The following is a 132,609-nucleotide window of genomic DNA, read 5'->3' on the forward strand; positions in this document are numbered from 1 at the left end:
CGTTGATAATCTCAGCTTTCATTCTAACGAATATACACTGATATCCTTGCAATTATGCTGCAAAAAGCTGACTCTCAAAATTTCTTAATGTAATACGGAAGATCATATAAATTTGTTATCAAGTTATGACATTGAAATCTACCCTGAAAATGTCATTCACAATCATCCTAACGATGAAACATGATTTTTGTCATAAGCGTTTTGATAGGAATTTCCACTTAACAGAGACGACATCTTCGTGAGCCATTGCACCAAGAATATGCAAGACGTGGTAGCTATGGTCATTGAATAGAGAAGTCCTAAACAATACTATCCTTGTTCCTGCAAGTCCGCCCTCTCTTGCTGACAAAGCTAGGTTTATGTGCAGCCGTTCTTTGTACTATTCAATTAACTAATAGGGGAGGGGTGTCAATTGAATAAAAAATAGTAGCATAAGCTGTAATTGTAGAGAAATAGACGTAAACAAGAAGTAATTGCAGCCATCAACAATAGCAGTTTCCCATACAGACGCAGACACAAACACACATACACACACACACACACACACACACACACATGTTAAATGATATTCCTATTGTGTGTGAGCATGTGTGTTTATACGTTTTCACGGGACATTTCTCTGATACGTAATTTTGTTAATGTATGTTTTCAAGAAAATGGATTAATGGCGTTCGGTAAATGGTCCAACAGATGCTTCGTATCCGCCTTCAAATAGAACGGGTTTTGATAGAAATGAGCTATTATGTTTATTGCCCATTATGTGCTACATAATTATGTCATTGATTATCCCATTGCCACCACAGGCAAGGAGCATACCTGTATATCGTAAATTATTTTTGCTAATTGCCACTGGCCAATATCATTGTTTACATTTTGAGAGCCTTTTTCCGTGTGTACTCACTCTTTTTTTCTCCACTGCCATGATAATTTCACCCTATACACTTTGTGATCTCCTCCGTTGTAAAAGCATGCTGTTTTCGAGTCGGATACTGATCCTTTCGCGGTCACATTGTCCTTCAGTAATCGTGGTGCTTGACCTTTGATTTTGATTTATTGATCCCTGTATTATCATTGTACATGAACATACATGTACATGTATATATACATACATTGTTGGAGCCATACATTTACATAAACATCAGTTGTTAACAATTTTTTTTTTCATTGACTTTACACAATGTATACGCATGTAAAATTGCAAAAGTTTCGATTTTCTGATTTACAGGCTGTGATATTTTAGCCTGGCCACCACAGTATCTTTGTCGACCTAAAACGTCATTATTTTTAAACAAGTAGAAATTAGAGTTTTTGTGGTTTTTTTTTTAAGGCTCCAAATAAACAAACGAAATGTGTATCACATCGATGTGCTTTGCTCATAACATTGATGTCGATTTATTCGTCTTGTTCCATCAGAAAAAATGCGACATTATCTTGATAAAATATGTTTTTGTTTTAGCATTGGATGAATAATTGAGTCGTTTATCTACACATCCATTAATTTCAAGGTTTATTGATCCATTTCTATGTTCCCACAGTGCAACCCACTTACCCGATCATTAATTTGTGGTCTCCAGCAGGGAGTCGGGGACCCTGTTGATGATGAAATATAATATAATGGGTATAAAAATTATCGAACTATGTCATACGTAACGATGACTATTATGACGTATTGAATTGACAATTGACTTTTTCTGCTGTCAAAGCTCGCTCTGATATTGGCACTATTTTTCTTCAAAAGGAAGGGAAGAAGGACAGACAGAAAATGAAACAAACAGAAATACTTCTCTACCTGTCTGGAAGTTGTTGTTGTTGTGTTAGTGTGTGATACGGCAGATGCGACCACGTAAGACCGATACTTTTAAAATATCATGTTCATCAAGGATTTGGGTCTTGGCTCGCTTGTTTGTTTGTTTTGTAGCCCACGAATCACCGAAAGCCACCTAATCTAAAGTCACCAAAGTTGTGATTGCGATGACCATCCGGCAAGAATAATCATTGCTTCAATAGTCATGTGCGAGCGATTCTGAAGCCTTGCTTTAATAAGATCACATTGCGCACAGTTTTCAATTTACTATTATCATTATCATCACTTATATAGAAAGTTTTTTGAAATTTCAGTTTATCATTCAAATAGAACTATGTTAAAGTCTAAAATCCCGATATAATCTCAGTGATCATTATTTTGAAGTTATTCAACAAGGGAAAAACATGTTTTGCACTTCTATGGCAGAAAATGGAATTTTGGACATTTTTCTTTTTTTGGGGGACACGATCAATGTAAAGTCATGACATCATCACTTAAATCAATTACATATTCATATCAACTGTTCGAGAACTGTTTTGCATTACCAGCAAATCTGTGAAATGTTATAACTTCCTTACTTTTAATCAGACTTTAAAGAAAATTTGCACTGTTGTGCTTGCCATAACTTTACTCATTCTTTTCAGACTAACCATCAACTGTTCTGGAATTCCCTTTTAATCAATAGGTATACATGGATGATGTTCGTTATGCCGAATGTTCGTTGATCCGAATATGAAAAAGGGTTCGTTGATCCGAAAACATTATTATGGCGTTATTCCGAAGGTTCGTAAATCTGAAAACGAAATAAGGTTCGTTATTCCAAAGATTCGTTGATCACAGAATGAAATAAGGTTCGTTTTTCTAAAGATTCGTTGATATGAAAATGAAATAAGGTTCCGTATTCCGAAGGTTCGTTAAGCCGAAAATGTAAAGACGGTGCACAAACGAACCTCCGAAATTACGATATTCATTTTCGGATGAAACAAACTTTCGGAATAACAAACGTTTTTACATTCTCTGATAACGAACCCTAGAAATAACGAACCTCTTTTCTTAAACGAACCTTCAGAATAAGGAACCTTATTTCATTTTCGAATTGACGAACCTTCGGAACTTGTCGAACTGGAACTCTTCAACATACACTTCAAGTATTAAGTATGTTTTATATGGCAATGTTCTATGAAGATAACGAAAGCGTTCAATTATTGCAAATCATATTACGAAAAAAGTACGTTCAGCCCTCACTGTTGTTCTTTCACATTTGTGTGTTTTTCTTTTTTTGGTTAAAATCACAATTTCAATGTCGACAGACATGCTTTCCTACACAAAGTTTGTGGACGTGGGCCTCATGTTTCTGAGAGCCCTGCTCTTGGCGAAAATACTAAAGCGGCATATTTTCACGTTCAATCTGTCCGACGTATGATAGTCGTTCCTGTTTCCTCCGCAGGCTCAGTCACCAATGACATTGATAACGCCCTACTTCATAATGGGATTCGTCGTTTGTGGACTTCTACGCAATGTGTTGGCGTCGCGTGGTCCTACGTACAAACATGGTAATGGATTGGTACAAAGGCTAGGAAGGACAACCAACAAAGGGACCCAGTCTCGCGCTGTGTCTACCCAAATCAGGGGGGTGAGGTATAATGCTACCCGACTACCGACGACTAGTGCCTCAGAATTCGAACTACCCGCTGCTACCCAGTTACGTAGAATGATGCACATGGAACAAACATGATTACAATTTATAATATCCCCGTTATTTCCTCGTAGGGATATAGTATCATCGAATGTATGATGGGCTTACCTTGAAAATGCATTTTCGAGCCCGTCATCGCCTTCAGAAAGATGATTGATGACAGAGGCTGTCCTAATCATCGACCCTTCCCTGAGCCTCTAACGACATCAACATTCTTCCGCACTGCGACAGAACGCTAACCGCATCATGCAGAGGAACTCCGAGCACTCCTCATGCTTATACACCGTCTAGTCATCCCATACGAATTCCCTTCTAGTACATCGTCTCTTGTGTCTTAAAGCGCTAAGCCACTCCATGTTGAAGTTGACTTTCATCGCTAGAATCTAACCTGTCAACCATAAGAGCAAAAAGTCATGAAAATTCCGTATGAAACACGTATGAAATAAGAAGCAATTGATTTTGATTTTGTTTTCCCAGGTTCTCAAGGAACGTTGAGAAATTATGCAAATTAAACAAATTGTTAACATCTCTAGTACATTCTTTTTTCAAGTGGAATAAAATCCATCGCATACTATAAAAAAAGCATGTTTCTGCTATAGGTTACAATCAGTTCTTGGGAGAAGAAGCTATGGTTACCAAATCATCAGATAGTTGATACCATGATAATAATGAGGAAGACAACCTTTAATCAATACAGGACAATCCTTTCGGTAAGTATAGTCAAAACCGCGATCACACAACATGCAGAACTTTGAAATTTAACATTCTTATTCTACATCCGATTTAAATGAACGTTCTACCATCCTGTTTGTTAAATTCTGATTTTCGTATTCATAAATATTCGTTAATCTCTACTTTTTGGTAATGAGTAGGGACTGAGTTCATCCTTAGTTCTCTCCTCCTCTCTCAGATCGTTCAAGCAATTATAGATTCTCTGATATAAAAGGCAAATATTATGTTTGTTTGTTTGTTTGTTTGATTTATTTTTCTTCCAACACAATTTCATACATAAATCAAAATTATTTTCCGTAATATCACATGGAATATCAGTAAGCAGATTACAAGTACATGATTCAAAGAAGGAAAATCGATGTGTAAATTAATTTCATTAACAAATTATAAATCGTATTACCAATTTTCCAAATAATTATCTGAGAAATTATGCGGAAGAAGGACTGCCACTATAAGCAAAAGCTTGAGCACGTGGCAGCCCAGGGACCTATCTACATAATACACAAAAAATTATATTGTTTGCGGAATGGAGAAATACTACAAAATATAAAACACTGTAAATACATTGTTTTTTACATATGTATAGTGCATAGGTACGAATAAGAGTAACGTGAAATATGATGATGATGATGATGGTGATGTATGATGATGTTGACAGGTTAATGATGAAGAAAAATGTGATAATGAAGATGAAAGTGATAGTGGTGATGCTGAAGATAATGAGAATGAAATGAAATGATAGACACAGAAACATTGCGTATATTTATTGTAGTTTTAAATCCAATTTACAGGAAAAGAAATGTGATCATATAAAAAATATATATATATATTCAAATGCTATATTCATAGATTGTAATCTGACAGTAATGTAGTTTTCAATCTAGCCTTGAAAGAATATAAAGTTTTACATGATTTAACATAATCTGGGAGTGTATTCCAAAGATTTGGTCCATTGTGTCTTATAGATTTTTGTGCAATTAATAATCTGGGATTTACTAAATGAAAATTTTGCGAATTACGAGTGGGATATGAATGAACGGTATAATTCAGTTTAAAGAAATCGTGAAAAATGTTTGGAAGTAAGTTGTTCAAATACTTATACATAAAAAGCAAAGAATGTAATGTATTTATATCAAATATATTCAGTGTTTTTAACTGATAAAAAAGTGAACTGGTGTGGGCTAAGTATTGTGATCCAGTACAGATGCGAATGGCTTTCTTTTGTAAGCACTATCATACATTGATAAGACCTATAATTGGGATCTAATGGTGCCAAATAGGTTTATCGGAAACCCATAATTTTTAAGAGATGCAGTGGTATACTCAAAAGTGATTTGGAGTAGTTAAAAGAGACAATTATTAATAATTCAAACAGGAAGAGATGATGTCATTATACCTTACATCTCTCCCACTGGCTGGTTAGTGAAGATAAATTATGAAGACATTGTTTTCTATCACCTGTGCTAAGACCTTACAACACGTTCATTTCTAATGAAGGTTTAAACTAAGGTCTTGATTTAGAGAAAAGACATTTCGAAAAGACGATGTACTACAATATGTCAAGTCTGTGAGTCTTGTAATGATATGCGAATCTTATGGGGCGATGTCATGATTCCCTCCTTTTATTTGCAGTATGTGGTTGCTGTTTGGTGAAAACTTTCTACTTTGATAATTCAATGAAACTTCTACCGCCTTGTTTGACCTTAAAGTAAATTATATGAGGTGGCATTAAGGTTGATGTTCGATATTCCAGAGGTATGTTAATCCCAAAATAAAATAAGGTTCATCATTCCGAAGGCCTACTCTTCCGAAACACACAATTTTCCTGTACCTAGACGTTCGTTTATAAGAAAATGAAAAAGAGTTTGTTAATACAATCGAACAGGAAATTGTGGCGTTATTCCGAAGGTTCGTTATTCCGAAGGTACCTCATTCCAGAATGTTGAAGATTCGTTCAATGAAGTTCGTTTTCCGAAGGTTCGTTAATCCAAAAATGAAATAATGTTCGTTAATCCGAAATGTGTGTGTGTGTGTGTGTGTGTTGTTGTTGGCTTGTTTTGTTTTTTCTGGGGAAGAGGGGCAACGATAACTACATTGTGTTTGGTTTGTTTGTTTGTTTGCTTGTTTGTTTGTTTGCGAGGAGGGTGGGTGTGAAGAAAAATGGGATAATCTGTTAATTCCTTTCGACTCGCATCAAATCGCATCTATAAACTAGATATGAAATTTCAGAGAAGTAAACACAAATTCCACGATCAGCTACGAATGACCAATCATGTACAATGTATCATAACGCTATAGTATAGCGAATCGCAAAACAATGGGAACCTATACCGTTATGTTAAAAGATAATACAATCGGACTTTCTACAACAATAACTTTAGAAGCAGTGAATCAATCAAAATGCAATTTCAGGGTATGAAACTGTAACCTGTTACCTACACCCTGCAGAAAACCTCATCCGATTTGCTCCAGTGGTCACAGAAAAATTTAGACCTTTGTAAAGCATGTCAGAAGTCCCCTCCAAGTTTTGTAAGGAGACGAGTTTTCCATTGTGTTCACACCCTACAAATACAAAGTTGTTCATTGTGTTCTCTGACAAAAATCTATTTCGAAAAAAGTGACCTCTGGTTTCTTTTCATTTTTAACTAAAGAAATAAATAAAAAATCAGTCACATAGAAAAGGATTGAGATTTCTGTGTTGTGCAAACAATACTAAGGTGTGAAAATGAATAATTAGAGAAAGATGTGAAATTATTAACTCATTGAAGACAATGGGTTGAGGTCTTCTTCCTTTTTGGCTTTCTGTTTTCTGTTTTCTGTTTCTTTTTCTCTCTTTTTTTTTTCGTCAAAAAGATCATAACAGCAGTATTTACTTATTTACAAATCAAATTTTGCATACTCACATATTGATGTAATATTATGCACAAAATTTGAATTCATTTCTTAGCAAAATATTCTTATTCATAATATGGATGCCAAGAGCATCCAAATGCTAGACTTGGGCGAATGGACCCATGACCTGAATTTCGAATAATTATCCACATTATTCTCTACGACCACTGAACCAAACTGAATGGGGTTTCTGCAAAGTGTACGTAACAAAACGGTTAGTTATAGCAGTGAGGTGGGAATCCCACCCCCCTGGTTATATAGCAGAGAGGTGAGTTTCGTCTCACCTCCCTGGTTATAGTTTATACGCTGAAATGGAATTTAGGTTGTTCAAAGAAGAAATCCACTCCCAAATTGTATCAATTTGATAAGAGAAAAAAAAAATCCCTGCAGAACAGTGCAAAAAAAAAAAATGATCAGGAATCGGATAAGAAATAAGGAACTTATGACATTCTGAAATTTCACAATTTTTCGGAAAATACGTCTTGACCAGTCATTATACATTATTCAAATGAGCAAGTTGATGGTGTAATGCTCTCACAAATTTTTCTTATTTATTTCAGTACAGAAATGGCAAAAATCTCACATTTCAGCTGTTTGAATATAAAACTTGTCTTCAAACCACCTGAAATAAGATAGTGTTACCTCCGATATATCTTTAATCATGTTAATGGGAATATGCTTTTATACCCGTATCAGTTGAAAACATATATTTTTTTTCCAATTTCATATATAACATTCATGAAAAAATTGTGAGGGCATAACATCATCAACTCGCTCATTTGAATAATCCTAAGGACTGATAAAGAAATGTTTTCCAGAAGAAAAAAAAATGGAAAATTTGAAAATGTCATATTTTCCTTATCTCCCATTTTTGTCATATTTGAAACGTGGTCTAAATATAAGGATTTTTTTTCTCTGTCTTTTGAAGTTTATAACCTATTGATGGGGTGGATTTTTTCTTTTTTGGGGGGGGGGGGGGGTGGGTGGGTGGATAATCCGTATTTATTTTGAAAGTTGTCAACGTAAAAACTCCGAATTTGGGGGACATAGTGTATAGCATTAGACATTTGGCATGAGCGAGGTCAATGGCGGAAACAAAGAAGGGCGAAAAGACTTGTGAATAAGATTATTATGCACGTTAGTTGTAATGTATAGGCTACTATTGTCGTGGTACGTACGTGCAGTGCGCGGACATAAATAGCATTAAATGGATCAATAGTGTTATAAACAAGAACGCAGCTCAAGCTTTAAGCAAAAACTGATCATGTGCTAATGACTCAAATCAAGAGAGCAGGACCTAATATCATGTATCATGAGAGGCGGACATGACGCATTGCGGTAGCGGTGTGGATCATTATAGCACAGACCTGACAATGTCTTATGTGCATTCGCTCTGTGGAGTGAATGCAGTAAAGTTCGTCTTTTTGAAATATTGGGACGGTGAAAATGCATTATGTTTGTCTGGTTTCTGTGCGATTGCTCCGTCTTTCTATCAGGAATCCCTTTTTGACGATTTCCTTTTCAATCATGTGTGTATAGGCAAACGGTATAAGCTAAATCCCCTCTGAATCGTCAATATACATTATAGAGTGTTAGACCACTGGTCCCAGAGTATGGTCATGTTAATGCGAATTTGGATAGTTTTTACCAGAATTAATGCATTGTCACACCTTTCATCAATACGTAATAACGAGGAATTTAGAGGGGAATTCCGGACCAGATAAAAGTCAGTTTGAAAAGAAACACTCGTCTATCGCATGCCCGGCAGAACTGAGCGGGCCGCAAGACTTGCGGGCTCGGAAAAAAATAAATCATCAAAAATGATGGCTGCATCATAAATGAAAGAACTTCCAAAACTCTGTCAAATTATGTATCAAACGAAAATTCGAGTTTGGGCGAAGTTTCATGCTAGAGCCCTTCTGCCGAGCGGGCGTGGCACTCCACGTTTACAAGCATAACAATGAAATTTGACCAAAGTCAGATTACTATCATAAAGTAAAGTTCTAAGTTATAAGATCTAAACGATTACCTAATTTTTGCAACAGTTTTCAACACTTGATATGGATATGTAACTGAATGAGTTGATGACAAAAAAAAAAAAAAAATCCACTGATTATGGATGAATTAAAAAATGATGATAATTCAATTCTTCTGTTGAATAGTAATGTTACTCCTCTGCTGATTTCACCTGGGAATTTAACGTGGGAACAATGATATTACCAGTGTTGCGGATATTAAGATCTCGAAGTTTTGGCAGTGTGACCGCAAGCTTCTCGAAAACTTGCGAATCTTTCCACTCAAACTAGGGAAATTTCAACCCTCGCAAATCTTCTCGAAGTTTGTGCAGTCCGAACGCTCGCAACTGAAAAACATTGCGAAGTTTGTCACGTGACCAGTCTACCACCTGTTCTGCTGCGCCGCAGCGGGTGCCTTCGAAGAGCGTGCTCATTGGATGGAAGTTTGTGAATTGTTACGTCACAATCGTGTTTGGCCGACAGACGGCGCGTGCGCTCCTCTATGTTCGCATGCGCACAAGTGACCCAAACTTCAAGAACTGAAGTTTGGCCGCCAGTCCCCTGAGTGTGGACGGACGAGCAAATTTTGCGACTTCTCGAAATCAAACTCCGTGATAGTGTGACCGCGGCCTGTTCAGACGGTATATCTCTGCTCTTTCCAACAGTGTATCGCCCGAGCTGAGAATTTTTATTCTCCGGAGGTTGTTCGGATCATGGACCCACGGATCCATACTCAGCCCATGAAGCTATTATAATCCATGTTCGGGGGGGGGGGGGCGTTTCATCAACGAGTTCGTCGGAGATTTCACCGACAAATTTGCTATCAGCCAATCAGACCAAGGATTTCATTAGCTTTTAACAGTTGTCAGTGTAAATCCTTGCGTCTGATTGGCTGATAGCAAATTCGTCGGTGAAAACCTCCGACGAACTCGTTGATGAAACGCCCCCCGGATGTTATCTGGACTCATCACAGCTAGCAGGGAGGTGAGACGACCTCCCTGATCATCAGTTTCGAAAACCTCCGTAGCTCCATGTCGAGACTGGGCATTTTTGGTTACGGGTATAATCAATTTATTCCGCATCGAATCAGCTGAAGTACTGTGGTAAAAGTTTCAGCAAGAAGCACAGCAACAGGCCGTGAAAACGTCATCTGCCGGCAGAACTAAACTTTCCTCTGCTTCCTTACGTAAAAAAAAAAAAATAAAAAAAAAATCATAGGCCCAGTCACGGAAGAATTCATGATTGTTTGATTTGTTTGAGCAGAATGGTGGAAATGCTTTTTATCTATCACGAATTCTTCCGTGACTCTCTCAGTTTACGTTCAGACGGGAGCCCGAAAGTAGGGCTCTGTAGGATTTTCCTGCATTACGTCATGTTTGACTGAAAACAATAGCCTACTTCTTTACGGTGGTCAGCGGAAACAGTAGGCCTATACCTATATTGCGCCACTGAACGAGGGCATCAATAACGTTGGAAGAAACGCATTTTCATATAGGCCTATAAGTATACTGTTTCTCTCTGTAAAACTAAGACCATATTAACAGGATATGTATCAGGTGCTGCATTCAAAATCGGACTGTGGATATTATAGTAATTATAGTAGTATACAGAAAGTTTTGACATTTAAATTTTGACAGGCGTTCACGAAACAGTGACTGCGTGGCTTCTATGTACAAAGGCTGGCATGATCGCACTCTGAGTAATTTATAATACTCATAAGAATAGTGTCAGCAATATATACAGATCATACATACAGACTTTTCCTATACGTATTCACGTGATGAAAAAAAAAGGAAAGAAAAACAAACGTGTGTCTCTCTCACCACAATGATATTGGACAACAGTCACACAGGCCTACTAATCTTGACTGCATTAAACGTAAACAAATAATCAAAAGGATAGTAAAATTGTCATGATGACATTACTTCATATGCATTCATGATTTTGTTTCAGACCATATTAAAGGGACAATTTACAATTTGCAGACGAAACAAAAACTCAGCATTAGTGCTTTAAAATAGTTCTAAAATGTGAGTTAGGGATATAAAACAACCACTGTAAATATTGATTCCCATAGTCGATGTTAAGTATATCGAAATACACAAAATGTGAACAATAGTTATCATAAAAATGTTTCCAGACTAAACCGTCTACAGTAAATTTATGGTGTATAATGAGATAAATACTATCTCCTTATTCTTTATTGTAAAAATTTTATACGGTAGAGTGTTTTGTGATACCACAGACCTACACGATTATGCATCAAATGTGATATCTTGAACATTTTTAAAATAACTGCTCCCAAAGGTAAACAGGACCTTTAATGTTCAATAAAACCCTGTAAAGCTTTAGAACGATTTAAAAAAAATAATTTCCGTGTTCATTTTATACGGTATTGATCGTTTGAAAATGTGAACATTCGATGGAACGGTTCGCACTTCAAGTTGCAATATGCAACAACAATGGAAAAATGCAGAGGATTATACGCCATTTTCTACTTCTTGAAGTACTAAGTATGAATACCATCTTTAATGATAAAAACTAAACAAAGAAATAATAATGAAATCAGAGTCAGCGTATCAAATTGATTCATGGAGTTCCATATTGTCATACACCCATGAATTACTAACAAGTCAACGGAGACTCTGCTCCGTTGAGACGATTAAATTCTCCAGTTAAGAAGCTGTCTAAGTTGCAGTGTCTTAATAAATGTTCATTAAAATGAACCCATAGCAGAAATTTCTTTATTACTGTGATGACACCTTTGAACTTCACTCCATGTTGGTTCAGAGAGACTATAGAATTCGCATGAAACAAAATGTATAGGCTTATAAGATTGTGACTTGCGAGTGTGTGTGGGGGGTGGGGGGGGGGGGGAGTGGATTGAGAAATATTGCATAGTGTTGAAAGAGAGACCTGAACTTTGATCATTCATGACTGTAATCAATCGTGATATTTATCAATTTTACAGTTTGTACTTCTTTCATGTAAATGTATTTCAACCAAAACAATCATATTCTTTTAGAGCGATCGAGAAAGGCTTCAAGTGAAAGATAATTGGTTACTCGATAAGCTAAAATTTCTGGAAGGTAAAGATCCTGAGAGATCCACTCACATTATTAGGACACCATATGGCAAGAAAATACAAGTGGTTTTAGTATCAAAACATCAAAACATAGTAACAAAACACAACAGCCTGTTTTGGTTTCATACTTTCGGTTGAACACCAAGTATCATGGCATAAAAATAGTTTATTAGTTTACGTTTAGAACCTCCAATATCATGGAATATTATAGTTCCCTGTGTGTATCGACAACCCCTACACGTGCGGGATGCCTGGTGTAAAGGGTCAAGGAGGTATTGGTATCACCATGGAGGTAGAAAAGCTACCTCCATGGTATCACATACCTCCTTAGTGAACCTATTAAAGCCACACTTGTCTTGTTTACTTGGCTGAATTCAACCATGGAGGTAACAACTGACTTCAGAACGCGAAACAATGATGGGCGTTTAAATATTTGCCTAACGTGCATTGGGCGGGTTCCTCAAGCAGGAAAAAAAAAGGACAAAAGCAGCAAAACAGAACTGTAAGAAAAAAAAAACCTATAAAACCAAACGTCTGTTGCTGTTTTTTTTTTTACATGGATGCATTCAATCAATCGTAGAACAACAACAAAAACCCTCAAATTTTAGATGAGCCTGCAAATACAGTTCGAAGAAAACTATAGGTTTAGTAAATATGAAATAAGCCATGTGTACAGTCATGTCAATCATACTGCAGCATGATACATGTATTTTGTAGACCCTACTTTGAAATGGAATTTCCGTAAGCAAATAGTATAAAGAATTTGAACGAATAAATTGACACAATCCATTCGGTCTTCCCTGGCAACTGAACATGTTTCATTTCGTTGATGATACACAAAATATGTGTTCCTGTTCGTTTATGTTCGTTTGTTTCTGGCAGTAAATATTTGGGTGCACGTAATTTTTCACCGTATAGGCTGACTCCCCCCACCCCCCCCCCCCCAAAAAAAAAAAGTGATATATAGGCCCTACATCATTCTGTTCCCCGGTGTGGCGGCATGCAACAAAGCGCAGCTGAGATGTTCAATCACCAGGGGGTTTCATCAAAAATATACATAATTATGCCTAAGTTCAGATCAATTTGAAATTATGGTATACCACTGGTTTTTCTGTTCAGTTTTATTGAATGTTTTTAGAATCCACTTCAAATTGTTCTAAAAATTTAAACAGTTTCCTTTGTCATTATCAATGCATGGCTGCAAGAGAATTTCTCTAAAATGTTATTTTTTCTTTAGAAAGTTATAATAGGCCTACCAATGATTGAAGACACACGCAGCATGTTTATTCCACAATTTTAGATTGATTTTAGCTATTAAGATAAACATTTAGGCCTACATGTTTAATTCTTTGTGAAACATCCTCAGAGATGAAACGTCCCCGTAGAGGGGATTCCGACTGGGTAAAGCACCCTCCATTAAGGGTCTTCGTGAAAATTTCAAAAACAAACTATTTAGTAGTAAGACCGATGATTTTTATGATCCTCTTTTATCATACCGACGAACTGACTGTTATGTTTGAGCAGGGAGGTGGAACTGGTTTGAGCGTCACACGAGACCGTTTCATGTGGCTGGAGGACCGCTTCTCAAACGATTTTCGTTTTTTATACTGCCTCCTCGACTCTTCCTTCTCCTCATTCCTCCACTTATAAGCCGGCTGCGGTGCGCATCATCCGACCTCAGGGCTGTTTGACAAGGAAAATACCTGCGATGCAGAGGAGTCGCCCCGACGCAATGCGCAATGATATGTCGCATTGCGGCGCGGTGATCTGCCGGAGTTTCCCTGAGAGGTGAAAATGGAACGTCATACTTGCGCTGTGCATGCCATATGCATGCTACATTCTAGCAAACCCTCCCTAGCTACTTTTGCCGCCACCACATCCCGCTACTCCGCGCCGCGAGTTCATCATCCCCAAGCTCGTCGTACTTACGTCGTCATCTGCAATCGCGCGTGCGTCTCCGCTTCGACGCCTCGCCTATGATTACTGTGTGTTTCTCCGTTGCTTCCGCTCTTTCGAAGTTTTTTCTCCCTCATTCAGCGCGAAGGAAGAGTTTATAGTGCGAGCGAAGCATTGTGTTATCTCCATCTATCTCATCTTTTCTGTGAAGCTGTATACTGTGCGTTCGCCGTACCAGAGTGCAGTCAAGCAGTGACACACAGTGTGAAGGCGCATGCATCAAGCTGATAACTAGACGATCGGTACCATTCATTGTGTCCGTCGTGTGTATCATCATAGAAGACATCATCGTTTCCAAGGCCCGGGTTTTCTTGAGCTTCTGGAAAGAAGTTAAGTGAAGAAATCGGGACAACCCTAACGACTTAATTCCAACAGTAGTCCGGCGCGCTAACTCTCTAAAAATGGTAAGTTGACGGCAATGTCTTATCATGCGATCTCTTTGAGACCTCAGACGCTCGGTCTTACGTTAAACATGGTTAGTTAGATGGACCGTAGAAAGGAAGTAGAGTCTACTGGTAGGCTTGGCAACGAGGTTTCGGTAATCCCGGAGTAAGTTCTTAGCTGGACCAAACACTAGTCTTGGGGCGTTTAGATAGTAGACGGTTCTAGAATCTACGGCTTACGCTTTCTAGTTTTAACGTTAGCACGTTACTAAACTGGTGTAAAAAAGAAGAAGAAGAAAGAAAGAAAATAGGCCTTTTGACGGCAATTGTGCACTTTACGGCCCTATATGTCAGCTATGACTTTCTTTGTACCGACACCGTTTCTAGGCAAGTGTGAAAGGGATTGTAACAGTTAAGTTAGATCTTCTAGTAGGCCTAACACTTCACCGTGAGTTACAGTACGACTTAATACGAGGTGGGGATTCATGTTTTGAAAATTCCTAAGTGAGATAATGAGAAACCTCTTAAACTTATGAAATATGAAAGAGCATAGTAGATCTAAAGGCCCCCTAACTTCTAACTTAGTTGTCTACCAAACAGTTAGGTCTACTCTAGTTGTTTAGGCACCTACATCAATCTAACGACAAAACGTTAGATTTTATTCTAACATTAGCCTAGAAGGATTCAACGTTTATTTGATGAAAATTGGTTTTCAATATATTAAATGGCAGAGATATCTAAAAAAAGTGATAATAATAAAAGGCGACAGGCCACGGCTTTTAGTTTTATTAAAGGTCCTGTTTTATAAGCTTTTACCTTTGGGAGCAGTGATTTAAAAAATTTTCAAGACTTTTGGCATTGCTGCATACATTGTAGGCCTGTGTAGGTCTAGTTTTCTAGAGGCTCTGTGTAACGTTAGGGCCTAGACTAGGTCAGTTGTATCACAAAAACATCTTAACTAGATCTAGGCCTACCATTTAAAATTTTTGCAATAAACCCTAAAATATAAGGAGATATCACTAACGTTAACATGTTACTTTTCTCATTAAACCATGTAACTTGTAAGACAGTTTAGTCTGGAAACATCTTTAAATATAACTATTGTTCACATTTTGGAAGTATATTTAACAATACTTAACATTGATTTAATATACTGCTTCAAATTTTTACATTGGTCGTTTCTTTCCCTATTGATATTTAACTCACATTTTAAAAATATTTGAAAGCACTAATGCTGGGTTTTTGTGTATCTGTGTAGATTATGCCTTTAAGATCTCTTTGTTTCACCTTGTTTTTCGATATCTCAGCCATTTCAAAACCGATTTTCATCAAATAAACTTTTGATACCCCTAACTTACAGCTGTACTAGGCCGTAGAATTGCAAGCTCTTTGACATCTCATAGAGTGGTTTCTGAATATCTCGCAAAACGTTAAAAACTTAATCCTCACCTCGACCAGAATTGTACACACCCTTTAAAACATAGAATAGTGTCTAACCGGAATAAATTAGAGTGTTCTCGATCTCGACCCTACACCATCTCGACATGGCCACACCATCATCTCGAGAGTTGAGACCCTCCCTATTAAAGTAACAGTAGAGTCTAGGATCTACACAATCTGCTAACGTGCCAAGGTTGACTTGAAGAAGAAATTAACTATATAAATTACTATTTAAAAAAACAAACAAACACACACACAAGTCATAACAATTCATTTCTTGTGTAAACTTGTTCTAATTGTAGATTCTAACAGTTATAGAATCTAGAAAGGGGTCCAACCATGAGAGACTAACCCGTTAGTCTAGTTCTAGCTAATCGATTTCAGATTTGATCCTGTAGGCTGTATCCATTGTGGCATTGAAGATGATAGTCAGGTGGGAAAGATTCGTTGTTATAAATGTTATTTGGGCTTAGCAAGTCACATAGTGGATGCTATAAACATTAATAGTTCTAACCTTCCTTGGATCATTGCCAGTTGAAATTTTTGTCTCATAGATTGTCTCATACGAGTCAGAGATCGCAGGTCATTTCATGTCTTATTTTAATACTCTTAACTCAATCATGTCTGACTTTGGGCAGAATCATGTATAGAAATCAAGATGTAGTTTTGGGGAATCATGTTTTGAAGAAATGAGTTTTAGGAAGACTTTCCATGACCATGGCGTGTCAAGGAAGTAATTAGCAACCTAACAAATTAAATAATTTGTCAAGTGAAATAAAAATTTACCTGGTGACCTCAGTGATCCAAGCTGTTGAAATAGAAAATGCACTAGATCTATTCACCACAATCTTCTCTTACGCTCTACTGTCAAAAAAACATTTGTATTTTATGACTAAAGGCTTTGTGCTGTGCCCTCATAGTGCAATGACTCAGAGATTCAAACTTGAACATTTTGTTCCAGATATTTTGTTCCAGCTCTCCTACTGGGACCAATGGATGGGCAAATACATTGTCATTTACATGTCTACCCATTCACGCTTTAGAGCCACCTACATACTATTGCAACACAAAGCATTGGGTAAACAGTCCAGAAGAGCTATCTAGTCAGTAGTTGTAGCACTTCTCTCGAGATGAAAATTTGTGTTGTAGATCATAATGGACTGCCATTGACAAGATCACTAACTGTTTATTTTAACTACAATATCTCCCTTAATGAGTGAATGAAGTAGTTAACGTTTTTAGAGCTTGGTTGAAGAGACGACCATATCCTCATGGATGTGATATGAATCATCCATGCTTCAATGCAGCGATACAATATAAGGCAAGAGAGTTGAGGTAAAAGCATTTAAAGGGTGTGTACAGTTCTGGTCGAGGTGAGGATTTAGCTTTTAACGTTTTGCGAGATATTCAGAAACCACTCTATGAGATGTCAAAGAGCATGCAGTTCTAAGGGGTATCAAAAGTTTATTCGATAAAAATCGGTTTTGAAATGGCTGAGATATTCAAAAACAACGTGAAACAAAGAGATCCTAATAAAGTTGTGGCATGTCGCCTTTTATTATTAGCACTTTTTTTGGATATCTCAGCCATTTGAAAATCAATTTTCATCAAATAAATGTTGAATCCTTCTTAAAATTACATGCTCTTTCATATTTCATAAGAGGCTTTTCATTATCTCACTTAGGAATGTTGAAAACATGAATCCCCACCTCAACCAGTACTGTACAGTCCCTTTTAAATGAATTCTTTTAGTGTGTTCACTGGCTGCCTTCTCTGACTGAAGACTAGATTCTAGTTCCCAGCTCCCATGTGAGATGAAATGAATGGCAAGGAAGTAAAATATCATGGAAATGAGAATTTAAGGAGCCCTACATATCGAATCATGAAAAAGTTAGCTTGTTTCCATGGGTGGTAAACTTCCCTCATCATCATACTGTAGATGTCAGTGAATTCCAGTGAGTATAGTAATCCTGTCAAAATTAGTATTTGATTAAATAGCAAGACATAAAAGTTTAGAGATTTTTTGCTTCAAAGTTCAATGCTACTTTTGTATTCATTTTTGCAAACTTGAGTTTCGCTAGGCACTATGCGAAATGTTTGCTCCTATCTTGATTATTTGCACGGTATTTTTTGTAAGAAATGTTCAAATTGTATCCATATATTGCAGCAATAAAAATATCTTACAATACTAGTAAATTTTTGAGTTGCTTAATAAGTGCTATGATGAGTGAAAAATGGTTTGAAGTTACCATCTGTGCTGCTTTTAATACCCCAAAGCCCTCGTTCATGCTATCAGCTTAAAGGAAGTATGATCATCATGTAATTCATGCAGCATTACCCTCCCATTCATACAGGTGTGTTACTTATCCATTATGCAATTAAATTCTTTGTGCTAAGAAGTCTTTCTTATTTGGTTTTCCTCAAGGATAATTAGCAAAGAGGTTTGTAGTTCAATCAGATTACCCCTTTAATTGAAGTTCCGTGATTTTTAAATTACCAAGCCATTCTCCATGACTTGTATTGTTGCCTTTTCTGTTAGCTTCCCAGAGCTCTCCCATGGAGACATTGTGAATACATTTTTAATATATCTATTCTACCCATTCACACTATCATTCCATAATGCCTCATCCATCACTTCCCCCCAAAAGTGAAAAGCTCTGTCATCAACCTGTGCTTCTATGTTAAGTTCTCTGTTTTGTCCTGGGCTGCTGTCTGTGTGGAGTGCTGTGAAAGCTGCAGTTGCATGCTCCCTACACGTAGATCAACACTTGGAACAAGATTTTAGGTTTCCTGTGCAAGTCTGAGGGGACTTGAGCTGGTGGCCTGCCAACTTCATTTGCAAGGATGCATGCTGTTATGCTAAATATTTCTGGAATCTGGCAGCTGTCTCCTGGCTGAACCTGCTTGCAACGCTTCCCTAACTCGTGTAAACTTACTCCTCCCCTAGCCTGGTTGGCCGTGTCAAATAAAAGGAAATGACAGGGTGTCCTTTTTGATAATGGTCTTTGCAAGTGACCAGGATTGGACATTATCAAAGACTCTATTAAAAAGTAAATTGAGAGAATGTTCATCATAAGTTGAAAATTTCAAGTAAATAGCCAATCAGATTGGGATTGGATAGAGGATGTCTTGATTAAGTATGCAGCTGTCTTGCAGGTTAGATTCTGTGGAGATGTGTTCGCTGTTGACAACTGTTCAGTGAAGAACGTTTTTCTGCCAATTTGTAAGGAGTTTTCTTCAGCTATCACCTGCTTGCTTGAAGAGAAATCTTGACATGTCACCATACATCATGTATGAAATGCATGTGTGTCATTTTTGCTGCTTTGCTGCTTTGACTATATTTTTAGATAGACAGTTTCTTCAGGCAACAAAATGTGTTTAATCTTTTCCCTTCTTTTGTCTTTCCTATTGAACCTTTCCCCATCCTTCCACATCCCCTTTTTTATTCTTCTTGTCTCCACAATGTTACTTGTCTGCAATTGTACGGCCAGTCCCAGGAACTCACCATTAATGTAAGCAATCCAGCTTCTGTTTGTAATTATGTTGTCATCTGGTTGGAAATATGTTCTTTATCTGTTGAATATCTTTCTGTCCATATTCTGAATTTCTATTCTGTGACAGCCTTTGTCATTTTGACTAGCAAGATTCCTTTTCCCTGTGTGCATTTATTTGTGAGTAGAAATGACTCCTAAGTGAACTGTAAGTCTCGGGTCTGAAACGGGTATGAACTTTACTTTGTATAATGTATCAGCAGCTACATTTTAAGTGTGTGTACCAAACATTCTTGATTGCTAACTTGCACAAACTATGGCTTGTGTTGCACAATGTTAAAATTTCTTGTGGGAAACTGACCAGTAGAAGGATTACACTGACACGCTCAGCGAAGAAAATGCCCCATACTGTGTTGAACCCAGAGAAGGAATTTGTAAAAAACAATGTGTTGGAGAGGAAGGAAGTAAACCTAAATGTGCTTTTATGGCGAGCAACCTTCGCTAAAGAGAGTCTGACTCGGAAGTTCAAGCAGATATTTGGTTTGTTCCTCACACTGTGATGGTTGCTAATGTGTACACATGTTGATTATGAGTAGCTAACTTAACATAGTGAACTAATCAATGCCAATGAACTTGTTCTCAGTTACTTTAATTTGTAACTATATGTGGTCTTTGCTGTTCTGAGAAATGTCTGAATAAGTTAACATTTGCTTAACAATTGAATTTGTATCTATGTGCTTGAAAAGAACAAAATACCCTCCTGTTTTTAATTGGATTGTGATGTCAGTTGTCCTTCATGTATGTGATATATTTTGGTATGTGTACTTTTACATTTCTGTCATAATAGAGTGCACATGTTATCTGTGTTTATTTCATATTCTCTGTGAAAGAAAAAAAATTATAATTCGGTCTCTTTTTCACTCTACACAGGCTGACCAGCTGACTGAGGAACAAATTGCAGGTAAGAGCAAAGCCATGAATGATCAGTAACAAGTAGGTAGCATCCAAAGCAATGCCAAGGTGGTCGAGAATGCTGAGGAATGATATTTTTCCCTGTACAACAAAACTTTTGCGTACCGTTCTGCACAGTGTCTGATGTCTACTCACAGAAGTGTAATGTCTCTCTGTAAATTGATTGTTTTTTTGTTTTTTTGTTTTTTTTTTTTGGGGTGGGGGGGGGGGAAGTGTTATTTAAACCAGAAACAGTCTCAGTGATCATGAAACTTTGGTTTTGGAACCAACAGCCATTTTTGTGGTGTGAAACTTTCAAACAAACAGCGATTTCTCTTTTCTCTGAGCTATTGAAACCGTGCAAAACTGATTGCATTTTCGTCAGATTTGTTGTGATGCAAAAAATATGCATGCCTCTAAATGAAAATTAACTGATACAAATTGTCGGTTGAGCTATGCAGATACTATATACAAGCTGTAGAACTTTTCAGAGAATGGAAGGGCGAGCAAAACTGTGCATGACTACACTCTGAACAAGGAATATGTTTGTGTTGATTCACAGTGAACAAAATGGAGACCAATAAGCCAGGACTACAATGCCCAGACACATTAGCTATGTAGATGAGTTGAGGTTGGTGAACCCTAATCAATTCATTCTTGCTCAGAGAGCCAGAGCTAATGACATTTATGGGCCAATTAAACAGATTGTCTCAATGGACAGTGCGCACAGCTGTACAGCGCACTTTGACAGCACGCACATTGACAGCATGGAGCAATCAATGTCAATATAAGCCATGTATGCAAGTGGTTACGGTTTTACTGAATGCACTAATTGTATTGATTGTCACGTGCTGTCATTTTGCTTGGTTGTCTTACAATAGAACGAGGGATGATCAATGCATGACATAGTTGAAAGATTGTCACGCATGCATTATACTGGTGCATGTGTATGGGGCAGTTACCAACTGCATAAAATGGTAGCTTGAAGCAAGACTAGGAGGGTTGCATGACAAAGAATAAAGGCAGAGCTAAAGGTTTGTCTTGCAGTGGCAAAGTATGCTATCTTATAGGCAACATAATATCACTTAACATCATTATCAGGCCAGTGACTTTTCAGGAATTACCAAATTATACTGGTCTGACATGGCTGGATAAAAATAACAGTAATAATAATAGTAATAATGAGAATAATAATAATATTGTTGGAACCAGTCAAAGAAAAGAACAGGACCAGGAAATTTTAGGTTTGCACCAGGGAAAAAAAAGTAAAACTGGGTATTTATTGGTGTGATAGGGATAGATCGGACAAGTAGAAAAAAAAAAGGTAAGTGTGTACCCCTGCTCTTAGCGAGGCACTTTTTAAACAGACCTGTGGTCTAAATTATTTGAACATGTTTAATCACAAGTCTGAGTCAAGTTCTAATTGGCAATCTTGTAGTTTTGCACAAAACAACCAGAGTTTTCTGAACATAGCAAATCATTTGAGAGTTTATCATGTGCTGCCCTAGGAATTTAGACACAGCTCCTTTTATGGCTGGTTGCATGTCAAAAGGTAATGATGCTTTACATGAAAAGACATATCAATTTATGATTGATGGAAACCAAAACCCAAATACATATAGATGTGGATTTACTAGTGAAAGCAGCAATATTAGTAGGACACATCAGTGAAAGCTTGAGGAAAATTGAACAATCAAATAAATAGAAATTAATTTACATGTATAAAGATTCTTTGTTGTTATTGCTGGATAAGAAGACTACTACAGTTCATGACATCTTCGATAACAATGCTAAGAAAAGATAAGGAGAATTCCATGAAAATTCATATGGAATGTATTCCATGGACTTTTTACTGACACTTTAGGGTAACTTTATTCCCCTTGCTTTTAGAAAGGAGGAAGTCAAGTGCTCCTTCTTGTACTGGAAAAGTTAAACTACAAGTATACTGAAATTTCTTTTATATTTTCTTTATATTGTCTATACATGATGAATTGATTTGAATTGAATGTGTGATTTTCCTCAAACTTTCACTGATGTACAGTATGTCCCAAAAAAAAATTACAACGGGGCCCTCCGCAATGATATCTTTAAAAATAGTGAATCAATCTAAATACAAATTCAGGGTATGAAACTATAACTCATTGCCCACATCTTACAGAAAACCCCATTCGATTTGCTTCAGTGGTCAAAGAGAAATACGGAATTTTGTAGAGGATGTCGGGAATCTCTTCTGTCCAAGTTCTGTCTATTGTTCACACACAAGATCATCGAAATGCTAAACTCGGAAGAATCTGATTCATGACATGCTTTACAACAATCCACATTTCTCTGTGACCGCTTAACCAAATCGAATGGGATTTCTGCAAAATAGAGCTAAAATGTTATATTTCAAGACCCTGAAGTAGCATTTGAAAAATTTAATCATATTGGGCATTATCAATGCGAAAATCTTATTGTAATTTTTTGGGGGACATACTGCAGTAAGTCGCCCCAAAAATTACAATCAGATTTTCGAATTGATAACACCTATTATGATCAACCTGTGTACATGCTACTTCAGACTCTTAAGATATAACGTCTTACTATACATGTAGCTGAAGTGTTTTAGCCCAACAGCATTACCTAAAATGCAAGTTTTCAGTGATTGGTGGACAGCAATGGAAAGTGAAGGTTGAATCAAAGAAGCATACACTACGTTCTTGTTTGTAAGTTGTATCGCGAAGTCCTTACATTAGTAAGGCATTTTACAAATTATTTCTCCGTGCAGAGTTCAAGGAGGCTTTCTCCCTCTTTGACAAGGATGGCGACGGCACCATCACCACCAAAGAGCTGGGAACTGTCATGAGATCCCTTGGTCAGAACCCTACAGAAGCTGAGCTTCAGGACATGATCAATGAAGTGGATGCTGATGGTGAGGCCCTTGCAATGCACTCATTTAAAGTCACACAAGGCAGTTTCACACTGGTAAAACTTTGCTTAGCTAAGTGTGAAACTTAGCCTCATTCTGTTTGTAATCATTAGAAGTGTGATAACACTGCTGGAAGGACAGCACCAGCTGCACACCACCACAATTGCTTAGTGGAAAAACCATAATTAAGGCTGTAAAAGGTTGTAGGTGAGATAATTTTAATAAGGACAGAACACAAAAGCCCTGAATCCATGTAGAGTAAAGGATGCCACACTTTTAGAAAAAAATCCAAACAGTGACAATCGGACATTGCAGTAAAGCGTTTCATCCTACAAAATCCTGTGCAATGGGCTGCAGTATGTAACTACATTGTACCTGGGCTAATTTATTCATAGTGTAAATGTCAATGAACAGCACTTTTACATTGTACGTGTACTTTATTTTAGTGTGGCAGGGACCTTATTTTATGGCACATTTCAATGAATTTAAAAGGAAAGAAGTACACAGCTTCAGGCTTGAATCAGTGGAAGAAGGTATTCATTTCATTAATCTAGTATCCATGATATGCGTTTTTTTTAATGCAGTATTTGTTCTCTGATTAAAACCTAGGCAACGGAACGATCGACTTCCCCGAGTTCCTGACAATGATGGCAAGAAAGATGAAGGACACCGACAGTGAGGAGGAGATCCGAGAAGCCTTCAGAGTGTTTGACAAAGATGGCAATGGATTCATCAGGTATCCTGATGATCTGCATGAGGCATCCATTTACTGCTAAAGGGCAAAGGCTGTTAACTTGAAAAACATTCATATGTAAGGCATGGTATGAATGTAGGTTATCTGTAAAGTCTTGTCTGTAAATGGTCCTTTTGTATGATGCTTAGGGACAATTTTATTTTTCCTTGCTTTGAATGCAAGATTCTGATTTGCCTGAGTTACAATTGCATTGAAAGTTTGATTGCATACAGGACAGTTCTGCTAAGGTGGTGAAGAATGGTATGAAATGTAATTGAAAGAAACTTTTGGGCATCTTCAGTTAATTAAATACAGTTATTCCTCAGTTAAATGCAGTGTGGTCATGAACAGTCCAAGAACTATAAAATCTGACTAACTTATCAGTGGTTATTTGTCCTCTGCACAATAGGAAAATCACAAGTGTTGTACAGCATTAATTGAGATAGATCTTTGACCAGTGTAATCCTGGGCCCTGTTTCATAAAAAGTTGATATGATAGCAACTCTTGCTGGAATGGCAATTGTCAGGACAACGACAAGAATCCAGCTTCCCGATTGGCTGTTGCTATTTGAAGTTGCCATTGTAGCAAGAGTTGCCATCCTAACATCTTTTATGAAATGGGGCCCCGATCTCTGGGGATACTAAAATGTGTGAGTTTACCTTAAATTGATGGGAATTTTGGGCAGTGTATTTTGCACGTTTTAAAAGTATGGTCTTTGTATCAGTTTGATTCCAGAAGAATTCATGTTTACAGCAAATTTAGATGACCTTTGAAGCTCTAGTGATATCTGATTTGAACAGAGCAAACTTTGACTTCTATCTCCTCGTCCCTGCAGTGCTGCTGAGCTTCGTCATGTTATGACAAATCTTGGTGAGAAGTTGACTGATGAAGAAGTGGACGAAATGATCAGGGAAGCTGACATTGACGGAGATGGACAGGTCAATTACGAAGGTGAGATTCAAGGATACGTAATATTGTTGCATGTCTGTTGCACTGTTAGAAAGCACTTCTTATAGATAGGGAACGTCCGTAGGCACACAAAACATATTTCTGAAATATTCACTTATAACTACATTTCATGAAGATAAGCACATCCTTGCGTGGCTAGTGTCCTATAGAGTACTGAAGTAATTATGTCACAGTCTTTTCTTTAACTTTGGTTTCACTAAGTTCAAGCATTATCACTCTGGACACGCAAGAGTGCTTAGAGCCAGTTTATGTGATGAAGAATGGCTATGACATCACTCTTTAGTGCTGTATGTGTGTAATACAGTAAAGTTCTGTGAGATCAATTGATATAGCAACAGGTATTTGAAAATTTGAGAAAAATGTCATCAACAGAAAGAAAAGGTTCACAACTTGAATGATATTCAGAAGTGTAGATCTTGAACAAATCACGAACATAACAGTTTACAGTGTAGCTTTGTGTCTACCCTGGACTTTAAAATTGTAAATCATGTAATTTGATGTACATTTATAATTATGCACTTTGCTGCTTCTGTTCATTTACGTGCACAGAGTTCGTGACCATGATGACATCAAAGTGAGCATTTCAATCATCTGGCCTTTCATTTGGACTTTTTTCCCTCCAATCAAGTCATATGCAACTTGACTGCACGTTTTCACTCGCTATCCCACCACATGTGTACATAATACGCCGAGTCTGTGGACTGAAGTACCCAGGAGTCTTAAATTGCAACGACAGCCATGCTGTGACCCTTGCTAAGTGGCTGATGGAGCTTCATATATTGTACATTGGAAATTTCACACTCTTCTTCTGGGGATGCATTTTTCCCCTCCCCCTTTTTTTTTTTCCAATTCTTTTTTTCGAATATGATGCTCATTCCCAAATGTAGTGTAGGGACTGTAAAACATTTCTGTTTGGAAACCAAGTGGCAATCAAACAATATTGCGGTCACATGATTGAAGCCATTGCCAGCATGTTCTTGGAAGTCCTATTCCACCATACTTCTGTATTCACATCAACAAGTGTTTAGTCAAAATTGTTATTTCCTCGACAAAAAAAAGGAAGATATGAATATGTAAAATGTACTTACGGTGTACATTTTGTGAAGTGCCTGTAGGTGTAATTTTTAGGAAGACCACTCTTTATAATTTTTAGTAATTTTTTATACTTGTAAAGAATAGAGTAATGGAACTGTTTTATCAAGTAAAGTTTCCTATTAAAAAACATGAATAAAATCCATATTGTGCCTCTGAACATCCTCTTTAATGTATGTTTTTGATGACTAAAAAGAAATGGCTTACATCTAAGATTTGTTTTTCCATTGTGAAATTGTGGGGGGGGGGTGGGATCTTACAAAAGTAGATTTGTCATTGGTCAATTGTTGAAGGAGTAAAATCCTTGCAATCTTGAACATCAGTTATGAAATGATCAGGTTTTCTTTGGCATTCGTGTTATCAGGCAGATACTGCACTGCTTCTGTGCATCGCGGTAGAATTGTGTGCATTGGTAGAATTGTGTGCATGTGGGATTCTGGAATCTGTCCTCTTTGAGTGATGGGAAACATGAACTAGGATGTGCCTCTTGTTCAGAGTATTCAGAAGTTGCATTGTGTATGCAGATTTCTAAAATGCGTTCAAACCTGTATCATCTTTGTGTTATTATACATGATTGTATTACAGCAAAAATTATTTCCTGTAGAGCCAAGATTTTGTGATAACTGAACCTAAAATCATTAGTACCAAGGGGTGAGTATATGTACAATGTACATGTATATGTATTGATATACGTGTACATTATAACATCTATATAAAACATATTGATGAGTGTGTGTGTGTGTGTGTATGTATACAGTGCATTCCCATTATAACAGAGTCCTCAGAACCAGTAATTTTCTTTAATTATATCAAAATTTCATTATAACCGAACAGATAAACATTAATGAAAACAACATAGAGCGGATAATATTATTGGCCTAAACTTCGTTGTAACCGGAATTTTGTTATAATGGGAGTGCACTGTACTCACTGATCAGCTACAATATAACGATATTTTGATGTATTAAAAGAAAATTGCCAGTCTTGAGGACTTGTAATGTGAGTGCACTGTATACAAATGCCTACGTTGAAATGATTTCTTAGTCCCAACTAGAAAAACAATTTGTTTAGATGCAAAGAATTGAAGTGAAACCGGAATGGGAAATGAAGCGGAACCAGAACAGGAAATTCAGGATCCAATTCACATGATAAATTCCTAATTCAATGTCTTTTCTTTTTATGGTTTTCACAACAAAAGGGAGAGTATATTGTGCTACACATCCATGCGATCCTAGATATTAGGAAACCATGACGACTGTTTGTCTTGCTGATTTTACATATCACCCCGTGAGTCATTAATTTTTTATACTTGCGAATCTCGTGGCTGAACTTGCCTTACTGACAATATCTTGGGACCACATTGAACTTAATAGTCGACCTTGCTCAAGTCAACCTCGCTTAGGTCTAATAATGATCGCCTGAGTTAAAAGTCTTTTCAAGTCCTCTTCTCTTTATATTCTATTGATTTTAATCCCTCATAAATCGACTCGGCTATCTTCAGTCCAGATAGGTTTGACTAAGGCAAAGTTGACGGTACATCTTTGTTTTGTTTTGTTTTTATTTTGTTTTGTTTTTGTTTTGTTTTGTTTTGTTTTTGTTTTTTTGGTGGGGGGGGGGGGGAGCGTATCGCCAAAAAGTTAATTGTAGGTACCGTATGTGTGTGTCTGTGTATGTATGTGTATATGTGTATATACTTGATACATGTATGTATGTATACAGTGTATATATATATATATATATATATATATGTATATATACATATATAATGTATTTATATACATTCATTCTGTATTAATACAGGGCTGTAAACTACAAACGTACTAATCATAGATTTAAAATGGATTGTTGCGTTTGCTTCTTTTTGGGGCCACCAAAATTTCAGATTGAAAGATTTTATTGGTCCAAACGGCCACAAGACAAGTTAGTGTCGAGCCCTAATGTGTATATTATAAAGAATGTTGTAAATACATTGTACATCTACATACATAAGGTCTTTACATAGACCTTCCAACCATTCTGAATTTGGAGGAAAGAATCTGAATACTGTACTGACTATTCCCAGCTCTTTTTTTCCAAAGGAGTTTCCTGTTCCTGTTTGTCTTGATACTCTTACTACACTCTGCTATGGTAACTGCTCTTTCTTTATTACTTTTGAGCACAAATCCTCCCTATTTTTCAGTCAGAAAGGTTGGGAGGTCTTTATGTACGCGTATCACACAACAGTCTCACAGGGACAGGGAACGCAAAAAAAAAAAAAAAAAAAAAAAAAAAAAACGCATATAATATTCTGCATGTAGTGGATTGTGGGTCAATGGTAACTTAAGAAAAAAAAAATCCTTTCCTCGTGAGAGTTTATTATGTGTATCATGTGCATGGTTCATCCAAAGGTACAAAATAATTTTCGACACGACTCAAATTACATCATGGCAAAATCCTTGTACATTGTAATAGACAAAACAATTTGAAAGAAAAACACAAAACATTGAAATTATCTTTGCCGCGAAAATTATACAATATGCCTACACGTAACTTATTGTTTTCCATTACCTTTTCAAATAACACACAACTACATTGGTAAAAACATGCTCTGGTGTTATTGATACATGAACGAACTTCCATACTTTTGATTTCTTTTTTTTTTTTTTTCTTTTGTGAAAAATTGGTTTGGCATTTATCCTTTCACCTCTTCCTGTAATATTACGATATACGATCATTTTTTTTTTTTTTTACTACATAATGAAGTAAATACTACAGAAAATGTATAGCACAGAAACCTATAGTTAGAAACAAAACGCATTTGTTTTCACAATCTATCTGTAGCAAATGGTGAATACTGAACGAGAGCTTTACTTGGAATATAATACACTGTATGTAATATTTCTCTTAGATTTGAGAAGGGGTTCATTCAGTTTGCATTCAATGAATTCGTGATTATTGTCCTTGATGCAGCATTTTGGACAAAAATAATGGAACGTCACTGAACGTCACGAATAGATTTCCCCTATTTAAAGAAATGGTTTTTCACTGGCAGTCAAGTATACCATGATTTCAAATCAAACTCGTAATTTGTTTTATCTGAATGAGATTTTTTGCTGAATGCTGTATTCCAAGCAATATCAACATGAAGTTTTTCTTCCAATAGAGAAAACAGGATTGTGTTAGTAACTACAATTTTTCGAACGAATCAGTTTGTACACACGATTACAACTCTTATCAGTAATATGTAATACTTCATTTGCGACAAACAAATAGGGATCGGTTCCTTTTTCCAACATGTTTGTTACAGTGTAGATCAGCAGTTGTGATCTTAACAAGGTTTGTACATGGGGAGAAAAATTGAAGAAAAATCATATCCCATAATCTGAACACCTCCCTTGCTTTCATTTATCATGCATTGTCCGGCGTGGACTGCTTAAAGGGTGTGTATAGTTCTGGTCGAGGTGAGGATTTAGCTTTTAACGTTTTGCGAGATATTCAGAAACCAATCTATGAGATGTCAAAGAGCATGCAGTTCTAAGGGGTGTCAAAAGTTTATTCGATGAAAATCGGTTTTGAAATGGCTGAGATATCCAAAAACAAGGTGAAACAAAGAGATCCTAATAAAGTGGTGGCATGTCGCCTTTCGTTATTAACACTTTTTTTGGATATCTCGGCCATTTTAATTTTGAAAACCAGTTTTCATCAAATAAACGTTGAATTCTTCTTAAAAATTACATGCTCTTTCATATTTCATAAGAGGCTTTTCATTATCTCACTTAGAAATGTTCAAAACATGAATCCCCACCTCAACCAGTACTGTACAGTCCCTTTAACAATGTCGGAATTTCGGAGTTTGGATATAATGTTCCAAGTTCATCGTGTCACCGGCAACCAGGGATAGCCTGGTAGTAGTGCCGCTGCCTGGAAAGCAATAGATTACAATCATGTTCGATTCTCTCTGCATGGGTCCTTTTTTTTTCCCCCGACATGTTTGTTAAAAAAACAAACGTATATCAGCGGTTGCGATCTTACAGATTTCATTCGAACAGAGGGAGACAAACTGAAGAAAAAGCATCTTCACCCCTCTGTTCATTTATCTCTTGATTCCATTTAACGTACACTGTCACTAATGACTTCCTGTACCTTTGCTGCTAAAATCGCTGCCATTATTGTATAATCACTCCATTTTTTAAACACTTAATGCGCCTTCCTAAGCATCAAGGTTATGAGACTCTTCTGTTATGTGTTTGACAACAAACCTGTTTGTTACATAGGACTCATTCAAAGCTTCAATTAAACAAGCGATGTTTTTATTTGTGGCCAATTCTATCGAGATTCCAGCTGACTCCGGTGCTTTGTATTTCTGCACTGCAAACACTGCGCCTATCCCTTCACATTTTTGTTTGTTTTCATAATTGATCTATATCTTGAAAACAATGTACTTTCCCCTGTATCCTTTATTGATATCAAACTTCTTTTTTTTTTTATACAACTTTGAGTGATAAATACATGTATGTTACAACTTCTTCAATTTTCTCTTAATTTTTGCTGTAGTCGGGGGACTCGGGACATAATGTGGGGCGTTTGATTCAAATCGTTCTGGAAGCACCAAATTTGACCCACGGTTCACCTTTTTTATCATTTTTTTTTTCTTTCGATTATTGACCGGCGCCAAGACTGGCGATTCCTGGGGCGGTCATATTGGTGAAATCCAGTATGGCCGCCATTCAGGTTACAGGTCGATTGCAGCTACAAAACTGAAAGTGCTTGTATAAAAAAATATTTCCACTGAGGAGGGGGTTTTGGGGTTAGAGAACGTGATCCTGATATCATTTTGAGAAATTCAAGATCAAGATCACCTCTCAACGTCTCTTTCAAGATCAAATTTTGGTCAAATCAAGCAATATGGGGCATTTTTGTTATAATGACCAGGGCCCTGTTTCATAAAGCTGTTCGTAAAGTTACGAACAACTTACGAGCGACTGGTGATCCGTTCTGATGTGCTATACTTACCAGAATTTCCATAATTCAGCACAAGAACTGATCACCAGTCGCTCGTAAGTTGTTCGTAACTTTACGAACAGCTTTATGAAACACCCCCAGACCTCTATGCATCTCACATGAAGCCTTCCGCTGAATAAGTGAAACTCCTACTGTATTTGCCCCATTATGTCCTGTTTACAGTATTATCCCCATGCGATTGCTTGTTTCCAACATGGCCTCCATCCAGTTTGCATCCAAGGTGGTGAATCAGGGTACACTAGCAGAGGGTAACATCACCTACATGGTCATCCGGTTACAACTCCCTGCCAGAAATTCAGTGTATCGCCAGCCTCCTGCTGGTGTAGAGCTGTACCATCTCTTTCAACAGAGGGCAGCATCATCATCTTATGATCTTCAGTGAATCACACGATAGTTTTCATTGCTGGTAGGAATGAGCATACACAGATCTCCATCGGACGGATATCCCGAGATTAGACCAGCATTCTTGTAGATGAACAACCACTGCATACGATCATCAAAGTCCTCCAATGGCTATATCTACTGTATACATAGTATAAATATGATACATTTACATTATAGTTAAGGTGAAGACAAGATGGTCGCTATGATGGGCGCATTGCACATCGAGGACAGGATGCACGAGATGATGAGAATAAAGCTTCATTGTGACTTGGGGTGGGTTTACAGCAAGTCGATCCTTTCTCAGGCAGAGCATGTATGGACGTAGGGTACATGGTCCTACAGTTTAAGTTCTACTGGCTAATAATACTGGCCCATTCGTGCCCAAGCTCCTTACAATGTTAATTGACCCTGAATGTCGTCATGAGTGACGTATTACGATACAATCTATACCACAGTAATGACGTCGCAGGATGTAAAACATGTCCTGTCACCAGATAAAGGATTTAATGATATTTTTAGTAGATATTTCTTCTACTAGTTCCAAAATAGCCCCCCCCCCCCAAAAAAAAAAAAATCAATTACAATGTATATCATAGTTATACTTTATGTAATACAAATTGTACATAACTTTATTATGATGTATTTGAAAGGGCATGCGCCAGTGTGCGGGATGCATTTCCTGACATTGCATAATATAGTACACAAGGCAAGTGCCGAAATGTGTCTCGCCCACAATAATGTACCACAACACATTTGTAAAATCTAACTTTGATTGTTATAAAGTGGAATCAAGGCAAAGTGTTAGTACATCAAGAGCTTTGTAAAATAATAGTTATTTGTAAAGAAAATGGTCTAAAAGGAACATGTTGTGAAAATGTCATTATGGTTGATAAAAAGTGGTGTAGGCCTACATACAATTTGATTGTTAGAATGAACATGATCCAAAAAAAGAAAAAAAAAAAGAAAAAATACTCTTAGGTATAAACACAGTCAAACTTAACATTGGCCCTTGAAAGTTTGTTGACCCCTGTCTGTCACCTTTGAACTTGTGGTGAGCTTCAACTCCCCAAGAAACATCTACCACTCCCCAAGAGACATCTACCCCTGTTTGAGACCTATTGACCTTGTGGTGATCTTCAACTCCTTAAGAGACATTTACCACCAGTTTGGTTGCAAACAGTCCTACCGAGCAAAAGTTATGTCATAATCGAAACGCGCCGTAAAAACTTAACATTGGCCTCTTAAAGTTCAGTGACCCCTGTTTGTGAACTTTGACCTTGTGGTGATCTTCAACTCCCCAAGGGACACCTACCATTTGAGTTTGGTCAGAAACGGACATACCAATCAAAAGTTATGAGTCATAATCGAAACGTGCTGAAAAAATTAACATTGGCCCCTAAAAGTTTGTTGACCCAATACTGTGACATTTAACCTTGTGGTGACCTTCAAATCCTCAAGAGACACCTACCATCCAAGTTTGGTCACAAATGGACATATCAATCAAAAGTTATGAGCCATAATCGAAACACACCGTAAAAACTTAATATTGGCCCCTTGAAGTTCGTCGACCCCTGCCTATGACCTTATTTTGACTTTAAGGTGACCTTCCTTTTTTGTAACATGTGTAACTTTGCATATTCACTCTTCACTACAAGTTACTTTGATTGACATTGAAGCACTCAGTATACATGTACAAAGTAATTTAAGTTCTTGTAGCGTTACGGACGGACGACGAACTTACGGACGACGGACGGACAGACGCCGCAGGCAATCCCTTTGTATTACCGTCTCCCCTCACCTCCGGTAGGCTCGACAAAAGTTAATGCACACACACACAGTATATAGTTCAGTTAGTTCAGTTTATTCAAACCAAATCAAACATAACAAAAGTACAAGACATAACTGCAAAAATTCAGAATGATAGGTTTGGGACCCCAGTGAAGCACAGCTTGTGGTCGGGGCCCCTTTACACAGTATACACTACAGTATATATGTCAAGGTGTAACATATTTACATGGAGTATATTATGTACTAATTATACAACATAATAAATGCAGACAAGTACACGTATACCACCTCCCCCATACACAACACAACACACACTCACACTCACACATACACACGCATACACACATGCATGCACACTTCACACATGGCTATAATACACATACCTCATCTCATTTTCTACATTCATGTACCTAATTTCAATCTGTCGAAAAGGTGTCTTTTACACAAAATTTTGAATCGAGACAGTGTAGTGGAATTAATGATATTACGGGGCAACTTTTTCCACTCTTGAACACAGACTATTCTGAATGAATTTAAGGTAGTTTGCGATCTTGCATATGGCTGATGGCTGAGGTTACTCTGGCGATTATTATAACGATGGATGGAAGAATTTTCCACAAACACATCAGACAAAAATGTATTTTGTGGAGATCGACATTTAAACATAAATATTAAGCATTGAAGAGAAACCATTTCATCAAACGGCAAAATATGTAGCTGCAAAAACAAAGGACTACTAGGTGATCTATAGTTTGAATTTGTTATGTACCTGACAACTTTCTTTTGAAGAACATACAACTTGTGTACACGAGTCCTAAATGTGTGTCCCCAAGCAACATTGCCATACATCAATGAGGCATAACAATTGCATTGTATAAAGTAACTAGGGTATAGGCCTACTGGGGAAGGAAGAAACAAAGTTTGGATATTACACCAACACTGCGAGACACTTTAGCGCATACGTTAGTAAGTTGTTCTTTCCAAGATAAAAATTGTAACCCCAAGGAATTGCACATGTTGACTGCGGTTGATCTGATGACCACCACCATCTAAGGGAATAACATTAGTGTTATTTCAGGGATTTTCTTCCCTCTGGATCTAAATAATACACATTCGGTTTTACCAGTATTTAATAACAGTTTGTTACAGCAAAACCATGCAAAGAGTTTACAAATTGCAGAATTAACTGACTGCATTAGAGTGTGAATATTCCTGTGAGAATATAACCAGTATGCATCATCAGCAAATAAGTAAATAAATAAGTAAATAATTGAGACGTAGATTAATAATATCATTTATATAAATCAAAAACAGTAACGGACCAAGAACAGATCCCTGTGGTACACCATAAGTTACATTACTGGATCGTGATTTGGCACCATTAGCAACAACAAATTGTAATCTTTCTTCCAAGTAAATTTTAAACCAATTCAAAACTATTCCTCAAACACCATAGCGTTCAAGTTTGTTTAAGAGTGGTGGTCAATAGTGTCAAATGCTTTTGACAAATCTTAAAATACACCAAGGCAGTATTTCCCATCATCAATTGCACTTATAATTGTATTTACTAAATTCAAAACACCCATACTAGTGGAGCAATTTTTACGAAAGCCAAATTGCTGGGGAATCAAAATATTATTAAGAAGCAAAAAGTCATTCAATCTTTTATAAACTATTTTCTCCAGAATCTTTGAGAATATTGGTAACAAGGCAATGGGTCTATTATTCACACAGACTCTGGCTGATTATCACCATGGACGGGAGCCCGGATCCGCCACTGGTCGTGGAGTGTGGCCTCCATGCTCTCCACTATGCATGTAGGCTCAAAAGTCTGGTTCTAGACTTTTCTTCTTCTTCTTCTTCTTTTTTTTTGTCGATTATTCCTTTTTTAGCCGACTATACGTGTTAAGCCGAGTGATGGCGCAGCTCTACACCGATGTCATACCCCGTTCAGAGTCACCTGTCCCATCCCAGTCCCATCACTGACAATACACGAAACATTCCTGTGTATAATGTTTCAAAGGGCAATTTAAAAAAAAAAAAAAAACAACTGCTTGTTGTTGGCCGGACGTAGAAACACTAAGGCCCGAATTCACGAAAGTGGTATAAAATTAATGAAACCATGGTTTAAACCATGGACAAAAACCATGGAGCGCCAAGTGTTGCACGGAATATTTCGTTACGAAATTTGGTCATTTCGTCGATAAAATGACCGTTCGTTAACGAAATGTTCACTTAGTTGCAAAATGTTGTCATTTCGTTACAAAATAACCATTTCATCGACGAAATGACTGATTTCGTAACAAAATATTCCGTGCGACACTTGGCGCTCCATGGTTTTTGTCCATGGTTTAAACCATGGTTTCATTGCTGCTTGTACCACCTTCATGAATTCGGGCCTTTGAGCTCAAACATGTCAGCCAAGTTCCTCGAATCCCAAGAAAAGGGTGAGCATGGCAGTCACCACCGACAGACATCGAAAGACATCAACATGCACGGACGAGTATGTGCTAGTAATCGGTACAGGGCTTGCAGAATAATGATCCCGGTCTTTCTCCCAATGCTCCACATGTCGCACTTTCGGCGATCACTCGTTTTGTATGTTTGTTTGTTTGTTTGTTTGTCAGCATTGTAATGGGCATGAAGTACTGCCGACTGCAGCTCACAAGATTGAAAGTTCTCATATGCAATCAGAGTATGTTTACGTTTACAGTTAGAAGTGAAAGTACCCAAAATGGTGAAAGAATTATGAACTACGGGTGTCTGGGTGTTATGATCGTAAAATATTCTTGGATATAATGTGTGTGGCGTAACATTATGCGTACTTGTGTTGATGCAAAATCCTGAGGTTCATGGACTTTGTTTCGTTCTGGTAACATTAACAGGAATAAATAAAAAAAAAAAAAAATCAAGAGGAAATGAAGTGCGGCTCTATCAGAGTTCGTTCTGGTAACATTAACAGGAATAAATAAATAAAAATCAAGAGGAAAGTAATGAAGTGCGGCTCTATCAGAGTTTGATACAATGACACTTCTACCCCGGTGCATGACTATTATGATATCAGTATCAAAAGTCTGTTGAAGTGACAATGTACACATCGACCGAGGTGCAGCGTTAAATCACATCACCAAGTATCGCATGCATGGTTGACCGAGGAGAAAGAAAGAATCGGTTTTTGTGTGTGTTTGAATATCAAGATGGCATGAAAAAGAGATTAGAAAATAATTATGTGTGTTGTCTTCTCCTTAGCGGGGGAGCTATATTTTGTCGTTGTACCTCCCACCCGCTTTCACCTTGAAATGTTTAGTATAGAGCGGAACGGAACCTTCCCTCCTCTTTGAAGCGAGCCTTTTTTTTTTCTTGTCGCCAATAACAAATAAGTTTAGCAGGAAACATAATTTTAGAAACATTTCATATAGGCCTACTGTTTATGATTATTTCTCATCACTTAGCGCTAACAAGCGCAAACAGTGTAATAATATGCGCCTTGAAACAACTCAGACTAGGACCTATACATCTCTTCAACAGTGTGTTCAAACAGGTGAAATGAATTAAAGTCCCTCTTATTTTGATTACTCTATTGTGTATGTATAGATCTGAAACAATAATAATCACTCGGGTTCCGTGGAGACATAAGTTATAGGCCTACTCTGTGTATAATGCATTTTGAGTTAACTCAGTGTACACGTCCTGCCCTACACTAGTGGGGCGGGGGGGGGTATAGGATTCGACAAATCACAAAAATCTGAGTTATTGATGTTTTACTGGGTACAGTATACAAGAAACATATCATATTTGCCACTTGTTGCATTTATACCAGGGTGGGGCGGGGCAGGTTGGACCGGTTTGCGGGGGGGGGGGGGGGGTGGGGGTTTGAGTGGCCTTGGTATAGGGACAAGGGTCAATGCACCCCCGGCGGCCAATTCCCCCCCCCCCCCCCCCCCGACGTTCGACGGGAGGAATCTCAAGGCGCAAACCTCAGGAAGTCATGGGTTTTGTTATGCTTTTCAATTACTTTTTGTTTTTGTTTTTGGATTTTTGGTCTTTTTATAAGAGTTCCCCCCCCCCCCGGTTCCGCAATCCTGCTAAAAATACTTGGACTACGGTTTGCATGCGTTGGGGCAGAGTGTGTTTTTTTCCCTCTCTCTCTCTCTCTCTCTCTCTCTCTCTCTTTAAACTAGAGAGAATAGCATGACTGAACTCAGCATTGCTCTGCTAGACTAAAGCAATGAAGATCGAACTTGAGCCATTTTGCAAGGCAGAGGTGCTACCAACTGAACTTTATCACCGCCTCATTTCTACTACTATAGTATTCTAAATCTTGTTCTCTTGAAGACTTATTATAGATTGCTAGTTAGCTGTCAACTTTCTACACCACTATGCAATATTGCACAGGTCAGAACAAACTTTCATAATCAAGACAAAAAAAAAAAACAACAATTGAGAAAATCTGAGGAATATCTCCACTTCTTAAATCGTATCAGATTATGAAATACCAATACATTCTAATCATTTAAATGTTATCCTGAAAAAAAATGAATATGAAAATAAAATATTTCTACATGCGAAAAGTGGTTATACGATACAGTAGGAAAAAATACATGTATTCCGTTAAGCTAAAGAAAGCAAAAATAAAAGAAAGAAAAGAAAAGGTGAGACTTGTCAAGTGAAGAGCAACACGAAATCTACTAAAATATCCGAAATCAAATGCCATTCCCTATGGAAGTTAAAGATATTAACAAAATGTTGTTAATATTAAGCACAAATTATGTACATGAGAGTCTTACGTATTCTTTATGCCTGTCGAAAAATATAATTCAATTCAATTCAATTCAATTCAATTCAATTCATTTCATTTCATTTCAATTCAATTCAATTCAATTCATTTCAATTCAATTCAATTCAATTCAATTCAATTCAATTTATTTTCATTCGTTCACAAAAACCGTAACAAAATACAAAGTATACATTATGTTAACACTTTCTAGAAAATACACAATAAAAGTACAATGTATCATGAAGGATAATAAACTATACATACAATTTCATTAATAACAGAAAATATCAATATACACTTGGAAGATTGATAAAAAAATCAAGAACTATAAGAATGACAAAAAAGAGCAGAGCATGTAGGACATTGGTCACTTGAGATATAATAATATCATGTACTAATACTATCCGAAATTGGTTCATGTCTGACAAAAAAACAAATAATTATCCACAATGGTTATTTGGAATACAACAATGATAACAATAATAAATGGAGTCCTGTGTAAAAAAATAGTTTTCCCCAGGCAACGCTGGTATCAAATCAAGAGATATCGTAAACAGATCAAACATTTATCATTTGGAATTGTTACACAATGTGATATATAGGCTTGTCGGAAGAATGCCATTACAGTGATGAATTTACGATTCTACAAGCCAAATCAGATTCAGCTCAGTCATTTACATGATGTTATATAACCAGGGCCTACGTTGTCAAGAGTCTGTTCTTGTTTTTTGAGGCTCTTACACCATAAAATGTAAACACAAAATCACTCATGTGGAGACTCCTATAGTTTGAAATATAATCGCCCCTCCCCTAAAAGACAATATAAATGATTTCTTATGGTTAAATTGCATTCTTCTCATTGGGCTATAGTCGCGACGGATATCATTGACTCCCAAGGACACAACGTTATATACTATGATTTAAGTATGAAGAATTTACAGACTTAACGTAATGGACTGGTTTCTATTCATTTTGACAGAACCTTAGAATTTCAAGACCGATGCAAGTTTTCTCATTTTATCAGGGATACCAGTTTTGAGGCAAAAGCCTAATTCAGCCTTCAGGCACTGGTAGTATCAAAGTTCAGGCTTTTTCATGCACAAAGGAGCTTCGTGTAGATGGATTCCAGGCCCTGTCTTTCATTTTAGCTGGCATCCCTGATCTATGCTATAACGTGAATCGCTTAGTTTTCTTTTGACAATAATAATTTATATGCTATAATGGACAATGAGATACATGTTTAATAATGAATACGAACGAAAGCAAGGAACATGTTGTGACTTGTCGAGTAACTATTGTGTCAATGTCATTGTCATTTTACGAACAGTTTACGCGACACCGACGGAACATGCATTGACGCCTGGGAAAATAGAGTCGAAAAACATTATAGGGGATTCTTAACAAAAAGATTCAACAACTGGTGATAGCTTTGTGTCCAGATGATGTTTTCGTACATGACGTGTGTTTATACCAGCGTGTGAGTATATAGGCCTACGTGATCATAAGGTGTAAAATTATATGTAGTGATGTGGACAGATGTGGACAACACCAGAAAATGCAATGTTACGATTTCCCTTCAGACATAGTGAATGTGAAATGAGGCATCTACATAATATTACAGTATTTGCATGGAGAGGTGTAGTGGAATGCTTACTCGACCGAGCGCTCAAAAAAAAAAAATCCAAGTTCTTGGCAGAGAGAAAGAGAGGAAATAAACATAACTGTTACCCATTAATTTAAATGGTCATTTATTATCTTTTTCAGCATTTACATTGTAGATTTAAAGGTACCCATCATCATCTAAATGATCAAAAATATTTGAAGTCGCAAAGCTCATATTAGGGGGAAACAGCTAGAGCACATGCGCATATATACATACCGCTCGTATGCCTATGAACAGACACACACACACACGTATTTAATAACATATACATGTACATTGTATATTACAAGAATAAAAGTATCTTATACATACAGCATACAATAAATGTAAATACAGTCATGTTGTATGCATTATATATCATACAAGAAAATGTGTTCACTAAAATTCATATCATACAAAAACACAGGCACATATTAACAAACATTAGATTTTCAAATTCTTAACGTTGCACCAATGATTCCACAAAAATTAATTCATTATAAAAATATATAACTGAAATGCATGGAAACACCAGAACTTACATGCGCAAACACACTAACCCGATAATAATAATAATAATACATTACATTATTGTAATGTGCTTAATACAATGTTTCTAAGCGCACAGTGAAGAGACGAAAGGAAAGATGAAAAATGAGGGAAAACAGACAGGTCAAAACATAAGTAAGAATAACATGACATAAATCAAAAATGTGTACCAGTAATTAAACACATACAATAATTGAATTACACTCAATACATTAACTTAGGGAAGGAATCAATATGGGAAAAGATAAGTTTTAAGTAGTGCCTTAAATGATTCCACTGATGGGGCTTGTCGTATATGAATGGGTAAATAATATTGTTCTAAAGCTTGGGTGCAATAACTGCGAATGAGCGTTCTCCGTAACGTGTCTTAGTGCGAGGTCCGGGTAACAGTTGAAGATGGGCAGTAGCATGGGAGCGCAGACGTCTAGATGCAGAAGAAGTTGATGAGGATCGTATCTATCGGAGAGAGATTAGGTTCTGTAGGTATGAAGGGGCTTGGTTATGGATAGCTTTGAAAACAAAGAGGAGAACTTTGAAGATAACACGTTCCTTTATTGGCAACCAATGAAGTGACTGGATGATTGGGGTAATGTGTTCAAACTTCTTGGAACGTGTGACTACTCTGGCTGCGGTGTTCTGGATGCGTTGAAGGGGTGCAATATGGGATTGGGGTAAACCTGCTAGGAGACTGTTACAATAATCAAGGTGAGATGACACGAATGCATGGATAAGCTTTTCTGTGGCAGAAGCATCGAGGTACTTGCGGATCCTGTTATATATGTGTGTGTGTGTGTGTTTGTGTGTATGTATATGTTATCTCTCTCTTTTAATAAATATACATTGATATTGTTACATATTATAAAATATGTGCCAAAGGGAGGCGTCTTTCTATTATTGATCAAGAAAATCAAACCGAAACTGAAGCTGATATAAATTGCATGGGTTTGATTATTAGATCGCCAATTATATCTTACAATAATAATTAAAAAAAGATGAAAACAGGAAGAATTTATTATTTGAATAAATTTCTGTTCGCGTCAATTAGGCCTACATCCCGTGGAATCTCCTGTCACATATTAGTAGGTAAAAAGCCGAAGTGCTTTTGCAACCTGACTGTAGATTAATATAGTGACGTATCTGAACGGGGGAATCCCCAATAATCACAAAGGCCACAAGTTCAAAGTTTATTTTTTTTTTTTTATTTTTTTTTTTAAAGCTTGCTGCACACATCCAACGCTGTCATTTACGCCATGTATAGGTATGATGTCTCGTTATGATCATAGTTATCATGTACATGTTGTTTACACACATCCGTAAACAAATCACTAACTTGATCGCTGGAAGAGGCTCATTGTGGTAAGATGTCCTTGGTGTTCTTGGGGAATACCAGTGACATTGTTGATATTCTGGACATGTCCAAGCATGTTCTTGGATGCTTGTACATATTGACAGGAATAGCAGAGGCAGTCTTTCACAAGATTCCACACCAGCTCCTCCCCTCGCCCCCTGCACATTCACTCAAAAAGCGTTTGCTCGAATTGCTTCTTCTTCGTACACAATTTCGAGAAGAATTTAGTCTTTTTTTATTTATTTATTTATTTATATGTTTTATTTTCACAGGGTGGCTCCGTCAGAGGGTTAAACACTGTTGTTCTTGGAGGCCCTGCATGAACACATACATACAAATAAACACAAAAATGTATGATAATCATACAATACCAACAACAACATCATATTTGCAGTATCAAATCTGTATATATCTTAATATACTGTATACTGATATATATTAAACTCAAAATTTAACAAATATTATGCAACACATTACATCCTCATATCCTTAAATTTCCCCTGCCTCAGAAAGAAAAAAAAAAGAAATGACAACAGAACTATATTTGGGCACAGTGGAGTGCCCTCCAAAATTGGGCTGAGAACGAATGTTTAGATGGAGCATGCCTTAAAGGGACTGTACAGTACTGGTTGAGGTAGAGATTCATGTTTTGAACATTCCTAAGTGAGATAATGAAAAGCCTCTTATGAAATATGAAAGAGCATGTAATTTTAAGGAGGATTCAACGTTTATTTGATGAAAATTGGTTTTCAAATGGCTGAGATATCAAAAAAAGTGCTAATAATAAAAGGCGACATGCCCCAACTTTATTAGTATCTCTTTGTTTCACCTTGTTTTTGGATATCTCAGCCATTTCAAAACCAATTTTCATCAAATAAACTTTTGATACCCCTTAGAACTGCATGCTCTTTGACATCTCATAGAGTGGTTTCTGAATATCTCACAAAAAGTTAAAAGATAAATCTTCACCTCGACCAGAACTGTACACACCCTTTAAGTTTATTGGTAGACTGTTCCATTCGAGTGCGCCGGTGTATGAAAAAGACTGTTTCCCAGCATTCGTTCGAGCTCTAGTTACTATTAGCCCGTCAGAGACTGCTGATCTAGTCTGGTAGTTGTGTGTATTACAAACTTTCTGAAACAAGAGTGACAGGTACTCTGGAGTACTCTGGTCTTGGTGTGTAGGCTCTATTATAATGAAGATGGAAGTGAAAGGAAATTAACATAGAACTCTAAGACAGTGAGCCTCATCTTGCCTCAACGTCACGAACGTATAAACGTATATATAGATAGGCCTATATCTTGCATCAGTAAACATACCAGGGAGCTTCGTCTCACCTCCTGTGAATACATTATGTTGATTGGGTTTTGCCCTACATGCATAGCATGACAATGATGTATCATGGAGCTACTCTGTTAGTAGCTCCATGGATGTATCATTCGCCGTCGTGCCTACCGCAATGCTCGTTTCGGGGCCATACGTAGACCCCCTGCGGTGCTGCACGCGAGGTGTAGACCGAGACACAATACAGCTGACCTTGCGTCTGATAAAAAAAGAAAGAAAGAAGGTAAACCATAATTACAACATGGCTTGTGGCCCTGTAACAGGTTGAACCTTTTACCTAGGAGATTTCTTCTCACTTCGCTGCTTTTACCATTTCTGCCAAAAATAGGACCAGGGAGGTGCACCCCCCTGATAGGACGCTGCAAGGACACGTCACCTGAGTACTCCATCGCCATTGGGTACATTTTTAAGCCAATCAAATTAATGATACATGTTATTTCCTATCTGTTCCAGGATGTTTGTTGCTTAGGTGGTGATGCAGACTTATCACTATGTAAGCTAATGTACGTTTTGCTCTTAATGTTTTCGTCTTTCATTTCGTTGGTTGGTTTTCCCCACTCGTTGACTTTGTGATTATTATAAGTCGGTCCATTTTCCGTGTTTCGCACTGCGGCGTTAGGTTTGGTGTCCTTGCATTTTGCATTTTGTTCAAGTATATCTGTCAAAATTGTTACCCTTCCTTATCTGATCACCTGATGTTGTCATAATATCGGTAAGTTGAATTAAATTCTTTTTACGTATTTTATCTAAACAAAACAAAAGAATATGAGAAACAAATAACGTTATCTTTCGTATATAAATGACCACACTATCACTAGCCTTCACAATATAACTTTTGCTGATAATCGTAACAAAGAGTGACCGCAATCCAACGTTCCAATGCAAATTCTGTTTTTATCTTCATTAGGCCTATCATAATTGCCTATACAAAGAGGCGATGATCGGTGTTTCAAGTTCTTAACAGAATAAAATTTCGGTTACAGCTCGTTATTCCGAAGGTTCGTTATCCCGAAGTTTCTTTAGTCCGAAGGTTCGTTCATTAGAAGGTTCGTTATTCCAAAGATTCGTTATTCGGAATGTTCGTTTATCCGAAAATGTGATGAGGTTTGTTAATCCGAAGGTTCATTAATCCGAAAATGTTAAGGTTCGTTATTCCGAAGGTTCGTTCTAATCCGAAAATGAAAAAAAGCTCGTTATTCCTAAGGTTTATTACGGACCCATGTATCATTTCGGATCAACGAACCTTCGGAATAGCGAACCCTATTTCATTTCATGGGATTAACGAACTTTCGCAATAACGAACCTTCTGAATAACGCCACAAATGTTCGGATTAACGGACCCTGTATCATTTCGGATCAACGAACCTTCGGAATAGCGAACACTATTTCATTTTCGGATTAACGAACCTTCGGAATAATGAACCCTTTTTCATTTTCGGATAAACGAGCCTTAAGGAATAGCGAACCCTATTTCATTTCGGGATTAACGAACTTTTGCAATAACGAACCTTCGGAATAACACCACAAATGTTCGGATTAACCAACCCTTTTTTATTTTCGGATTAACGAACCTCTAGGTATAGGGAATTTGTGTGTTTCGGATTAACGAACCGTGGGAATAACGAACATTCGGAATAACGAACCTTCGGAATAACGAACAGCACCCAAAAATTCATGGGGAACATGCACGTTAATGCATCAACATAATTTACATCTCTCGCATCTATGAATGGCTTTATAGGACCATGATGAATGTGTCAGTTAATTAACAATCTGAAATAAAACAGCTAAGCAATGACATGGATGAAAATCTGGCAACGACGAGACTAGAGCCAAACAGGGAACAAAGGCCCTTCATTCTCGCGAAATGACATAATGTGAGATGTCGCTACTACACAAAAAGGTTGTCAATGGGTGTTTAACACCGATTCGTTAGATGACACGTCAATAAGAATTAACAATACCATAAAATGTTTGTACGACGTTCATTGTCTTGCCATTAATCTACGGTTTAGTGAGATCATGATTTTAGAATGAGTGAGCACTGATCATTTTTACAGAGACATAATAGACGTTACCTGTATATCCGTTAGGTGATATACGGTATAAACTAACACTTCGGGGAGACGATATTTAACCATTACTGTCCCTTTTTTTATGGCTCCCATGCTCCACACTTTTGCAGGAGCAGCGGAACGTATTTGTTTCTATTATGGTGAGTATTTTTTTTTTTTGGGGGGGGGGGGGGGAGCGGAAAGTATGCATCTTATGCATACACCACAAACAAACAAGCCACCAACTTGATCGCTCGAACAAAGAGGCTCATTGTATATAGTAGTCCTTGGTGTTCTCGGGGAATTTGACATTCTGGACAAGTCTAAGCATGTTCTAATGTGTGCTTGTACATATTGACAGGAATGTCACGTCAGAGGCAGTCTTTCTCAAGATTCCACACCAGCCTCCCAACCCCCCCCCCCCTTCGGCCTAAGTACATTTTGTCAGAAAGAGTTTGTTCAAATTGATTCTGACGTATATTATATGGGGGGTTTTGTGACCCACTCTTCATGAAATTTCCTTTTGAATTATCGGCACGTTTATCATCTCCCTTCTGGCGCAGAATCAAGCTTTCCCAACAACTTTTAGGAAGTTTGGGGCAGAAAAACGCAAAGCTGTTTTGGTTATGGGGTTAGAAACGCGTTTCTGAAACGTCGAAAAAAAAAAAATGCGATTCCAAACGCGCCTCGGAGTTAATGAACGCAAAGTCGTTTTGAAACGCGTTTAAAAGGCCGTGTCACACCTTTCAGGGCAAGCTACCCGGACTTGTTGCGAGGAGGGATTTTCCAGCACGCAGGGAAATTTCCCCGGGCGGACAAGAATGTTTGCGAGTTTCGCACTTGTTTCTTAACAACTAGACGCGTGCTGCTTACCTTCTACTTGCGTGTATTCCGTGTGACCTGCCTGAGAGCTTTGAAACCGATCCGTTTTCTTTTACAAGGGACTTACAGGTACTGAGAAGTACATGCGTTGGAGTTGCCTGAGAGGTGCTGCCGGTAAGGGTCTCCTACTGGTGTTCTGTGTGTACCTCTGAGAGAGAACCCTAACGACTCACTCGGAACAAGTTCTGAGCATGCTCAAGGCCTGGTCATACCGTATCTGGGGAAGTTCTGCGGCTTGACTTGCGGGGAAACAAATTTGCTACCCGAAGCTCTCCGCAGTTGGTCCGCACCTGACAGTACCTAGCTCGTATCTCGCCTGTAGTTGCCCGGAGGTGCGCACGCAAGTCCAATTTAACCGCAGCCAAGTTTTGAGCATGAACAAAACTTTTTTCCGGGTGAGTCGCGGGGATGCCTGGAGAGGCCCACGCAGAACGCCAGTAGGAGGCCCTTAGGGCAGAACCTCGTAGGCAACTCCCACGCAGGTACTTCGCAGTCCCCGTATGCAGCCAAGGTAATGACATATTGACATTCTGTGGGACTTCTGCCATTCCTTCAGAGGAATTCCTTCACTGAGTTGTCAGCCCCCACGCGACTGGTACACAGGTCACACAGTATACCTGCGAGTAGAATATAAGTAGAACGCGTCTAGTGAGTAAGACACATGCTCTGACTCGCCCAAATCCTTGTCCGCCCTCAGAAATTGTTCGATATGCTGGAAAATCCACACACACACCAAACCCGCGTAGCATGCCGGGAAAGGTGTGACAGGGCCTAAACATGGTTGCGGGTAAAAAGATTTGCGTGCGCACCTCCGGGCGACTACGGGTGAGATACGTGCAAGGTACTGTCATGTGCGGGTCATCGGCGGGGACCTCCGGGTATAGTAATAATTATTGTTCTTCACAAGTCGCACGCAAGGCTTGCCCGGAAAAGTGTATCAAACTGCGCGATGAAGCTACGCAGTGACAAGGCCTCCCAATCGCGACTCGCTACAGAGTTGATAAAATGTAACAACTCGACAAAATATGATCCAAAAAGCGACGGCAAACGCGTTTGGATTGTGGGTATATAATTGAGATGCGTTTCAAACATGGGGAAGTTGATAGTACTATATAATGCTTATCTGTGAAGGTTCTATGTCATGCTCTCCGCGTATGATTGCTCCGAAAATTGTGCAAATTCTCCGCGACAAATGCCCCGCGATATTTGCTCCGCCGATATTTGCTCAGTCGAAATTTGCTAAGTCGACATTTGCTCCGGTGACACTTGCTCCGTCGAAATATGCTCCGCCGAAAATTGCTCCGCCGACTATTGTTCCACCGATAATTGGTACAAAAATGGCGACATACAATTATGCTCCGCCGACAATCGGGTCGTCGACATTTGCTCCGCCGACAACTGCTCCGCCGACATAATTATGCTCCACCGACAATAATTGCTTCGATGGCGATTGCACCGATGATACGACATTTGCTCCGCCGATATTTGGTCCAAAAATACGACATCCGCCAACAATTGCTTTATCGACAATTGCTCCGTCGAAATTTCCTTCGAGATATGGCATTTGCTCCCCTATTATAGCAAACGCTTCTCTGACTCTGATGAAGATTAAGTTCTCAATTGAACTCTCAAGCGATTTTGATGTATCTTCACTTTTTATGAAAACTTTGTGAAAATTATGATTTTATGTTCAGAAATTATTCTGCACAATTGTAGCTATTTTCTTAATGCTTCGAAAGAAACGAAACTGTAGTACGATCGAATCAGTGACCATCGCATCATTCAAATGTTTCATTGGTTGTGAAATCTTAAAATGTTATGATATACATACTGTAATTCCTGGTTGAAGTACTTATCAGGTCAAGGGCATGACACTGGTGTTAGGATCGACCCCGAGTTAACAAAAGATAGAAAGAAAGGGGGGGGGGGGGAGAGTTGATTTAAACATTATTAGAATCGAGGAGGGAGATCTACCTCTGGTTGGACAACATTTTTGGATCTCTGGCCCATTCCCCCCTCGCTCACCAGCAATATCAAGGATTGTCCGATTTTTCGATGCTGGCGATGACCAACAAAACAAAGCACACACACACACACACACACACAAACCCCCCCCCCCCCCCCCAAAAAAAAAAAAAAAAAAAAAAAAAAAAAACGTCGTCCCGTATTTAAAGGACCCCATTATTGTCTTCTTGGCTCCAACCTTTTGACGCATGTGCTGTCCCCCTGCGTGCATACATTTTTGGGAACATTTTCTCTCATATTATGACGTCACTTCATCCTTATTACCCTTTACATTTTGAATTAAATTCGTCCTTTTAAGCGATGCGTTGTGTTTATTTTGGTACATGTATCAGCAATTCGCCCGTTTTGGTTTCGAGAATGTTTTGCCAATTCGCTTTTTGTGAGCATAAAAATGATAAAATGATTATCGCAGAGGGTCACGACAACAGAATGTAATTATTTTTCAAAATACAAACGTAACAGTTTCTGATGGACTGAATTGAACTGGATAGCACTTCTTGTCTAAATTGTGAGTGTAATTAGACAATCTGCTACGAGTCTACGACAAACTCAGTGTTTGCGAACGAGTGTAGAGAACGAGATCTAATTTTTGTTTTCTCTGAAGAAAAACAATGACAAGTTCTTTACCTTATCCGCCAATGTATGAAATCCTTGGACTGTATAACAAGTACACGAGCATCTATATCATTCACTTTTAGTTTATCATAGCATGAAGTATATAATAGAAAATAAAAGTACTGATTATGCCATGTGTTCCTTCATCACACTTAAATCGCATCACGAAATTAGATATTCTATGCACCATGGCAACATAATGGACGCTTCGAAATTGACCCGAGCTGGTTCTGAAACACTTCTCGTATACAGTCGTCTATGATGTGATATGGAAATAATAATATGTGAGTTAATGATATCATCACACATCGCCATGTAGAATTGTGTGGTTCGTCTGGAATTTTAGAAATTTCCTGGCATGAAATGACAGGACTTCATCAATAACACGAAAAAATTCCCCTTCACTTCAAACGGCTGCAGGAAATGATAATGCATTTATGATATTAATATCGCTATATAGTCGCATACAGAAGTAGGCAAATCGTAAATGTGACATTAACATTATTTTATGATTACGTTGCCATGTTCTGTGTGATAACTGATGGCTAGCACGATTCAAGCAAGAAAAGGTGTCCACAGACTCTTGCAGTGCATGTTTTCCAATTCAAACTGTTGTTTAGCTATTCCGACCAACTGTTCCGACAGTACGTCCTGTAATTTTTTTCTATCCCTGCTAAAAAAAGGGAAGAAAACGGTGAAGTAACCATATTCTACAGTGACAAAACCCCAGAAACATAATCGATAGATCAGTAAAATCGGGACAAAGAAGAGTTATGATGGGAAAATGAAGAAAAATGGGAATGAGCTTTCATTTGTCATTTAGTCGACACTTAGCAGTAAATAACCATGCGGCGGTCACACGACTTTGACCTTTAAGTTCCAAAATATCAGTTCTCATCTTCCTTTCCATGTTCTCTAACATAATATGTATTAATAATCCCCTGTAGAAATTATGCTAGAACAATGTTTTCCTGATTTGCAATGAGCAGAGTTATAAATAATTTGCCTTGGAAATGTTGGAAGGCATTCAAACGGTCAAAACTTCCTTGACATCATTTCATCATTGAAATTTCCATTGTTGCGTGCTGTTGTTTCAGAGTCAATTCACATTCTAAACTGGTGAATTGACATTACCAAAAGCAGAAAATCGAATATCATCAAACCACTTTGATCTTCTGCAGATTCGTTGCTGGTCTATGGTTGGAGTGAACATCTACGAGATCAATTTACAAGATGCCCGTAATAGCAGTGGTCTCAATTTTGGACGGCAGTAATGAAGAGGTGAATACTAATTTTATTCCCTTTCTTTGTGGCCGACCGCTTTTTTTTTTCACTCTGAAAAAACCGCAGAACTTCACAATTACAGGTTACATTAAATTGTTTCAAACAAAGTCAAATAAAGCTTGAGGCTGGAAGGCGAATAATTGTCATGTCATACTTTTAAACCAAACCTAGGCCAGACCCGACTAGCATCCATGCTATTTTCTGGCTCCTGTTATCGTTATCCTTGTTTTTTCTATGTGACTGCATATTTGTAAACATGTACATGTGTAATGATTATCATTGCATTGGATAATAAATTCATGAATTCATTAATGAAATATACGAACATTAAATACATCTTAATGGCCATATCGGCGTTGCTCCCGTGTCCATCGCAGGTCACCACCTGAATAAATTTGTAAAGATTTACCACTAATACAATGGGTTTCATTCAAATTTCGAAAGGGGTGTATTTTTAGTCATAAACAGTCTAATTTTTGGTGACAGCGCCCTCATGGAGTCTGGACGTCGCATTGTGTATTCTACAAGTAACATTGGATAGTTTCATTACATACTGTACTCTCTTTCGTACAGTAGTACTGTTCGTACGTGTACAATATACACTTACAAGTTTCAGTGTCACTGCGCCCTCCTTGATCCCCTTTTCACAGGGTCAAAGGTCATCATGACAGGAAGAACGTTCTGAATGATGCATTTGAATACAGTGATTATTGTTTAATACTCGTATAGACGTACTATTTCATTTTGGGACTTGATTTATACGAACCTCATACATTTCGGATAAACGGACCCTATTTCAAGATTTCAGATCAGGAACCTTCGGAATAACGGACGTTCGGATTAATGCAACAAATATACAAATAGCACACGAACCGTGTTTTATCTTTGGATTAACGAATCGAGGATACACTAATCTGTTTTGGGAATAACGTATCTTCGGAATGCATGTCTCTGGAAAATATCTGTGAAACCCTATAGATTCGATAACTTTCTCATATTATCTAAGGTCGGATTTTAATGAAAGCAAAACCTCTTACCATTCTGGTATTTCTGAAAGCAAGCTTCAGCATGATGCAGAATCACTTGAATTCTAACAAATAATGTTAAAGTCCAATTCTATACAACCATGATTACAAAGGATGACTTGAATGAGTAGAAGAAAATAACAGAATGGTAGAATTTTCAATCGAACGGGATAATCATTATACTGAAATAAAAGCTGTGGAATAAGTTACGAAAAGAAGTTATCGAAGTTTCATGTTTCACCGAATAGTGATAATGGTCACAACTACACAAGCAAACCAGAAATTTAATAACCGTACTCTCTAAATCAGTGGCGGATCCAGAGGGGGCGCCACCGGCGCACCCCCCCCTATATTTCGTTAAAAACAAAAGAAATAAAAAGAAAAAATGAAATGAAACCCGGAAGTGGCACCAGAGATATCAATTGCGCCCACCCCCCCCCCCCCCCCTTTAAAGAATTCCTGGATCCACCCCTGCAGATGGATTATAAACGAAAATGGTAAAAAAAAAAAAAAAAAAGAATCTCTTTCGTTGATAATTTCAACAATTAGGCTACAAGTAATCACAGGTAAGTTATTGCAAGTCTACAATGATTTTATTCGAAAGATGGATTTGACACGTTTCCCGCAATGGCAAAAGAGATCATTCAGCTCATTTTGTTTAGCTCACTTCCTCAGTTTTTACTGGTAGAAATGAAACTCTCACCCGTTGTATTTGCTTGATTTTATTTATGAGATTGTAAAGACGTCAATACGGATACAAACTGGAGTTTCACCTGAATTATGTCTGGAAGTTATCAGTATATAACATAACTGTTTTCATTACTTTGTTAACTTATTTATTTTTGTTATTGTTATAATGCTGTATAGACTATCCGTGCCGTTGAACAGGCTGCCCGCAGCTCATATAAAGTTAGTTTTGACTGGTTAAAATGAAACTCTCACCCACTGTATTTGCTTAACTTAATTTATTAGATTATAAAGACGTAAATATGGATACAAACTTGAGTTTCACGTTAAGCGTAAACTTTAATTCTGTCTAGAGGTTATTTGTATAACTGTTTTTCATGATCTTATACACTTATCTATTTACATTGTTATTGTTATAATGCTGTATAGACCATCAGTGCCGTTAAAAAGGCTGCCCTCAATAACCAAGCATGTCGGCTTTTGAATGTGGCATCAGACCCCATACCTGACAACACAATCTTCACTGTGATGGGGCCGGGAGATGAAATCGTTAATTGTCTGATGGAGATGGCAGTGGTTGCACGTGACCAGATCGACGTAAGCCAAAGAGGTGAATAATGATTATTATGTTAAAGAGTGCAAACTGATGGTCGGTTATTCTTCTTTTTTTTTCTCCGCCATTTGTTTATGTATGCCTGTCTGTTTGTCTGTTCATCTCGATGTTTTGCTGCTCCACAAGAAACAATATTATTTGGTGTTCGACGTGGTTCGTCATGTATGTTGATCGCCAAATTTTGTGTGTCATGAGTGTTTGTGCCTCTGTGATGTGTATACCGGTAACTATGATCTCAGAATTATTGTGATGTCATAGTAGATACCCTCTGTTCTCTCTGATGGAATGAAAAAGACAGTTGGACATAATCAAAGGAGACCTCCGGATGATTTTCGACTTTTATTTTGAGCAACTATACATTAGTTATAGGCCCTACTGGGTACAAAGTTTCAGAATCTATAGTAAATGGGATACAGTAATAAGAACGTTTTCGAAATTCATAATAAATCATGATGAACAAGGAGGATGACATGGCAGCTTCACCATAAGAATGCATGAATGAGAACAGGGAGGTGAGCACCTCCCTGATGAGAAGGAGCTCCAGGAAGCAGAACAAAAGAAGAAAGGATGCGTCTGTTACAGACACGGGTGAACTTGTGTGAGCAAGCGGTATTTTATGGAATTACATTGCTACATTTTTAAGATATAATGTTTGCCTCCTATATCATCATCCTTGTTCAGTGTCATTCTATTTTCTGAGTATTGGTTTCTCTGCTCAAGGACCAAATATATTCCACAAATCCAAAGATAGAGCTGTCGATTTGTGTACGACATTGCATGATGTCAAAATGTTATGGACAGATTGATAGAGAGAGGGAGAGAGAGAGCGAGAAAGAGTATAGTAGGCCTCGAGTTAAGATTAACGCTATGTAGCTGACATTACTCGTCAATCTTTTTTAATTTTTTTTTATTTATTTATTTATTTTATTTTTTTTTTTTGCATTAGGTGAAGACAAGATTGGGCTTGGGGCACTCGACACGTGTGCCTTTTCTCCATACCAAGGCGTGACAATGGATGACTGCATCGACGTATCTAAGGAGTTCGGGAAAAGGCTTGCGACGGAGATTGATATTCCAGGTGCAATATCTCATCCTCATTTTTGTGTCTACGAGACATCTCATCATATCCCTCACATCAGGCATCATCTTCAAGATGATGACTTTTTTTGTCCGTACTACCGAATATTGGAATAATGTTAATGAAACATTTCTCACTTTTGAAAAAAAAAAAAACAAACCTGATGTCTTGTTCAAATTTAATGCCCTGCTTATCTAATAAATCGGAACGAAGAGAGTTTTGCTGATATCAGTAGAAAAATTATGTGAAAGTGCCTAGGAAAAGGGGTATAGGGGAATTACCCCCAGGGCAATTACCCCGGACCTTCCCCTGACCCTAACTCTAATCATAATCCTGAACCTAATCCTAACCCTAACCCAAACTCCGAACCCTAAACCTATCCCTAACCCTAATCTTTACTCTAACCTTATCACTAACCTGTAATTCGCCCTCGGGGGTATATAATTGCCCTGATTCACTGTAAAGATGACGTCGTGATGGTGTTGTCAAAGTGAACTTCAGGTTTCTCAGTGTTTGTAATACCTGCCATAATCCTTTTTGGGGGGAGTTGATACCTACCACCTCTTTGTAATCTCCTCCCTCTGGCCCACTCTCTCCTGGGGCATGTCTCACGTCACCTTCGTAAGGATGTTTCTGTCGGTTATTTGAGAAAGCGAGCGCTGGATATGCTGTTTATACTCCCCTCTGGGAATTCGTTTGCACATGTTATTCAAGGAAATACAAAGAAATTAAATGATGAAAACGTCGAGACATAGAGTACATAAAATTATCAAATGATATCACAATTAGCACAGATTGTACATCGCAATCGAATGGAACTTTTGTCCATTCCTTTCTTCTTTCCTCAATATTTATTTGTCCTTCTCTTCTAGTCCATCCGTTCCTGATATCGTTGTTTGCGGAATTTTGGCAGACCCTGGTGTTCAATGTTCATCATTATGAAAGTTCACTAGTTATCTTCTCATCAATATTTCATGATGTAACAAAATGACGTGTGTCCGATTGCATTTTTCCTCAGAATGCAATGAATAAATGCCATGCCATCGTTACAAATACCATTGAGCACGATGTTTTGTGATGCTGCCATTAGTTGGTGTCCTGTAGTCATCAGTGTCAGGAGAGATTTACTGCATTACTTTGTGCTTGATTTTCATACATTCTCTGTACAGTAGCTCACAAATTATTGTATCCAATGATGTACATAAAAGACGTGGCAATTTGAGTCTTCTGATACATGACATTGCATATCTCTGCACTGCTCTGTCGATCCATAGTCTATCTACTCTGGGAATCTGCTACTAACCCTCATTTCCGTGGCCGACCACCGATAGTTGAGTGCAAAGTTGCCGGATTCGAAGAGAGAGTAAGTAATAACTATTTACACGTGAACTCATACAATAATTTGCATATTATGTGCATGCATATAATCATCATCACATTATGCATGCACAAAATCCACTTAGGAACACATATAATAACATGTGCATGCATAGTGATGATATTATCACCACATTATGCATGCACAAAATCCACTTAGGAACACATATTCAAACATTCAGATGATAATACAGAAATGTTTACTCGCAGTGGGGTGCATGGGATGTGGGAAAGGAAAAAAGGGGGATAGAGTGAGGAAAAGAGAAAAGGTATAATCAATGTCTCTACATAGGCCTATATATTCCTCCCTAAAATCAAATTTGCGTCTCTTACAAGCATTATGTTAAAGTAGGCCTGAAGGGACAACGTGAGTATTCATTTTTTTGAATATTTGAAATAGATCATGAACACCACATGCTTAATCACATAAATAATAAAGGTTTGCCGTGTTTCTTACGATCTGTATAAATGTACGAGTGTATTCGATAATCGATTAATCGATGATCGTTGACCGATAATAGAAATTTCTCGGCTACGCGTCATGAACATTCCATAAGATAACATTTAGATTCGCAATTCACGTTTTGTTGGAAGCATAATGTACTGTTAATTATCGTTTCATTATTAAAGATATTAATCGTGATAAAAATGTCTTAAGGCAGCATCACCTAAAGTGTACTCATGCACTGAAGTGGTATAACATTGTCATCATTAATATTGTTGTTATGATTATGTATCATTGTACAATAATTACTGATAGGAATCGTAGGATTTACCAAAGTTTCTTCTTAATTTCTCTTCTTTATAATCATATTGTCCTCATCAATGACTTGATGTCATTCATATTTTTTTTCTGTGATGAATGTTCGTGGATGTAAGAGTGATACGCAGTGATACAAGGGTTGAACGCACGCTGTCTTTGCCATTGTACGGAACGCTTGTATACCTCTTAAAAATTAAATAGACAGAATTTCACGATGCATACGCTTTATTATTTTGGTACAGATTCAATTCAACAACGTCTAGATAGTGCATATGGCCGAAATTTGCAACAATCCTATGTTGTTTAACCTTATTTCACCTCTTCTCTGAAGTGGAGCTCTTACTCATTTCAAGTACAAAACCTTTTCTTGAATAGCTCAGAGTAGTGCCTTGGAATACCCCTAACTATGGACCAGCCCGCTCTGAGCTTAAATGGTGCGCAACTCTGGAGGGAGCACAGAAATTCACACCCATGTTCAACGTCACCGTGAAAACCAACGACAAGAAGAAGGCCGACGACATTTGTTTCAGTGTGCGTACTAGTGGACCCAAGGGAGGACCAGTAAGTCTTCGATGTAAGATGGTTTAAAGATGTAAAGGTGTAAAGATGTAATCTTTTTTCAAAGAAATTCATGAAGTATAAAAAAACAACAACAATAAGAAGAAAGTATTATAATCATCCTTTCCTTAATGATTGGAATTCATACTCCCTGGTCTAGTTTTCCTCTCATACTCATCAGTTCAGAATTGAAACTGCAAAATGTTAAATTTCGAACCTTAGTTACCACTTTCTCTTAACATTATTGTGCAATGAACTCCTGTAATGTGTCTTTCTTACATATCAAAATGTATACTTTGGTTAAACATAAACTTAAAGCTGTGCTTTCTTTATAACGAAGGTGAACTGTTTTCAGTTGATACTCAAATACATTTACAATACTACGTTTAAAATTCTTTAATGATTGTAACTGAGGATCAAACAAATTATTTTTTATACAAAATTTCAGAAAATATAACTGAATGGAAAGGCGCACGTGATTTTATTCCACTGCGTGCGAACCACATCAGAACAAAGATGTGATTGCTCCTTAGAATAGAAGATTATCCCTATACACTGCAGACGTCGGAGTGTTTTGTCATTCAAATAATCAACTTCTATGCACCTATCTTGCAGAAAACGTATCAAGGTAAAATGCCATTCAGTATGTTTTAGGTGCCCTGATTTGATTGCGATAAAATGAGTAAAATCAAAATAAAGAAAAAAGTTTCCGGTATTAATCATTAATGTATGAAATTGAATCATGTAAATGAACTTTCCAGTTCAACCGGTTTTCAACGTATCATGACGATTATTTGGTTTTATCACACAAACTTATATACTCACATGATAATAACCAACAACTCTTCCAGTGATTTGTGCACAATTTTAAACATTACAGATTAAAGTTTTACTTTGGCCCATATATGATTTAACATTTGAGAATAGGAATAATCTCTGTGTGATTGCAACACAACAATGAATTTGACTGAAAATATTTAATGCAAAAATATCTTTCCACTTTTTTATGTCATTTCAAAATAAAAATAGTGAAGATCTGTAGGTCGGTGTGAGACAATAAAAACGCAGGTGTCTTTTTCCCCTCTTTTTTCTTTTTACTCAAAACATTTAAAACATTAAGATTCCACAACTTTCTTGGTTTAGATTCGATTTAATGAAACCAGTATAATGGTTTGTTTGTTTGTTTATACTTTGTTCAATAACGCTACTTTGAACATAGCGCGCATTACTCTTCCACCTCCCTGCTCTGGGTGAGTTGCAATCTAAAATCTCTGTCTGCGTGTAATTAATTACAGGTCCGCGTTTTTTAGTTTGTACCGAATTACAGAGGTCAGAAAAAAAAGACTATTCTATCAAAATTACACACATTATGAAGCTCGAAAAAGAAACTTTGACTACGTGCATGTGTCAATATATGACAGCGAGCAATATGGTTTCCTAGGATACAGGAATCGGAACTGACGCCGATGAAGCATAATATGAATATGATGAAAGGGCAAGAAGATTATTAATCATTTAGAAAAAACAAAAACAACACAACAACCAAGGGTGCAGTCTATTCTCAGACCAGCTAATCTATGGTGGTTCGGTGTAATAATGTCAGAAGTGAAAATGTCAGAGGTAAAAATGTCAGAAGTGAAAATGTCATAGGTAAAAATGTCAGAGGTAAAAATGTCAGAGTAAAATTGAGAGAGGTAACAATGTCAGAGGTAAAGTTGTCAGTGGTAGAAATGTCAGAGGTTAAAATGCCATAGATAAAAATGTCATTGGTAAAAATTTAGACGTAGAAATGTAGAGATTTTTTCTTCATGTTTCTGACACCCTTCTCTCAACACGTGCTTTCCATGCCTTCTCCTGAAAAAGCATAATAGGGGAGACCGGGGAGAAATGGGACACGGGGAGAAATATGGAGCATACACTCTTGTAACTTGAAAAATGCTCGGCCGACAACAATTCAATTACATCAGTAAAAAGATGAGCCTCGGTTCACCTCAAAATGGACATAATCCATTAGCCACTATACAACTCTACAGGTAAGTTGAAAAAATTGTTTTTATAACCCCTCATTTGCTACTTTTTCATTGTTTCTCACTTTCTGTCAGTAAGATATCAAACTCACGACATTCATCTGGTAGGTCCTATACTATGTTAATTGGTGACTTAGTAAGTGTGCAAACTTCTGAAAATAGAATTACTTGATAACAGACATGCAGGTATCAAAAATTGGCAGGAATTTTTTATTGTTTCTTTTACCACTGGGGGAAATTTAATAGAACAGTGTCACATTTCTCCCCGCGTCACATGATCATGATATATTAATTTACAAATTAAAAAGATATGGTATTCGTGGTTTAGCACTTTCTTGGATTATTGATTATTTATCCAACAGAAAGCAATATGTACTATTTAAGTCGTCTAAATCTCCGAATTCTAATATTGTATGTGGTGTTCCCCAGGGATCAATTCTTGGCCCCCTACTGTTTCTTGTATATATTAATGATATAATAAATACATCAAAAACTCTTAAATTTATACTTTTTGCGGATGATACTAATATTTTTTACTCCAATGAGAACCTCGAAACACTGTTTAATACTCTGAACACGGAAATAGACAAAGTCTCCCGATGGTTTATATGTAATAAATTATCCCTTAATGTCTCTAAAACAAATTTTATACGTTTCAAACCTACTGCTTCACAGAACATTAACAGCAGTTATAATATCAATATTGATGGATTATCTTTAACTGAAGTAAGATCTACTAAATTTTTAGGAATCACAATTGACTCGAGTTTAACTTGGAACGATCACATTCATAATATCCACACGTCTGTCTCAAGAACTGTAGGAATTTTATATCGACTGAAAAACTTCATTTCTCAAAATTCCCTGACTATTTTATACAATGCATTGATTTTACCACATATCACATACTGCAATATCGTTTGGGGAAACTGTGGCTCAACTAAAATTAATCCAATTCTTACTCTCCAAAAACGTGCTGTACGTTTGATTACCAATTCCCGTTACTTATCCCCATCCAATCCCCTATTTCGTCAACTAAAAACATCGAAAATTGAGGATCTTCACACCTTTCAAACTGCTGTTTTTATGTATAAATTTACATTTAATTGTCTTCCAAAAATTTTTGATGGCTTCTTCACTCCAAATTTCACCGTTCATTCATATCCAACACGTCAGTCGTCCGGTTACCTTCTCGAAAACCCCAGAATCATTTTAGCTAAAAAAATCTTTAAAGCACAATGGACCAGATATTTGGAATTCTTTACCCCCTAATTTAAAACAACGTACGTCGTTGAACATTTTCAAAAGAGAACTAAAAAACACCCTCATAATCTAGTATACTTCTGACACATAAATATTCATACCACCTGGTCAACAAACACCCTAAACAATGAGTTCACGGCCATAACTGAAGTAATATTTACCTCATCACACTGATACACAAAATAACACTCAACGTACAAACCAAGATTCATCCCAACACAATGCACACAGCACTGCACCGCACGCCCTTCGCACAATTACTTCCCACTCAGTGAGTGGCAAGATTTTCTTTATGTATCTCTTCGTTGTGCCCTTTGCACAATTACCCCCCACTCAGTGAGTGGCAAGATTTTCTTTATGTATCTCTTTACCTGGGGCCATCTTCCTCGTCAAGCTTAGCTTATGATGATGGTCCCCTGCATTTCATTTTTATCATCTCCTATTGCTTCCTTTCATATATGATATTCGTTCCTTAAAAAAAAATGTATGTAAGATCCAAACGTTACGAATATTAGCTGTGTAAATGACTATGTAAGTATTTTGTTGATTTGTGGATTTGTATTGATTTTGAAATGCAGAAATAAAAAACTGAACTGAACTGAACTGAACATGTAAATCCTACTTGTGTAATACAAATTTTATTGCTGTAAAATAGAAAACCTTAGAAAATCCTTATATTGCACAACCTTAGAAAATCCTTATATTGCGCACTTAAGATTGCGTCCTGCCCAAAGTACTCGAAGTTGGCCTATTTTTGTCCCAAATATCAATTTACAAACAAACTACCATTTCAATACCATTTCTTTTGTCATGCAGTCATCTTCAACAATTTATTATTCCATCCCAATACGTCTCTAAAAGTCTTCTGTTTACAAATCAAAGCCTTCTTTTACAAAATCATTCCCTTTTTGTCTTACATCTTAATTAAAAGGTGTTTGTTTTATCACCAGTCTATACTTTGTGATAGTTTTACGGATTCTTTTGTGCATGGTTGTCCCGATTCTCCCCAGGTTGTCCCATTTCTCCCCGGGGTGTCCCATTTCCCCCCAAATTAAGGGTTTAACAAATCATTAATTACACGAAAATGTCTAACATATATAGGGGTATCACTTAAAACTCTACCAGAAACCTCAGAATCTATAGTACATGATTATGATCATGACCTATCAGCTTGACAAAATATTTTAAAAGCTACAAGGAATCTTTCATGATGATGCAAAAATGTCCCATTTCTCCCCGGTCTCCCCTACACTTTCCTGCTTTCCTGCTACACTTTCATTAAAATTATTTAATGAATTATAATATTATTCAATAGCTATCATAAAAACTGCTATCCAAATACAACCAGTTGTATGGTCACACAAGCGAAAACCGGTCGCCGACTATAATCGCCGACTACTGAAATGACTGGAAGTCTGATCTGCGAAAGCATGAATCAACCAGGCAAGATACTCGAGCAACTGGTTGTTGAACACTATCAACATATTGGTCGTCGACTTCAAGAAACCCTTTTCAATCTCTGAAAACTATCTGCAGATCAGATTATCATTAGTCGGCGACCAGTCGCCGACTAATCCTCTTACCATAGCAATAGCAATGACGTACCGTGCATCATTTCTATCATCATCATCATCATCATCACCATGCATGATTAGTGTCATCTCACCATTCCCGTTAATTTTTATCTTCATATTTATTATGATAAAATGGGGCCGTTTCTTTGTTATCGTTGATGAAAATATATTTTTACAAGTATATTGCATGTACTATATGGGTATTTTTTTTCTTTTTGGCTCTGACGTTATCAAGCTCTGCTTACGATCATGGGGGGGGGGGGAGGGAAGTTGGAGTAGGGAGGGCGCTTCTTCTCATAAATCCAACAATTATTAACAAAAGTAATTAATGTTCTTCTTCTAAAACGATACTAAGTATCGCAAAAAACAACAACTTTGATTTGCAGCATCAAAACAGCAATGAAACAGGACAATTTTATAGAATAAAGTGCACACGCACACGCACGCGCACACACACACACACACACCAAAACATCGCCAATGGACTTCTTTTGCACGTTGGAACATTCGTTTTTGTAGCTTTAGATAAAAGGCATATTGTTGTAACCAACCTTTTATCACCCGTAAAGTTTGCTAAATGCAGAAGGCTTGTTGCTGGAAACAGCATCTTAACAACAATTAAAGTACATTCTCGAGACACAACTGACATTTGTACTTCTGACATTTTTACCTCTGACATTTTACTTCTGACATTATTACCTCTGACATTTTTAATTCTGACATTTTTTTACTCTCTGACATTTTTACCTCTGACATTTTTACTTCTGACATTTTTACTTCTGACATTTTTACTCTGACATTTTTACTCTGACATATCTACCTCTGACATTGTTACCTCTGACATTTTTACCGCTGACATTTTTATCGCTGACATTTTTACCTCTGATATTTTTACCTCTGACATTTTTACCTCTGACATTTTTACCTCTGACATTTTTTCTTCTGACATTTTTACGTCTGACATTCTTACCTCTGACATTTTTATTTCTGACATTTTTACCTCTGACATTTTTACCTCTGACATATTTCCCTCTGTCATTTTTACCTCTCACATTTTTACCTCTGACATTTTTACTTCCGACATTTTTACCTCTGACATTTTCACCTCTGATATTTTTTTACCTGGCACCTCTATGGTGTCTTATATAAACTTTTAATGGGTTTACTAAATATCAAACTTTCTTCTCTGAATATTTGGGTAATTGATTTTTTAAATGAGTCTTTTCCACGCATCATGTGTTTTGTGTGGTTTGGTTTAGTGGTGGTTGAGATGCACTATGCACTATTCTTTCGTTGATTTGAATAGCCTGGATGTTTGAAGGCTGTGAAGGCGACTACATGGCTAGTCGAGGAGGTCGAGGAGCCTTTCTATCAGATAGCCATGTACCTGCTCGACACTGATGTCACTGGCTTGCACGACGCATACGAAGCTTGTCGTGAGAAGAGCAAGGTAAGAGACGATCTATCTTAACCTTCTGAGGTCAACCACCCTAACACGGTGCACACACAGGTTGTCGATGGTAATGACAGTCAAATACTGGTAAACAACAATAATAATAGCAACGGCAACAGGAGCAGCAACAACACAACAACAATAACATGCACTCATTTATGCTGCCTTTGGTGATGTAGATCCATGTAGATTAACAATAAAGTAAGTCTAGCCTTCAAGAGGGATGGATGTTGTCATAGGTTTGTGTAGGAATTTACCGACCATCATGGACAGGTAACAACGTACTTCCTACCAGGTTGATCATGTTTACGTTCATGATTTTTCGCTAGTTATACACACAAGCATGTTTAGTATAACAAAGTGATGCGGCTGGCCATTTATTGTCGATGTGTATAAATATTTCTGCATCATCATATGGAAACTTTGTGCAGCGTCAATAGGGTTACTGCGTTGGCCAAACTCGTACATGTAGGTGTTTTTTTCGTAAGTGTGTTTGTACGGACGGCGTGGAGTGCGCCATCTATAGACACGATATTACACACTTCTTTCCTAGGTCAGCATGCATTGAAGTGAGTTTGCATCTATGCTCTCTCTCGCAGAAACCAGGCGTTGAAGTACTAGTAGATGGCTCGGAAGTGGTTGGCATGATTCCCCTGAAGGTGATGTTGGCTGCAGGGGCCTACTACAGGAAGAAGGAAGGGCTCCCCGAAGGAACTGAACAGGAAAAGATCGAAACTGTAAGCATAGATACGAATACGGACTTCTGTCAGCGTTATTTCGTGTCGTGATGTCGATTGAAAGGATAGATTTATTAATTTATATTATGTATATATTACATATATATATATATATATATATATATATATATATATATATGATATATATATATATATACACACACACACACTCACTTAATACACATACACACTGAGTTACAAGGAATATTATACGTTACGGTGCCGGGTAGTCGCTCTCAGAAAAGAATGTATTATATCATACCCACCCGCGTCCCAACATAATTATCAGAAGGAATAGTGATCTTTACATTATTCTTTTAATTTACCTCCCTAAACATCGAAAACCCATTTTGTAAAGTAGGATCACTGTAACAGGCGATAGAAAATTAAACACCTCTTTTTAAGGGAAAACGTCGATGACGCCTTATGTCTAAAGTCAGACCCTTTTCGATGCTTTTTTTTTTTTTTTTTTGACGCGGATGCGTAGTCATAGTCAAGTCATACGGTGATTGACCCCCACCTCCGCCATACGTTTGAAAACTATGTATCATAAGGGATTGTTTTTAAGGGAAAATATTTGATTCCCACGTTTTGACAGTTTTTTATTTTTTTTTTTCAAAGCATGTTATAGGACTTACGTTTGAACAGTCAGACACAATTCGAATGTTTGGTATCTATATTTCTCAAAACAACTATCTATTAGACATTAATTTCCCATATACGCTTTTAAAGCCACCTTTGTCCTACATAATACGACGAAGTACCGATGTTGAGGAAGTTGAATTGAACTAAAAAAGAAGAGTATTAAAAACAAAAACAAAACTTTTTTTACTGAGTAACTTCTTACAGTATATGCAAAGGAGAACAGCAGTGAAAAAAATACCTGATTTACTTCTTTAAAAAAAAAAAATATGTATTCATTATAATATGAAGAGTGATCCTACTGGTTGATTCTGACTTCAGGCGATTGATTCCCTCGGACTCAACAAGGTGCGACCCTTTGACCCAGAGACACGAATCCTTGAGTAAGTTGATAAATTTTACATTGTATCTTGCCCAATGACTCGTGGTTTCAATCGATTATCTAACTTGTCTAATTTGGCGATTTGTTTGAATTTACATACACATATCATAAAAGGTTTATTACGAATTCTGTGAAATATCGTCAAGTCAATTCAATATCTAATAATTGTGATTGTACCAATGACATATTGAATCAAACCCGTGTCTGACACTGGTCATACGGAAGCAATGATCAAGTCTATGTAAACAAATATCATTTTATCGTGGATTGCCCAATTGCTTTCAGGTCTATAGTAGGATGGTCAGGAGCAGCATTTTAAATATACATTTTATCGGAAATCCTGTCACTCTGTGAAAACCTTTATATTCTATATACAATTTTGTCGCAGAAGTTATATTTTGTTTTTCGGAAATCGAGACAAGGCAGCATTTGATTGCATGCTACTATAGTGGTATCTCATGACTTTATTTTTGATATAGGTATGTTCAAAGTTACCCCATTGACAAAGAGATGTGCCAATCAGGGCCCAATTTTCAGCAAGAGATCTGCGATTATAGCAAAATAAGAGACTTGAATTGCAGTTACCTTGAAATATCTATAGAAATGCGCACAGCTGATGGCTTGTTGCGAAGCTGCCGCTCAGGTAACTGCAATAATTATTATCATTATTATTATTTGAGTGACAGTTGTTGTGAAGTGCTAAAGTAACAATGCGCAAAAAAGTTCATGCAAAAGTGCTGAGTATTAACGATGTCGTGTTTGATGTCGGTGGCCAGAGATGTATGTTTATGAAGGAATGAGCTTAACTGCTGGGTTATTTGCGTGCACAAATGCAGAAATGCTTGGCTTTGTCGTGAATACACCAAAAAGTGAACGACAGAGGTGACTACCTCTACTGCTTTGTATATATAATTATTATGTAAATATATGTATATATTATATATATATATATATATATATATATATATATATATATATATATATATATATATATATATATATATATATATATATATATATATATATATTGTTATTGTCATTATCATGCTCGGGAGAAATCGTATGTATCTTCTCATTGGTTCATTAGTGTTATATGTTTACTTATTTGTTTGCACAGCGCTCTGCAATATTCCATAACGTTAATGTCATTTCGTAACAATTATATTTCACTTCTAGGCGTGCCATCAAGAACTAGCTTGAACGCAGAAACAGGATGACTGAAACAGGAATAGAAGGATTTTCTGACATTACATTCCCTTGGCATTGCTTGGAACGCATAGTAAATGTTAGCGTAATATCGTTGTTCACAGATAATAATTCTACATCATATCACTGATAATGATAGAGAAACGGTTACTTAAAAAACTCATATATGGCTGAGAACATAGAACTCTCCTTTATTTCTTTCAAATTTTTTCATTATTATATACAATAAAAATGAAATGAAGCATAATTCACACGTATTACACGATATAGGGATGGCATAGGTCATTATAACAATGCGGTAACAAATCAGATAAAAGAATACGAGAAAAGAGAAGTTTAGTGTAGTTAGAGGGAAAAGGTGCCCCGTAAGAGCCTCAAGGGCTTGCAGTGATGGGATCACCTAATTGTAAGGAGTTGGGATACACAAGAATGAAAGGAATTGCAACGCATGTAAAGGGTAGATAATACATGTGTTGGATCAAGTGTGAAACAAACTGAAACTCCTGTTTACTCCTCAGACGTTTCTTTCTCTCACTTATCACCGTCAATACCGATCGCTGAATATAAAGAAACCTATACATAAATAAACCATTGTGATTTATCAAAGGCATATGTATAGCTAATGTAACCCAATAAAAAGCAGTGGGGTTGTCAGGAATTTGACTCTTTACTCAAATATCTCAAAATTTTGCAAATTAGGCGTTGTACACAATTGGTATTTGTAAATATTGACCTGTCCGGATTGTATTCATGTGCTCTTCTTTAAAACAAACCTCACATTTTGTCCGATGACGCCCCCCCCCCCCCAAAAAAAAAAAAAGAATCAGGTAAGATGAAAATCTGACAAAGAAAAATAAGATTTATACACCTACTCACACTGATGTGTATTTTTATCCATGCTATCATGCGTCTAAATTATGATGTTTTCTGATATTGTTTGATGTGAGATAGGCAAGTCAAGTTCCATGATCTTCACGACACAAATTAACGAGTAATATTCCTTGGATTATTGGGATATGTCTTTGATATTCAACATAGTTTTTCCTCTTTACTTTCGTTCTTTTTGCAGAATATACAGTTAACAACAAAATTATTCATACCCCTGGGAAATTTTTAGTTTTGAGCAGATTTCTTACAAGTAAAGGATGGAATGACAGTGATTGGGTGTTATATCTCAACATTTCTATTATTATGCAAATGAGATGAAACTGGAATTAATGTCAATTTATAGAGGACGAATAAGAGGAAAAATTTGACACCCAATCACCATCACTCCATCCTTCACTTGTAAGAAATCTGCTCAAAACTAAAACTAATAATTCCTCAGGGGTATGAATAATTTTGTTGTTAACTGTATAAATCCTCCCAAGTACCTGCAAAAACAAAACAAAACTAAACTAAAACAAAAACGAACCACCAATGTATGATTCCTATATTGACGAAAGTTAATAGAAAAAAATGGATAGTTTTTACATGAGAGAAGTACTTCAAATAAATAGGCCTACTCTTTACATACACAACTGCTGCAACCCTAATGTTGCCTGATTTCCAAGGTAATATTCCTATCATAATTATAATTGTATCCATGTTTTGTTGAAGCTTATGTGATTCAAAGTTCCTTAAAATGATTATGTACTCATATAAGAGTTATGTACATTGCTTTGTATTACTTTATATGGAAATGAAATCACTTAAATTTGAATTTGAATTTGAATTGAGCTGAAGAAGTAAAAAAAAAAACAAAAAACAAAAAACAATGGAAGAAAAAGAATCACTGGTTACAAAAGGATTATTTTTCGGTTTAAACGACATTGCTATTGCTCTCTCTCTCTCTCTCTCTCTCTCTATTTATCTTGTAGAAACGGAAAAAACCCATATGCGTTTTGAAATTTGTAATAAAATTGATATATCTTGTGCCTTAATCATTTTTTTAACGATTACGTCCGTGTATAAAGTATTGCAATAATCACAGATAGGCGCAGTAAATTGTTTGACTGTTATTTGATATGGTAATCAATGTATACAGTTGTATAATTCATGGTAGAGATGTTATGCTAGTTGAAAGTATGAAACAAATCAATTTTTGGGACTTTTCAACATGCTGATTATACATGTAGTGTTCTCAGGCAATTTAGTGTATTATGTTTGCTGTAGACTATTGTGTGTTCCGGGTATGTAGTCAATGATGGCAGGTTTGTACTTTCGGGTAGTCTTTCCTTACTTTCGTTCCATTGCAATATTTATGTAACTTGCAGTACTGTTGTTCTGATTTATTTAAGTGTGTGTGTTTAATCATCGAAGGCCTAAATAAAAGATGCTGTAGGTCCATATGTACAAAAATCATAGTATATGACATGTTTATGATGATTCTACTACAAGCTGCTATATTACAGCGAATTAAACAGGTAGGGCTATGGTCTGTCAGTCTTTCCTTCCTCTCATTTTTTTGAAATATGTAACTTGTAAATATGTAACTCCGATTTATTCAACAGTGTGTTTAGGAGCATCATATGAGTATTTATTGAAATATGCTATAGATCTATATATAGATATATTTAGTTATATTTACTACATTATAATTTATATTCATAGTACATCAAAAGCTTATATGATTTCTTAATATATAATAATATATAATATATAATTTTAATGCAAGCTGTAATTAGATTGAATTAAAGAGGTATGTAAGTACGTTCAGCCTTTCCTTACTTTAGTTTACTTGCGATATGTATACCTTGCAGTGGTGTTGATTTATTAAAAAGTTTGTGTTCCAAGAGTATTGTAGGAGGTTTCATTGAAATATTCTATCCATTCACCAAACATAGAACATTGTTTATAAAAATATGTCATAATTCAATTACATGCTGCTGTTGCATTAAAGGGGAAGGCTAGTAACTGATCAGTGGGAATCAGTGGAAAGGCTGGGAGATGATTGTTCCCATCCTTATGGGATTCATTCAAGAGTTCATTGTATATCTAATGTTGTGTGAAAATGATTTGCTTCAGAATGGTCTCATATTCAAGTAATGTGCAGTTTAATGCTTCCAGGTTAGCGTCCCTGGTCAGTGACGGAGCCTTAATCTGCACATTACTTGAATATGAGACCGTTCTGAAGCAAATCATTTTCACACAACAATAGATATACAATGAACTCTTGAATGATCCCATAAGGATTGGAACAATCATCTCCCAGCATTTCCACTGATTCCCACTGATCAGTTACTAGCCTTCCCCTTTAAATCAAACAGGTATACACTTACATGCAATCTTTCTTCACTTTCACTCCCTTGGTATGTAACTTGCAGTGGTGTTCCACTTTACTCATTTGTGTGTTTAAGAATATCACAAGGATTTATTGAAATATGCTTAAAATGTATATCGTTAAAAAGGATTTTATGAATCTGTAGTAATTGAACTAGCATTTGCTACTACATTAAATTCACCCTATCGCAATCAACAGTGTTACATGTATTGACATTTCTTACCTGGTCATTTTTCCTGGTAATAGTAATGTAATAAGTTATTGAATAGCATATGAAAGAAGTAATAGAAGTATGGCAAAGACATGACAAAAAGAAAGACAGTAAAAAATGGCTACACACACACACACACAGACACACACACACACACACACCTCAAACGCAAAGATATATGTATATATATATATATATATATATATATATATATATATATAATGTATACATATATTATATATATATATATATATATATATATATATATATATATATACATCGTTCTGTTCATTTGACTGAAATCATACGTAGAAATCAACTTGACCTTCTTATTTTTTTTTTTTGTATAGTTTCCCTGTGATGTAGGGTGTCCGGAGGTTTTTTTTTTTTTTTTTTGTTAGTTTATTTTTGTTTTCTTTTCTTTTGTTTTCTTTTGTTTGCTTGTTTTTTATTATTTTTTGTGGGGGTGGGGGGTTGCTGCCAATGGTGCTCTGCTTTGATGGTATTGCGCCCACTGTCGTCTATCTTTTTTTTTTTTTCCTTCGTCGGGCATGACACTTCCAAGAATGATCGGGAAGCGTATGGCCGTCGGTGCTCTGTGCGCACCTCGTACAGAATCTTTACTCGCAACTACTCTGCTCACTGGGAAGTTACCACTGGGAAAAGTTCAGGTACACTTTACGTCTAAGAACATTTATTGGGATATGTCTTCGGTGATCATCTCTCTTTTTTCACCAAATCTTTTGCATGAAATATTTTGAAAAAAACCCAAACACGTTTAAAATGGAGCATCACTATCTTTTTACAGTCTGATGGGTTACAGTAAAACAAAATATTGCACACTTTTGTTCATGTAATTGAATTAGTTTTCAACTATCAACTACCTGCACGGGGGTTTAGAGTCAGCACATCACGACATGAGTAAATATACGACACATACACGTATACACATTCACTCATTTTGTCAATATGTTGTATTTATACACTATATTCCAGCGTATACTAGTACTGTATCAACCACGACGGATGTGTGATAGGTCAAGTAGATTTATGTACAACTATGTAGGCCCATAAGCACATTGTGTACACCATAATTTACGTAATTACACACATACACGTAAACCCGCACGCTTTCATCCATAAACAAAAGTTATATTCTGATACATTCTTATTTGCTTTATATATGCAAGTAACATGGAACACTCTTCCTGAGGAGTTGAAACAATGTGCCTCCTTGTTTTCATTTAAAGCAAACTTAAAGAAGCACATATTATTACAGTATACTTCAAATACAATTTAAAAACAAATAATTCATATGATTAATGTTGGTCTCCCAAATAGCAACATCGCATACCGTTCCCTCTTTCAGCAAACCAATTCGATTATTCTACATTCCAGCATATCTGCCCTTCTGCACTTTCTAGCACTTGCACGCACATCCACCACCATCACGTTTTTCCCCTGCTATCTTCGCAGCAGAATTTGTATTGTATTGTAGTATTACGAAACTAGTATACGCCCCTACCTTTTCCTCTGGCCGGCCATCTTTTCAAGCTATGCTTACAATGGCGGCCCTCTGCATTATCGCTCCATAATTATAATTGTTGTAATCCCCGCTGCATAGACATGCATACTGTATATTGTATCATTAATTACCTTTTATATCTTTGTTTACGCAAGTCAAACGACTCTGTTTTGAATCTATTTTGTATATTTCCCACATGTTCATGATCATGTGCCTTATGTATATTGATTTGCTGATTGATTTGTTGATTTGCAGAAAATAAAGTATCTATTAAACAAACATTTCGTCACTCATTGCCCTTCTTAAATCCCTCGCGCTGACTCTCACCGTTATGCACATAAATAGCCTCAAACACTTCTGTCTCTCTCATACAGTGTAAGCTATCCCTGGTTAACTATCGACCCTTCCACATGTATTATTTCAGTTATAAAGTGATTTATAGCTCATAATGCTGTGTTACGCAGCAAAATTCTTGGGAATCATAGCCTCACAAAATATAATCTGCGCTGTATTCGGCAAGTCGTTCCAGAACAGACCGCTTAGTCTCACATCTTCTTGCCCAGAAGTTTTATTATACATTAAATTATGTAATACTGTTGTTGAATTCCCTTGGCCATGCAACCAGGTACACGGTGATGGCGCCCTTCCATCGCATAAAGTATCATAGAACCGGAGAATAAAATCACGACGTAGCGTTTACTCGTATCTGGCCAACCACTTGTAGGAAAAAGTTGGATACATTGAAAGTTTCTTCTAGGGATAGCTAATTTAGCGGTAATTGACCAGTGATTGGCCCAGCTGTAAATGGTTATTAATGGACAAAAGTGAATTGAGGACAGGGACGATATTTCATTTTCGTTTGTTCATTTAACGTCAGATACAATTATCATCAATGAATTAAAGTTACAGTACCTCTGCTACCCCTGGAAGTTTTATATACTTATCCAAACGGAGAAGTGACATAATTATATGACATAAACAGCTGTGATAGTCCTTTTCTGCAACCTCGCCTCCTTCTACCCCACGTTTTCTCATTTTCTTGCTCCGTTTTCTTCTGCTTTTCCCCTTTCTTTGAGGAAGAAAAAAGGAAAGAAAAATGATGCATAGTATAATCGTTGATATAGGTTTGTGTTATTCTGCGAATGCATGGACAACGATAGTCCGGAAACCGTAAAAGAGAGATCAACCCCAGATAAAGACCAAAACTTTCACACTGATTCTTTTATTCCAACTACAGCTGATATCTTGGCAGCGTATTGGAGCATTTCGCCCTTCCTTCGGGCGAAATTCAGCTCTAGAAAAGAGTCCAAGTCCCACATGCCAAACCACAGAATTAAGTTAAAAGACGCGTAAGCGCTGATCCAATTCAGCGGTCTCTTTCTCGATCCTGGGATATCAAGAAAGGTTCTGCAGTAAAGTACAAGTGAGGCTTAAATTTCTCTGAACGTACAAGGATAATTGTTAAGAGTTATAGTTGTGACAGATTTGTAAAGAAACTCAATAATGTGGTTCCCTTACTCGGACTTTGCAGCCAACAGTATATATGTACCGTTTGGTGTACGGTGAAGATTTGCGAGTAGATCCAATAGATTCACTTACATTCATGATTTTTTTTTTTTTTTGTAGAATCAAAAAGATATTTTGTATTCTTCTAAAGTTTCTTTGTATCAGACAATTTTAGCAATTTAATGATGTTCAAACGGATAGCAGGAAAAAAATCACCAGGGAAAAGTTTGAAAATTACTCTCTCAGTCTAAAGATGTCTATTAACTGATATCACTGTGGTAATAAACCGAATTTATTCCAGCGCTGTTTTCTCATGCAAGTTATGAGTATGATAAATGGCCTCACTCAATGGTTACTCACTGTTTTAAAGCTTTTAGCATACATTTTCAGTACTAATTTGATGTCATAGTTTCATAGGTAGACATTCATCACAGACACTGGTAGTAAGAAGGACCATGCATGCAAGCTCTGATATTTAGATTTCAAATCTTGTTAACTAGTGCAATCATAGGAGAGGGAAACTTGACAATTAAGTTGTTTGTTCGTTGCTGAAACTTTCATCCAGCTAAGCAAGGATAGATTATTTTTCAAAATTTCCAGTTTCCACATTTTCAAAATTAACGTAAAAGAGCATCTTAACGTTAGTAAGTGTTTTAGATATGAAATCCATCAGAAAATTGTTGGTTTGACTTCGATTAACTTGAATGTCAGGATATCAATCATATTACCAGAAGTATTTCCGTTTCGGGAAATCAACGTCAATTTGCGATTTAAAGTCATGAAACGTATTGCCTGTAGCCTAATAGTCATCTCATGAATACGTGATGAAATTAACAAGAGTGAGCATGATGCTTATATTATTTGTGATATCATATTCTATTATATCATGATTTCCTGTCGATTGTGGTTACACCATAAATTGTGTATTAAATTTGTTACAATATTGTTGCATTGAAATAATTTCTTTTTTGTTTGTTTTATTGGCAATTTTGAATTATCAGTTTTGTTGATTAGAAAATCTTTGTTAAAATGATAATAATGATAGTGATAACAATAAAAGTAATAATGATAAGGTCTTATTTACCCAAGGTAGCCTCTTCAGTGTTGCCACTGCTCTACCAGAGGGCCCTGCTATATTAGTAATACCCTAGCGGTGCCAGGTACCCATTATAGGTACCCATTTGTACACCTGGGTCGAGAGGGACATAGTGGTTAAAACATCTTGTCCAAAGACGTACACTTTTAAAGGCATAATTTACCGTTTGCAGATGAAACAAAAACCCAGCATTAGTGCTTTAAAATAGTTGTAAAATGCGAGTCAGGGAACGAAACAACCACTGTAAAAATTTTAATCCGTATAATCGATGTTAAGTGTTGTTAAATACACAAAATGTGAACAACAGTTATAATAAGAATGGTTCCAGACTAAACCGTATACAGTTACGGTTTATTGAGAAAAACACTGATATCTCCTTATATTTTAGGCTTTATTGCGAAAATTTCATATGGCAGGATGTTTTGTGACACAACAGACCTACACATATGCATCGATATGTTGAACACTTTTGAAATCACTGCTCCCAAAGGTAAACAGGACCTTTAAAATATCCGGGTCAGAACTGACCCGGAAAGGGTCCGTTGGGGTCACATCCCGTTCCGGGTCAGAAATGACAAGGAATGGGGTCAGATATGACCCCATTCAGGGTCATAAATTGGGTCAGGGTGACCCCATTCCGGGTCTTCATGACCAAATCCAAGTCATTTTTGACCCAGAGCGGGGTGTGACCCCAACGAACCCGGTTCCGGGTCTGTTCTGACTCGGACTTTTTTATAGTGTAAGCACGGGGTGGGGGGGGGGGGGGATTTGAACTCGGGTCCTCCGATCGGGAGTCGGGAGTCTTATCCGCTATGTCACAGCGCCTCCATTATGTGCTATGGAGTGACACATGAGGGCTTAAATGCCCCCGGTTAATAGTGAATTTTACTTTTGCGAGCCCTGGCCCAAGTGTCACTCCTTTACATCTTATATTATGTACTATGTTACATTGCAATAATTGTATGGCCGAATAAATGATAATGATGATGATGATGGTGATAAAAATAACAATGATGATAATGATAATAATAATAATAATAATAATAATAGTAATAATAATAATAATAATAATAATAATAACAATAATAATAATAATATCATGTCGTTTGAAAAATAAGGTCCAACTATTCAAGAAAAAACTTGAATATTTTCTTTTAAACCATTATGATGTCTCGACTTTCTATCAGTTCCATTTTTTTTAATCTAAAACCCCTACTTATTCATCAAAATTTCCTCTTGCCTGCCAATCTCACCTTGGTGTTCATTTTTTAAAATTTCATTTCTATTTTCCAAACCTCAAACCTCAAACCTCTGGAAAAACTTTATGGCATTTTGAGGGCCGCTAACCCCGCCCCCCCCCCCCCCTCGGGATTGTGTGGAGTGTTTTTTAACTGGTATACCCGATTATATTTTGTAGCCAGGGAGCAGTGACAAGTTTCACCGTTTAAGTTGTTTGTGGCATATCATCCAGGATTAGCAATGGATTATCTCAGCTTGATTTCAGAGGTCAATTTGAGCTATTCTAGATGTGAAAAGTAGGCCTATGTACCGATAAGGCGAGTTATTGTTCCGTCACCTAGAAACAAGAAAAAGCTGTCTTTTTTAACGCAGTACCATTGTAAATAACTCAGTAAATTCGTTTTGTGATTACCAATCATGTCCCAAGCCTACTTTGGTGGAAAAAAAAAACACCTTTCAACATTTATATGGCATGCCATCTTTACAGATCTTTGTAAAAAAAAAGGCTTTGTAGGAAATTATCTACTTTCAGTTTTAGTTGTGTTTGGATTTTGCGGCCAACTTCTATCGTCTCAAAATCGGAGATTCTCCTAGCCAGAGCTGTAGCAGGCCAAACTCTTTCCCTCTTTTTTGAGAGATTACAAATGTTCAATCACGACACATCATTCTGACCATTATACCCAAATACCTAAATCCTCAACTTGCTCCTTGGTCACACGATAACTGTGTGTTCATTTTACGCTTAACTGCATTTGACTAAGCTCTTTTGTGTCGTATCTCTCTTTCTGCGAGATTCGAGTGTTAGCAAATTCATCCAACTCGTCGTAAACAACTCTCGAAGCGGTGGTCAGAGCACAAAGTATCGTTTTGTCAGCCTCTTACCTTTGTGGCGTAACTCTTTTGTCCGCCATGAGCTGAAGACAGTCGGGACCTGCTTGCTACCCAACAAGTTCTCGCGCCTCGGGCTCGTATTACGCGATCAGAAGAACGCATTAGACTGTTTGCGCATGGGTAATCCTTTCCTCGCAACAACGAAACTCGAAGGCCTAGAGCCTTTTCCCTTTTCTCTATACTTTCTCCCCCTCTCTTTCCTTCTACCTCTCTGTCCTCCATCTCTTGTGGACCAAGTATTAAGCAGTCCGGTGGTAAAGAAGAGGCAAATCAGCAGTAGCCCCCTTACACCGCCCAGGGGTATCAGACTGCTACTGGTGGTAGGTGGTCTGTAAGCTATTGTACGCCACCAACCAGCTCATCGCGCGTCCTACAAGCCCGGGTTGAATGCGCAGCTTCTCGCGCCCTTTCTCCTCTGCCACTTGATTTGTTAGCTTTCAGGATTACTGAGTAAACTTTTTCCCTCTTTTTTAGAGCAAATAGGGAAGGCAAAAATGGAAGTTGGGAAGAGGGGTTTTATCCACTTTCCCCAAAAAAGAAAAAGGCGCACAATCCTCACATCGGAATCTGATTATCTGAAGTTGTGTTGTTAGGTGTGTCTATAGCGACCCGGTAAAGTGCCGTGTTTTTCACGTATGACGGCTAAGAGATAAATCCTATGAGACCTACAATAGGTTTGTTTTAAGGAGATGGGGTGGAAAAACAGGTCCTGAAACTATAGCTGCAAAACTAACTAACTGTAGTCAGTTTGTTCATGTAAGCCCTGAGATTTAGTTGAACTACATGTATAACGCATTTAAATGCCTGGTAATGATAATAATGATGATAAGGATGATAAAGGTAATGATGATAGTAATAATAATAATAAGTAATAATAATGAAAAAAGTGAAATTCTATGAAGTAAGCATCAACAAAGAGTTTCAAACTTAACAGTATTATCAACATAATACTCATGGCTTTGGTGTTTATTAGATAGTTATATGTGACTATTTTTGGTTTTCCCTCAAGACATTCCAATGTTTTATGCAAGCTACTCTCTCTAACAAATCGAAGGTTTCTCTCGTTATTCCGCATGCATCGTTTATTGTGGTCGCCCAAAATCTAGGAGGAGAATAGCAGTATACCTTAATGGTGATATACGAAAGTTACTGACGTAGATCCTACATAGCCAAGACAAGAGGCTCAGAATCATTTCGCGATCTTTGAGCTTAAATAGTCAGCTTTTACTTATCTTTTATCAGTTTTCTCAATGTAATAACTCTCACTTTATACCATGCACATTCGCTTGAAAATGTGACCACTTTTCAGTACGAAACCATTTACTGAATTAAAAAGAAAATTAAGTTTTGTAATTAAGAAAGTCTAAGTTCCTGCGTCTGTTGCATGATTTGTCCACATCAGAAAAACGCTACTCTCTAGTTATTTTTTTCTCTCAGAATATGGATAATGTTCAGATCAATGCAATTGTATTGCCATTATCATATTTTTGTTGTCGATACAAGTTCAAGAAAAACAAAATGTAAACATGAACATTATATATATATATATATAGATAGATATAGATATAGATATAGATATATAAAGCCATTTGTTCAAAGTAATTGTACTATTGGAAACGACCGGCCCACGTAAAAGACAGGCTCGTAAAAAAAAGTGGGTCACTCAAGAAATCACACTTACGATAGAAAAATGTAAAGGAACGGAAATACATACAGAGACACGGAAATATATACAGAAGTTCGGGGAAAACAAGGACGTAGACAGGACAAAAAAACAAACAAACAATGTAACAAGTTTGGTTTCAAATTATGACAGACCTGCTAGCTTTCAATTCGTTAATTACCTCGTTAATTCGTTAATTTCGTCATACAGTCAACCATTGACCAAGAATGGCATAGCATTGGTTGAGGTGAGGATTCCGCCTCTAACTTTTTGCGAGGTACTATAGAAACTACTTTATGAAATTGTAAAGAGCATAGGCCTACATAGAGATATTCCAAGAGGAATTCAAAGTTTATCTGATGAAAATTGATTTTGAAATAGCTGAGATGTTTAAAAACATTTTTTTTTTTAAAAGGTAAAACAAAACATGCTTTCTGGACATCTTAGCTATTTCAAAAATGATTTTCATCAAATGAACTTTGAATTCCTCATAGAATGATATTATGCTCTTCCATATTTCATAAGTGGTTTCTCATTGTTTAAAAAAAAAAAATCATCATTAAAACAAAGTTGGAAACCTGAAGCCCCACCTCAACCGGAACTGTACCATCCCTTTAATAATCGAACAAAACCATGACTTCTGTGCTTCATTATAATGTACAATCCTAAATTAGAATTAAAAGAAATTCCGCCGTCATCAATCCATTCATTTTGCATTTTGTGTCATCTGTCATCTACAGTAGATGACAGGTTTGAGTCCTACTGTATCCCTTTTTCCGACATGTTTTTTTTAATTTACAGATATGCAGTCGCGATCTTCACAAATTTAATTTGTAAAGGGAGACAAATTGAAGAAACTCACATTGAACCTTTACCCCTCTGAATTATATATTTCTTTCATAAATTATCTTTGTTTCCTTAATGTAAACATGTACATATGCACGCATGTTGTGCATGTACAAGAAAACTATGTCCTTCGCTGAATGAAGTCTTGGTTCGTCTGCTTACGTCTTTTTTCTGCCTTTGGTGACGCGCGCCACCAGTCGACGAAGCCACCATAGGTCACCGCAAGGAGATCAGCTCTCCAAATATCCTCCAACGGGGGAGAGATAAGCTGATCTGATGCGCTTAATCCTCTGTAACTAATCCAGGCACAAAGGGCTAACCTGCACCTGCAAGGGAGGCACAAGTCGGATTTCATGCTCAATAGGAAAACCATCACCGCTGGCCGATATTATCTACGGGCTGTCCTCGAGGAGCGCGGGGGCTACAGGGCGTATGCCAGTGGTCTATTCTCGCTGAATGATGGCTCGGTCATCTTGGTTTTCATCACCATGTCTTCAACGAACAAAGGACGGCAGCTATAACGGTCCCCTTATTCATTCATTCCCCCATTTTTTTTTTACCTTCACTCTTTGACCAGTGGTAAACACAGAGCTGTGATGTATAACTGAAATATTGTTTTAAAAGATTATTCCTTGGCGAAAATATTACAATAGCTGTTGATACAAACAAGTTGTCAGCCACATAAAGAAGTCGGAATTACAGACTTTAGTTCCACCATTGGTCGACATTTTACCATAAATTTTAGAAAAATTCTAAGATGAAGCAGCGCCTTGAATATCCCACTAAATTTACAACGGGAGCTTGCACGAAATTAATAAACATGTGTTCCTTAATCAAGACAAAAATAGCAAAAACAGGATTTTGGCGAACTCGCAGATGAAGACATACATAATCTGGGTCAGCGTATACCGTACCTTGAGATATTGTTAACAAATGTTTTTTCCTCACAGCTGACCAGTCAAGGATTTACATGTTGAGTCTCTTATTTCTGATATGAATATGATATTTGTATGCAATTAGTCGTTAATCTTCCTGTCATTTCTCCAACGCTTACTTACTTTCCCTTTCTTCAATTCACAAAAGATTTGGTCTCCTGTTTGTTTATGTGTCTGTATGTGTGTACTTCGTCTCGTATCTTACTATCTAAAACGAGGAATGTGCATTTTAATTTCGCGAATTTCGCGATCGCAAAGTTTCGCGAAATTAAAATGCACGCGAAAGTTTTTGTCTACATTATATGCATTGAATGCCAGTGGAAGTTCGCGAAAATTTCATGCCGCAAAAAAGGCCGTTGGCTCCAATTCGCGAAAAATTCATGCCGCGAATATATCATGTTTTACAGTATACTATTTGCCTTGTTTTATCAGTTTTGTAACTTTTGCAAAGATGTTTGAAAACAATCACGAACAGAATATCAAACAAACCAGTTATCGATATTTTCATAAATTATACGTACAAACACACTTACTCACAATCACTCATTCAAACATACAGGGCTCGATATTGGTATTGGCCCGGGGGCTGCCCGGGGCCGCTGAAAGTTGATGTCGGAACACACCTAACTTCCAGAAAGATAAAATTTTTGCTGACTCGATTGGGCAAATAAGATTCCGCTAAACAAATCCACAACTTTCAATTACTTTGAGGCCCCTAAAACATTAAAATCTACCGAAGTAGCGGCGATTTGTCGAGAATATCTGCGTTCTTCGAGTCTCAAACTTATTGAAAATTTAAAAGTCGTTGAGTCCAATAGCGCTACTCCATGTACTGTATAAAGAAGAGTAATCTTCTTTCTCATCTTTACTGAGGCTACAAAATTAATCAGACTTTAACAATATAGAATGAAATGTCGATTATTTTCCATAGATCTAAATAAGATTTGTAAGAAATAAAAGATTTGTTGAAAATATTGCACCAAATATTTCCTAATTTCAACTATTCATTATGAAGTTTTCGTTCATCGACAAAACTTGGATCTGCTAAAAGCGTGGTCGCAGAGGTTTGTGAAGCACTGATTGCCCCTGTGCAAGTGGCGTGGATATCGTCAGTAATGGTGTCATGTTCAGTTGCTTGAACTGCGATTATGCAAGTTGTGAAGAGATCTGTAAATCACATTTTGGATTTGAAAAGGCTATCATCTTATAACAGGATCACCTCACACATTTTGATTTGATCATTTCAACACATTTTTTAGGATTACCATATGAACTTCCTTAGCCTAGATGCTATCCTGTTTTAACCACAAGTTTGTTTGGGGTTTTTTTCAGCAGCGTAAAGGGAATTTTAGTCAAATTCTGGAAATTCTATAGTCACGGTTGAAGGTTACATAGCTTTATGTTATATTTTCGAGTCTCTATAATAATTTTTAGAGAAATCAAAGTCATTAATCAAGTAATGTAATAATGAAAGTGACGTGGCAATAAGATTATATTAATATTAATAATGTAATAAGAATTACCTGAAGTTTATTAGACCTATAATTGTAATTCAAAAGGAAATACGAAGAGACAGTTCAAATCATTCATATAATACACAATATCATTATGATATATAGGCATACACATTAAATAAAGAGACGAATGGATTTCTTTGCTTCTGTTTTTTTTATTATTATTATCATTCTGTCCACTTCATTCAATTTCGGGCCACAAACATTTTAAACTTACAGATTTTAGTGGCCCGAAATATGCCAACAGAGGAAAAAAAAAGTGTGGAGCCCTGATTATGCATGTGATAAGAAGACACGCAAACACACACACACAGACACACACAATAGCATCATACACATTGCCTTTCGTACACGTACAGATATATACAGGTTTACAGATCATCAAGAATGCAACGCCATAATAGAAGAAAAATGTTATTCGATTTGTCTGTTTGATTTATGTCTTCACACTCGAGTTTTGTTTGTTTGTTTGTTTGTTTGTTTTTGTATCTGCAAGTCTGTCAACCGAAAAGAGAGACTCCCAAAGAGTCTTCTGAGACATGTTTGAATATTCAAATGCTCCCTAGGTATCTTCAAGGTCACAGAAAGGCCAAAAGATTGATCTCTCTCATCCAGGCCATCACACAATATTCAAAGGATAAATGACCATTATGAGGAATCGCGAGTACATTGTACATGATAAAGATTCATGCAGGGTTTTGTTCTGTGTTGTTTTGTTTTGTTTCTATCCCCCACTCTTTGCCTGCTAATCATCGCCTCCGGTCTACATCGCTTTTTAATGAAGTGAATCTGGAACAAATCTATCCTCTCACAGAAGACAGAAATCGACAACAACCCGCGAGGACGATTCTACAATCCTAATCTCCAAAAAGAGGCAAGGAAATTTTCCGGATTTGACAGTTTTCAACTCGCTTGTCCTTCTTCATGTTTTGGTGGAAATATAGGAAAGATCCCCCCTCTCTCACTGTCTTTCTCCGTCTTCAATCAAATAGCAGAGCAGATTAGGTTGCTTAAATAGGCATGACCAGTCGAGCCTTGCATTATCAGCGCAGTGTCGATAATTTGTAACTTGTCAAGTCGCCCTTTATCTTCGCCGAGTGCTGAAGACGAACAAAGGCTGAAATCACCGCGGATTACAGAAAGTCAAACCCGTTTACTGAGTTAGCTCGACTAGAATAACAACATGTAATCCTTGCCAATGTACAAAAAGAAGATAAAGAATACAGAGAGAGGGGGGAATAGAGAGAAAGAAAGAGACTTAATCCCACAACTCGTCCAGAGGGAGAGGTGTTTACCGCATTTCCAGTTTGCCTTTTATTCGACTTCTCTTTTCTTCGAGAAACCAGAGAATTGATTTACATACTATGAAGCTAATCATCCACTCATCATCGCTGGGTAAGAGTTTCAATGTGATTAGATGCTCACTATCACAAACCCTCATCATGCATAATCGATGCAGCACTTGACAGATGCCTAAATAATCGATCTATTTGCATTTTATCACCAGTTCGTCACAAAGAGTGGGAGGGGAGGAAGTCTAAGGGATTGTTTTTCAGGGATTTTGATAAATGAATTGATTAAACTCGACTTGAATGTCTCACCAATGAAATTTGCTAACCTAACCTAAAACCTAAAACGTATTTCACGACATAAGGAGGAGTCTTTCCAGCAGTGCGATGACTGGTCAACGACAAAAGGAAAGGGAGAGGACATTTCCAAGACCAACGAACTGCTAGACACTTTAAAGACTTTGGCTAGGACTGAGATGAGAGATCGTCCCAACTATTTGACCCCTTTGTCGTGCATTCCCAGAATGCAATCTTGAAAGGAAATGTCAGGAGATGACCTTGTTCGTCATTCCGTGTTCGTCTTCTCTTCTCGAATCATCGAGAGCAAAATGGTAATGTTACCTTCCTTTCGCAAGAATGGTATTCGTAGAGTTTCATTTAAAAACAAAAATTGTTCGGAAGAAGAATGTTCTCCCTCCTTCTTGTTTTCTCATGCACGTCAACATCATGTTGTCCACTCAAAACTGAATTAAGCATAACCTCATGATCGCAAATTTGTCTCAACATTAAAAGAAAAAAAAAGTGGTTGCGAAATTCTCTCGCCTAATGAAGCTGTGACAGTTCCGTTGTGGCTCTGTGGATTAGTCCCTAGACTCTCGATCCAAAGTGAAGTGCCTGGTTCGAGTCTTGGGCAAAGCATGTTATCCTTGTTGCATTAGTCCTTCCGAGGAGAATTCCGCCATTGCACAGTGCGATGGGCCCAAATGGCTCTAAAGTCCGTCAAAATCTATAATCACTAACTTTGAATCAAACTATATGCACAAACGACGTGTCTTATAATACCATCTTTACCTTGATGCGTGTACATCTTAAAAATGAAAAAAAAACAACAACAAACAAACAAACAAACAACGAAAAGCATGTTCGAGATCAGGCTAACAGTTTCAGTGCCTGACGGAGGAGTCCTGATGGAAGTTAACTGTAATAATTTGACATTTGAAATGCTAGTGAATGATCTCCCTTCTTGAAAATAAATCTGATAACTCACGTTACAGAGATAAACATCAATTTTTTTTTTCTTCTCTGGTGGCCCGTTCGTGTCACCAAAGTCATGAAATTAGAAATGTTGTTGGCCCTAAGAAGTTCGGTGATGCTAAAGATCTGACATCAATTTTTAGCAGCCAGGACCACAGGGCTCCCGCCAATGTCAAGCCCTTCATATAATGTTGATGAATGATTCTATACTTCATGAACAGAAGATTACTAACATTAAAAAAAAAATGATTGTGCGCCTTCGCAGACTCCTATATTTTTTCCGAAATAGAAACACACTATACCTGTATCAACAAATCAGCCTGTTAAATATTTTCTAAATCTACTCCAAATCAGTGTCACTCTTTGCTGTGTCGCCAGAATGTTTGGGGTGGTTAGATCTTTCAGCATTTTCTTAGGAGGAAGAGGCAACGTCTTTAGGACTTCAGTTATTTAAAGAAAGAAAATCCTCTACTGTCCAGCGCATATATATACTTTAGAAGAAGAACAATTTTCAAAAAATAAAATAAAATGAAGGATTTCCCCAACTTGCTTCACAAGTGTTGGTCTACATCTTATTGCATAAAAAAGAAAAAAAAATCTGTTTTTGAACAAGCATTTATTTAAAGTAAAAAAAGAAGAAGAAATCTTTCACACAGACATGGGAACTAACTCTCAGCTGACTTTACATCTCCATACAAGCCAAAAAAAGAGGCGAATTTGCGGCTGAAAAATGGGTTCTCTCTCTCAAAAAAAACCCAACAACAACAACAACAAATAAATAAGAAATTAGTTGGCTAATGTGGTACTAATGTAAAGCATGGACTAGAAAAAGGGCCATCGTGATATTTTCAGCGCGGAAATCGACGGTACTGTTGACCATTTTTGTGCTTAAAAGAAAAAATATTGCTTCGCCCCATTATTGTACTGTGTTTCATCAGGGATGGTATTGTTTTGGTTGAGATGGGGATTTCAGATTTTCACTTTTTGCGAGATAATTAGAAACCACTTTTGAAATATCAAAGATTAGAACATACAATTGTAAGAGGAAGTCAAAGCTTAGTTGATGAAAATTGGTTTTGAAATGGCTTAGATATCTGTGCTTTACCTTGATTTTTTTATATCTCAGCCATTTCAAAACCGATTTACATCAAATAATCTTTGAATTCCTTGTAGAATTGTATGCTCTTCAATATTTAATAAATGCATGGTTCTAATAATAATTCATATCTCGCAAAAAGTTAAAATCTGAGTACGCCATCTCAACAAAAATATTGCGTAAATTCGAGATATTAATGATTACTTAGAATAACTATTTCGAAACAAGCATGTTCAATTTGAAGTGGATTAAACAACTCGTTTGGGGGGGGGGGGGAATCAAGAACGCAATGTTGCATTTACACATTAGGTGCCCGATAATTGAGATGGGCAACCAAACAAACATTTCATTATTCAAAACCAATAAAAAAAAATATTGTTCAGTTATCATCATTCATTCGTCTGTGGTTTAGTACTACAAAATAATAAGTTACTCATTCGTACAACAGTCTACTTAAGTAATACAGTTTGATATGAGAGGTCCCTTAAAAGCTCTTAAACTAATGTCAATTCCTTGAACCCATTGAGGTATTTTGACATAATTTTCATCTGAATTTTCTGTTGTGAACAAATATCCGTGATATTCCTATAACTGAAATTAATCAACTCAGTCGGAAGGACTGTGACGACTTTAAAAGAACTTCGAGACCACAAGTACAGTTTATATTAGTTATAACAATGGTTTGTCAAGTTGTATTTTCTGGGGGCAGGGAAGGGATATAGTATAGTGGATTGAGTTGTTATTGTGATGGCTCAATTGGAGTCTCTTGGGAATAAATTGGAAAAAAGATATCCCGAAACAGGATATTTTGTGGTACAGGTAAAAGTAATAGTAAACCATTCGCGTAGCAGTGACAGGGGAGAGAAACCAAAAAAAAAGAAAAAAAAAAGATGACACTGGTAAATGCGTGTGACACGGAAAAGTTATAAGAAGAGCTAACAAACAGATCTCTTTCATACAAATGGTGACTAAATGGTGATATCAACAGTCAGCCGAATTCTTTCGCTCTTCCTACCTCTCTATTTGTCTCTCTCTCTCTCTCTTTCTTTCTTTCTCTTATTCTCTCTTAATCTTACCATGGTCTCAATTTGTATGTTCTCTGCTACCGTCTCATTCTATTTCCAGCTCGCTTGGCACACACATTGATTATGAATGATTTCATAATACGTACAGAAGACAAACACACACATGCGCATATATATATTATATACATACACCTATATGTGTACATTATTTTCATATGTCTTTATTTTTTTAACATGTTCATCCCCATGGCAGGTTGACCAATCAGCATTGTCGGATTTGTTTCCGCCAATGTTTGCTGGCTACGTATTGGAGGGAAAAAAGAAAGTGAGAAAGAAAAAGAGGATATAGTAAGAAGAATATCCTGTTTGCCTGGTCCCTATGTTTACTCTGCTCACCTCAAATTAAATGGAAATCCACTAAGTCTTTCGTCAAGGATGAAAGTGACTAAGGGGGTCTTTCATGCGAGTGGCGAATCGGGGGGGGGGGGGTGATTGCAGCGGTTGAGGGAAGAAGAGGAGATACTCAGTTGTGGAAATGTAACAGTACAGGTGAACCGAGGGCTGGACATTGTTACCAGGGAGGAGGGAAGCCCAATCACCTAAGTCGTCTAATCAAACAATGAAGAAGTTAAGAAGGAAACAAAGCAATGGATTTGAAGGCAGGTATAGAAAAGCGAACAGGGATTTGACGAAAATTGGACAATTCTGAATAAGCACTGATTGGTCGGTTTGCATACAGACGGATTCGCTTTGGCTGTTGTCAGTGACCTGTCTAGAAGACTTGTTCTATCGGTGTTGTCATTGACCTGTCTAGAAAGCCTGTTCTAATTTTACTCCTTCCCCTTGTTGCTGATGTGAAAGTCGCGTGAATAACGAAATGCAAACCACGATAATTCATGTAACCGATCACTTTATGTTACTCTATAGATCTACTATCAGATCTGTATCACAACAGAAGGAATAGTTTTAGAGTAAAAAGAGTGTTTAATGCATTAAATTTTGTAAGTTTCGTCAGGATAATAACTTCTAAACATTTCTCACGAAACCTAGTTGTACTTTTTACAAATAATTATTAATGCAAACAAAGGGGAACTAACCAGAAATTATGTAAATGAAAGATTAGTAAATAAAATTAGATTTAATCCCGATGGAATTCCACTTTATTTGCTCATTTTTCATCAATACTTAAACCCACTTTCAGAAGCAATGTATTTGCGACAGTTTCTGAGCTATGGACGACACTCTATTTTAGTTCTCAAAGAGAGAAAAAAAAATAACGAGAGATAAGATTATAATCGTTGTACGAATCGTTTTGTGTTGAACGGATTGTAATATTTCATCCTGAAATGGCTTTCCCCAACAAAGGTATTCGGTTTACGTCATTGATTCATTATTTTGGCGCCATTTTGTGAGGATCCCCTTTGTTACCGTAACTATGTATTGGTATGATACAAATTATAAAGTGTTAGTTCCTTGTTAAACAAAGTTTTTGTTTAATATGTTCAACTTTATCATTTCCTGTCAAGATTGTTTACTTCTCATTTCAACCTGCAGTAATAAAAGAAAAAATAAACTCCTACGGATCTTTTTGATTCAGATTTTCAGATTTAGTTTAAGAACTACACTGGAGGAAACGATTGTGCAAATTCAGTAGCAAACCTCTTGAGTGATTAAAGCCTAAATCAGCCGACACACTCTCTCTAGACATCCAACTCCCATTCACACCGGAAACGTAAATTCCTAGCTACTTTGTGCAAACTCTTCTGGCTGTTTGTCCATGGCGATAGATTGACAAAAACATACGCCCCGCGCAAACAGCATTTAGACAGGGTAGGTGGAGGGAGAGGGGTGAGGAGGGGGCTGGTAGAGAGAAAGGTGAAGCAGTTTAAGAAGCAGCACGCAAGCGTAGAGGGTATGAGCGCTAAGGGGGGGGGGGTCTTGGTCTGAGGTTCATTTGCATAGGCAGCTTCTAAGTGCTCAGAGCAAATGGATGAGTGTTTGGTTCTTTGCCTCGTATCACTGCATGTCAGTAACACCACTGACTGGTTATAGCTCTCCCCACCAACCCTCCGCTAGCCGGTAAAAAAAAACACCGTTTTAGAGGTGGAGGCTTCCTCCCTGAAAGTGTCGCCGCAGGATATAGATGACGCTCAAACGGTGAGCATGGGGTGTAGAGAGCGAGACAGCTCCCCACATAACAGCGGGAAAAAAAAATCATGGGTTCACGTTCGCATTATAACGGTTGGATTTTGATAAGTTATGCATATCTGCTCTACCCACAAAAACAAACAAAAACAAACAAAAACAACACCAAACGTGTTCATATCTCATTTTCTGTACCTAACAAGTAAATTTGACAACCGAACGTACGGAACATTGTACCGTAAAATATTCTTAACATTCTTAATCGTTATTTAGCGCCTAGAAAACCAGTATGCATAGTGTTGTTGAATATAATGCTGCTATTGGATCACCATGACAGAAATGACATTAGATCACAAATTTTATACCAAGTCGTTTTTCAAAGTCTCAGGAAAATTTGCTTTCTTTTCAGCCTTGCATTGGCCTCAATCCTTTGATTTTAATCAGATAGTGATTTTTGGACACTTTCCGTGACTTCGACCAACGTCCTGAACTCCAATCCCGAACCTTGGCAGGCATTGGCAGGCTTGTTTACGGCGTGAACTATTTTAATATGCTTTCCTTATTTCTGGTCCGTCTAATTTTTATTGGGTTAATGATAATTATTCAATATTATGCCGCTAACCATCATCTGACAAGAGTTTAAATCAGTTTAAAATTGGTCCCATTGAACGTAGAGACAAAGCTCAACTTAAGACCCCAAACTTTCCGCTGCGAAACACAATTGGAAGAGAAACCTCGGCAATGCCCAGGGCTATTTACCACGATATATCGACGCGGCCTCCAAGTCAGCCCCACTAATGATACCTAACGGTTTACATTGAGAGCGACTAATTAGGAAAATAACGGGCCTACGGAGTGCATAGAAGAGAGTCTGACCCGTCCCATGATCTTCTCCATTATTACTCCGATTGTCTCGGATTTTTTTCATAAGTCGAGAACACAAAATTAGTTTATTGAGATCTACAGCGAGTAATTATTCCACACCCCAAGGCCCGAGGACATTGTTAAGTAGCTAAAGTAAGAAATCTTATATTAATTTCTTCTCGGGAGGGATAATACAGGCAGAAGTAGCAACTGCTTGATTAAAACTCAGAGAGATCAATGTGTTTGTTTGACGAGCTTGCCTTATTGCAGTGTCTTCATTTTCATCGCATGTATTTATGTTTTGCTTCACTCGGCAGGAAAAAAAAAAAAACCCTCAGCAACTAAGGTTTCTCATACGAAGTAATTAAAACTCCATAAGTCGTTGACGTCACCAGTGTTTTCCACTATGCTTCATCGATAACTCACATCAGCCGCAAATAGCATTACTTTTCTGCTTTTCTCTCTCTTTATCATAAAGAAACTCATATTGACAACGCTACAAAGTGTTCATATATAGCAGAAGACCTTGTGAAGTTCCATGAGTTTGATTCATATCGTTGAGGACAGACATACTATCCATAGAAATGATTTACCAGAGGCAATAACAAACGCTAGGCCTATGTTGCCAATGCACACTTGGAAAAATAACACTGGGGAAAACAACGAGAAATATATCGTTTTGCTATCAAAATGCCGTGATATCACACAGCAGCTATGTCTGTAAAGTATTTGTATGAAAGTAGCGCTAGTTTGTTTGATTTTTGTGATTTTGTTTTTTTCGACATAATTTCATAGTATTGGCTCGGCCCCCTGTGTGCGCGAAATTTCATTTCATTAATATCACACGAAACATCAGCATAGGGATTACAATGTACATGATTCGAAGAAAGAAAATAAACGTGTACATTCATTGATTCTGTTAACGAAATTTATATTGTATTATACCAACTTTGCAAATTTAGTATACAGTTTAAAGGGCTGGTATAGTTTTGGTTGAGACCTAACTTCAGATTTTTTAAATTTTGGGGTTAGATAATGAGGAACCTCTTATGAAATATGAAAGAGCATGTAATTCCAAGAGGAATTCAATGTTTATTGGATGAAAATTGGTTATGAAATGGCTGGGAAACCCAAAACAGAGCAATACTAATAAAATGTGGGACCCACATTTTATTATGATCGCTTTGTTTTCCTTTGTTTTTGGATGTCTCAGCCATTCCAAAATCGATTTTCATCAAATAAACTCTGAATTCCTCTTAAAATGGTATGCTCTGTACCATTTCATAAGTGGTTTCGTGATATCTCGCAAAAAGTTAAAAGCTAAATCCTCACCTCCACCAATACTGTACCATCCCTTTAACACTATACAAGCGTTTGTTTCGACTTTTGTTGTGTTTAGTTGTTTTGTTGTTGTTGCTGTTTCTTTTTGTTTTTATTTTCGGCTTCATTTTGAACGCTGCAGTATTTATTTTTTTTTCGCACGAAGGTCGCATGCATACGCGAACGGGAGAATATAGAAATAAAACCACCGCTTTCATCAGTTCTTTCTTTCTGTTCATTTAGAAGTAGGGTCATTGATTTTATTCATGATTCACGTGATTTACACAAGACATACCTCCTTCTGGACTACATACTAGATACAGCTTTTCCAAACAACACATCCACTGAAATACACACAGGTCTAGTTGTGAAGAAACAATATCATCATTTTGATGAGTACACAATATTCATCTTTCCAACGCTGTCAGAGCAATCGTATAAAAAAAATGGAACGATCACCAGGGACTGAGTTGTTGACGTAAAATGCCATACATGTTGGTGATTACAATACGATTTCATACAAATTAACATATTATGATTATAATCACCTCGATTTCAATACAAGGAGAAGTGATGAACAATCAACATATCTATTCGTATCGATATAAATTGAATCGTTGCACGTAACGATGTTTACAAGAGCTGTACCGATTAATCTTCCGCCGCGTATAGATTTGAGCCAAAGCATCAATCTCTAGTTGCATAAATATTTTTCTTCTCATTCAAAGGCCATTGATACCTATGTCTTGAATACCAGCATCTGTTTATAGGGATATGTTGACGTCAGCAGCTCCTAATTGCAAACTATGAAGGGGAATCTGAAATCGGGGTATGAAAACAAAGATTTGGTAGGCAAACACTATATCACCATACTAAACGCGACATAAACAGCAGAGCAATTTCTTCTTAATTGGATTTGTTTTTTCGGGGGGAGGGGTGGGTTGTTCTTTTTTTTTTGGGGGGGGGGAGAGTAAGGGTTTAATTGTTAGTATGACATCCCATCACAACGACATTCTCAGGTAGATTACCGATTGCAACCTTCCCAGCATATGTTGTAACTAGCAAACATATTCACAAATCGTCTTTCTCTTATTGTCGTCATTGTTGCTTTGCCATGTCTGAGTCCTTGAGCATTAAATGCCCCATAAATAATGTTCACTTTATACAAAAAAAAAAGAAGAAATCTATACACAAAGCACATCGGCCTCAGCACACATACAAAAATATCTTATTTACAGTCTGTTCGATTGTCTACACGCATTCTTGAACGACGTGGAATACACAATAAGTCGTACACAACTTACTATCAGTGACTATACAGTTTAGTTCAGGTCTGGTAATACTAAGAGTAGCTGATAGACACTTTGAACAACAATGATCAAAGTAATTGCCATTTTTGCATCTTTTTTTTTTTGAATAGTTTTCTTTATTTCGGTTAGTGAGAAAGTGCAATACAGTCATAAAAGAGTTGACTGAGATATCTATGTTTGAGTTTCAGAAGTCTAAGTGTGTGATTATAGCTTCTTGGTTTGACTAGGTAAGAACCACAAGTAACACCAAATGTCGCAGAATTGCATAAGTCACACCACGGAAAAAAGTAGTTTCCATTACTGTCTATTGAGATTAAGAGCCTCGTCATTTCATCATGTTGAAGGCCACAATTTTCTCAGGGTATTACACTGATTCTATTTCTAAAGCGTATACTCCTCAAGAAAACTCTTTGAACTCATTGAAATGTTCTACACGACTTGGATCACAGCTAAAAAAAAAGGCAAAAATAAAGATAAAATAGGAGAAAAAAGAGACAGGAAGAGAGAAAGACCTAAGATCTCGGTCCAATCTTTGAAAGAGCATGATGAGTATTTAGAATTATAGTATCGGGGATGATCTCCGCTAAGATCAATAGAAGATCCTACCTTAATCTTCATGATCTCCCCTTAGCCGCAGATTAAACCCATAGAGGATTGACAATATCTTGGTTATAGTCCTTGGATGGAGCTTATTTGGGATTAGTAATTCTGCTAATCCAGGTAAAACCAATCCATAAGCATATTTCAAAGTCCAGTACTTACAGGCCTTCAAAAAAAAAAAAGTTGCTGCAGAGTAATACATAAATCAAATAGTCAACTCGAAGTGTCTAGCAGCATGGTTAGCAAAATGATACGCAATGACAGGTCACTCACACACACGCTAAAAAAAAGTAATTTCACAGGCTTATTTACACATATTGCACTTAAACGTGTAAAACTAAGAAAAGTGTTTTTTTTTTTTGTTCAAACTAAGGCATCTAAACATCTAATCAACAGAGTGAGTTTGCTCTGATACGCAACATGAGTTTCATTCGGTACACACTGCTTAACCGATTCACTCATAGAAATTAGATTGGAACGAACACATTAAAAAAAACGCGCGCGCACACACACACACACACACGCACACATTGATACAATGGCAGACGAGTTTGTAACGGACATGTTCACAGGGTTAACCGTCGGGTCTGAGAACCTTTCTTGCTTAAAACAATTCAGTTAGATCTCAAGATACATTAGATCCGCCTCTGGGTCTGTTCTCTGATTTAATGAGAGCGATTGAAACAAACAAAAAAAGACGTCATTTAGTTTCAAAGTTGTTGTTTTTTTTTTTCATTTAATCTTGATTTAATCCTTGTGAAGTAGGTAATGGTGAAAAAGCATTGTGAAAAAGGCGCTGATGACCTTCGCTTTATGTTTTATCCTGAGGTATATAATGGAGACATGGCAGGCGATCGGCTAAGGGAAAGGGGACTGGATCGCGCGCTGGTCGAGCGTGAGTCGTCATCGTGGTCGTCGTAGTCCGATTCTTCTCCGGAGAATTCCGACGACCGTCGAACAAAGGAGTTCTTGGTTTCAGAGTCACTCGGCCCTTGCCGAAGCCTGCTGTTGTGGTTGGGGTTGATGTTGTTATTGCTGCTGCTGCTGCTGCCGGAGTATTTCTCCAAAGTCTGTTTGGACAGTGTTGATACCGATGATGATCTCTCCTCGGCCTTGGATCTCGGGTCAGATTTGCTCGACGCCTCGGCCGCTCGTTTAGCGGCTTCTTGCTGCTCCCGCTTCTGTTTCCTCCACTTGGCGCGTCGGTTTTTGAACCAAACCTGATACAGGAAGAGAAAAGAAGGATAGCATGAGTTGATGTGTAAAACATATAGCACAAGAGGACATGAAAACAATAATCTCTTTTTTTCTACAAAATTATTAATATGAAGAGACACTGTATCTGATTTTTACTTTCAGCGTTATTCTTGGCGGAATAAAAGATTTGGAGAACGAGAAAATCTGACTCGAACGCAATGATGGATGAACAGAGAGACAACTTCAGATTGAATGTCTGCAGGAAGCAAATAAATCAAATCAGAATATAATCAAATGGGCATGAAATTGTTATAATATACCCAAAATGGTATATCCGCATTTTCGATTGTACGCACATAGGAGGGAAAAAACTAAGAGAAGCCCACGATGACGACTCACTTCTCCGAAGTGGGGTAATTAATGATGTACACTCAACAGAATCTAAAAGCCCTTATCTTCGCGTGTTGGAGAGTGACGGTGTAAATGTGAAGTGTGGTATCTGACAAGACAAGACAATGTTCTTAATCTTGGAAGTATAACCGTGTGGAGATTGATGAGAAAACACTACAACGTGCCGACATGCAATATCTCAATGACCTCTCAACAATCCATCAAAGTGTACAAGTCGTGTTCTTCAAAATCCTCATGAAAAAAGAAAAAAGTAACTTGACTTAAATTGCCATGAGACCAGCTTCCGCAACGTGCGCGCGAGTAAAAAAAAAAATTAAAAAAAATGCATAATTTCTCCAAATTTTATATGAATGTTCTACATCATAAGTCATGTATACATGTAGTGTCGTCTACTTAATGAAATCAGGAATTACGTAAATAAAACAATTTCAAGAGGGATAAACACTTTTCATAGACTGTCACCATAATAATTTCCATGAAAGTATTATGATCTTGTTGTCACTCGCTGCAATAGAAGTATTATTCTCGCTACCTAACTCGACATCTGTGTTTTAACGCAAAAGTGCTCGATGTTATTTTACTTTTAAAACACACACACGCGCGCACACACACACACACACACAGAGGCACGAAAAAAAAACATACAAAAGATATACGCAATTAGCCACAAAGTTTAATTTGGTTAGTGATTCCGCGTCCTTGTCAGTGCTTGTAACATTGTGGCCCGGTCCTGCTCTCGAGTAAACAACGTAGAACGAAGCAGCAAGTTATTTCAAGAAGATTTTTTTTTTTTAATTTGGTGAAAATTGCACTGGCCTGATTCTGCAACGGTCTGCCGTGCATGGTGTTCCTGAAGAGCTCGGGGGAGAGTCACCATGAATGACAAGCTTCAGGAGTAAATTGGCAAAGCCACGACAAAGGTGGTCATAATTGGGGTAATTTGTATCACGGTCTGTAATCCATCCCCATTTGATTATTTGGTCACAGATTCACCTCGTTAGTCACATTCTACTCTTGCCCAATCTGAGCTGATAATTACGTCCATGATTTGAGTCTGATACCAACCGCTCGGGCAGGTACTTCAAGCAAAAGCCACTGCCCTTGGTATCCTCCATCAAAACCAAGTCACGGACCGTCACACGTTGGTTTTTATGCACTCCCGCACCGTGCGCCAAAATAGGACAACGTGAGTATTCGTGAGTGTGTCGTTAGATGCGACAACTCATCAGCGGTAGATGGGAAATGAAAAGATGTCGTCTGGCTCCTCGTGAGGAGGCAAAATGACATCAATATATTGTTGTCTTCTTCAATGGAGGAATCATCTAGATTATCACGTGACACCTCGTGGTTTCTACAGGTGTTTCTTTAAACAGAGAGAACTATTGTCACTGCTATGGCTTGCATCTTGATAAGCGAAGTGAATCGGTTATTTTGCTTTCTGGATTACTGTTTCATGGGCGAATCTAAAGAATGAAGTCCATTTGATAACTTTACTTTCATTTTGACATAGCTGGTAACAAATAGCAAGGAACCAAGCGGCAAATCTTATTCGTCAGAATAAATTGCCCGTATGGTTTACTTTGTCACCGTCAAATAGTTTAAGCAACTTTGACTCGAGGGATGTATCGTGGTGAGCAAAATGTTGAATTCTGTAAACTACTAAACTTTATAATCAGCTTCCTAACCTGGATACCCCATGGAGACAAGGAGGGATAGCCCTTATTGATTGGGATCAAAATATTGATTTAGGAGAGGCAACGGGTATAGATGTATTATATACAAACTGTAGATCGCTAACGTAAATAATTGTGTATTGATTAATAATGCACAGAAGTACAAACCCCGATCATCAGTGATTGGTAAACATGTAAAATTAATTGCCACAAATCCTCTGAAATGACATTTAAAATCAAATACAAACAAACTTATCATCCTTGTTTGATCACCCTATATCCTGATCACATGTAATCCGACAGACTACAACTGGACGTACGCTACGTGACCTTGTATTGGAGTAGAAGAATGGTATACTCCCAAAACGACACTTGAGGGAATGAAAATACAAAACAAAGACATTTCGTTTGAAAATGCGACTGCCACGCGATGTACGTCGTTACTGGGGCATCACTAAACTTATCCGACGGGGAAGCGGACGAAGAGGACTCCAAATTTTCGCCCGCCAAAGCAACAATTAAGGGCCAAGACAATGCGACCACTGACAATGAAGTCGCGTCTGAAATCATCTTTGTTCAGAGATCGCGGGCTGTATACAGCACCTGCGTGCAAGATCAATTCACACCCCCCCCCCCCCACCCCCTCAACACCACCCCATCAATCTGATCACATCGGAAACTCCGTTATCAAACGTCAGAGCTGCCTCTTTTAAAGCGACTTTGAAATAATGTCCCTTTGAAGTGTGCTGCGATAAGGCGTATCGATACAAAATATTAATACGATAAATCGATAAATCGATACAGTACTGCTTCTGATAGAATGGTATCGCTTATTGATAAAATATCGCAAATGAGCAAGTTTGACACATTTTCCCATCTTTTGTATGCATACATGAGGCAAAGAGAATGCTGTAAGAGCATTTTTACAATTACGTGGAGAGAAAAAAAGCTATATTTTCAAGCATCACATTTTATTGTTTTCACTGAAAGTTGCGTCATTGACCCGCACTCAAAGTTTTGTACTTTACTTTACCTTTTTATCAATTGAATCAAAACTAAAAACTCATATTTTTGGGTATTTGTGTCTTTAAGAATCCAATAGCAATGTACTCTCCCTTCTTTCTGTGTTTTACTTTCATGTTTGTCTATCTCTGTTTTCTCTCTCTCCCTCTTCCGAGAGACCTATTTTATACAAGCTTATATATTAAGCTTTTCAGTATAGGTTTCTCCCACTAAAATTAGTAAGATTTAGTTAATAGCAGAAGCACCTTGATTTTTGTTTCATACCCAGATTTATAATTTCATAACACTTATATTTGACGTGATAACTTTAAGATTGTAGCTATTAGATTGTATATGCTTATTTCAAAACTGAAATAACTGTAACATTTACTGACTTGTCTAAAACTGCATTAGGTGTATATATATATATATATATATATATATATATATATATATATATCATTACAATGTTCATATTGCCATTATGTTGTGAACTTAAATGGCATTGTGTTAATTTTGTGTCATGTTTGTAGGTGAAAGTGGAAATATAATTATGTCTATGTATATGTGAATGTCAATGGCTATTTTTTGAGAAGCGGCTGCAGTTGCAATATAGTCGACGAAAGCATGATTTGGTGATATTTTGTACAAATAACGAATACCCATTAAATTGCCTCCTCATGTCCTTTAATATGCACATGAGGTTGCGACAAAATCAAGTGTTTTATGAGACTTGAACATTAAGTTGAATTGCATTTTAAGTGAGCCATCTTTCTCTTCTTTATTTAACATGACAGTTGTTATCATTGGTGAATGCTTAATTTATGACCATTGCGTATTCCAAAGTTGAAATAGTCCACTGGTTATATCAAGTTCAGTGGAATTCTCTTCCTTGATATATTACTTCCATTCTGCTTATGCGCAAACACCAACAATCTGGCAGATTCAATCCATGGGGGAAAAGAGCATGTGTGGATTTGGTTCAGAAGACTAGTTATCAGAGTATAGTAAACAAATAACTTGTTCCGTAGATTGCCATTTCCAAGATCATCAGTATCAACAAGCATTAACAGATATTGCATATTCAGCCAGGGGTATGTCAGCCTTTATCCGTGAATTTGCCCATGCGGCTAGGCTATATGGTTTTTCGGCAGAGTCAGTGATTAATATTGATACCCATAAATTCAACACGCACATATCCGCGACTTTTCTAGCTGTCTTTGTACCTCAAGGAAACCACACTCGTACTTTTCATCCTCTTAAATGAATAGTCGTTCTTTTTTTCTTTTTCTCCCTATCTCATTCTCCCTCTCTTGCATCATATTTTGCCCGTAAGCATATTTTTTTTTTTCTTCAAAGTTGATACGAAGTGAAACTTGCGAGCATTAACCTGAAATCGCGGTTATTATGATAAATCCCTGGATTAGAAGATGGTGTGTGATCTGGAGGTGTGCTTAGAATTTACGGATCATCCCCGCCGCGTTTGTCTGTCTCCCCTAATAGCGAGCAGCGAGCTTTGGGTCACGAAAGATTTACATCTTGAAAATTGTTTCTTTCGTTATTTTTGTCAGTTATTACCAGAAGGAAGGGACACAGAGGCTACATCTCTGTTTCCATGATGGTAAGATCGTGAAGAGAAGGAAGCGCGGCTCTGATGAATAGAGGAAGGGGCGGGGGGGGGGGGGGCAGGATAACAGGAAGAAGGAGACTTGAGTTGTGACCTACAGCCACACAAAGTGTCTTGATGGAACCGGCCGCACCGATCATCACCGTTTTTAATAGAAAGTCTTAACACTGAGTGACAAGAAGGAAGTCTATTTGAGGTAGTATTTGACTATTCTATAGTGTAAATCTGAGTAGAACGTCGAGTACAATAGTCCAACGATAGTCTATGTATAGTGGGTACACCGTCGTATATGAAATAGTGGCCAAGGATCTAGATATTTTTTTTTTTTTTATAGCTGGGGATTATCACAAAGATTTCGTATGTTCTTAAACAAGATTGAGAGTATTTACTGCAGGAAGTTACGGCATTTAGATATTAATCGCAATATCTGTCTTGTTATTGCTGATATTGGTTATATTTGTTGTATCATTATGATTATTATGAATGTCATTCCTATCCATTTTGCTATTTTCTTATTATCATCATCATTATTATTACTATTATTATCATTATTATCATCATCATTATTACAATATGTTATCATTTATCGTGTTTTACTAAAATTATCATTAAAAGTGAAGTTGTAAAGGGAGACAGCCACATTTGCAAAATATGAATGTATCAAAATAATGTACAGTATTATAGCAGAACGTTAAATCATCAAAGCCCATGCACGCCCTGCAATCAACTGGACTAGACAACTTCATGCTATTTTAGGCGATATTCTGCTTTTTTTAAAGGGCAGATAACAGTAATTGGTATAACTGGCTTCCTTACTGACCTCGACCCGTTCCTCCTTGAGATCGACTTTGATTGCGAGTTCCTCGCGGAGCATGACATCGGGGTAGTGGGTCTTCTCGAAGGTTGCCTCCAACTGCTCGAGCTGTTCCTCGGTGAAGATGGTTCGGTGGCGTCTCTTCCGTTTCTGGTTCCTGGCCAGGAGGTCCATATGGGGGTACGCCGTGTAGGCGTGGTAGGCCGCTGCGGTCGGGGAACGAATTACAGGGGGAAAAAACAAAGCGCAATGAACGACATTGTCTTGTGACTGTATAAGCGAAAGAGGTGAGAGAAGCGTAGAAATCGGGTCAAGTATGCGCAGAACATTTTTCCTTGTCAATTGTACATATATCAATCCCCACTTTACATGGATTGTACACGCTCCTGGCAATGGAACATACTATTTTGCAGTGAAAGAAATGTGTGCCCTAGTTTGTTGTAGGAATAATGGTTGCGATCTTGATTATGATGAAATAACTCTGACGGTTATGGTGATTATTGTTGATGTCATTATCATCATGTTCATAAATGTTATTATCCTTACTATACACTATCATTATGATTCGTAACTATACGACGCCTTACAAATATCATGTGTATTTAAATATTGACAGGATAAACTGATCAACATGGCTTTGCAACAAAGTAACGTGAAAAAACACCACCATTATATTTCACAATTTTGAGGGATGAAACGCATTTGTAATGCACTTGTTGATAATCTGATGAGTAAAGTCTAAGTGTGTTCCTGGTTCCTTCATAGTTATCCAACGTCTCAGTCTTGAACAACGTCTACGCAAGCTCAGCAGAGACCGTGGAAATGGACGAGAAAATATAGGTGTTAAGGTTTGGCGTCGTTATCTTATCTGGTTACAACTCCTCCAGCTTTTATCCCCCACCTCACATACGCCAACGGTCCCGATAGCCTAGGACCGCAGATTTCCTCACTGCAATTGATCAATGTCTGCGTGAAAGAGGAGGAGGCGTGGAGTTAACAGCAGCCATGCGGCAGATTGCGGAATCTCGGCATCTCTTCACAGAGTATGTTGGCATGTACTGTGCATCTCGCAAGCTATTGAGCTCCCGTACTTCCTTTCTCAATGCCCCATGTGATAATGGTTTCAGGTTTTAAAAGATTACGTTTGTTAAGATGGGTGAGAAAGGCAGCGAAACAGTAATAGTAATAAGTCGATTTGCTTACAAGTATGCGTGTCCAACACGAGGGAATATTTCTTGGCAGACTTGGGGAACAATTATTGAGTCTACCAAAACGAGAGGTAATCGCGTAACACTCTCTTCTCGGATTTGTGCAGGCATCCGTATTCTATAGTCCGTGATCTTGTAATCCTCTTGCTGAAACAGCTAATTCTTAAACGGCCCTTTATCACCAGATACAGGAAAATCGTGGATTTGATGGTTAAATCTGATTAGGACCAGTCATAATCCGGCAAATCTTTATTTCTTCCATCCGATTTTGCCCAAATAATACCCCTGTAAGACATATCCACGGGAAACAGCTCGACATTAATTCAAATTTTTCAGGTTGACAGATGGAGCGAATCTCGTCGATAAAAATTGTTAGTTTTTGAAAAAGAAAATCATACACAGGCATCCTTTATTTGGTTTTCAAAAATTTAAACCATGTTTTTTTTTTTAATCAATAGACACCGTCCTTAATTGTTATGTGGAAGTAAGCTTTGATTTCGTCCAATTAATTAAATTGTCACGAAAGAGCATGTAACAGCCATCAAAGAGAGGGATAAAAAAAAAAACTGGTCAAAATTACTAGTTAACTGATATGATGCAATAGCAGAAAAAAAAAACACCTAAAGCTAGATATAGAAAGAGGGAGGCGATGCTTAATCAGGTGTCCCCATTTTTTCATCCGCCTCTCGAAAACAAAAAAGAAAGAAAAAAAAAAGAAAGAAAAAACGCAGGAGGATAGAGTTCAATTTGGGTTCGGGTTTACTTAGGTAAGAAAAGAACACTTATTCACATTGGGGTTAATAGAAGTTTCAACCACTTTTGAGCTTATAATGTTAAGTCTCCCCTCCCTCTCCTATAAATAACAAGATATAAACAAAAATGTCAATAAAATGTAGTAGTATAGTTTGTTTGTTTGTTGTTTGTTTGTTCATTTTCCATCCGAGAATATGGATGGATAGCCCATATTCAGCTATGCTAAGCTGGTCTTCCATGGGGTCCAGTTGGATGTGAGGCGGGACCACTTCACTGGGTTAAACACCCTGGATAGCAATTCCCCCAAAACACGAAATAATTATGTTGAGCTGTGTAGAAAACTCAAACTATAATGTAAATGAAGTGTTTGATTTTTGTTGTTTTATTTTATTTTGGGGGTGGGGGTGGAGGGGGTTCAGGAATGTTCCGGCCTATACCTTTACCAACCTATTCTAGAGGACATTGGCCTCTCCGAGTACGGAAGAAGAGGGGAGATCTAAAAATTTTAGTACCATTCACGCCATTTTAAATCCCTCTTTCTTTTACACTTAAACACGCATTATCCAATTGCCTTCGCTGTCACTGAAAATGAACCATTAAGGGTAAAATAATGTCGTATTGATTGGGCTGGATTTTGCGGTGTAGGATTCAATTTGACCGCTTCTCACCTGCAGCCGACCAACAATGACACCCTTTTGACGCTCCATCATTGATCCTTTCTTGAGCCCTTTACTTGCTTTTTGTGTTGATGGGTTAAGATGTCGGAACAGAAGGCGTGATAACGACCCTCTTCTTAATAGATCAACGCACTGTGGAAATTGGCCACACCGTAGGTTTTCTTTCTCCCTAAAAATGAGCCCTTTCATGGGTCTCGGATCAAGAGTCAACAATATCTTTAACCACCAGGGTTGAGGTTGGGTCGAGCTCCTGAAATTTTCTTTTGAGGTTCAATGTACAGCCGCGTCACCTTTTCCTTTACGTTTATACTCGCAAGGAGTGAAAAGGGAATTGAGATTTCATTGTAATTCACAAGACAGTGGGATATCCGAAATAAACAAGTATTGAGAAAACAATGTAATCTTCCTTCTTTTATCTCTTTATTCTCTCACTCTCTTCCTCTCTTTTACATCTGTCTACCTCTAATTTTCTTTCTATACAAATCTCACCTTTCACCTACGCAACTGTTCAAGAATTTTGGACAAGACAGGTCATCAGAGTGCAAAATAAGAGATGACGAAGACATAAAAAGAGATGTGATCAAACCATAAGTTTACGTAATTTGTTTCATTTCAAAGGAATCGTCTTATGCTTATTGCTGAAAAACCAATGGAAGCGATGTTGCTCTTCATCATTCCGATATACTTGGAAGTGAAACTTTAGAAGTAAGATATAATCATAATCTTAGATGTATCGGAATATATGAATATTCCTCTCTTCTATAACATACAGATACAAGCAATGTAAAGATTCAGATACAACAATTTGCAATTTCATGATTTTAAATGAGTTGCATTACCCAGCACTGGTGCGCTTTAGAAGAACCTAAGACAATCTCTTCGAAACCATAATATTTCAACGCATGACAAAACGACTGAGTGTTACTCAGGAATTGAACGAAGCGGGCCACATAATCTGCCAATAATTTTTTTTTTTTTTTCTGATGAAGACAGGGCGGTGCAAGCCAATATTTGAAACTTTTCCAATTTTAACATTTATTTTTGTGATCTATGAGAAATAAGCGATATTCATGTCCTGCTATGGACATTCTCGGGACAAACCATCAAATAAAAGCTCAAACGTTTTCTTCATTTCGTTTTCCTTTCTTCTTGGGTAATTCCTTTCATTTCCGCTTATTTTCCTGTGCTGGAGAGCCTATTGATTGTTCATAAATTGTACAATCGTGTAATGTAAGCGGTTAAGGATTTAATTTCTGTTCTTTTAAACTCGAGTTGCTCTTGAATTTGTAGTGAACTCGCAGTGTTCAGTTTGCTGTTGTTATTTACTCTAAAGAAAACCCATAACTCTATGCGAATATTGATATATTATGATGTGCTTAAAAGTGATGATTTATAAAGAACATAAATGGCAACGAATTTTCACAAAATTACCCTCGATTCTGGCAGAATATTGTTCATTTGCATCGTTCGCCAATAAGCATCCATGCAGTGAGATTCAAATCCATAATATTATTCTATCAAGACGGGAAGTTATCCGTAAGTTCATCGCGTCAGTAGCTTGTCCGAGGAGAAAATAAACCAGCTCTTAACTTGCAGTAAGATATGACCGAAATTAATGAACATGATATTTATCTATATGGCTGCCTTCTGCGAACTGATCCATTACATAATTTGGTTGAGAATCATTCACTATGCATATGTACATAAATTATTTAGATATATCACAATTGGTATCAAGCTACCCTCACTCAATTCATACTAGTCATGCTAGCATTGACAAATGCTTTTGTCTCCGTGGAAAGGGAAATTTTCTTAAAGATGACACGTCGAAGAAGAGTAATGCTGAGCAATAATATAAAAAAAATATGGAGGATAGTCATTTGCCAATTTAGACACTTCTGGGGTCGAACATTAGTGAGATTCAAAGATACATGAACTGCTGTCAAGTACTGACAACAGTGCCATTGCGTCAGTTCTTTTGCTGTTAGAAAATAAGAGAAGGTGATTATATGACGTTGCAAAATAATTCTTATTCTTTTTTTTTTATATTTCGACGATGACAGTCAAAACATAGAAAGTGTGTCATCTTATTTCAGTGTGAAAGGTAAACTCTTAGTGTTTGAGGTGGCAAAAATTACGGCTGTGCTTCTTCCGAAGTTTGTTATTCAAACATTGCGTCTTCGTTTGATGCTGTGAAAAAAGTTGCATAAGTCACCTTCGTATAAGATGTCTGCCACCAACCTAGCTTTTCTTGAACATCGTACTCTACGAAACCCAAACAAAAATCAGTGCAAGTACACCTACAGATTCCTCCATACAAAAAAAAAAAAAAGGAAAAGAAAAAAAAAAAAGAATCTAGCACAGATCACCGTACAATTTAAATCCTTGTTGTCCCTGCCTTGTTCTCTGGCGAAGGCAGAGTGACAATTCGCTCATCAACAAGCAAGAACAGCACCTTAAACTCGACTTGCATGGTTTCTGTGCAACACGAAGCATATAGCTGCACGCACCTCACTCATTTTCTCTTTCTTTCTTTTTTTTTCAAGAAGGAAGCCATTTTCATGTAAAATTCCTCGGAGTGTGATAAAGTTTAGTGAGCATCTCTGGACACATAGATAGCGCACCAGCTATCGATCGATTCCAGGAGAAGGTACGACAAAGGATGGAAGAACAGCAACATGGAGGAAGAAGATGACGAAGATGAAGAAGAAAAAAAAATGTAACAAAAAATAAAGGAAGAAAAGGAGCAAGAGAAGATGGAAAAGTGGTGATAGCAAAGACGAAAAATAAGGAGAAAGGGAAAGCGAAAAAAAAATGGAGAAGAAGAAAGAAAAAAGACGTAGAATCATTCTACCTCAATGCTGCTAAAATTGACAAGAAAAAAATAGATAACACGTCTCAATTTCTCATCACCGAAAGGAATACCAGAGAATGAATATGATATTATACATCATTCATCAGGTATGAATTTTTTTTTCTTTTTTGTTAAGAGACACTTTATCAGTGTCTCATCAGATGTAATGCAGGTGTCGGTTGAAGAAGATATGAGCAACGACATCTCTCTCCTTTGCAATCGCCGGGTCTGTTGGCGAGGGGTTTCGATCTTTAAAAAAAAAAGCTATAAGGAAAACGAACTTTACTCCAGGCATGGCAAATAAAGGCTGTTTTCTTTTTCGAATTAGTCGCAAATTGATAGAGGACTGTACGTAAAATATAATGTTAAGAAATTACATGGTAGTCCCTCAGTTATTTCTCTTCATTTTATGTCAGCAATTTGCACCTACACGTACATCGAAAACACTGGCGTTGCTGCTGAAAAGTTCCCTGAATGGTGCCAAATCTGCAGTTCTTTCTTTTGTTTTAAGATTCCGCAAACCCGCCTACGTTTTCCGCGTTCTTTATTATTGATTAGGTCGTACAGGGAAATACTCCCCTATAGGTACCCGACTGTCTTTTCCGCATCGTAACTACGTACCAGAAGGAGCCTACCAATCTTACGTCGCCTGATGAAGAAATTGTGTCAATGTATATGTGAATCATCTCCTGTTAAGTCATTGATGTACATGTACATGCATAATGTTTGTGCTTTTTCGACCGGACATTACTCGTTTCCTTACTCTATAGACATAATGTTCCTTACTCTAGACATGTATGTTCCAAATAACGAAATCCGAAATTTGCGTGATGACGTGCAGTTGAAATTCGATAACACGACTTTCTGTAATATCTATTGAATGAGTGATAGTGACGAATCTATGGATTAATGTGACTCTTGATAATGAATAAAGATATAGGCAATCTAGCTGGAGCGGCACTCACCCAAGTGGTACTCGGGATGCAGAAGCGGAAAGTGAGGGTGTGGAGCCAGCGGGAGGTACGGGGCGTGCCGAGGCGGCAGTGCCGGGTACGGCCTCGGAGCGAGTATGTTTTCTATGGTAAATGAAGGCGCGGTCATTCCCGTCATGGCGCAGCCGGTGTAGGCGTTGTAATAGGCCGCAACCGCAGGCGAAATGGCAGACGAGGAAAAGGGCAACACGGAAGGTGTGGTCGAGGCTGGTGATGATGGCGAGGACAAGGAAGGCGGCGACGGTTGGGGACGTGGTGGCGGAGCTGGCACGCCGGCCGACAGGAGGGCTGCGGTGTTCATAGGGCTGCGATCGCGGGGCAAACTCGGCAGAGTACAGTCCATCACCGCTACCATGCGAATTCACATGTAAATCACGATGGCTCACTGTGAGCAGTGCTTTAAACAATCACACGTACAATGCCAAGCATTAAACGATAAAGAAGAACAAATTAATCGAGTTGTGAATTTAAGGTAACTCATAGACGGGATGCTTTGCTGTCTTTGGTATAAGTGATGCTGAGGAGGAGTCTGAATCTTCTGAGACAAGATGAAGCTGTGCGCGCGTGCTGTCCACCAGCCGAGTTACATGTAACTTTTATTCATCTTACGCGACTCTCTTGGCCTTGCCCACCCCTTAGCTTTTGATCCCTCATCAGCTCGCTGGGCATAGACGGCTATTCGCGGCTTCAGAGCATTTCGTCAAGGCGTAAGCCGTTCTATTGTGCGTTCTGTCACTCCACTGGATGTTTTTACATAACGGCTCGGGCTATTGTCGCTCGCCACCCTCTTAGCTTAAATGGCTGAGTAATGAAATTAAGCCACCCTTACTTGTCACTCTAGCTAAGAGTTTCATGAAAAGTAAGAGAAAAGAAGCTAATCATGAGCATTCTATGTCCACAGAGAGTGTATAATTACCAGTCAAGATTTATCGCATCAGTTTTGAATGGAGAAGACGGAGTGTTCTATATCCGCCTCGTTTGACTCGATGATCACCGTGGTTTATCGCCATTTTCATCAAATTACACTGTCTGTAGATCATCAAAGTGAATGTCTCTATCCAGCCCAATTCAAGAATAAAAGGGTGTCTGACAAATGCATTCCACTTGCATTAACTTGATACAAGCTCGTGGGCCCAGATACAAGCAGGTGTTTACTGCTACAGGCCTACCACTTTCACTACTTTATCAAAGATAGACCTGTCAATCAAAGCATTATTCTTGAAAGCTAGACTGTGAAAATTATATGTATTTTTTTCGATGAGTTGTTGCCATCAAACTAATCATAAGGAAATTTATACATTTTCATTTAGTTATTCATTTACATTTCATATTCAATATGATTGATATCACATTTATCTTTTTAGTTATAGATACGATATCAATTTTGTTTTGCGTTATATGCATCCTAGTTAACATATTCCACAGATGAAAATTAGGAAAGTTTCCAATTAAGATTTTTGGCATTGCCCAATAAAAGAAATGATAATAATAGTTGCGGCTGTTTGACGAGAAACCTAAAGGGAGGTAATGCTAGCAATTTGATGACACACGTTTAGGGTTGAAAAACTTGTCCTGGAATATTTGAAGTTATCTTAAAACTCTACAATGATTCATCTTCCGCACTACTCACTGTGTTAATGAATTCAGTCTACCTAGCAACTGGACCATTTAGTTGATGACGTGGTAGGTACACGCAGATGATTATAATAATGCAGTTCTGGTTCTAGGCTGTTATTAAGTACGTGATTATCGCTGGTCGTATTTAGTAAAGACAAATAAACAAAGTACTCTACTTTTAAACCATTTTAGGATCTGTTTGGAGTGCGTGGCACCAGTAGCCCAAGAGCAGAAATCCTCTATATTCACATCCAAGACTGCTAAGTAGTGACTCAGTCCCATTGTGGTACGGGGAAAAAAAAGGTACACCGATGGGCCACCCGGCCGTTCCTTGGTTCAAAGTGGTATAACACTTCCTTCCTTCACACTGTTACTTTTGTTCTTCAAAACATCTTTTCTCCCTCTCTTTTTCTTTAAGAAAAGGTGCTCTGGATGTATGCCTTGGAGCTTATACAATTAGTGACGGAGATTGCTTTGTACCTGAAATGAGCAGCAAATATCTACCTCGAGCAAAACAACGCCACGAAAGAAAATGACTAGTTAGGATTACAATCTAATGCAAGAGTGGTAACGCAATGATTTGCTCAACACTTTTTTCCCACGTGTCTTTCACATTTCTTAGTCTGAGCAAAACCTCCAAATTTGCTGGGAAACTTAATCGATCACAGAGCTTGAAATCCACTTCCTGGACACTTATGATCTTATCCTAAATCATGTATTGCAACGTTCCCCCTAAATTTGGTGCTGAAAGCAATGTTGTCAACATAAAGTGTCCAATTATAAAGGCACAAGGGCTCTTTCATTTCTCTTCCACTTTCGTTCAATCTAACAAAAATGCTACCGCTTTAGACTGTTAGACACGTACTTCTTATCAAAATAAGCATTCCTTTTATTCAACGTACTATCATCTTGCATACTTCCTTTGCCCTTGATATTTTGCTTGTATTAAGAATTAATCGTCTTATTTAAGCTTTTTCTTTTCTTGAGGTTAAGAGTCGATGGGTTCCTATTGTTTCTGTTCTTGAATTTTGCTGACAAAAACAGCTTCTTAAACAAAATATCTACTCCAAATCTTTATCAATTTCGTAAGGAAGAGAAAAAATGAGGGAGAGAAAAAATGCAAAAATGATGAAAATCGGATAAGAAATAAGGAAGTTATGATATTCTGAAATTTCAAAATTATTCGGAGAACTCTTCTTGAGCAGGCAAATATTCAAATCAGCAAGTTGATGATGTTATGTTTTGGCAATTTCTCATTCATTTCACATACAGAAATGACAAAAATCTCGTATTTCGGCTGTATAAATATGTAACTGCCTTAAAAACCACCCAATAAAAACAACAACAAATATTTCTTCTAATATATTTTGGTATGGGATATGATTTTACCTGTATCAGCTAAAAAGAAAAGAAAAAACATATTTCATACTTGAAAAAATTGTGAGGGCATGACATCATCAACTCGCTTAATAGAATATCTATTAGGATTGACCAAGAAATGTTTTCCGAAAAAAAAAAATGTTACATTTCAAACCGTTATTAATGTTCCATATTTCTTGTCTGATTTTTGTCATTTTTGAAAGGTTTTTGTAGGGAATTTTTGTTCTCTTTTTTTTTTTTTTTTTTTTTAGTTTATCTACTTTTGGGATGGATTTCCTCCTAAAGATTCTTAATTTTTGTTACTGTTATTACAATTTTAATGTGACACAACGTTTGCCTAGAATTTTATAATTACCCATTTTTAGTTTTGTTGTTTCTTTCGCAAAGTCAATTATCTATTCGTTCAAGAATTATTGTTTCGTGTGTGTCCTCTGTGGTCCTCCGTGAACCTATACATTTCTGACAGAAAATAACAAAAACAGGAAGATAAACGTTACGTTAGGGGAGTGTCAGAAGTATTGTCACCAGCATCATCATCATCTGGATAGTTCTTTTATCTCATAATTGAGGTAAAGATGTTAAGTTGAAGATGAATATAAGATATTCAGCAATCAGATCTTTATAATGTTGGAATAAATAACAATAACGAATATTGGGCCCAACATATTTTCACGCATCCACAGTAACAATATGAGCACGCGTCAGATTACACCAGCTTATAACTTACCACTGCGCACTTTCCTTTTTTTTTTTCTTTCCTATTCCCCACTCTCCTCCCTCCTCGGTACAGAAAAAAACTTTTAATGGCAAGTTAGCCATTTCTTTTTATAGTTTTTGTTTATTTTTTTTTTTGAGACAGCCATCAGTTATCAAGCACCTGCTTGAGATGACAGAATTCTGCATTTTTATTCATTCATTTTTTTTTTTTTTTTGCTGTCTCTTTCTGAATTGGATTAATTTTATCATTGACTTCTTTTATTTCAATTTATATGTCTGAATATTTTGAAATCATCGTGACATATATACATTGCGCATTTATGTTGATTTTTGTTCGAAATTAATATCTGTGTCTGGTTTTCATGGAAAAAAGCAGAAAAGATATAAAAAACTGAAATGAACTGAAAATGTTCAGAAATTATTGATGTTTTCCGTTGTGTCATTAACCTTTACTTTCACTTTCACCTGTCACTTTCACGAGAGACGTGCATCATGTTTGGCTACAAACAAACAGAATAGCTCCTTTCGTTGTGCCAAATAAGTTCGATATTCTGATAACGTAGAATAGAAATACAGTCCACCCTTAGGATCCAACGTGATGTTCACTTCTTTTAAGATCTTAGTTTGTCTGGGTTTAAAGACGCATCATTATTTTACGGCAATATATATCTTTATTGTTATCGTTCAAATAAACGTATGGAAATTATGTAGACACAAAATATCAACAATAAATAGTTGTGGTAGCGCGTCAAGGAACGTTCATGACTGTGTGGTTTGTAACCGGACCAAAACAAAAATGGCTTACAACAACCTGGTAAACAAAGACCAATTTCTCGTCTTCATCATCTGCCGAAGCGATTTAATATGCAGACCCTTATAAAGTTCTTAGTCTTTGAAGATAATCTCTTCTTATTTAACAGCTTGGTGTGATTTAGCGGTTATGCTGCAAAGGCCATTTACGTTTTCATCAATTTGCAATTATCACTCTAGAGTTAATCTCATTTCCATTAGCCGCGATCCTCGAGTGCGTTACCACGCACTTAAAGTAACTGTGTCAGGTGGTCGCTTCGCTCCCCTGTTGTTGTTGTTGTTTAAGTTAGTGTAGTCATGGATAAAGTTTGAATTGCATTGTTTTCATTTCCTTTATTGATGTTTTATTTGAAGAATTCAAGAGTGGTGTACTTAATTCACAGAATGGATGCATTTACTTTTGAATTTAGAAAAACACTCTGCAGATAAAATTGATGAAAGGTATATGAACAAAAACACTTTATACAAATTAAACAATTTATATTTTTACTGCGAAAAATTTACTGTGTAAAATAAACCCTCTCGTTTGTAATTGTAACCATAAAATAAACATAGATGACAAAATGAGGAAAAAAGAGATCGTATCTCAAATTCTAAGGTATCTTTATGATGAAATTTTAACCCAGAATTCGCAAATTGAACACATTCAGTTAAAGTTTTCACTTATAATTGCATTATGTATAAACTGAAAGATTCTATGTTTTTTTAATGCACTCATAATCTTATGCAAATCTTTCATCCTGTTTTATTTATCATATGGTGTTCTTGCTCTTATTTTTTTCAAAATATACTGATTTATTGCTTAAGTTGCATGCAACTGAAGTTCAACAAAACACATATTCTTTATCTATTGATGTAAAGTAATGTTCACACTTGTCTACGTTTAAAAGGACATTTAAAAATGAAACATTTGTTTCATATCAGTTTCATTATTTTATCTTTTTGATCCTTCAGATTCAGTGAACGCTCATCTGATTTTGTTTCATATAACTAAAAAAAAATACTGCAGACATGTTGAATGTAATTTAGGATATGGGATAATAGAGACACCTTATTATCGACTACATTAGCAAAATCTTGTCATTTATCGTAGAAATTTTCACCTTTAACTCCCGGCGACATACTGTGATGATCCCGCTGTTAAGCTCTTTGAGTTTATTGGTCTTTCCATATTTCTTAACTTTAAACATTACATTCATGTATACTCAAGTTGGAAGTTGAAATCATGTAATATCTATTTGTGCCAGACGTGTGTTGTTATACTTTGTAAAAGTATCTCAGATTTAATCTGTTGTAATTTTGAAATAAACAATCAATATAAGTAGGCCTACCATACGACTAGACAATTATACAGGTATACTCGTAAGTACTTATATAAAACGATAATACATGTCCATGTATGATACACACGAAATGTCGGACACGCCTGTCTATAGTGGACACCTGTATAAAACGACCACGCTCTTCGTCTCCCTTGGGCAGCCATTATATACAGGTTTGATTGTAGTTATGTTTCTGATGAGCACGTGTGGCACCTGAACTTATCGTCTATTGCTGTTTTGCGCCACTCTCCCTATAGTTTTTTCTACGACTATATTTAAGATATTTTAATTCTACTATAACTGTAATTATTATAATGTGCGCATAGAACCGGAAATTTGCAGTGAGTTATTTAGAACAAATGCTACACAAACAAACAAACAAAGAATGGAAATCAAAATCACATCTTCCCCTAGTTTTCCCACCTGATTCCATAAAACAGAAAACAGCTAAGATCTATCCAATGTAGGTTTCCCGTCCAATTTCGAAAAACTATCATCCATATTCGTTTTATGTGTGTTGAAAGTCATCTTTGTGAAGCGATGGAGTAGGTTTGGTCAAACGATTTCATCCATAGTGCTTTCAGATTTGTTTTAGGCGCACAAATTAATGGTTATAAAGTTCAAATACCGATGTAAGCATTCAATATCATGTTTGGGCTTGAATGTCCAAAATTGCACATTGAGATTATTGCGATGGGCGAGGTAATTTAAGCATCTCAGGGCACTTTTAATTTCATTTTTGAGTGATCGATTTCCACAGCTGAGCATTCAATTTCATAATACGCATACATAATTAGCATGAGTGATTTTATCCACTAAATCATTGAATGTGACTTGTACTAGTTTTCGTTAATGTCATCATGATTATATTTTTTTTTTTAATCTGAACATCTTTCTTTTAATCACCATTTCCTTTCCTTTCATTTCATTTTATTATAACTCATATTTCATGTCATGTGAACACCAAGATAAGGTCTTCTTTTCATCACGATCATATTGTCTTTGTGATCTTAAAATTATCCATCAGGTAGAAATTATAGGTAAGAAGATCGGGGGGGGGGGGGGAGAATGGCATTATGAATTAGAATCTCTCTGTGGAAAGAGGAAAATACGTTACGTAATGATTGTGACAGGGAACTCCCGGTGTAGCTATCTTCTCACCACGCTCTGTTTGCGGAACAGATTGGCAAGCTATTCCCTGTAGGTCAACTGTAAGATGCTTTAAAGCTTATCTACACCACCTTCCATCTCGGTGGCTCTTTCTTGGCACCACTTTGTGTACCCAATTACTCATCCTTATACTGGGTTTCAAGTCATGGCACTTTCGCCTTCTTTTCTCTTTCATTGGATAATATCCAGCTAATTGCTACTGTTTCGCCGGATATTTGTTAACTGGTGTTGAGCTAATTTACTTCTTGGTTTCCTAAACCGAAATAAAGATGAAGGGAGCATATTGGCTAGAATAACTGGAGACGACTAGATGTGTATCAAAAACAAGAATGTGATAATGACGACACACGTCGTGTTTCAACCATCCTTGTTTTAAGGACGAAGAAAGTGAATTTAAAGGGGTTCTAGAAACCACGCCCAGACAGATTAGTGATTTTGACTATTCTGCAGAGTCACAGTTCATTGTCAAGGTATAGTTGCATGAAATACCGTTGTTATAAACATTGTATCTTTGTTCAATAAGCCAGTTCACAGTTGCAATCTGAGCATATGCAGATAAAGGGCATTGCAGACCTTCTCTTGAAATGGATTTGCAACTGAGGTATTCAAAACCTGGATAGGGCTTCATGACAACTGTGTTGTAAATGAACCAGGTGCAGATTGGTATTTACAGGTGAATGTACATTCTTTTCAGCAACATTAACAAAAGCCATTCATGCAGCATTGACATGTAAATTACCACTTCCTACATGGCAGATATCAACTACTCTGCTTGAAGACTATTCCATATTTTGCAAAGTCTGTAGTTGGAGAGATCATTGCCGACTAGTGGTAACTGTGAACTGGCTTATTTTGAGAGGGCGGAAATGGTCTTTATTTTCTGATTTTGTTTTATTCCATGTTTGTTCGTTTACACATATTAGAAATAGAGAGAGCAGTCAGAAATACAGCGAGTCGAAATGACGTAAATCAGACGATTGTGAAACGCATTTGACATATATTACAGCAACAATAGGGAGCTTTAGATTTTAGACGCGCAGACGTTCAAAGGGGAAAAAACATGGTCTGAGCGTGCGCAGTAGCATACGTCAAGCTACTGCGCACGCTCAGACCATGTTTTTTTTTTTCCCTTTGAACGTCCGCGCGTCTAAAATCTAAAGCTCCCTATTATTACGAATCTTGAGGACTAGAATATTTGTGTGAAGTGAAATACATAAGAAGAGTGGGGCTGTTTCCGCATGACACGTCAACAAGAGGTGTGAGAGTACTTTGCTGATCACTCTTGTGTTGACATTGTGACAAAGTAATAAATGAATTGATGAACGAATGAATATACAAACACACATAGCAATACATACATAATCATTCCAGCTAGGTCTTACCAAACGAAGGATATGATTTAGTTTTGATAACATTTTCGTTACTATTGCGATTCTACCCAGCAATGCTACAGCCAAAAATTGATTTGCTCTTCAACCCTTTCATTTGATCGTTATAGTTAGCTTTCGTTACTATTGCGATTCTACCCAGCAATGCTACAGCCAAAAATTGATTTGCTCTTCAACCCTTTCATTTGATCGTTATAGTTAGCTTAACTGCTTCTCCTCGATGAAGAACAACAAAAAGTGTACATCCAAAATCGATTCGAGCAGCCTGTCCTCTTTAATTTCATTTATTTCCCAAGCCACACATTTTTCGCATCTATATATCAAAATATAAATCCTACTGCGAACCAGTTAATGTCAATATTGTATCATCCGCACATTGGGTTATTATGTGAAACATAGTATCTATCTTTAAACCTTTGAGTGCATTAGATCCTGAAATCGTAAGATTAAACGCTTCACGACACAATGAAATGGCATATGGAGAGGTAGAGGGTCGCCTTGCCTGCCATCACTTCCTATCCTGAACACCACCCCTGAGTTCATCAGTGAAGAACCAGTTAAGGACAAGAAAGCATCAAGTACAGTTTAACAATAAAAAAGAATATACATACTTCAATCTTAACAGGAAACAAAAACAAAAACCAAGACAACACTTAAAACCTCATCACTTGTTGTTTCAAACCTGTGAGAGCTTGAATGAAATGTCCGTTCCAAATCAATCAATATTAATAATACTAGATTGTCCTCAACATCTACACATCAAATTAAATTGCATAAAAAGCCAATAGACTATTAGATGAAGCTTACTGATAAAGCCATTTCTTATTTTCGTTTATCACGAAGAGCAATACCTTTCTTTAAATTCTATTTTCAGTACATCCAGAAGCTGCCTGCCTTTAACGAAGAGACCTCTTCTTATGAAGATATCATTTGCTCTCTTAAAAAAGATGCGTTTGTATGAATATTTACTATTTTATGATTTTGATAACAAAGAAATGGTCTTTCCCAAAACAGCGTGAAAGTTGCTAAGTCTACAGTTTTGGTCTAAATCTTCTAAGTGCACTAGGACCATTTCAAGACAATTTAAGTGTATCGTTTGACCGTCTTATATTTTGACTCTCGAAAACTTCTAGTAACTCCATAAATACCTTCAACATCTGTGCTTTTTTTTTCATGCAATCAACTTATCATTCATGTTGTTGTATTGATTAAATTGTATATAAATCAATTTACGTCTTGCTTACAATTTGTGCGTTTCTAGATCAAGAAAATATTTCGAAAATTTTTCGTAGAATTCTATCCATTTCAGTTTGATTCTAAAAAGAATTATACTTACTTTTCTTCTGTCTTGTTTTTATCTAAACATTCTGATTTCACTTGTAAATCTTCGAAATTTGATGGTTTGTTGATGTGTACTGTCAATGCAATCTTGAGATCATCGACGCCCTTTTCCGATTGCTTTTCCTTATCATTTCCAAATTTCTTGAACTTCACGTTTCACCTCTGAATGATACCAGTACTGTTTCAAAGAAGTGATCATTAGCACATATACAATCACTGCAATCATACCCACGAATTACCATTTATTGCATAAAACTGGACTGTCTTTCTAATTTTTATGCCTCCGCCACGAAGTGGTGCCGGAGGCATTATGTTTTCGGGTTGTCGGTCCGACCGTCCGTCCGTCCGTCCGTCCGTCGTTCCGTCCGTCCGTCCTTCCGTCCGTCCGTCCGTAATGAATTTTGTGGACAAGGTAACTATCAAAACCTGTTGAGGTATCCTAATGAAACTTGGCATGTATGTGTATTAGGGGGTGAAGTTGTGCCTATCAACTTTTGGGTGCACATACTCAAGGTCAAAGGTCAAAAGGTCAAGGTCAAATACATAAAATTTCACTTTTTCCACCATATCTATTGAATGCCTGAAGATATTTTCTTGAAACTTAGTGTATACATGTATTACCCAATTAAGATTCTCTGGTGAAAGTTTGCGTCATGAGGTCAAAGGTCAAAGGTCAAAAGGTCAGGGTCAAATACATGAAATTTCACTATTTTCGCCATATCTATTGAATGCCTGAAGATATTTTCTTGAAACTTAGTGTATACATGTATTACCCAATTAAGATTCTCTGGTGAGGTCAAAGGTCAAATATCAAAAGGTCAAGTAAAAATATCAAAACTTCTTTTTTTTCTCCGTGCCTTGGAAAATTGTTCAAGGTATCTTCATGGAACATAGTATATACATGTACTGACTGGAAGTGATTATCTAGAGAATGTAGGGTTCATGGGGTCAAAGGTCAGGGGTCAAAGGTCAAGTGCAACACTTCAAAATTTTACTATTTCCCTCATATTTATGCAATGCCAGCAGGGTTATTATTTTGTTACACTTGGTGTATGCATGTGTAACCTAATAGAAATTCTCTGGAAAGTTTTTTTTTTCTTCTTTTTTTGCCTCAAAGGTCAAAAGGTCAAAGATCAAGTGAAAGTGCTGAACTAACTTTTTCCTTCATATCTCGAAGTGGCTCAAGTTATCTTGAAACTTAGTACATATTATGCATGTTCTACCTGAAAGTGATTATCTTATGAATTTTAGGGTCAAGGGCCAGATGTAACAATGGTAACAATTTACTATTCAATTCAGAAATTGCACTTTTTCTCCACACCTGTACCTTGAAAATTACTCAATGCCTAAATGTATGAATGGGTCAAAGTCAAGTTAAAGTCCTTAAATCCCTAGATACATGCTCTCCTATTCATCCAATTAAACCTAGGTCAAGGAAGGTGAACATTAAACACATTTGTGACAAACTTGTCATTCCAATATTTGGCCAATTTTGTGAAAATGTAATCACACATTGTCCACATGTACTATCTAGACCTATTGGGAAAATCATGCATTATGGCGGAGGCATACCAGTCGCCAAAGCGACATTTCTAGTTGCATCTGTCATCTTTTCTATATTCGAATCATCTTTTGATAATGCATTATTTAACTTCTAATACCTTGGCTGATTTTCAGGAATAGTTTCCAGTATCGAGGACCAACATAAAAACGAAACAACACAAAATAAAACAAACAAACAAACTAACTAACAAACAGATACGTCTCGACAGGATTTCATGCCGCTGTGTCTTTTGATTGCATAGAGGGGACTTTTTTTAGATTACATTTGACATCAATGGACACCGTTGGAAATTTCGGACCAGAGAGGTTGTCATCTCTCTCTGCAGTAATCTGATGCACCTCTCTGACTTACGCACTCTGAGTGTATGTAAATAATAAGCCAGTTCACAGTTAGCACTAGTCTGCAATGACCTCTCCAACCACAGACTTTGCAAAACATGGAATAGTCCTCCAGAAGAGCAGTTGAAAACAGCAATGTAGGAAGTGGTAATTTACATGTCAGTGCTGCATGAATGGCTTTTGTTAATGTTGCTGAAAAGAATGCACATTCACCTGTAAATACCAATCTGCACCTGGTTCATTAATAACACAGTTTTCACGAAGCCCTATCTAGGTTTTGAATACCTCAGTTGTAAATCCATTTCAAGAAAAGGTCTGCAATGACCTTTATCTGCACATGCTCAGATTGGAACTGTGAACTGGCTTATACACTGTGATTTTTTTCCACCTGATGCATGTATTCCACTGTGGCTAAACAACTCTTTCCCTCTCTCCCCACCTGGTGCATACAGGGTCATCCCACGAGACCGACACCCACGAGTCATACAACCCACGGGTTCGACAGTGGAAAAAAAAAGTCCATTAATCATACAGCCTACGAATTCGACACTAGGTAAAAACAGCCCACGAGTTCCATATTACAACACGAAGATTATTGTGTCGGTCTCGTGGGCCTTGTTTGCTTTAAGTGTCGAACTCATGTACTGTTTTACTCGTGGGTTGTATAACTCGTGGGCTGTAAGACTCATGGGCTGTATGATTCATGGGCTGTACAACTCTTGGGTGTCGATCTCGTGATGTGTCGATCTCGTGATGTGCACCCTTGTGTACTTGCATGTAACTTCCTCCAAACCAGTCTCACCTTGCTTAATCTCTCTCTCTCTCTCTCTCTCTCTCTCCATCTTCTCTTGATCTCATCTTCTGTTCTCCACCAGTGAGATCTCGGATTAATCATTGTACCCCGCTCAGGATCACTGTATCAAATCTCATACGTAGGTGGCCTACAGCACGTTATAGTCTCACTTTTGAATGATATGATAAGAGTTTATTCATAACTATTACGATGTCTTCCATACGATTCTGGCGTCATTAAAGTTTTGAGATAGGAGTGAATGTCTTATCTTTGAACAGGTGTTTCCATTAATAACGTTGTGGGAGACCCTCAGTATTAGAGTCCTTTCAAATCAACCTACCTGGCTTCATTGTAAACAAACACACGCATACTCACACACACACACACACACACACACACGCACATGAAGGAGAAAAATATATGAAAAACACAAACAAACTCGGAAGCCAGTCAGAATGGGTCCTGGGACACCTGACAGGTATTGTATGATGATCGTCTTAATCTTACTATGATTTTGCATCTTCTGTCAATGGGGATTATCTTCATTCATTTTTTGTTTTTGTTTCTAGCATCTATGTTGCATTCGACAGAGTCCAGACGTAAGAGTCATTCGTGTTGAAGTTCAACACGGCGGCAGCCAAAGTTGATATTAACCGCTAAATTGAGCGTTCGTTGTTCATCAATGGACCCTGTCATTCGATGCTAGCATATGTTAGAATGAAAACGGTTATATCATGAACCCTAATATCGTGTATCGTGACTTATTCACATCACTGACTCATCACTAAAGCCTCTAAATTGCTTCATATAGCTGATTCTTAAACCAGGGCTCCACACTAACTTTTATTTTTGGTGGCCCAAAGGCAAACATCTGACCTTTTTTGGTGGTCCGATCAGGCCACCAAATTCTTCATTTCTGAAATTTTGGTGTCACGACGTACGTTTTTGGTGGCCCCGGGCCACCGGGCCACTGTTAGTGTCGAGCGCTGCTTAAACTGTCCATGCGGTTTACAAAGTTCAATTTCTCATTTCTCTTTAAAAGTGGCAAATTTGTGCATTCTCGCAGATTTTGAAATATCACAAATAAACACAGTCTTCAAACATGTTATTTTCGTTATGTGTTTTCATGGGGTTTAAAGCACATCTGCAAAAACAAAATAAATATCGACAAAACCGTAAAGACGCTGAAATGACATCTAATTCTTCCAAATTACACAAGATAAATCACTATTTTTAGATTTATGTAAAAAATAATGAGCCCCATTACATTAAAAAAAAAAAGTTGCTATAATGACAACACTTGGTTGAATAGCAACTGTCATATAACAATAATCCAGCTTCCTGATTGGTTGTTGCTATGGAAGTTGCTATTCTATAGCAAGAGTTGCTATCCTAACATCTTTTATGAAATATGACCCTGGTATTTCATCCTACTCGCATCATTATGATTATATTATCGCTGTGCCAAAACCTTTGCGTTTTGTTATTTGTTCAATTAGAAAAATGGTAAAAACTATAATAGTTCTTGTCTTGGTGTCGTAGCGTGATACAGGGTCAAACGTTAAGAACTGATGTGGGGTTGAACTATTTATCAAATATTTGGATTTACATCGTTCTGACTAGACACTCAGATGATCGAAAACGTAGTATTTAAAAATTCAATTCAGATGGATTTGGTAGCAAGCGTGGAATATAATCGTTTTATATCCACAAGACCGATCCTTTTATGAATTGATTGAATTTAAAGACTGAAACTCTGAATATGATAAAAGCCTAATCTCGTGTCATTTTAGTAATGTATCTTATCATTGTGCACGCCGAAGGGTGGTTTTTATTTTTTTTTTATTTTGTTTGAGAAAACATATTGATGTGGAATATCATGTATGTTTATTTGGAATTGTAAACATGAAATATGAAGATAAGAAATGAGGCAGGAAAGTGTTGAGGGAGAAGGCAGAGATGAAGAAGAGTTCGTTAGACTACCGTATAGCTCTTTTTAATCTATGTTATCTCTTTGCTTGCTGCTTCCACTCCTAATACAGCAGGTCTCTGCCTCTCCAGCCCAGATAACACCCGATTATTGCCGTGATCGTGGCATGCTTTCTCCCCTAAGCCTGTCAATCTCGTTTTGGCCCATGCCTGTAATCTCGAGCCACTTCTCGCCAGGCCAGCGCGATGCCGAATGACGGATGACTCCGAGATGGCGGAGGGGGTGGTGCAGATTACCTCATTGACCCCATCTTAGGACATCATCTCCCGTCATACAAAGAGACACAAAACACGGTAAGACATACGTGGGTTGGACGTGTCTTGGTATCAGGGATGGATAACCCGGCGTAGAATTCCCGATAGAACTCCCGGACTCTCCGTCAGGTGATACCCTTGGTATTCGATAAAGCCAGAGAGTTGTTGTCCCACAATCACATTCTCTGCCGCTTCTAGAATAGATAAGAAAATCCCAAGTAGATCAGAAATGTTTCTCTTTTTGAGGGACTCAGTGTTTCTACATCGACAAGCATGAATCCAAACCATCTCAGTATCATTAGAAATGTAACGTGAAAGGGGTGTCACAAACGAACGGTCACAAAGTTGGAGTTGGGTGTTTTGCTCATCATGAACACAATGCCTTCAGAATTGCAGTCCTCTTTTCAAGTGCGCCAACTCCGTGTCCGCCAAAACGCCACGGCCCGAGAGCGAAGGCGACTCGCTGAGGTGAACCGCGCGTATTCCGATCTCAGCAACTACGTACCGCAGCACCTTCTCGGCAACGCAACCAAACTTGAAGTAAGTTCCAGTCGTTGAATACAAACAAGGGAAAAAAGAGAAACCATTTTCACTACAAGGATATGTGTATCAAATTAACATTTAACTCACCCTGACTAATGATGCCCTTTGCTATTTGAAAGTTTAAGAGCGGTTGAGCATTGCTATAGGGTATATTCTAAAAAGGGGTTAAGATTCTTCTTCAAGTTTGCTTTTACCCTTATCTAAAGAAATCATGAGAGTTGCATTGTTCGGCGCTCACAGGTAATGAAATCAAATTTGTCAAAATAACACAAGTTCAACAAATCCCTTGAAATATGCGCCCCTTATCAGCTGCTTGTGAAATGGCGACACCAGAGCGAATTAGGATGCAACTTTAATTCTAATTCAATTACATCTGAAAGTGATGCGTAATATTGTTAATTTCACATATTTTCTTCGTTACTTCTTTTGTATTGATATTATGTTATCATGTGTATGTAGATGTTTTGTATTGTTGGAAATGATATAAAATGAAATGAAATGAAATGAAATGAAATGAAGGATGATCGCTGTTAGAAGGACATGTTTAATTTGCTCACATCATTGAAGAAAACTATTTCTAATGATAGCTGGTGAAATAAAAAGTAACGAAGTTGTGCGAGCTGTGACGTTGAATTGTTATTGGATGTAAAAAAAAAAAAAAAAAAAAAAAAAAAAACGTTCCGTCCTGGCACTGGTCCCTCAGTAATGTTAACGTTAAAGGTCCAGTTTACCTTTGGGAGCAGTGATTTCAAAAATGTTCAAGATATCACATTTGTTTCATATGTGTAGGTCTGTTGTATCATAAAACATCCTACCATATAAAATTTTTGCAATAAAGCCTAAAATATAAGGAGATATCAGTGCTTTTCTCAATAAACCGTAACTGTATACGCTTTAGTCTGGAAACATTTTTATTATAACTATTGTTTATATTTTGTGTATTTAACAACACTTGACATCGATTACACGGATTCAAATTTTTACAGTGGTTGTTTCTATCCCTAAATCACATTTTAGAACTATTTTAAAGCACTAATGCTGGGTTTTTGTTTCATATGCAAAAGGTAAATTGTGCCTTTAATATTGTGACGTCACCTGACAACTTACCAAACATTTATGACCAATAAAGATCTTACTTCATGAATCGATAGAGAAATTCTTAACCAACGTCACTTAAAAAAGTAAAGAATATTCGCGGACATAAATATAGTAGTGTGACCACAGCTGTCATTCAAGATGGCCAAGTTAGAGTTATTCAGTATACTAAGTCGGGGATATCTTCCAATGTTTACTGTTGCGTTACGTATTTTCGACTGATTGCCTTCATGTAAAAGAAATTGCTATTTCAGGTATTTCATTGCTTTGTCTAGTGTGTAGTCAGTGGTATCTGAGAAAGCGACTTTACCAAAGGCACTTTATAGTTTAAAATCCTCATCTTTGATGAAATCTCCTCCGAGAATCTGACGGATGATGTCCAACAATTGATGTGCCAACCATCAAAATCAGCGCAAGCGGAATAGGAAACGGGTGCGTGGAACGGGTCATGACAGTCACTATACGGTACAAACCATATATAATTCTGACACTCTTCTAATCAGATTTCCTCTAAACTCTTTTCTATCCTCTCCTCCTCTTGCAGTTAAAATAGCTCTCGAAGAATTAGGCAACTCCAACAAGAAGATTTTAGGATTACAGATGAATTCAGAGGATGTGTTTCGATCGTTTCAAGAAATTCTTGCGCAAAGGATTAGACGATTACCTGCTGTTACGATTCTTTCTGAAGAGGTGGAGACTTTGTACCGCAATCACGCAAGTTCAGCAAATCCGTTGTAATTCGTGCCTCTTGTCAAATGATGACACTCAAGATAAAGATGGTATAATATCCGTAGCTTATCCCATCTTAAAACTTTAACAGTGTCATATGACTGCCGCTACTCCATACCGGTCTTTGTCGAATAGAAGACGAAAAGAGTTGGAAAGGGTAGGAACTATAAAACTGGAAACGAACTTTTCCAGAGGTTTATTTGGTGAATACTATCAAATTCAAAAGTCTTGTGTATCAATATATATATATATATATATACATATATATATATATATATATATATATATATATATATATTCTTTTTTTTTGGGGGGGGGGGTTAACCTAAGGGGATGTTGGGTGCATGTTGTTGATTTGATAATCGTTTCATTTGATGATGGTATGCCAGTTAAAAATGCATAGTTAAAAATCTTGGTGCAAAAATGTTAGAAGGAAGCAGCCTGCTTGATAAAAAAAAAGATACAAATTCTCTTTTATGTATTTGATAGATACGATAACTGAACGTTTTATATCATCCTTATTTCCAAGTTTGAAATAGACTCTCAAGAATCTGTCATTTCATGATAATTTGAACTGCCCAAATGTCTTTTCAAATTTTCTAGAATATCATATTCTGAAATACATTAATACGGCAGACCATGTTGGGCACAAAAAAAAAAAAAAAAAAATCACCTTCAAACAAGTTAATGGATTGTTTCTTGAACCCGTGGTGTAAATATTTCTTGAATTCTTTGTTGAAATGCTAGAAACCATCAGGTTAGCATGAGGATGATTACTTTATGCGTCAAAATGGAGACAAAATCTTTGTCATAAATCGAGGACTAACGTATTTGCTGACTTTATTTCCAGAGATCCTAGCATAAGGTACAAACACACACACATGCATAAATGTTACGTATATTTGTGTATATATAAGCAATCGTGTTATCTGCAACGGCTACCATTCCTCAAGTAACATTGTATTGATACGTGCATGACAATCAGTAATCCCTCGTCTGAATAAGTAACACAGAGGTTTGACAAATTACAAAGTATCACTCTTCGCAGTTTGGTTTCAGAAAGAAATATAATAATCACAAATGCAGCTGTTTCGAGTCTTATCAGTAAGATAGTTGTTTAGAGTGACAACTAAATGGTGACTTATTCCTGGCACTTCGCCAAGGCCTTTGTCACATGAAGTACCTATGTCACTTACACGACGTGATCACTGCGGATTAATAGAAGTCGTGGATTGATTAAAGAATAGCAATAGAGACGTAATTCGTCATAATAGGACAGTTAAAATTCTCGACCTAATTGGTTCCCTTCGATTTTTGCTTAAGATAAAAACAATATAATTTACATATTTCTTGCCAATCTTAAAAAAAAAATATATAAGATCTAAAATCTAACCTACGCTGATTCTTGAAATGTTATAGTAAATGGCAATATCAAAGTTGATTAGCTAAGATCTCCTTTTATAACATATGCTTCATTTGGCAAGAGGAGGGTATAAAAATATCACTCTGTGTCGACACATATCGACCATTACATTTGCATTAGTGGCAAAACTGATATCTGACAATAAATCCTTCTACTCGTACCCAAAACATTCCTTCAGTAACCCTTCCCCCAGACACTCATTGATTTGATTTGATTTTCTTCAACATGACTTCATACATGAATCAAAATTCTTTTCATTATCATAGACAGATTACATAGTACATGATTCGATGAAAAAAAAAAAAAAAAACATACATTGGAGCAACATGTAACTTCCAAACAACTCAGTACCCCCTGTATACCCTATATACAAGTATTATTCCTGCCAGAGCTGGTGAGAATCCATTTTGAAGGAAATCATGACAGAGGTCATTTTTATCTATAAGCCCTTTAGTGACGCTGCAAAGACAGGTGTTTTGTTGTTGTTGTTGTTGGTTTTTTTTTTTTTTTTAGTAAAGATATAATAGCAGTACACACAATACCACAAGAGATTGATATGGAGAAGTTATCTACAATGAAGGTCTTTGATAATTTGGACAGTTCAGTGCATGGAGCTCCAATGCGTTACCTTTTATTTATCTTTTGAAATACACTTCATATTGCGTCTGTGCCCCCCCCCCCTCCCACACACACACACACACACGGACCTCTTTGGCACCGGGGTAATCTGACCCATTTGAACACATTTATACCCTGTGCTGATCAGAATGCTTCCTGTTATGAATAATTTTGGTAAAAACGTGATCATACAGTCGAAGATTTAAAAGTCAAATTCATTCCATGGACCCAGTTTGTAATCCCTTTTGGCACTCACCAAGGCCACTACTGCCTTCGTCACGAATAACTTGGTGTTTTTCTCTGATAGCATATAATGTATTATGACCAGGTTTACTATACTCATAGATCTTTTTGTTTATTTGGAAGCCTGCAAGTTTGGTTAAAGAGAATATTTCCTTTCAAAGGCACTTCAAATGCAAAATTAAATGTGTACCCCTGTCCAAGTTATCTTCCCCTGCTTCTATATTTCTTCTTCTCCACCCCTCCCCCTCTTTCATTTGTCATTCCTTTAGGTCCTTCGCGGCGCAGCGTGCTACATACGGCTTCTGAGCACCATTTTAGCCTCCGAAAACACCTTCGACTACCGGTACGATTACCACGGCGGGGCGAGGTCAGCAACATCAGACGTCATGGATAATTGGGATCGAAACGATTTCTTCAATCGATCTGCCTTCAGCCACTTTCTCGAAACGTGAGTAGTCAAATGCTCGAAATGACGTATACCATTGCTTGTTGCAATGGCGCAGAAATATGATGTATGATGTGCGTTTACACACAGACATACGTACACACACACACACACACACACACATACACACACACTATTAGGAATACAACTGTATTACTGTTTCTTTGTATTTTAGGACTCATAGTTAGCCATTGTAGGTGTTACTTTCATTTTAAGACATTTCTAACATTTATTCAGCTTCACCATATCAATGATAAATCCATGGTAACTGCACAAAACAACTGAGGCTATGGTAATGGCCTTACACATTGTCACAGCTGTTTCCATAGAGAAATATCTTATGAGATTTTTTTTTTTTTTTTTCATCCGTTGGTTGCAGGATGGAAATCAGAAATGTGGAAACTCCACGCACTTAAGGCAAAAATCACGTAATCTTCTTTAATTGATCTTACATGCAGTAACCAATACTTCCTTTTCATTTTAGAAGTATTATCTCTTGTGAAAAAAAAAGAAAAAAGAAAAAGAAAAACAAACGAACAAAAGACAAAACAATGGAAAAAAATGCAATAGTTGAATTTATAGAAGCTGATGCATTTTGCCTATATGATAGATCTACCCTTTCTGTACACGTAGACAATGCCCTCGAATTGTTCATATTATGGTGTTTTTCCTGAGCTATCTCATTATCTTCATAATGCGCTGATTGTCGGGAAATAGAGGAAAAAAGTCAAACCGTGAGAGAAAAAAAAAAAGAATTCAAGCAGGTGCGAATGCAAGTTGCATACTAGTAAGCTTTCTGTGTTTCTCAGATTTCCGTGGCGAAAGGATAATCCTTCTCTTCTCATTTCCCTCAGTCATCCCGATAGGTCGACATTCCGCATCACTGTCAAACCGCAGAGCTTTAAGTCATACTCGTACCAGGCGCTAAGTGGTGTTTCGAAAAGTACCCCCCAATACTGTCTTCGTATTGCCAGTGTATTGCTCATTTTCTTTGTTACAAGTGTTCATTGTGTACGATGAATTTCATTAAGTGGGAGTATTCAAGAAGCAGGATACTCTTTTGTCGAATGACAGCTTTGATATACACAAACATTAAAACAATCCAGTGTAGAATTGAAACAATATTGATAGAGCTCTGATCCAATTCATTTTGGAATGCATCTATCCTAAACCGGCGTTTTAAAATAGTTGCATTTTCAAATGAGTGAGATTACGTAGAGCTCTTCGCTTTGAATTTCGAAATTTATTCTTATATTGAATGCATTACTGCCACAGTTTCTTAATGACTTTGATAAGGACAACCATGATGTTTTCGCTTATCAAACGCGGATGTGGTATTATCCAAAGTGGAAAACGTTAATTCACTCGCACAAAATAATGTACCAAAATTCATGTAAAACCCAATCTTCAAACTTTGTTTTAACAGAAAACGCATTCCATCGGCGGGTCGCGGAAAAGACCTGCATCAGTGACGATTATGACGCTGAAGCTATTTTGTCCACGCTTTTGAAATTTCAAGTTTAAACATAATTATCTATACTTGATGTACGAGGTAACCAAAATGACATGGTTGGCAATCATAAGCAACATTACAAAAAAAAATTGTTGGCTAAATCATAACGAACACTCATGATATTCAGTAAAATCATTATTAAGCAGCATGATAAGAGGCTATACATCAACCTTAGGTTTTGGTAATCGTTCAAGGTATTGCTTTGATAGGCCTTGATATGCCTTGGAGTGGTTCAGGAGTTATCTAACTAATCGCAAACAATATGTTTTTCTGAGCAATTATAACTCTGATATGAGAGAACTTCAGTGTGGCGTGCCACAAGGCAGTTTATTGGGCCCGTTGTTGTTTATTGTTTACATTAATGATTTTTGTGCTTCGTCCGATGTGTTATCGTTCATACTTTTTGCCGACGATTCAAATGTATTCTACTCACATGAAGACCCAAATACTCTTGTGCAGACAGTTAATTCTGAATTACAAAATTTATGTGAGTGGATAGGAGCAAATAAGTTGTCTTTGAATATTCAAAAAACAAAATATATGCTTTTTAGTAACACTTTGGATAATTTGAATGTGGACATTTGTTTTGGTGACGCTGTCTTAGAAAGTGTTTCCCATATAAAGTTTCTCGGCATCACAGTTGATAATAAACTTTCTTGGAAATTTCATATTGATAATGTCTGCAAAAAAATTTCACGTAATATAGGTGTTATTAATAGATTAAAATTTTCCATTCCTCAACATTCTTTGTTTACATTGTATTCATCTTTGATATTGCCTTATTTAAATTATGGAATTTTGGTATGGGGAAATACGCATCAATTATTGTTGGATAGGGTTCTACTGTTACAAAAGAAGGCTCTTCGCATTATTTGTAATACCGTTCCATATTCTCATACAGATCCTTTGTTTTTTGATAATAAGATTCTGAAAATTAAAGATTTGTTTTTATTACAAATGGGGCAATTTATGTACACTTATAATAATAATTGTCTCCCGTTAATTTTCAACTCTATGTTTATGCGTAATAGGACATACCATAGATATCCAACTACACAGTCAAATGAATTTCATTTACCTCTGTTGAGAACCTTGCTAGCTCAGCAGACTTTTATTTATGTAGGTCCTAAATTCTGGAACTCCCTTCCCATGGATATAAAAAATGCACCTTCATTAAATTCTTTTAAAAAGAGATTGAAAATGTTTCTTTTGAAGTTTCATAATGTAACCGAATGAATTTAATTTTGTAGGCACGTCATTGTCTCCTCTTCTTTCACTATAGGCTGCGTTCTCTTTGAGGCATAGATATTTTTTACTGCGTGCTAGTATTCCATACGTGCTCTAGTCCCACAGTCACAAACTCTTCCGCTGGAAAGCACCTCGACAATGTATCACTTTCGAACACGCTTGGCTAATTGTCTCTGTGGGCTTTCGCCCTTGGTGATTGCATCAAAATTATTGAGGATTTTCTTTCTTTCTCTCCCTCTCTCTCTCCCTCTTTCCCCTCTTTTTTGTTTCCTCTTTTCACACATTTGCTTTTTTTCTCTCTATTCCCGACTTTCCCAGTTTCCCGCACTCTTTGTAGTTGTAAACTTTTCACCCCCTTATTTCCCCTTTCCCAGAGGTACCCACATGATACAAGCCTGGTCTTTTGAGTGGGTACCTCCACTTTTTTTTTTCGCAGAGTGTATATAGAATGTATGTATCTTTTTTGTACTGATTATGTAGACATGAACATGTTGTTAATCCTGTCTGGTTATGTATATTTTGTTACTCCCATGTCAAACTCATAATATTGTTTCTTGTACATTCTGTTGGAAAGAAAAAGTGAAAATAAAGTTTGAATTTGAATTGAAGCATTGTAAGAAAGAAGTTACTGGACTGTCATGAAGATGAAACAAGATTATTGTCACGAAAGAGAATTACTTTTTTATTGCATTCCATTTGGTGTTGAAGTTAATGATCTCAATGAGTGATCTTATTCTTTGATTCAAGTTTTCGACAACAAGACGAACTTGCATTAACAAAATAATGAAATGATAGAAAATCTCACACCTTTGTTCTGGAATAAATCAGAATGAGCTCAAATCACGAGGATCCACCAAAACCATTTTCATCTGGAATTCATAGCAATATGGATTACAACACAACCATAAAACATGGTTCTGGGAAGAATGCAACATGTTCGATTATATCTCAGTGTGGTCGTTTTTGCGTTATGCCGAGAAAGCTATAGTTGATGAAATAATAGTTCCGCGGAGCACAACAGGGGGGAAAGGGTATAAAATGAAGAAGAAGAAGAAGAAAAAGGAAAATAACATAGACAAGTCTTTTCAGGTACACTATAAAAAGAATGAAGACTATTTTAGGGAGGTAGATTCAAGTGGTTACCAATTCGTCTTTAGTATCGTGCTTCCTTTTTACAACAATTACTCAGCGGAGCATGTTTCCTTGGATCACATACTGAGCGTAACCAACTGGTAACTTACAAGTCACAGTTTCCCCCTCAAACATTGTCGAAATGTGTTCGCAGGAATCCCATAAGTTATGATGCAAATCCAAGGCGAATAATCCCCACGAGTTGAGAATAATGCTCGGGTAAGGCCTACTCGCAGTCAGGCATCAAAAAGTAAACAACGCTGAAGCAATATGAAAAGGATTTGCTAAAAGCAAGGTCGGATAAAATATCATCCATTTTGGATTTGAGTCGGGAATGAATTCCGCGCGGAAACACGATACAAGAGGAGCGCACAAAGGCCCATTAGCTGGCGGGGATCTGGCGGGGGATGAAGGCTCGCTAATCAGGGTAATCCTGCACCAGGCCTCGGCAGTGAGGGGGTTTCCTATACACGGAAAACAACGCACTGCAGCTCCACAAACGCGACACGAGAGGGGTTTCGGTTCTCAGCCTTTCCTTAATGTTTTACAATAACTTAGAATTTAAGCCGATATCTCATGCATTTCTCTCCCTTCTCTCTGTTTGTCGTCTTCTCGGGGTTGTTGTCGTCTTTCTGATATTATTGCCCAACAAAGTATTATGCGTAAACCTTCTCGTTGTCATAGCAACGGCGCCAGGCTGTCAAATCTCCTGCGTTGAGAATAAGGGAGGGATTAACGTGTAACACATTCATGTTTGGGGGTAACATCTTCAATCTCGCACAATCTCTCGGGTTTACAGTAGCTATTGTTTGTTGGTGTCTTGTATAGAGCATGGCTCGATTCCACAATGCAAGAATTTATTGACTTCTTTTTCTTTGGTTATTTCTGACACCGGACAGAGCTAACCCATAGCTGCGCTTGTGACATGAAGCGTGTATACTTCCGCTGTGCATCATGTTAGGAATGACTGCGTTGTAAAAACAGTCGGCATACGTACCTGTTTGTTCCTGCAACTTATATGGTAACTTCTTAATCTCTAACACAAATTTGTTCACCACTACAACAGAAAAAAGGAAAGATACAAAAAAATAGTTGTTTTATGTCTTCATTATCTACGGAGACTTGAAACTCTATGTCTGTCTAGAATTCAGCTTGTGAATGATGAATCAATCGATAAGGCAATTGATTTTAATAGTATCAATATGTGATAAGTTGAAAACTGTCTCAATAGGGGAAAATCAACATGTAAGTTAGAAGAATATCATGAGAAGGGAAAGCGTATCGAACTGTTTAACTGTTTTTAAAATCACACAGCACAATGATCCCACAATGAATAAATACAGTCAAGATTAAACAGGGAAACAATTAACACGACTACTATCGTTTTAAAAATGCTTATTATAAAATTCCTGATTTATTTTGTGTTAGGTTTTGTTGAAAACAAAGAATGAAAATAAATGAATTGAAATTGAAAATGAAATTGGAAGAGACTAACCAAATTAAACGCTGGAAGATATTCATTTTAGAACATATTCGTGGAATCTATTTGCTGAAATTGTTACTGTATATAACAAGAACATAACAAATGGTTGAATAATGCCTCTGATGTTGTATTTCGTTCGATGGAACTAAAGTGACTGAATATTGATTGCATATCACAAAGAATTGCTGTCAGATTTAGGAACCTAATTATCCAACTTAAGATGACACGAATGTGTAAGAAGTGCAGAAATGAATTTGATACGTATATTATATACAATGAACTGATATCAGATCTGATGCGTATTATGGCTATTAGACGCATTTCAATGAATATGATTTAATTCACATTATAATCTATTCATCAATTTATCAATGACATGAATCGAAATATATCGGTACAGTTAAGATAATTTGTAATTAGTACACATGAAAATCAGAGCATTTTGTGATAATAGTATAGAGGTAAACTATTGTAAGTAAGAGAAAGTAAGAAATGGTAACCCACACCAGACCCTTTTTACAAATCGTTAAATAAATATAACCTTACCATAACCTAAAGTATCAGCGTAACTTTTATCAAAAGAGAGCAGTGCACAGCTCATCGGAGAATATATACGTCAATGCTAATCAATAAATTGAATTCGTATTCGATTGGGACTGGACATTTCATCTTGGTTCATCGACCTTCTTATCGTGCTTACCAACCTGTAGATGAAAAAAAAAAAAAAACTGCTATACTTTCCTCATTTTGAAAATGTGATTGCATACTTATGTAAAGAATTCTCGGTGTTTATCAATGAGATCTCGATAACAGGGAAACCTGTGTAAGACCAGCTTTCATGAATGCTTCTAGTATTTCCCTTTCGCTCTTTTTTTCCGTTTTGGAATAATGTAATCTTTTAAGGCATTTTCTCGATTATGTTATCTGGCGAAAGAGAGAGAAAAGATAAAGTTTTAAGAAAAATATAAAAGAAGAGGGAGAGAAAGGAGAGTGGAGAGAGACAGACACAAAGAAAGAAAGAGAAAGTTAAATCTCAACAACCCGTTAATCTGATTCGCCTTTCGTTAGTCGAAACAGTGAAGCCATAGCGACGCGCCGAACAACCTGTAAAGAAATCTCCATAATAACATGGCAGGCCCATTCAGAGTTGGCCCCGGTGTCGCAGAAATTTCGTGATTAAGGAGATAATCGCGACATGTAATTATTCTACGTTGTTGGTGTTGGTTTGGGGTTTTTTGTCCCCCGTTGAGGCAAATAATATTGTCTTGGTTAAATGCAAACTAGGACATTGGTCACAAACTTTCGTTGCCCTCCAACAATATCCAAGGACACTTTACACCCCTCCTTCCTATATAGCTCAGCCCAGCACTCTAACAGAAATGACAGAACTTTCCAGAATTTTACATTGCGAGGACACAAAATCGAGGACGCGCTCTGGTGGCTTACCATGATTTGCCCACTCTAAAAACGAACTAGTGAAACAAAATAAATCACATAAAACAATAGGCATGCTACTTATTAGTACTGAAACAAGATTAAAATAAACAGCGCCAACAAAGTTTGAAACATTACACGAAGGGCACACACTCTGTCGGTCAAAATGCGCTACTTTGTTCACAGCATCGTGTCAGGAATATTGTCTGATTGTAATGTTCCAATTTGTTTAATGGTACTTCTATGTACGGGCATTGAACATCAGACAGTTTATCTCAGGAGTTTCTAAGTTTCTTTTTATCATTGTACCTCCTTTCTTAACGATCGAATCGCTGATTACCACTGATATTTCTGTGCTTCTTCTTTTTTTATTGCAAATTATATCAATTCTACTTCATAGTTTCATTCAAATCCTATTTTTCTGCAGTAGATATTATGCAGGCTGGATGTTATTCGATCTCTCGTCTACTTACTAGTGTGTGTCTTTTGAGTTTTGTTTCTCTATTCTTTTTGTCATTCACTTCTTGTTATGTTACCATTCTTCTACGTACATAAGACTAAATACTTTCGATCATTCTTATTTCTCTATCAATATGCTCATCTGTTTCTTTTTTCCCTAACTTTTTTCCCCCAGCTTCAGATATCACACGATGCACTACGAGAAATCACCCTCCGCCGAAAATGGAGCTGATCCCCTGGATCAGCCAGGTAGGAGTAAGTTAGGTATCTTGTTATATCAGCTCAATCAGGGAGGTGAGGTATCACCTGCCTGTCACAATGTATGATAACATCGAAACTTTGTGTATCGCTTAACAGATAAGTTACGGTTTTTTTTTTTTTTTACAATGCAGATAAGAACAAGAGGATATACTGTCTAACTCTATCTCGACCACACAAGGTATAGCAGCTGCTGGGATCAAAATCACCGTCCCACGGTTGCGAAAGAAGTACATGTGCAAGGAGACGTTATCCTTGAAACCATTTTAGTTTTTAATTGATGCACACCCAAGCATCCAAACGCCCTTTTAAAATCAGATATCACTTAGGAAAGAGACAGAAACGCTAATTCGCTACGCTAATTCACATGGAGGTGAACGCCAGGACGGTTGGCAGTGTCGTCTAGAGAAACAGCGCCATCTATAGTGTTCAAAATGCTTGTCCGTGTTTGATTCCTTTGACGGCAATTGAAATCGTTTGCTGTTTCATAGCAGCTACTCTGATAAGAAACTAGGACATCGAAACAAATTGTAACAAAATGATGACGCGGATATCTTTGCTGATATCTTTAAAAGAAACGAAGTAATTTTCAAGGTGACCTATTTGCGTCCCAATAGATGTAACATATTGTTTGCATTATAATCGAAAGTGAGAGCAGAGCTAGATGGTAACATCTTACACTGCAATTTCTCTGTGTAAACCTTGTTCCGCCTCCGAAGCTTCTCTCATTCCACGAAAAAACCAGCACTCACCTCACTCATTACCTCATTTTCTGTATCCATATAGTGTCTACACAGTTTTTGTTGTCTCAATTTGATGCCAGAACGACTCTTTTTTTTCTTTTGTTTTCGATAAGTATATGATTATGATGTATGTTTTGCCCATTTTTTTTTCTTTCGGTGTATCTTCAAACTAAATGCTTATTTGACGACAGTCTTCTGCATTCACACTTCCAATAGATGTGCCATAATTCAGTCAGATCGTTTGATTCACTATATCCCGAGTGGTTCCAAACGTGCTCTCTTATTCTTTTCTTCAATCTGTACAAGTATATCTCAATTATGTTCGGATGTACACACTGTATGTTTTATTGTCATGAATATAAAAAGAAATGACTGTATTTCATCTTTAATACATGTTCAATGCAGAAAATTCCCAATGAATTCATTTGAATTGAAAAAAGAAAAGAAAATGAAATTACTTCAAGGATTTTGTCATTTAGTGTAATTTCTTAAGTCTTGTGCTCCCCCTCTACAGCACTTCTCCCGTCATTTCAA

The 132,609-nt window shown here is 37.2% G+C and overlaps 4 protein-coding genes across 5 annotated transcripts in view; 3 read left to right on the top strand and 1 right to left on the bottom strand.

Annotated features, from left to right (window-relative positions):
- The first annotated feature begins 14,087 nt into the window (after positions 1 to 14,087).
- Positions 14,088 to 26,308, top strand: LOC140233610 (calmodulin). Of its 2 annotated transcripts, XM_072313712.1 has the most exons (7): positions 14,088 to 14,584; positions 19,495 to 19,515; positions 20,425 to 20,455; positions 23,213 to 23,356; positions 23,963 to 24,089; positions 24,923 to 25,038; positions 25,606 to 26,308. In XM_072313712.1, exons 1-7 carry the CDS (start codon positions 14,582 to 14,584, stop codon positions 25,632 to 25,634), a joined length of 471 nt encoding a protein of 156 aa, XP_072169813.1. In that variant the 5' UTR covers positions 14,088 to 14,581; the 3' UTR covers positions 25,635 to 26,308. The 2 variants fall into 2 exon arrangements, with proteins under 2 accessions (XP_072169813.1, XP_072169821.1); XM_072313720.1 differs by lacking the exon at positions 19,495 to 19,515 and having other exon boundaries at positions 14,090 to 14,584.
- A 5,034-nt stretch (positions 26,309 to 31,342) lies between these two features.
- Positions 31,343 to 77,987, top strand: LOC140233344 (formimidoyltransferase-cyclodeaminase-like). The gene is made up of 10 exons (XM_072313454.1): positions 31,343 to 31,471; positions 51,984 to 52,164; positions 53,114 to 53,245; positions 54,520 to 54,608; positions 55,761 to 55,946; positions 62,114 to 62,257; positions 62,860 to 62,997; positions 63,961 to 64,022; positions 76,831 to 76,867; positions 77,772 to 77,987. Exons 1-10 carry the CDS (start codon positions 31,343 to 31,345, stop codon positions 77,985 to 77,987), a joined length of 1,314 nt encoding a protein of 437 aa, XP_072169555.1.
- Positions 77,988 to 91,366: 13,379 nt separating this feature from the next.
- Positions 91,367 to 104,590, bottom strand: LOC140247050 (uncharacterized). Its single transcript, XM_072326346.1, has 3 exons — positions 104,000 to 104,590; positions 97,549 to 97,748; positions 91,367 to 92,038 (listed from the first exon to the last, which is right to left on the bottom strand). The coding sequence occupies exons 1-3, from the start codon at positions 104,379 to 104,381 to the stop codon at positions 91,637 to 91,639; spliced, it is 984 nt and encodes a 327-aa protein (XP_072182447.1). The 5' UTR covers positions 104,382 to 104,590; the 3' UTR covers positions 91,367 to 91,636.
- Positions 104,591 to 118,993: 14,403 nt separating this feature from the next.
- Positions 118,994 to 132,609, top strand: part of LOC140247061 (uncharacterized) — a 13,921-nt gene continuing 305 nt past the window's right edge. Inside the window, exons 1-4 of the mRNA XM_072326357.1 lie at positions 118,994 to 119,250; positions 123,631 to 123,809; positions 131,250 to 131,323; positions 132,590 to 132,609. The exon at positions 132,590 to 132,609 is cut by the window's right edge and continues 305 nt beyond it. Coding sequence (XP_072182458.1) covers positions 119,080 to 119,250; positions 123,631 to 123,809; positions 131,250 to 131,323; positions 132,590 to 132,609 — 444 coding nt within the window. The 5' untranslated portion in view covers positions 118,994 to 119,079. The remainder of the gene's footprint in view (positions 119,251 to 123,630; positions 123,810 to 131,249; positions 131,324 to 132,589) is intronic.

Source organism: Diadema setosum, chromosome 1 (assembly GCF_964275005.1).
Source record: "Diadema setosum chromosome 1, eeDiaSeto1, whole genome shotgun sequence".
NCBI lineage: Eukaryota > Metazoa > Echinodermata > Echinoidea > Diadematoida > Diadematidae > Diadema > Diadema setosum.

Excerpts from the sequence above, each read along its gene's own strand:
- LOC140233610 (XM_072313712.1), top strand. Across the intron at positions 19,516-20,424 it reads CCCAGGAACTCACCATTAAT|GCTGACCAGCTGACTGAGGA; the intron begins GTAAGCAATCCA and ends CACTCTACACAG. Across the intron at positions 23,357-23,962 it reads CAATGAAGTGGATGCTGATG|GCAACGGAACGATCGACTTC; the intron begins GTGAGGCCCTTG and ends ATTAAAACCTAG.
- LOC140233344 (XM_072313454.1), top strand. The coding sequence starts at position 31,343 with ATGGCCTCCATCCAGTTTGCATCCAAGGTGGTGAATCAGGGTACACTA. Across the intron at positions 55,947-62,113 it reads GTGGACCCAAGGGAGGACCA|CCTGGATGTTTGAAGGCTGT; the intron begins GTAAGTCTTCGA and ends TGATTTGAATAG. Across the intron at positions 76,868-77,771 it reads ATGGCATAGCATTGGTTGAG|GCACAAAGGGCTAACCTGCA; the intron begins GTGAGGATTCCG and ends TAACTAATCCAG.
- LOC140247050 (XM_072326346.1), bottom strand. The coding sequence starts at position 104,381 with ATGGTAGCGGTGATGGACTGTACTCTGCCGAGTTTGCCCCGCGATCGC. Across the intron at positions 97,749-103,999 it reads GCATCCCGAGTACCACTTGG|CGGCCTACCACGCCTACACG; the intron begins GTGAGTGCCGCT and ends CCCCGACCGCAG. Across the intron at positions 92,039-97,548 it reads TCAAGGAGGAACGGGTCGAG|GTTTGGTTCAAAAACCGACG; the intron begins GTCAGTAAGGAA and ends TTCCTGTATCAG.